This window comes from Arvicola amphibius, chromosome 2 (assembly GCF_903992535.2).
Source record: "Arvicola amphibius chromosome 2, mArvAmp1.2, whole genome shotgun sequence".
NCBI lineage: Eukaryota > Metazoa > Chordata > Mammalia > Rodentia > Cricetidae > Arvicola > Arvicola amphibius.
The window spans coordinates 49,661,366-49,805,544 of record NC_052048.2 but is presented as its reverse complement, the minus strand read 5'-3'; the positions used below and the strand labels follow the sequence as shown (position 1 = coordinate 49,805,544).

Below are 144,179 nucleotides of genomic sequence, written 5' to 3'. Positions count from 1 at the left end.
TTCCTGTTATGTAGCCTAACACTTCGTAGAAAGTACTATGTATAGTTTCATTTACTTCATATGGGAGTGGTGTTTTCCAGTCTAGTATGTTGAAATCATCCATGGTAGAAGGCCCAGTGCCATGGAGGGCCTAAGAGATTGTGCAAATTATTGCCCACATACTTAATTATGGAAAGTTCCCTGTATCTTTCTTCTTGAATAAATATAAGTTGTGTATATATATTCTGATATAGGTATTATCACACCACATTTATTACCTTCATGTTTTATAAATTTAATGAATTTGGCATAATCTATTATTTTTCAACTACTTATGTGGTAGTCTAAATTACCAAAAATAGTCCATATCCCATTTTTTATAAAAATTAGGTGATATTATATCAATCTATTCACTTTAACTTATTTAAGACATATAGTGAATGCCTACTATTAATAGTGGATTTCCAAACCCCATTTAAAGTGGCTTTAAAAATGATGCAAAAATGTTCAGTTTCTCTCCATCCATGGATCTAATCTCCATGGGAAGTAGAAAAAGACAAGCTCTCCTGAGTCAATTGGGAGCATGGGGACCATGGGAGAGGTTTAAAGGTGAGGAGAGAGGAAGAGAGGGGAGCAGAGAAAAATGTATAGCTCAATAAAATCAATAAAAAATTAAAAAAAACTGTTCAGTGTCTCTCACAACTATGGAAAACAAAATCCATATTAACCAACAACACAACTCTCTATCATTAACTCTGAGTCACCTCTTTGGGCTGTGCAGTAGCCTTCAACACTTGTCTCCTACCAGTACTTTAATATGTCGGGGCATTTATATATGATGACCTGAATGATTTAAGGGTTTTTATCCTCTGGATTGTTTCAGGTGTGTACATTGATCATGCACAGATAACACCTGAAGAGACAATATAACTTAACACTTGGCATAATGTCATCAATCATTTACGTTAGACAGAGAGCATCTCTCTTTACTTTCACTCTTTGAAGAGAATTAAAAACAGGATTCTAAGTGCCAAAACTCTCTTCTTAAGGCAACATTTTTCTTTTACTTTGCAGTATAAGAAATAGTTCGATGTATCAAGTTGTAGGGAAAACAACCGTGATATATTATAATGTACATATTATCAAGTTCTATATTTCTGTCCCTAAGAAGTACTAGATGGCCAGAGATAAGAATGGTTGATCAGGAGCTGGAATGATGGTTCAGAGGTTAAAAGTACTTGCTGCTCTTGATATGGGCCTAGATGTGGTTTCCAGCACCAACATAGCTACTCACAACTACCTGTAGCTCCACTTCTCAGGGATCTAATACCCTTTTCTGGTCTTTGTGGTTGCCATGCATGCACATGGTACACAAACACACGCGCAGACACAGCACACATGAAAATAAATTAACCTTGAAAAAAATCAGAATGACTGGTCAACAGCCACACAACAAAAAGTTCCCATGTAGAACCCTCATGTTGCTAACTCCTGAACTGAATACTCCCTATGATGATTTGGAGAGTCTCTTAAGCAAGTAAGTATTCCATTTAGCTCAGTCTCTCACAAGTCTTTTAGGCAATGAGTATTGGCTAAATATGATATTTTGTTTGATTGTGTTGAATTTTATTTGTTTTTCAGACATAAAGCACTTCTGTAGTTGATTTTTTTTTACAATGAAACATGTTGAAAATAGAAATGGTTTATGGCAGGAACTGTGTGTAGCATTTAATGTTTTGAAAAATTACAAATAGTGAAACAATCTTGTATTCATATCTTTTAAGGTTCTTTCCCAGGTGTCAGTGGCTAGAGAAACGAAGGGTTAGTAACCATTATAAAGAAGTTGTATCTCTAATTCAGACCCAAGTTTGAGCTAAAAGAAATGGACACAATGCACAGAGCAGAGGAACTCTGTATAAACAGACAGATAATACTGTAGTGATAGAAAGCTCTAGAATTGGTTGAGATATTTATTAACTCTAAATTTAGGAAAATCACCCTTAAGTATAAAAAAATTACAGTGTCTAAGATGAATTTTTGCTTCAGATTTTATTAGTAGTTGGCATTTTCGCACAGAGTGTAGTTATATTGTATCCCTGTGTCTACAAATGCAAGGGAATATCCAGAAAAAGAGAACCTTCTGTCCTTTGAATTATCTACTCAGCTATTATCAGTGTGATCTAAGAGTTTTCAGGCTGCTTTCTTTGGAGCAATAGCCAATGATCTGGGGTGGCTTCTAATTATAGGCCATAAATCCTCAATGAACAATCTAATTTCAAAATCATAAAACAAGCCAATTCTAACACATTTTTATTATAGATTATTTCCCAAATTCTAATAAGTACTTCTCCCCACCTCCCCACATATATTTTAGTGTTTTCAAATTGAAATACATCTTAAAATCAATATGAACACTTAATACAGTAGTTTTTCTTCTTTATCATAAATGCTGGTATTCAGCTGGCTTAAGTAATGAAGAAATTTGTTATCTCAATTAATAGAAGTCAAGAGATGAAGAGTTTTGCTTTTGATGGACACAGTCGTTTATATTAGGGGCTTTGCAGTTCATCTTCTTTTCTGCCAATAATATGATTACAGACGTAACACTAATTTAATCATGGCCATGAGTTGGCTACCAATAGCAATCAAGACATCTCATTTCCTTGCATGTGCCAAGTGAAAATGAGAGTCTATTTGTCTCTACCCTAATATACATGTCCTTCTTTTTAACATGTTTGGATCAGCCTGATTGGCCATTCTTGGACTAAGCATAGTTATCAAGAAAATATCTAGCCCGGACTAGCTCATTCTCACCAGGCTTTATGCTTGAAACTTTCCTCAAACCTCACGAATTAGTTGAGTTGTGGAAAAGGCAGACAGTATATGTCTGAGAACTTCTCTCATAAGACCTAGGCAGACATTGACCAGGAAAGATGACTCTTGCCATCCCGCTATGGAAAAAGAGTATGCATGGGTTGACTTCAAGTCTACTCTGGACACCAGGGGTTTGGACTTACAGTTCCTCTTACCCCACACTCTCTACAGTCACCTTTAATAATAGCAGATGACTGGATAATAAATTTCCAATAAGATGGTAAAGGCTTAGTGTGACTTCATGGGAGGCATGTTATATGCAGGATATACTTACCACAGTCTGATGAAAACTCTTGGCTTCTGGGTCCTCTTATGGAGGAACCTCATTTGAAGATGGGGTTTCCTGGACATTCATTGTTATCCTCTACACCAATCCACTAAGACACCTTTGAACATAGTAATCAGGCTTAACTTTTGTTGTTTGCTATCCAAGAGTGCACTTCATCCAGAGATATTTTTGTCTCTATTAGAAAACTCAAATATGTTAGAAAGACACACTTTGGGCAACAATGTGAATTCAGAAAATTAAGCAAAATAGTAACAAAATTACAAATGGTATATAAAAATGTGTTCATTATCTTCTTCGTGTTTTAATGTAGTCCTTAAATTTTTAATTAAAATTTTGTTTTGGTGGAATTTAGGAGTAGACCTCCTAGGTGCGCAATGCTGGAAGCTGTGATTTCTGAAATTCTGTTGGCACTTGCATATATGTGCCAGAGGTTATTGCTCAGAAGCCACTCCGGAAATCTTTTAAGACAAAACTTGGCATGTCTTCGTTTCACAAAAGTCACCAAAGAAGGCAGAAAGGCAGAAGCAGCTTCCATGCATAATGTAGACCCAGTGAGTCCAATTTGGTTGTGTTTGAAAGTATTGTCGTGACAATTTTTCATCAATATCTTGACCTAACATAGATCAAAACAATACTTTCCTAATGTAAGAATTGAGATTTTCTTCTTGCTTTAATTCTTCTGAACGAGATGGTCCAGGAAGCATTCCAAAGACAATTCAGTAAAAAGTTACATATTGGAATTTTCTAGTCAAGCAACTTTTAGTCTGGGAATTCATTATCTCTTCCAGAAAACATACTTTGGTCACTTGTCATGATAAAATTACTCTAATATCACTACCGTTCAATTTCTGAACTAACATGGTAATGTCACCACATCTGTAAATGCCTAGTGTTCTTGCTTCGCACATAACAATTTGATATTGCATGAACTTATACATTAAGAGTGTAGAAACAAACCCTAAATATCCTATTACAGAAAGAGCTGACAAAAGCTGACATCTTGAATTCTCTCCAGTGAAGAGAACAGAGGCGGGCGGTATGAGTGTCACAGAAGGAGGAAACCTTCACGTGATTTTTTTTCTCAAGGATTTGAACCTGCACCATAAGAACGAGACTGAAAACATTACTTGATGCACCTAGGAGTGAGCCTGTGCAAGGGCATGATGCAGGACTAAGATGCTCAGATGGTCAGATGGCCTTGTTGCCCTGAGATACTCCTGAGGGGATATGTGTCTATCAAGTGGAAACAAATAATCTGAAGAGAACGTGCCTTTAGATGATTGTTTGCTTTATCTGGGTGATTTTGTTCAAGACATTATTTCTACCTGTGATGATTTATGTTTTTAGCCATCACTCCAGCTTGAGAAGATTTGATGCTTTACCCTGCATAAGAATCTGTATGGGTTGTACCACCCATCCGCAATTGTAACGTCAGTAATTAATGAGTGCCTTCCACGAGACTATCTCTGGCCTCAAAGCAGGAAAGTAAAACAAGAATCATCCTTTTCGGAACTTCAAGATTCAACAGAAAGTAAGAACAATGGTGGCCTGTTTCCGTGGTGCTGCAAGGCATAGAGGAGGGGCATAGAGGTGTGTGACAGCTCTAGGTGGATGGTGTATAGTCTCCCACAGGTGGTTTGCGTCTTTGTGAGTGTGTTTTTGATGATGCCTGGCACCAGTCCCCCTGACAGTTACTGAAAACACACCTTGACTAGAGAGTGTGCTAAGTGCTTGTACACACACGATGGCATCGTCTAGTTACCAATAGCATTCCCGTTGCAAAGACAAGGTCATAAATCTGGAGAAAGACTGGAATTGTGCCTGTTTCTGTCCGTCCTGAAGACACATGCTCCGAAGTGTCCATAGTGGCCTCATCTAACAACTTTTCATGCAAGGAGAGCTTTATTTGTTCATAAGATAGTTTTAAAATTGTTTGAACATATGGACAATATATGTGCGTATTTGTATGTCTGCAAAATATACAGTTGGACGGTCTCTATATGTACTTGCTGTGAAAATGTATGGTGTATGTATATATCTATAAACACTCCCTCTCCATATGCCGAGCGTTATAGTTAGCAAGATGAACCAGTTGGCCATTGCACATGCTGGCAGGGCTGTCCTCGGAGCAGTTGCTGGGATAAGAGCACCCCCTTCCCTCCAGGAGGGCTGTCCTATTGTCTTCTAAGGGCTCTTCTTTAATGCCAGCAATTCTCCAGCCAGTGGATATTTTCTGCTCTCCTCTTATGCTAGGGATTTGTGGAGGGAGGAGGGGGCATTAAAAGAATTTTCTGCTCTAGGCTCTGATACACTTAAGATAGCCTTCTTCCTGGAATCTGTAAATGCCAGCCAATCAGCATTTCCTAAGCCACAGACTCCTTCCTGGAAATTATGTTAAAGGATGGACCCCGGCTGCATCTCTCGGACTGAATGAGACTATAGTGGGCCTTATGATATCCATCGTGGAGATATTAGCATAAATCTCCCACTAATGCACCTCTATCTGTTAGTGGAGGAGTTCCTGCCACCCAGGAAAATGCAGGAAATTGAGAAGGGACCAATGTGTCACAGCTGGGGTGGCACTCTGGGAGGAAGGCACTGAGTGCCTGAGTTTCCAACCTCATGTGGCACTTAGGGTCTTGCCCTCTTTAGGTCATGAGAAATGGTAGATGCCTCATGCGGAAAGCTGATTATTTCTGGGTTGCTTATGGAGTAATAGTAAGAACTTAACCACGAAAACAACAGTTTAATTACACACACACACACACACTCACACACACACACACACACACACACACACACACACACCACACACATGCACACCTTATGAGATTGACAGACTTTCTCCTTTAAAGACTTGAAATTGGGACTCTAGAGGATAAAGGACTCCGAGACTTCAGAAGTCAAAATTAGAAAAATCCCAAAATTCTTCTGAAACTCTAACACCTTCCACAGGTCCTTCCCTCCCTCCCTCTCCTCTTGCTCCTTCTTTTCTCTCCCCCTCCTCTTTTATTGGATTAGGGCTAACGTTATTATTGAAGCAAAGTTTGTAGGCACTTACTCATCACTATAGTGCAGTGCTCAGTGAGTACCTTTGTCATGTGTGTCAAATGCATTTAGATGAATGTAAATTTAATTGCATGAGGATTAGGGTATCTAAGGGGGTAACCGAGCGACAGCCCAGTCTCCCTTTACCTACCCAACCATCTAAGAACCACATTAATTTACTCCAATGCAATACAAGATCTTTTTACAGTAACCTCCTCATTTTCTGGAAGCCAGTGAGTTCCTTTCTCGCAGAATTAGTTTTGTAAAACTAGTTCCTTTATATCCTAGAACAACACTTGACTTCTAGGCAGGGCTTTATTAAGAACCACTGAAGGTGTCACAGAGTGGGAAGAAAACATGCAATTTAGCTACCTGCCTACTGGGTGTCAGAACATCCCCAGTTACTAAATCATATCTCTGAGTGGGGTTCATGACTCTTGTTTGAACTCTTATAGTGATGGGACTGCTGTGTTCTTGAGTCTTTAAGAAGCAAGCTTGACTCCTAAGAAAGATCCCCTTCCTGAGAATGGAGGCAAGTTACCCAATAGATAGTTTCAAAGACCCTATAGCTTCATGCTTCTGGGGTTCTTTTTGAGCAAAAGTTTGTTGTTCTACTTGCATTGAGGTGTCTGTGTGTGGGCATGGGGGAAGAAGAGAGGGAGGGAGAGAGAAAGAGAGGAAGGTAGGTAAAGGAGAGGGAGTTTCTTTTGTATTTTCAAGTGCTGGAATAAGAAACTGACACTTGCTTGACCTTGATGATAAAAGATTTTTAAGAAAATTGCTTGAATCTTGTATCTGAGGAACCAAAAATCTGATAGCTGTGTTAGGTTTCAATTCTAATTTTTCTTGTAGAAGATTAAGTTATCTTTTAAGGAAGTCTGTGTGAAGACTGAACCAAACATTTTCTATCATTGCTCAGGCCAATGACTAGCACACAGCAAGTTAGGCCAATAGAAGTTTGTCTAGTGTACAAATAAGCATAATAAAACTATTGAGATTAGGTAGTAGTTCTTGAATTCCCCTCTTCAAAGGCCTATGTACTGTAAATATGGATACAGGACTGGGGACTCAGAAAGCTGAGGGAGGAGGATTGGATCATGGGTTTGAGGTCACCTTGGGATACAGAATGACCTACAATTCAGGCTTGGTTACAGATTAATAGCATATATCAAAGAGTTAATTAATAAATATGCATATTTATTAATATATAATTGTACTATGTAATAAAGTAATAATAAAAGAGAAGGGGGAGAGGAAGAAAGAAAGAATGCATGGAAGAAGGTGTTAGAGTTTCAGAAGAATTCTGAGATTCTTCTGAAATATATATCACATCTCTATCTAAATATCAACAAAGACATGCATCTTAGAATCACATCTATATCTGGTCAAGTTGGGGTAAGCTCTTGGCTGAACCTTCAGAAGTACTGTGCCACACTGAACAATGGATGGCTGACATATGCTATGTTGTGCTGTTCCCATCCATCTTCTGCACCCCAAACTAAATCCATGGCAAATGTAGACCAGCAGCTATGCTCCTTTGGGGGTTATGCAGTGGTGCATAACAGATTTTATGTCCCTGCTGGTGCCAGAGAATTACAGCCTCAGTTCCAAGTGAGTGGGTAAAGAGAAGCATTAGACACAGAGCTTAGAACTCTTAGAATTTGGAGTGAAGGCTCCAAATTCAGAGGATTTAGAGGAAGGGGCAACACTTGAGACTTGGGTTGGAGCTAGCCAAAGACAAGATTAGAAAAAACAAGTGACTGATATAGGAAAGATCTTCTGCAGAGGTGATGAACTAGGAGTGCCTACCAAGGCTAACACCTGTGTGAAGGTCAGATGTTCCTGGCCCTGTTGAGATTGATAGATGGTTTCAATTTACTATACACCGAAAGGGTGATTCTTGAAAGCAGCAAGCACTGAAGTGACAGGATCCAATGTGTGTGTGTGTGTGTGTGTGTGTGTGTGTGTGTGAACATGAATATATGTGTATAAGTGTGTATGTAGAAACAAGTGCATAACTTTGGGTATCATTTTCCAGGCTTCTTCCACCTTGTTTTTGAGGTAGAGTCTCACTATCATAGAGTTTGTCATGTATGCTACACCAGGTAACCATTGAGCCCCAGGGATCTGCCTGTGTCTGCCTCTCCAGTGCTGGGATTACAAACACTCTGCCTGCCTTTAAAAAAAAATCTATTTGAGGCTTGAACTCAAGTCCTCATGCTTGTGAGGCATGCACTTAGTGGACTGAGACATATTCCAGTTTTTGGTTTAGAATTTTAAGAGACAATGCATGACCACCTACACCTGTTATGTTCTTATTCCATTGCCAAGGGCAGTGGCCCTGCTCTGCATGTGACCTTAGCATTGGTGAAGCATTCCCATAGAAAAGGAAGCAATGTTCTCACTGCTGAGAAGGCAGTCGCTAGGGAACAAGCTAGTCTGCAGTGAGAGGACACTTGCATTTTAACATTGGTGTGCATTTCAAACCAAGGGAGTGAGTCTCTTGTGAGTTTTCTGCTTTAAGAGAAAAGGGGGTATCTTTTGGTGAGCAATTTGGTTGACCTAACAGTGTCAGAGAGCTCACAGGGAAACTAAGCCAGAGAAGAATATAACTGGGATGTCTTTAAATTTTTAACTCTCCATTCCCTTATCTGTGAATTGGAAAAATAAGATTTCTCATCTCAGAGGATTGTCAAATTGAGTGACAAAGTCCACAAGGAAAAAAAACACCATTGTGGGACCATTGGATAGTTTGCGCTAACCTGTCATACGGAGCGGAAGATGGACCACCCTTTCCTAAATCTCCCCTTCTTTCGAAAACAGCCTTGCAGGATTGCGGGGTAGCTTCAAATTGACTTTCACATGATCTGTACCGTGTCATCTATGTTTAGACAATTTCACACTTTCATCCGAAAACATTTTGGGTGTTCGTCCTTTAAGAAACATATACTTTCTTTCATATATATATGTATATATATATGTATATATATATGTTATAAACTGTGTCAATGTGCTTATTATTTCCTTGAAGTCATTAGCAGTTTGAGGTGAGTGAAGGACCAGTGTGAGTCTGTTGGAAGGAGGGGTTTTCCAGTGGAGTCTGGGGAGCTTAGGTGATGAAGAGGGCAAGATTGTGGGAAGTCAAGTTAGGAGACTCAAGGAGACTCCAGTCTGAAGCTTGGCCAGGGTCCTCGTTTTACCTACAGAATGGACCGAATGGGAAAGCAGTGTCTGGGGGCAGGAGTGGATTTTCAGACCCTGTGGCATATGCCCTCAGAATGCTCGCTTACTCTGCCACCCCGCCCCCACCTTCCAAAGGAAAGGGTTGTGGGGAGCTGCGAAACACTTGGCACAGGTGCAAGAAAGCTGAAGCCGTCTGGCGGAGCTCACAGGCGGCGTTTCCCACCAGGCACCAAATGTTTTACAGTCTTCGTGAGCCCATATAGATTCTGGCTTCTGCCCAGTCGTTTGTTTGAAACCGTGGGCTCCGAGAAAATCTCCACACTGCAGCTGGCCTTTAAACCACATTTTATGGGGGAGAGCGTTCGGGGTACAGTTGGAATGAGGAGAGCTCGCCTTTGAGTTTGGACTTTAAAAAAATATATAGATTGGAGCAGACTCTCGGCAATCGTCGGTCAGTTCCTTTTCCCTTGTGAAGGCTGCGTTTTGGAAATTTCACCTCAATCTCAATAATTTCATAGGATAATTTAGAGTGAGCCTCCCCTCCCAACCTGCTCAAATACGACTTTAACCCAATTTAGTTCAATGTTATTCAAATATAAAGCTAAGAACTCTGAGTAACGGGGACCGCAGGGTCTTCTCTCCGAGGTAAATGTCTGGCTAATTTAGGGCAGTGGTGGCTCAGCTCCCACCTATAAGCACTCTCGTTATGAATGAGCTGTTGATGGTGAACCCTTCATCTTTCGTTCTCTTTGCAGCTCACATGGGTCCTTGTCATGCTCGTGGCCCACAGCTCCAAAGGACGAAGGCCCGAGTAGGTCATGTGTGGGTCACCCATTATTCATGATGCCAAAAAAAAAAAAAAAAAGACACCAACCAGAAAGCTAAACTGGAATTTGAACAATTAAAAAGACTCCCTTACCCTGACAGTTTAGGGAGAAGTGGGCACTTGAATTGTTCACTGACCTTTAGGCTGAAGTAGCAGTTATCTGTAGAGGGTCAGGTGGTACACGCCTGTAATTCCAGCACACAAGTCAGAACAACCCGGAATTTGAGGCCAGCCTAAACTCCGTAGTGAGACCCTGTTTAGAAAAACAATAAGGAAAACCATTCATTGAATGTTTCTTCTGTGCGCCCTGCATCTCCCTCCGCACTCTGCTTGCCCCCTCTCTTGAGACAGAAATGTTGCTATGTAGCCAAGGCTCTCCTTGACATCACCATGTAATATGGACTAGACACCAGATGGGCATCCTCTTTCCTCAGCATGCAAGTGCCGGGGTTAGAGGTGTGCACAACAACACCTGGCTCTCCCCTTCAATGTGAGTGAAGTTCCAATGCATTTTATGTTCTAGAGAAGGAAACTGAGGCTGAGGAATTATGACTTAGATAAGGAAATGATTATGAATACGCATTATGGTATTATTCTCAGTTTTCAGGAGCCACAAAGCACACAATATCCCACAATTCCCGGAGCAGATGTTATTGCCACTTCTTTTCCTGACTCCTTTGCAATAATTTATCCTGGAACATGAAGATAATCAATACCCCCCAAGGTAAGGGAGCAGGCAAGCACTTCTCTACATTGGAAAAAAGTCTCCCTTTTAGACAGAAAAACTGCTGACTTATGAAATGTAACCTTTGACTTAGTGCATTTGTTAATATCTAAGTTGGAAGCTTTTTTTTTTTCCTTTTGGAGCACAGTTTTGTTGGAAAGTTGGTGTTTGTATCCCAGGGGTGCTTGAATCTTTACTCAAAAAATAGCGTCAGGTTGAACTGTTACTCATCTCGTACACAGCATAATGCAATGCCTTCTCCCCAAATCTGGAACTACATTCCTTCGCCAGGAGCAAATTCAACAAATAAGCAAGTGCTTTCTCAGTTGCCACATTGAAAGCAGCTAAGAGCAAAAATAAGGAGAGCACAAATAGATATGTAGAGGAAGGGCAAGACCGAGGAAAGAGAGTCGCCCACCATGGGATGGAGAGATAAGAGGGAGCATGTCACTTCTTCCCCGTGGCAGATTCACAGTCTTCTTTTGGATGTCATATTGAAAAGATTCCCAGTCCTTACTTCTGTGAGCTGAAGCAGATGGGTACGCCATGCTGGTGCAGTTTCTTATTGGAAGCAGTGTGGTTGGAAAGATGGGGTTTGGGTCATTTGGTTTTCTCTGAAAACTGTCTTGTGTAACTGTCTAAAAGAATTTATAATATCCAGTAAAGTGCATCAGCTATGATGCCTCAGAAATGTTAAATAAATGCCGAAACCAGTGCTTCAAATATGTTTGCCCAGATTAATAGACAGTGTTCTTTGGTTAGCATATGTTTGGAAAATGCTGAGTTAACACAAGACTGAGAGTTTTTTTTTTTTTTCCTTCCCGCTACAGGACTTCTCAGAGCCTTTACTGTATCATTTGACCTTAGAATGTGCCCTTCACAGCTAAGTGTGTTTGGGATAACTGTGCTGCCCATTTCATCCAAGGAAATGCTAAAAGCACTGCCTCTGGAAATGTTATTCTTATGCTCTATTTAAGGTGATTCTGTGGAAGTGTCCCCGTACATGTTAGTTCATATACGAATCCATTTTTAAACAGAGGTAAATTACCACTCTTTAGGTTGTCTTTGGTTCCTTGTATTTGTTGCATATAATTCCTAAGATTTAATTAGATAATCACATAAGGTGCAAGAAACTAGAGCAGAAGTGTAAGGTAAAGCTGAATTCTGAAGTCAAGCTCCCACTGAATACTTCTGGTGTAAGCCTTGCTGGAGTAACTACGCATGGTGTCACCTTTAGGTGAAGGTCCCAAGAGGAATCAGAAGAGGAGCCTAGCATATTGACCTCTTACATCGTTAGATAAGACTCGAGGGTTATGATAGTTACATTTAGTTGTCGGTTTTAACAGAATCTAGAGACACCTGGGAAAGGGTCTATATCAACTTGGATAGCTGTGACACCACCTGATGTGGGTGGTGTCCTTTTGTGTTCTGGATCCTGGAATGAGACAGATCTGGGTGGTGGCATGGCTACATTCATTTCCATCCATTCCTGACAATGGACTTGATAGAAGCGGCTTTCTCAGGCACTGGCTGCGAAGGACTGTAAACCTGGAGCTGAGAGTAGAACAGCCCTTTCTCCCCTGAGTTGCCTCTGTCAGGGTAGTTTTGTCTAAGTGACTGGAAAGGAGAGTATACTTTCTTAAGACATGATGTGCCAGGCTTGCTTCTGCCTTTCCTCAGTAAGATAGAACTCTCTCCTCCAAGGGAAATTAGCATATGCAAATCTTCTGCTGGGGCCTTTTGGATTAGGTGCAAAATTGCTTGTGCTTTGGCATAGAGAATTCCATCAACTGTTTCCAGGGAAACTTATTTTATTATAACCCCCAAAAGAAGTGACTTCACCTTAAAGCTAGTGGAACTTAAGCTTCAGGAACCCCCTTTTTCTTGGTTCTTTTTGATTTGTTAACAATGGCTTTGTCAGATTGCAAAATTAAGGACGTTTGTGGTCTTGCTTCTTAAGCATAGTCTCTCAAGTTCTATGTGTCAGAATGAAATGAGAAGATTTAAATGTATTGTTTTCTTAACTTTGACCATATGTATATGTGTATATGAAAATATATACCAAAATCCCAAGAAAGGCTTAACTGGATTTTTCCAGGGGAAGCTCTTTAAACTTGAATCAAGGCACATACATTATTCATGCACAACAATAATAAAGCCCAGAATGCTGTTCACCTGAAAATCTCCATACAAGTTCTCAACACTGTTTAAGTAGCTATTATATCTTTATCTCCAATACTCAAGGCATCCTTATAGTTTCTGTGATTAAAAATTACCTAGTTACAGATGTGTCCCATGAGCCTCTAGAAAAATGTTTGCAAACCTTTGCACAGACTATCTGAATGTTGACAACACCTTACCTGGCAATAAGGAGTCAATCTTGGGTCATCATACTCTATTGCTTTTTGGACATTCCCTTTTTATGGTGAGAGGAGAGGACCAAGAAACTAACTACCAACCAACCAACCAATGCACCAAACAAAGAAACAAATATTATTTCCAAGCATGGCAGATCCAGACTATACTCATATATCAACTTCTACCTTTTAAACTTTTCATGACCATATATGTATTTATCTATTCTCAAAAATCAAATCCTAATAATATTCTCTTCATTTTTAATCATGTAATTTTTGTTTTCTGAGAAACAATTATTTCTAATTATTAGGAGGGTTGGGTTGATATTGTGAGTTGAGGAATAACTCAGAACCAAGTTTCTTAGATGTCCTATGTTTCCAAGGAGACCCTCCAAGAAACTTCCAAGAGGCATACAAGTCAAGTGGACCTTGTTTAATTTCCTGCTTATTCCAGTTGAGATAGAATCCAAGTCACCATTTTTTAACTGAGGAGCCTGAAGCAGGGTTACTCACCAGTCCTGTGTTCTTCCTAGTAAATAGTGGTGTCAGGATTTGAAGACATGCATACGTATAGACCGTAGCCTTCTTACCCTACTTTTCATAGTTAACTGGAAACCTTGTGTTAGAACATTCTCACAGAATAAGAAAATATTCTAGATCAGGAATTTCCAAACACCATGTTTCCAAACAACATGCACTGGAGACTGAAAGTAGGGAATTTAAGTCTGTGAACTTAGAGGCTGCTCCTTGGATCTAGAGGGAGATTATCTGGGCCTGTGAACTTAGAGGATGCTCCTTGGACCTAGATGGAGGGTTTCTGGGCCTGTGAACTCAGAGGAAGCTCCTTGGATCTAGAGGGGGTATTTGGGCCTGTGAACTTAGAGGAGGCTCCTTGGATCTAGAGGGAGGGTATCTGAGCCTGTGAACTTGGAGGATGCTCCTTGGATCTAGAGGCCTGGGTAGTCATCTGCTTCACCTGTGGGAAAGTGAAACTTTCTAAGGGTGACCTCTGTCCCTCTAGTTCCCACAGCTCTTAGAAAAAAATGACATTAATGATATTTACATTGGATAAAGCCAGAAGAGTCAACAAGGTTTTTTCTGCATCGCAGTTCTTGGTACAGATTTTCGGCTTGCCTTTACCGTTTCAGAGGCATTCTGATCGTGAGGTAACTCTCTGTCATGCAGAAAGCCTCAGCAAGGGCAGGAAGATATAACTGTTAGGCCTTAACAAGAATATGCACAGGGGACTCTAAGCTGGGGTAAATGCTAAGGTTTGTTAGTTGAACAGCCACTGTTTATCCCCCTGGGATCTGTCTAGCTTTGGAGAAGTCATTTCCCCCTTCTTCTTCTTCATGCTGCAGAACTTGCTAGGAGCCTGGAATACAATTTAAGAGCACAGTCAGATGGGATTTGCACTTCGTCCACCCCAGCAAAGTCACTCCTTGGCTATTATTTCTCACTCTACTGTAAATAGCAAGAGGCAGATGAAAAGGTAAAAAAAAATATGTTGGATGGAAGATACTTATCCTTGCCTACCTAGGGTAATCAAGGGGAGACATCAGCTCTGGATTTGGTAAGTAATAACTCATATTTGACTTTAACACTCCATGATAAACTTTGAGGAATATATCTTTTAAAACGTAAAATGCTTTACCTCTGATTTAAAGTTTGGGGGATTGGTCCCGCACCGCAGGCAGGTTAGATTTAGCATCTCTGGAAATTCCAGAGTCATTTTAAAATTCTCTTTTTGATCACTAGCTGCAGCTCCAGCTTTCAAAGAGAATGAGATGTTTTGGGAATGAATTGTGATGGACTTATATGAAAATTTATATGACCAAGAATTGGATTTGTTCCCCTGGAATATTATAGATTATGTTTTATGTTGGAATTACATCAGTGCTCAGAGCAGCAGAAGGCTGGCTTAATGTAGCTAAAAATATACCTTGGCTTTCCACTCGGAATAGAGCCCCCATACCCTCCCCAATCCGTTTCTCCCCTAATGAAAATAATGCCTTCATGACTCATATATGTGATAGACAGTAGGGAATATTTGAGTCTTAAAATAAGAACTTTGAGAAAGGACTAATGGTCCTTTTCTAATTTCTTTCCCATCCATCTCTCACCTTCTGTTTTCCTTGTCAGCTTCTTATTTCAAGTTTTCAGCATCCAGTGCCTTACAGTAATGACTCCTTTCTCTGTTTCCGGTCCCCCCTGTTTTGATGTGTCCTGCACACCTCTGTGTACTCTCTTCCTGCCATTCATTAGTTGTGTTTCTCTGGCTCCCCAATAAATCGCTAGCTTAGCATATGACCATTGTTGACAACATGTTCCCTAAAATTGGGCAGTAGGTTTCTTTAAAGGATCACATAATTGTCCTTGCTCTTGCTCTCTCTCTCTCTCTCTCTCTCTCTCTCTCTCTCTCTCTCTCTCTCTCTCTCTCTCTCTGTATGTGTGTGCGCGTGCGCGCGTTCATGCGTGTGTGCATGTGAGCGCACGCGTGTGCATTCATGCACGTGCATGATTTTGCAGTAATGTATACATTGCTCAGCTTGTACACTTGCACTCATATGTGCAGGTGCATGTGCACGTGCTTGTGGAGGCTGGAGGCCCACCTTGTTTGCCTTTCCTAAGATGCTGTCCACTTTGGTTTATTGCTGGGCTCGCTCTCTGATCTGGAGCTCTCCAATACACCTAGGCTGCCAGGCTGGTGAACCCCAGGGATGCACCTTTCTGTGCCTCCCCAGCTCTGAGATTTCAAGAACTCTCTATCATGTCTGCTTTTGTTTGTTTGTTCGTTCTGTTTTGTGTGCAACATGGGGGTTGAACTAGAGTTCTCAGAGCAATCGATTGATATGTATTATTATTTAAATGAAGGTTATCAAAGAAATGAGTTAAACGATAACTTTGCAGGGTATGTGAACCTGTTGAGGGATTTTAGAACATTGGAACCCAATTTCCATTTTCTCTTCCCATGGGCAGTTCCACAAGCTCTGTTTGTGAGACAGGGGTCTTTCTCTCATGCCCACCTGGGAAACCATAGAACCAGGACAAAACCAGTGAGGTGACCCTGGCATTGTCTACACTTCTTGCCTTCTTAACAGTTGCAGGAACTAATGTTGCAAAGGTATGCAGTCATTTGAAACATTGAAGTGTATTTCTGAAGCGCCTCAGTGACAAACGATGAGTAGCTTAGCTACTGAATCTTACTCAACATCCTTATTTTATTTTATTATTTTAAAATTTACGGGAACTTGCTATTAAGTGAGGATCCACTGGCAGAAAGTGCTGAAAGAAGAAACAAGAGGGATGCAGGGAGGGCCGAACCTAATGAAAGCTTTGTATCCACAAAATAAGTTGTGGCTTTGTAAATTCACTCTAAGTACATTTGAGGAACAATAAGCCATAAAAAGAGGTTACCATGACCTTGGATTCTGCACAGCTTTGGAGATAAAAGGTCTAAGTATCAGAATGCATTTGGTTGACCAGAGTGTTGTTGACTGATTAAAATCTATTCAGGATCCTAGAACCCTCTAGTGGAATGCTGATGAGAGGTTGGCCTGGATGCAGTGTGCTCAATGGATTCTCTTGAAGCAGAGTTCAAAGTTGCTTCGCGAAAATGGAACACTAAAAGGTAAGTCTTTATAAGCCTAGAGGAATGAGGCAAAGCTATGGCATGAGTATTAAATTGGAATACATTGACTTTGCATTTATTACTTATTGGGTACATATCAGAAAAGCATTTTAAAGATGCTCCAAGCTCTAATCTTTGCATAACATAACAACTTTTAAGACTTTTATTGTCAAGGGATATTTTTTCTTTGGATAGAGTAATTATGATTATCTGATTGCTTACAAAGCAAATATGTAGGCTTTGACTCGGTTTCATCTTCTTTTTTAAAAAATCATATATAACTTCTAGGGTGAGTAATTATAGTAATGGACTTTGGAAAGAATAAGTTTGTGTTGAAACTGTGACGATTGCTTTATGGGAAGTTGCTGAATTTCTGTTAAGGCTTCCTAAAAGCATTGAAGATTCTTAAGATTAGAAAATATTTCACAGGAACTGGTCAAAGAATTTTATAGGATTGAGAAAATACCTCAGTATTTTCAATACGGCAACATTTTCATACACAGGATGAATACTAATAAAATAATGAAGTAGGGAACAAAAAAAGCCCACTGTTACACAAGAAACATGCTATGAAACTCAGGAATCAGCGGTTGGAACTGAACCCATGACCAGGAATTGTCTCTATCTCACCTTCCCGTTCACTCCTTTGCACGGAGAAATATGGGGAAAAGTGGTTAGATTGGGGAGAGTATTCCCTCATAGTCATACAAGCTGCTCTTGAAATGGGGCTTTCTGGTTTAAGACTGACACACCCAAGAAAACTAGTGTCAGATCTTAGGGCTTGAGAACTCCAGCCTTGCAGCACTATAAGCCTGAAATACTCAGCTTATGAAAAGGATGGGTTTATACTGGCTCACAGTCTTGAAGGTCCCAGTCCATGTTTGACTGAGCCTACTTCGTTAGAAACTGTGGACAGACAGATGGGACATTCTCAGCCTGTGACAGAGCAAACTCTCTCACCTTAGAAAGGGAAACAGACTAGAGTCCAGCTACAGTATGTGTGTGTGTGTGTTTGCGTGTGTGCATATGCACGCACACACAAGTATTTGTGTACATGTTGGTATGCAAATAGAGTGAAGAACACAAGCCTGAGATGTTACTCCTCAGGCATAGTCATTTTGTCTGTGAGTTTAGGTCTCTCAGTAACTTAATTTCACTGAGTAGGCCAGGCTGCCTCTCCAGGGAGCTCAAGGGGGTCTGTCTGTTTCTACCACCATAGCACTGGCCTAACAAATATATGTCCTCCACAACCAACTTGATTTAAAAAAATGTATTCTTGAGATCAAATCAAGTCATCATGCCTTCAAGCAAACACTTTACTGACTGAACTGTCTCCTGGACATCTTTCCTCATTTCCCCTTTTGATGACATTTTCCTAATGACTCAAAAACCTCCTACTATATACCACCTCTTAGACTCTTCTTCCTTCATGAGTATCAAGATGAGGATCATGACTCTAACATTTGGCCTTTTAAGAACACTTAATGTTCCAAACTATACTAGTTCCATACTCCTTGAATAAAGAGAAAAACATAGACTGAGGTCCTTCTAAGTTGATGATTGAGATGAAGAACAGAAACCATAGCTTGGTAGCTTTCTTCTAGGATAGTGGTCCTTTTGGGGGCAGGTGGTGTGGGAGAATTGTATGTATTCTGTCAATCATGTTTTTAAATAAATGCTGATTGGCCAGGAAGGAAGTATAAGTGGGTCAACCAGGCAGGAAGTAGAGGTGGGGCAATGAGAATAGGAGTATTCTGGGAAGAAGGAAGCTCTTCCCAGATTCCTGCCCAGATCATCAAAGAAGCAGGATGTGACCTACCCTGCTGAAAAAGGTACTGAGCCAAGTGGCTAACATAGATAAGAATAATGGGTTATTTTAAGATACAAGAGCTAATAAGTAGCCTGAGCTAATGAGCCAATCAGTTTTATAACTTATGGAGACCTCTGTGTGATTTTCTTTGGGACTAAATGGCTGGAAGACCAGGCGGGACAGAAACCCCAATGAGCAGGCCCTCCTGTTACAGGTAGGAAACAAAATGCAGAACTTCTTTAAACCAGAGTCCTATGGTTATTCTTAACTACACCGATTATAAAATATGACTCAATGAATGTCCTGGGATGTAGCCAAAGAGATGACCAGTTTCTTTTTTTTTTGGAAAAAGAGCTGGAAACAGGTCTCACCCTAGAGTGAAGGGCTTTTGAACTATTGTTCCAGATTTAATAATCATTTTGTAGTATGAATAGGTTACATACAGTAGTTAGGATATCTCTATACAAAGATAATTGCTATTGTTCTAAAATTCAAAGTTAGCAAGGTATCCCATGCTTTATCTGACAACTTGGATTTTAAGTGGTTTAGCTGAAGATCATTAATTGAGATGGTCAAAAGCTTCCTGAGCAGAGTTTCTTAAACAATTGTAGTTTAAATATTCCTTTGTGTAGAGGGGTCTATATTAATTTCTTTTCTAGCTGCCATATCAAATATGTGCCTAAAATAAAGAAGGCAGAAAGTACTTCTTTTGGCTCATGGTATTCCAGTCTGTCATGGTGGAAAAGGGATTGGTGCTGGGCTCCATCCTCTGTTATGGGGATATGTTGCAGTTCTTTTTCTATGGTACCTGCCAGGATGCAGAGAAGTAGACTTAGTCTAGAACCTCCCGACAGCTCCTTTCCTAATAGTTTCACCACTTCTACCCTCAACAAAGTATATCATTCACTGGGCTAAAGTATTTAAACCACTGAGCCAGGGGAAACACTCCCCATTTCAGCATAACAGGGATTATCACTGTACCTGGCTTCTACCTGTTAGGTACCTGGTCCCTGAAACTTCTTCTCTATTGTTTGACAATAAGCTATGCTTCCAAGCATTGCTACATGGCAAAAGGAGGGCAAATCACTCACAGTTGGTAACTTGAAAGCAGGCAGCATATTGGGATGGTAGATCAAAGGTGGAACTTAGAGCTTAAGAACACAGGCTACTTCCAGTCTTCGCTGGTCTCTTCTTTCTCAGGCCCTTCTTTTTTTTGTTGTTGTTGTTTTTTTTTGTTTTGTTTTGTTTTGTTTTGTTTTTCGAGACAGGGTTTCTCTGCAGCTTTTTTAGAGCCTGTCCTGGAACTAGCTCTTGTAGACCAGGCTGGCCTCGAACTCACAGAGATTCGCCTGCCTCTGCCTCCTGAGTGCTGGGATTAAAGGCGTGCGCCACCACCGCCCGGCTCTCAGGCCCTTCTTTATAATATAAGGAGCTGTCGGGCTGGAGAGATGGCTCAGTGGTTAAGAGCACTGACTGCTCTTCCAGAGGTCCTGAGTTCAATTCCCAGCAACCACATGGTGGCTCACAGCCATCTGTAATGAGGTCTGGCGCCCTCTTGTGGCCTACAAGAAGTGTTGTATACATAATAAATAAATAAATCTTAAAAAAAAATATAAGGAGCTGTCTAGACTTCTTTCTGGAACAGTGACTAGCACAAATTTAATTTCATGTATCTTAATAATCCTAGCATAACTCCCTTTGTCTTTTGTACAGTCCATCTGAAGCTGTAAGTGGCAAATGCCAGGCCGTTGCTCATATTGGCTCCTCACAAAGTACCCAACAGACCCTTAAGCCAAGTGTGCACATTTCTTTGGAAGCCATCAGTTCACACAGTCTGAGAAACCTGACGGTTCCCTTAATTAAGTGTTGTCCCTGGGATCTTGAATGCCTTCCCAGAGGTCCAAGTGTGAAACTCTTGGTACCTATTGTGGCTTTTGGGAAGTGATATTTAGTGAAATTCTGCCTGACCATTAGAAACATGCTCTTGAAAGACATTGTAGGACCCAGTCCTTCTCTGGGTCTACTTCCAGGTCATGCTGTGAGCATATATGTGCTGCTGCAAAGGATCCTGGACCCCATGGAAACACAACTACCCAACTATTGACCAGAATGCAAAAAACTACGAGACATAATCCACCTTTCCTTTGCAAATGAATTAATTGCCTTGCATAGGTATCATATTGAGAAAAGCTATCACAAGACACGTTATTCTTCCTGCCCCCCTCTGAAGAGGGAGACATTGCCAACTCTGAGAGATGAATCTCTTCTTCAAACACCTTCTACCTGTGTGTTTATCCTTAAAAGCAACTCTGAATGATCTCCTTTCTATTGGTAAAGTTTCTCTGCCTGGATATGGTATTGTTTTATCATCTTGGGAAAAAAACACTTGAAGAGCTTTTCACTCTATTAACTTTGATTGTCCAGCACTGCAATTAATTTTGTAGACCTCTTGGCTCATGTAGTGGGACGATTTCATTAGCAAGTTAAATGTAACTTCTTTTCTTCATTGCTTTCCATATTTTGGTGGCTTTTAGCAGAGCAATGGTTTTATAAAAATCCATGAAGCAAAGCAAAGACAATGTAACTCTATGGTTACAGGCCTGCGTGGGGGGGTTTCTCTTTTCTCCGTTCTTCACAAAAGACCATATGTATGTTCGCTAATCTCTTTGATTCTAATGTGCGTCCTTAAAGTAGAATGCTTTATTCCCTAAGAAGGCATACCTTGAAGTGCAGCATTATCTCAATCTGTAATCATAGGCCTTCATTATTGGTGTAGAATGCCCGTGCCTTCTCAGATCCTGATATTTGTGTTTAATCAATAACTATGTTTGACTTTGATCTGACTTACCACTACAATTGTGTTTTCCCAGCTGCACATGTTTTATGTGTGAGAATTCAATTGAAATCACCATTCATGTTTGCAAAAAGGATGATATTTTATTATTGACTGTAAAGAAAAGAATTTTCACACTTTGTATGAATGACCCTTTCTGGTAGAGCATGGTGAATTCTCAGAGTGAGAAACAAATTAACAAACTGTGGAAAGCGAGGCCATGGGAGGACTTTGGATGGTCTTGACAACACTGTCAAGTAAGAACTGCTGGCTTTCATGTCTCTAAACAACAAGCATTGAATTCATATTTGAAGTGCACAATCTTTACATAAATTGAGGGCATGTAGTTGAGAAAGAATAAGGGGCCGATGACAAAACATAGAACAGGAATGTAACAGACTGAACAACGAGACCAGGTACATAAAGTACTGTTGGGGTGGGGCTCCAGAGACCCCGATGGGTCCTTCCTTGGTGACTAGGATGTTATTTAAGAGCTAGGTGCTTGGAGAGAAGCCGGATGGTGGGTGTTGGAAGCATAAAGGGTTTCCAGGTTATCACTATTTGTCATTGGGGTGGTAGTGTTTTAGTCACCGTGCATGTGAAGAGTTAGCGAGTAAAGAAGCAGAGTTAGAGTCTGAGTCGGGATCCTGCCACTGTCATGAACGCACCATGTCATCTTGGATCCACCTGTTCTTGGGGCTTGCTTTGTGACACTTCTCAGGTAGCCCAGGTTGGCTTCCAACTTGCTCTGTATCTGATGGGTCATTGAATTACCGATACCCAATTTGATTTCTCAAGTGCTGAACTTTAGGTCGGTACCACCATGGCCCTCCACATTATTTTTAATGATCTGTGAAGTATATGCATTGAGTTGAGAGTTTTGTCTTTGACCTTCTGAAGTGTAGAGAAAAATAAGTGTTTGGGGCTGGGGATGGCACACTCTCATGCTCCGTGGTCCATGAATAATGTAAAAGTCACACAAGAAAAAAGCCAGCCTTGACCATGGATATACCCTACGTTCAGGAGCAAGCTAAGAGAGGTTAAATGCAATCTCAAGGCAGCACAGTAGTAGTTTTTAAAGGTTAATTTCATTTAATGTTTGAAATGTATTATATATTAGAAAGTATAATGCTAGTTTACAATGCAAACAAACATTGCTTTTGTCTAAAATTACCCAAAGCAAGAGAGTAAAACAATGTAAAAACCAAACAGGTATTTTGGGGGCTGTCACAGTGCTTATTTCTCTATCCCACATACGTATCTCTCGGCCCCCACTTTCAGTTGTCTGCTCTGTTTGTTGGCTGCTATGTTATGCTCTGTCAATATGTCATATGAAATATGCTGTGTTCCATCCATGGGACTACATACATACATGACTATGAACTAAGTATTTCCCTCACTGTCCCACTCCTGTAGAGTGTAGAGATTCATTCCTGAGTTACTTTAACCTAGATGTGCCTCTCTTACCAGGTATGTGTTTTGATTTACTTCATTTGAAAGTAACTTTGGAGCATGCACAATGCCTTTTGCAACAGTGTAAGGGTAAAGAAGCTTCCAGTGTAGTCATTAGCTACTTTATTAGCACAAAATAAGATATTGGTTTTAAAATTATTGTTTCCAGAGCACGAATGCGGCATTGGAACATGGGAGCTGAGCAAGTCCCTGCAGTTATATTTATTTTAGGTGCCCATACCTGGGATCATTTAGGAAAACTGAACTGATTTCCTTTTAATATCCTGTTGCTTATTACACCTGACAAACAGGAGTGGGGAAAGCAAAGAAGTGATTATCATAGGTCATATTCTCAGAACATGCACATGGCTCTCGTTTTTGCCTATTGTAATAAAGAAGCATCTTTATGTAACCAATTAGGAATATGCATGACCTCTTAAGATGCAGCCACAGACGTACAATGATATTGTCTAGGATTATAGGGCTCTCCTGAAGTCTCCCAGATTCAAGATTCATTGGAGAGGTTTCAAAGACATCTGCTTTAATTACAGGAACATGGTTTCTGATTCATTTAATTCCCTTTCCTACCTAAACTGTAGATATAAGTGAATTTTAAGAGACTGTATAAATAAATTTTTAATTACAAAATGATGTTACACAATACATTATTAATAATGACCAATAATGCATAATGTTTATGCATGAGTCCATCATAAAGATAACTAATGCGTGTTGCGCCTACAAGAAAGCATAATTTGTCCTGAATTCATGAATGAAGTTGGAGCCACAATGCAGATTGCCTAGTCAAGAGCGCAGTGTGGTGTAGCATGCTATTTAACAGTCAGGAAACATCTTGTACCTATGGCATTTAAAAGGTATTTGCAATTTGTTCATCATGTGTGTGATCAAGAATCCTATTTTGCAGCGAGCCATGCGGTTGTGAGATTTGGAAGAAGATCGCTGAGTTGACAGTAGTAGCTTTCCCAGACAGGTGCAGCATAAAATGGCCTAGAGCATCCAAGAATCATGTATGGCCCTTGCATTTGGGCGCATGGAACTCTTGTCTCAGATGCACTGTAATAGAATTCCCTACTGCGGCCAAAAGGACCGAGCGCCCACGTGCTGCTCTCTCCTTGGCACTAGCGGTAACAGATTTCTGATATCTCCATGGCCAGCTCCAAGCACTCACTGGTCTCATGGCAGGATTCAAAGAGGCTGCAGTCCACGTCACAGGTCAGGTTGCAGTCATTGCGAGGATGGTTCTCATCTGAGGCGGAGTAGTATCTGTGAGAGGGGCAGCACAGGTTGATGCACACGGTTTCGCACGTGTCAGGGAGCATGAGGAGGCAGTCCAAGAATTGGCAAAAGAGACAGGTGAGGATCAGGGAGGCACACTCTTCTGTTTAAAGAAAGAGAAGATCAGTATACGTGAATCCTTTAGAAAATGCAACTAGTGTTTGAGGGGCTGCCATTGCTAAGCTAACTGCCCTCGTCTGCTCTTTCCCACTGCATGTTACATATTCCCATTAGCTGATCAGAGTGCGCATCATAGATGACAATTAAAATAATGAGATAGATGATGGGAAAGCTGGAGTCACAGCCCAGTTGGCAAAGTGGCTACAGCATGAGCATGAGGATATGAGTTGCATCTCAGCACCTGCACACACGAACATATACATACATACACACCTGTGTGCCTGTGCACGCCATAAATTTACTGTGATTTGGTACAAAAACTATAATAAAGATGGAAGAAAACACATCTAGGAGTGTCAGGCAAATATAGACAGATATGGCAATGTGTGCTTGGAGGCTACAAGTCACCGTGTTATGGGGCATGTGTGTATGCTTGTCTATGCGAGTTGTTGGGGAAGCCAGAGGTTGACACTGGGATAGCTTCCTCAATTGTTTCTCCACCTTATTTTCTGAGCTAACACCTCTCACTGAACCTGGAGATGGCTATTTTGGTGAGATAGTGAGCCTCTGGGATCCATGTACCTCTGACTTTTGCTTGGTCCAGAGTTACAGGTGTGGCTCCATGCCTGACATTTTTGCTCAGGCTGGGGAATCTGAATCAGGTCCTTAGGCTTCTTCAGCAAGTACTTCACCCTCCTAGTGAGCTGACTCCCAGTCATGCTGGGTGTTGGGGACAGCTTGCCCATCCCCCACTCCCTGTTTAAGTAATCATATTGTTAGCTTCCTGAGCATTCCCTATTGATTCTGCCTGATCAAGTTACATAAAGTGTGCCGTCATTTTGTCCTGAACCTCTTGATTTAGTTTGTCTGTGAGGTGCTGGGAAGGCACTGGGTGAGTTACTTGTCTTTGCAACTCTCTGAATGACAACAGTCCTTTCCCAAATGCACTGGCTCAGAAGCCATTAGAGCCAGGGACAAGGGAGACCACAGATGTTCAATGGCTTGTCACCAGGCTTCAAGACACCTTTGACATGGTCTCCCATAAATCTACCACACCCATATCCAAAGATGAGGAAAAAGCCTACTTCCACACTTTATTGAAATGCTATTTAAAAGAAGCCCAGCTTTTTGGGTTGTGTTTTATTTTAAAACCTATCTCCATCTTCCTGTAGTCATGGAAAGCCTTGATTTCGTATTCGGCTTGTTTAAGTAGAGACCCTCGCCATCTCTTGCCTAAGAGGTTTTAAATCTTATCAGTTGCCTTTAAGAAAATTGGTTTAAAAATTTACTGCGAGGACTTGTTAAAAAATCTGGAAAGCATCTCTGAAGTATGGAAGGTAATTGGTAATTCTAGCCAAACAGCTGTGATGGGTTATAGATTATTATATATTTTTGCTCCATAAAGGGAGTTAGTTAGAATGATATGGCAGTTTTCTTGTTAAAATTATACTTTGTGTGTGTGTGCTTTAGAAGTCTCCAAAATGTGAGTGGTTTTTTTCGTAAAAGAGTAGGCAATAATTCATTTAATCCAATTAATAAATAATCTGAAGACTGTTGATGATTGATGTCACATTCCAGCATGAGTTGGGAGAAATTTCTTCTTCAGATGGATTTACCAGTCTATAAAGTTTGGGTTTCATAAGAATCCATTGTTTCAATAAGCATGCTAATAATTTTGTGGTTTTCTGACTCTAGCCTATGACATCTGCATAGGCATATAGAATAGACTTCCAGCTCAGCACTAGACAAGCAGAGGCAGGAGAACCAGAAGTTCAAGGCCAGTCTTGAATACAGTCACATGCTCCCCCAGCCTGGCGTTTTCTTCTGATACAAGCGCTGGTAATCCAAACGCAGGTCCTCATGCTTGCTTGGCAAGACCTTTCCAGACTGATCCACCTTTCAAGCATGGTCTTGTTCTCTAATTATTCACAAATCAGGTGATCTCCAAGGGAAGGGAAAGCTTAGAAATAGACTCTTAAAAAGAAGAACAAATATTTTAAAGAATGCAAGTTTGCGCAGTTCCAACGTGAAATCTGAGTGTAGGTCACAGCAATCTTCTACCCTCCTGTTCTTCCCACATCCCCCTTCCTCTCTTCTCAGAATGGTGGTGGTTAACACATGCACACGCACACACACACACACACACACACACACACACACACACACACCACAACTTTTACGATGACTTTAACTTCCATGCCTTAGCATTCATAGTACAGGTGCCTGCTCCCTCCTACCCCTGCAGCGCACACACTTATCTTCCTGCCAGGCTGGCTGTATTTTTACTCACTTAGTGCCAGCTTCTGGCATATGGCCAGCTCACTCATCTCTCAGAAGTCACCACAAACCACCTACAAAAACTCAGAAATATGTTCGTAAGAGTTTCAAGACTCTGTTCCGCTGAGGCCTTTCTGAACCGTAGTGCTGGTGCTCAAGGGTTGGGTAGCACACAGCCTCATTCGATTTCCCCCATGCCAACTTTATCTCTATCAGCTCCTGGCAGAGAAGTAATTCTCCGTAGAAAACACTCCAAGTAAATTCTATCCATGATTCTTTGCACTGGGGCCTTAAAAGTCTTACTTAGAGTTGTGACCCTACAAAAATGACCCCATCAAATCCTGCCTTTTATACATGAAACTGAAAGTTTGGGTTGGATGTGCACAGAGCAGGGTACAAGGTGACTATAATGTTTAAAGTTGGAGATTCTTACTAGAGTATGAAAAACCGGCTTATAAAACGGCTCTGTTTTCAGGAGGGCAGATGACCTTTGGCTTCTGCTGCATTTACCAGTGTCACCTCCTGCAGGCAGACTCTGGAGGCCTCTGCTTCTGGTGTACACCATTGATTTTATTTACCCAAAGAGTTTGGGCTTTAATCCTCTGGCTGAATTGGCATTTGTTTCCTCCCATCTTCTGTTTGACACTTGAGAATAGGCCCCCACAACACACCCCTGTTTTTAAATCTGTCCCGTTTATTTGGTCATAAATAGCAGAGCCTCTTGCTGAGGAAAACCACGGTAACATTAATGAATTGCAAACAGATTTTTTCGGAACTTTCAAGTGTGCTCCATGCTTTCCTGAAAGGCACATTAAAGACCACTACACCAGCAGGCTCTATTCTTTTGCCTATGGCGTTTGCTTGCACAAAATTTGTATAAGCCTTTCAGAGGAAATTTCACAACTGTTGGAAGAGTCCAGGACTTCCTGTTCTCCAGATTGAGCATATTTTTCTTTCCTTGTAGCTTCCTGGGCTGCAGTATTTAATTAACATGATATCTAGAGGCATAGCTCCAGACTAATGTCCCTTCTCTTGGCCAGTTCAACAGAGCACACTATGTATCCAGTGCCAAGGGTCAGCTCTTATGCGGGTTTTCCAAATAAACTGATTCCTAAGGCCAGGTCCTATTTTGTACCTTCCTCTTGTGCATGGCACACACCTATTCCCTTCCCAGTTTGTGCTTGTAGTTGGCAGTACCATGATGAAGTCACTAGAAACCTGGGTTCATTGTTGGTCACTACTGTCTCGATGTAGTTCCTAGTCAGTCTTGATTGCACACAGGCATCCTCAGCCACCTGCAGAAACTCTTCCCTGCTTGTACCCTCACCGGCTCTGTTCAGGTACATATACAGCCATAACCTCCCTCTGAAGATGGTCTGCTACCACGTGTGCTGATTTCAAAACTGTGAACCCTTGTGATGCTTGAATTCCTGACTGAAAAGAACTTATTCTCCCTCTGCGCCCTAACCCTTGCCTCAGCAAGTAGCTCCTACAAGCCTCCTGCTACCCTCTCTCACCCGTGGCCTTTTCTCATTCCTTATCCACTGTGCTAGTACCAGACTACTTGAATCCCAGAATTTGAAATGGATCTATGGCCCAACAAATTCTCTTCTTTTGTCACCCTCTTGGTGGCAGCTTCACCCAACTCATGTTCAAACGCTCCGATTCTTTGCTTGAAACAGCTTCCCTCCAAATGACACTCTTGCTCAAACACGCACAGCCACCACACTCACTGTTTGCTCCCTAGCACTGCCCACAGGGTGAGCTTAGCTGGCCATCTCTCACTGAATCAATCAGTGCAAGAGTCTAAGTTAAAACGACCAAAGTGGAGAGGGTGTTACTGAAGGTCCTGCATCCTGCTGCAGGGTGGTGGGACCTCATTTCTTTCCAGATCCGAAGTATGTGCTTTGAATTTCCCTATTCCATGTGTCTACCTCTCATTCAAAGTCAATTTACAGCCCTCTGTGCATCACATGAACCTCAGACAGCCCTCAAGTAGACCCTGGATTGAATACTCCTATTGCCCCTGTTTCTAGATCTGACCCACAGGCTCAGAGAATTTCAAGCGCCATGATCCAGGAAACCCTGCAAGTAGGTTGGCGTTTATGTGAACTCAGGACTTTCCAGAGCTGGCAGTGCTCTTCCATGCTTCCGCTTGCTTTCTGCCAGGTAGGAGCATTTGGAGCACCCAGTCCTTTTTCTGATTCACAAGGCTGGCAGTGTAGATGGCCAAGTTATTTCCATGACTACTGGCTAGCTTCAGCCAATGGGAGGCCTTCACAGGAACCTAGGAGCTGGGGAGAAGGAAGAGAAGCCAAGGTCTTTCTGCCTTACCCCAGCTCTTCATGTTACGTATTGTCTTTCATGTTGGCTGCTTTCTCTCTCTCTCTCTCTCTCTCTCTCTCTCTCTCTCTCTCTCTCTCTCTCTCTCTCTTCTCCTCTTCTTCTCCACACCTTTCTCTTCAGCCCTCCTCCCCATGACTCTGAATAAAAACAGCCACTGCCTAGTCCCAGTTAGTTGCTAGGGGTCTAGGAGTTCAGTGCAGTAGTATGCTGGTCTGGAGAGTCCAGGGTGGATAGGGCCTTCTCGTGGTGTGGATTTCTGGGTTACCCAACTGTTTGCTGCACTGGCCTTTTCAGCTCTCCTAGCACCTTTGCAACCCCTTTGCACAGGAAATCCCCTCTACTGAAGCAGGTGGTACCCTGCCTTTGTCTTTCGTCGCTGCCCTGTCAGAATACCCGTCTCTCCTTCTAAACCCGGAATAAAGGCAGTAGGAGATACTCCAAGACCTGCAGGCCAAGCTGCTATGGCTGTACTGAGCTGCGAGCAAGAAGCCTTGGCAAGTCCCTCTGAGTGTCGTCTCGAGTCCTTTCTATCCCCTAGGGTACTTTCAAGCTGGAATGCACTAAGTAGTGACACGCTAATAGCACCGAAGTATTAAGGCAGCTTCGAGGCGCTAAACATTCTGCTGGGGATTGGCTAATTAAGAGGGAGAATGTGTCTCATTAGAAAGGCTCATGTTTAATTATAGTGGAAATGATAACACAGGCAAGATGTTCCACATGTGTGCCCGGGTCAGCCTCATCACCATTTCTTGGCGTTACCCTCTCAACTTTAGGTCCTTGCGTGAGAAGCATGGAGACCAGGGGCATCCCTTGTTGCCAATTGCGGGTCCTAGGACATTTTTAACTTCAACCTCTTGCTCCATTGTCAGTCGTCAAGTAAAATGTCCCAAGTGTAGTTCTTATTGAAGTGACGCAGAGAAACAACATCTCACCCATTACTCCCTTAGAACAAAGTACAATGAGAAAAGGACCAGCTGATCTTGTCCCTCCGGCCCAGTGCTTCAGTATAGCTATGTGCTGTTACTGACAGACTTGCAACCCAATAGCATCAACGGACTCCTGAAGATTCTGGGTTCAAAAGCTTAAAAAACTGATTCCCACCCCCCGGCATGAAGTTCTTTATAAATACATGTCTGGAGTGTAGAATGCGAATAAGTAAAGTGTAGCAGAATGCCTTTCTCCAATCAGGCTCTCCTCCCCGGTGCTATCAATTTGAACAGTTCCTTAAGTATGTCAAGATCTATTTAAGCTCAGGCAAGCACAACTAACATCCACGTCACTCCCTTTGAGAAGTAGAATGACTAGATTTGGGTGATACTTGGTAAATTTGTGCTTATGTTTTTTTTTTTTCTGAGCAAATGAACTGAAATAATTATAAAATTGAAATATTTTATAAGGTGACACCACTACATTTTAATTGTATGAAATTTACAGTGTAGAAAATGTAATCATTTTATTCAGTAGCCCGTGGTGTAATTAAGACTATTCTTTGCAGGTATCTTGTATTTATGATTTTCTCCTTCCACCTGCAGAAGATGTCTGACATTCCAAATTATACATCAATTAGGCATGTTTCCAGGATAGAGTCTGTTAGCTAAGGTGATGGGTCCCCCTGCCTTCCTTTCCCACATCGTGCTTTAGCAAGGAGAAGATTATGGACACAGGAGCAGGTGCATGCAGGGTACCCTGGGTGTGTTTTTCGTTTCCTTCTGGAAAGAGACCACACATGATGGACCATAGCTACTGACACCGTGCTGGAGAACAGCCTGTGAGGTTCAGTGAAGATCCTTTTAAGTTCCCATCAGAGCACACCCTGTGAACTCTGCTAATGGATGCAGCACATTTTACAAAATACGCCTATGAGAGCCTTTCCCACCCTGTTTTAAGTGGAGGTGACGTATATAGATATTAGTAATTAAGTATCCATTCCCATGCACTCATTTATACTCTTCGAAATAAATTAACCACGAACTGCATGAAATTGGACACAGTCTTCTCTGTTGCCTTTCTTTTTTTTTTCTGTGCTCTGAAAATCTGTGCTCTGATGTTTCTGAATTCATCTCGGTTTGAACAGTGACCCCACTGAACCCTTAAATTACTATCGAAACTTCCCTAAAGTGAGGAGTGCCTGGCTTAACTGTTGATTTCCTTGTTGTTTAGGATAATGAGTGTTGATTTTTTTTTTAAATTATGTTTTGTGCATCTTAGTATGAGTCTTTTTACTTCCTCTTTTATCTAGCCACCAAAAGCTCTAAATCTCACTGGGGAGATTTATTTTTCCACAAAGGGAGCAAGCAAGGGTGGTCTATGACCTACATCCTCCCCTTAAAACCTGAGCTTTCTGGGTCCTACTGGTCTTAGTCACCTCTTGTGATAAACAGCTTCCTTCGTACATCCTCCTGATCCCTTTGCTCATCTGAGCAGGAGAAATCTTATTTTCCTACCACAGGCTCTGAGGTATCAGTCTCCATTTAAACCGAGTGGTCATTTTCCCCTTTCCCTGGGAACAGGAGACAACTGATCTCGGGCTTCTCTTGGGGTACCCAACTGGACAAAGGGACATGCTCTGTAGGGAATATTATGTTTGTGGGTGTGTATGACAGTTCCCAATTCTGGGGTCATTACCTTGATGCATGCAATGAGCAACCTCCCCACCTCCCCATAAAACCCATGGAAACACTCTGCTGTCAGATGCTTTCTGACAACCCCACCCCCTGCTTGTTTCCCTGCCTTCCCTCTGACTGGACCAAAGTTAAACTCAGCAGAAGCTTTAATCAACAGATCAAAGTTGGCCCAAAGACACATGGAGAAGCCTTGTGTGCCAGAAAGTAAATAGAAGTTATTATCAATATTAAAATATTTAGAAATTTCATAAGACATCCTCATTCTCTACATAGTTTTAGATCACATCAAGACCTGGCAACTCAGCTGGGCACAATGGTGCACACCTTTAATCTTAACACTTGGGAGGCAGAGGCAGGTGGATCTCTGTGAGTTCAAACCCAGCCTGGTCTACAATATGAGTTCCAGGACATCCAGGGCTATACAGTGTTTCAATTAAAAAAGAAAAAAAAAAGATCTAGGAAACCTAAACCTATTGTTTCCTCTGATTTGAATTAGGTGAAAGAAATGACTCTCTCTCTGTCCCTCTCTCTCTCTGTCTCTCTCTCTCTGTCTCTCTCTCTGTCTCTCTCTCTCTCTGTCTCTCTGTCTCTCTCTCTCTGTCTCTCTCTGTCTCTCTCTCTCTCTCTCTCTCTCTCTCTCTCTCTCTCTTCCCTCCCTCTTTCTCTGTAGGCTGAAGAAATGTAGTCATCCCTAGGAACATTATCCACCTCCCTTGAGACAAGATCTGGCATTGTCTTGGAGCTTATCAAGTGGCCTTGATTGGCTGAAGGTGAGCACAGGGGTGCCCTTACCTCTGCCTCCTCAGTGCTGGTATTAGAAACCCACCACTATGCTGCCTTCTTCACATGGGTTCTGGAGATCTAGCCTTGGAACCTTGTGATTGAGAGAAAAACACTTGACAGACACAGCTGTCCTCTCAGAAGTGATGTTTAATGAGCTTTAGCTGAGATATCCTTTGGTTTCCCACAGTCCCCACTAATTCCTGTTGTTTACTTCCAGCTTCATTATAAGCATTCGTTCCTGGAATCCTAACCAACCCCATCTCTCATCTCCATTTTTAAATATCCATATCAACATCTGAATAAGACAGCACGTCGACAGCAATGGTCTGAGTTTCCCTTTTCTCTCAAAAGCTGCAATCCTAAGAGTAGCTGACGTGGAATTTTCTGTGTGCCAGCTTCTGCAGTAGGTGCTTTGTGCACATACTCCCTTTGAGCCTCCACGGGCCAGTGGCTTGTTGCTAACCCTGGTGTAGAACTAAGAGGCTGGGGTTGAGATGTTAAAACAAAAAAGGTAAATCCCAAACTTGTCCTTTTTTCAGCCAATTAATGAACTTCAGAAGCAGCAGTTAAATCACTGTGATGGTGAAGGGTTTTTTATACAAACTTTAGCCATTTTTCTCATTTTCAATAATGAAGTATAAGGTACAGATAAGAAACAATACTTCTGAGAAGTCCAGGGATTTGTTTTTTAATGCAGCCACAGGTAGAGACTTAAAATACTCCAGAACTCTTGAGTGGCTCATGTTCCCTGGAGAAACAATTGCAAAGTTATTCTGAGTTAAACTTTATTTATTATGGTGGAAGATCCATGAGCTTGAACTTGACAGAGCTGATTGTTTAGCACCAAATCAATCTGCAATGGGCTTTGTTGTATGTAGTATATGGGGTGTGCTGGTCTACGGCTACACTTGATCAGAAGGCCTAGAGACTTAGCTACAAGAGTCAACACTTGCCCAGAGATGGTCGATGTAAATAAATACCTTGATATTTTGTATGATCTTTTTCATTTGTATTTGGGGTAGAGACTGTACATGTGTGTGGAGGTCAGAGGTCAACCTTGAGAGTCATTCCTCCAGTGCTATCTACCTTGGCTTTTGAGACTGGCCTAGAACTCACCAGGCAGGCTAGGCTGGTTTACCAGAGGGGCCCAAGGATCTGGCTGCTTCTACCTCCCCAGTGGTGGGATTAAGATGGGGCCACCACTGCAAGCTTGTTTATGTGGGTTCTGGGGATTGAACTCAGGTCTCCATTCTTAAATAGCAAGCACATTACCGACTGAGCCATCTCCCCACTCCCACGTGTCTGTTGTTTCTACCATTTTATTATTTTTCCATTCTGTTCTCCCCTTGCCCCATATTCTTAGAGCCACGGGCAGAATGGTCTCATTTCTGAAAAGAGAAATTGTTATTTGATTTTACTTGTTTTCCAGCCCCATCTGAGCATGCTGCTCGGGTCTGAGCTATTTAAAACACAGCCTCCGATTCCCAGGTCTGGGAGCAAACACTCTGCCAAGCACCTCCTAGTTACAAAGTGACCTTGACACATGTCATTCAGCGGGGTTTTCAAATCAAAATCATCCTATTTAATATTCATAAAGACTTTTTCTCTCTTTCTAACAGCATATGTAGTGATTTTACAAGGAGTGGGGTTGGGAGCTTTATTTAGAGATGGGCTGTAGTCTGAGAAACATACCATCAGCATCTCTCTGATGAACTGAAGCGTTAGTTTGGAGGTAGGGAAATTTCGTTTGGCATTCTTCAAGGGAGGACAGTGACGTGCTCGATCCTGACAGGTTTTTCTCACTGGGGCTTTCCTGGACTGGTCCATCTGTGATATTGAATTCAGATACTGAATTTATAATGATAGCATTAATAGGTTTCTCTTCTCCATGCTTTTCGTTGGTGAGTTGCGTATCTAAAATGAGAAAAGAGAACACACATCACAAACCCACTGTGATTTTCGAAAGGACACTTGCAGGAAAATTCACATTTTACATTTCGAAAGAATACGATTCTATGAAATGGAATAAAGCACTATTGAGCAAGATTATTTTGAGATAGAATTGAAAAGTGCAATCACAAACTTTTATAGACATTGTAAGGTTCATATTAATTTGTACCGCATTTTTTCTACTATCAGCAGTTAGAATGGGGAGTGGAACAAATCAAAGAATTCGTTTGTATGGATCAGTGTTACTGTGTTGTCTCAGCCCCATGGTGCATGATGGACACGAGAAGCCAGGAGACTCTGATACTCTCTGATGGTCTCGATACAATCACTATTCATTGGTTTCTTGCTTCTCTATCTACAAACCTCACATTCCTTCTATTTAGGAGAAAAACAAGCCGTGTGTCTACAAGGTGGACAGTCTACAAGGTGGATCCTTGCTGTCAGTAAAAGCTCTGAAACACACACCCTCTTTTCATAAATGGGATGTTTTGATCTAGGTATTGGCATTTTATAGGCATTTCAGGTGATGGCCTCCCTGGCTTTAGGGGTGTCTTCTGGAGAACATACCTTGTAGCGCATTGATAAAAACCCAGAGTAGTTATTGGGGTTCAACCTGAAGGTCAGAAAAGCAAAACAGCCAGCCACTGGCTCTTATCTCTACCTCAGTCTGAAATGGTGATCCTGCCTCCAGGAATCTCAGAATGAGACTGTGTCTGAAAGCTGTCTCCTCCCATTCTATATTCCTCTCTAGGGCTGGGATTAAAGGCGCTCACCACTACCGCCCAGTTTCTATGTCAAATTAGCATGGCTACTGGGATTAAAGGTGTGTGCCACCACTGCCTGGTCTGTAAGACTGAGCAGTGGGGCTGTTATACTCTCTGATCTCCAGGCAGGCTTTATTTATTAAAATGTAAATGAAATATCACTATAATACCTTAGTGTATGAAATTAGTGGATAATCAGGGGATGTTTAAGGAACTCCTGGCAATGTCCTGGTCAAGGCTCCAGTTTGAAGAGGCAAAGGGAAAGTGGAGAAGACCCATGAACTCATCTATGTAGTGAAAGAGTTTGTTATGGAGCCAACAGTGGACTGAACATTCGAATTCAGGGTGCCTGTCACAAACATCCCACACTAGCAAATGAGAGTGTGTAGAGAAGTAGAATTCAAGCCTGCTATGTCAGGGAGAGGATGAAGCTGGAGGGCAACTTAGTATATAACATACGTACACCTGTACGCAAAGTCCTGAGATGGAAAAGGAAGAAACACCGGAATACATTCACAAACATGCCACCAGGTGGATCTCTAGGACACCTTCAGGTGGCACTATTGGGAAATGGCAAACGTGTTCTAGAAATCTCATCCCTATAGCAAGCCTATGATTGGGCTGACTCAACAGTGCTCAGGAGACAAGAATGAGATGGGCATGATTTTCTAAGACAATCCTCTTCTGTGTAGGAAATCCTCTCTTCCTACATCCATAGCCAAGGCCTGTTTCAAAACTGCCTTTTTCTTTCTGGGAAAGTCTGCTTGGCCCTACCTTTGAGGAGTGTGATTCTCTGAAACTTTTACAGAGTCCAGTAAGCTGGGAAATCTAAAGTCTCTGAACTGTTTGAAAGCTCAGATACTGTTGTTGTCCCCAGCAGACCAATTGACTCATCATCGTCCCTTGGGGACTTCACTGAAATTTCTCAGGTGATCCCTACATTCAGACAAGCCTGGGGATTCTAAGGAGTTCTTCTCTGAGGAGAGGAGGAAATAGAAAGAACAACCGACAGACTTGTCAATCAGGGCTCTCAAAACCCACCATGAGATGGTCTCTCTCTGAAGGCTTGAGCTGGAAGCAGACCAAACAGTCTGCCACACACAGTCATCCTGGGCCATTTTTGTTTCCTTCCGATTTTCCAAACAGCCTTGGTTTTTGACAATGTTTAATTTTTATTCCCTTTCCCATATGCTGCTGGCTTTAAATCTCTTGGTGGTGGTTTAATCCACCCTAAAAAAGATTGGCAGAAGTAGGGATTCGGGAAAAACATCTATTGTTGACAGCAATTAATGTAGTATTGAACACTGAATGTGGAAATAGAATTGGCACCACACATTGGCAAACTCTAGGCTCCCTCTAACTCAAGAAGCATTTGCCATGTTAATAGACAATGATGGTGGTGATGGTCATGGTGAAAATGAGGGTTTATTCTCCTTACTGGGAATGAGGGCATCCAAAAACCAATTGTTTACCCACTGAGTTGGATATTCAAATACTGCCTTCAATTGCTTAGCAGTGCCCAGATTTTGAGCCACACAATGGAGATACAAATGAGTGTTCTCCTTATCTTCTACTTAGGAGATACCAGTTACACTTTGTCTCCCCAAGCTATGATGATAAAAAAAAAATCATTGTTCCCCTTACCAGATTTCTCTCCTGGGCCAATGTTTCCCGGGTTAAAGACCACTGCTTTGTGCACAAACACATGTATCAGTGCCTGCTTTATCCATCAAGCATTAAGCTTTATGTTATTATTTATATACCTTGCCTTGTTAAAATGCCCAGCTGAAAGAGTCTAGGAGATAGCCACAGCTATTGGCTTTTTTTATGACATGAGAAAAGTAGCAGTTAGTATTACTAAGGGAATTATTGGAGTTAGAATTGAAATTAGTAGATGAATGAGAACATTCTGGCTTAGAACCTTTACTTAGGTAAGTTGCCCAAATATTTCTCTGTAGTCAACTGAGCTCAATCTAAGGCAGAAGTTCTTAACCTATGAATCGCAACCCCTTTGAGGGTCACATATCAGATGTTGACATATGTAGCAACATAATAGCTATGAAGTAGTAACGAGATAATTTTATGGTTGGGGATCACGACAACATGAACTTTATTAAAGGGTCACAGCAGTAGGAAGGTTGAGAACCACTGCTCTAGAGAACCCAAAATCGTTTTTAATCTTTGTTTTTCATAAATATTATATATGTCTCTAGTGTATCCTTTACCTCTACCTCAAGTAGCTGCCTTTTAGTGGCTGAGACTGCACTCCACATCAACAATATCCTCTGTACCCTACAACTTGAGATGTATTAACACCCTAAAGCCAGTCTTGCAAATAACTCAATTTGACAGACCTTCTTTCTCTGCACGCTGAAGTATGACTGATTTCTTGCACACTCGAGGAACTGCCCGTTCAGCTACGGCTACCATGTGTGGTCCGTACAAAGGCAGCTCAGGAAGGAGCTGGTAGCAAACCATGATGACTATAGAGATTGCAGCAGCTCTTTGCTTAACAGAATTCAGTGACAATCAGTTCAAATTATCACGCACAGTCAGACTGCATGTAATTTGAATCGCTTTTGCACAAAGTAATTCGGTAACAACCAAAAAGAAGAGTTGGATAGCGGTAACTGGAATGTAAAAACATGCAGAGAGTACAGTTTACAGCCAAGTGGTATATGATTCTCTTTTTAATTTTGCGACAACTTTTTTAAGTACAGCATTTTTTAAGTATAGCATTTTGAATGTAAGTGGTTTGCTACATTAAGCAACCATTTGGAGCACACCAGGTTTGCACAGGGAGGATTTTATGGAGAATTTAAACTGCCATTCATAAAGTTATTTTAACTCTATATCTCTGTTTATATTTTTATTTTTTTTAATCCCCCAGTGGGAACTATCTGATGCTCATTAAAAAATCATCTGACACACACACGATTCAGAGCCCGGTCTGTTCAACCCAGAATTCTGACATCTGAAGTGAGTCACATATTTTTTTTTTTGGGTGAATGTTACTGACAGCTTCAATTTTTTTTATAGCTTGAATGCTAACAATAATTCCCCCAGATTCCTTCCTTTACAGTGTTATTTGACATTGTCTCCAAAGTATTAAAAAGCAGCATGGGCTAAATGGAGGAACATAGGGAAAAGTGGCATCATATCCTCTCGGGGGATGGTATTTTAGAATTAAATAAAGAACCCAGGAAGCTATATTTGGGATGTTATACATAGTTCTTGACATTAACTCAGAGAAAATAATTTTTTTCCACCTCAAAAATATAAACCAAAATTGGGACAAAAATTAGGAGCTTCCTTAAAGTTCTTAGAAAAAAATTAAAGTATGTCTTTAAAGTCAGTGTACTAGAAAAATTCCTGTTTGGGTTAGGAGCAATTGCAAGAACCAGTGGGCATAAACTAAGCAACAGTAAGACAGACAGTTAATTAATTTTTTATTACCGCTGAGCAAATGTTATTAATTTAATTCAATTAACATTTATTGAGCACCCACATGCAATAGATGAATCATTGTGACAGCAGCTATTCATTTATTTACTTTAAGTTATTAAGGAAACATTTCAATGGTTTCAATTTTGCTCACTAAATGTGACTTGATAATTTTTGTGTCCATATATTCTCTAAGTCTACAATAAAATTGTTAGAGATGTGAGTTACGTCTCTTCCTGAATGGAGTCTCAGTCTGTTCTTGTTCACAGTTTTTTCTTTTTGTCTTTCCTGTTTCCTTCTCCTCTTTCCCCGCCTTTTCTCTCCGTCTCTTCTTTTTTCTGTTTATTTCTCTGATTTATCATCCTTGTCTCATTTATTCATTTCCTTTTACTTCCAGATCAGCATTTATTCCTTAGACTTGATCACCCTCCCTCCCTCCTTCCTTCCTCCTCTTCTTCCCTTCATCCTTTCCTCCGTTTCTCCCTCCCTCCCTTCCCCTCTTCTTTCCTCCCTCCCTCCCTTTTTCCCTTTCTTACTCCCTCCTTCTCCCTCCCTCCCCCCTCTTCTTCCCTTCATCCTTTCCCCCTTTTCTCTCTCCCTCCCTTCCACTCTTCCTTCCTCCCTCACTTCTTCTCTCCTTCCCTTCTTTCCCTTTTCCTTCTTTCTAAGGTAGGATTTGTCCACTCTCATAACCTAGGGGTTGGTTTTGTGAAGCCTACTTCTAAATCTAAACTGCCAGTCAGTTTCCACCCAGCCAGGCTGCATTTGCTGAGTGTAAATTCTGTCCCAGGAGTGTGTTCATAGCTGGAGAATCCAGAGAAAACAAGAGTGTATCAGTTCCTTAAATGTCTGTGGTCACCACAAATCACACTCTCAAGATTGCAACTGACTCTCAGATATTTTATTTAGGATACCAGCCACATCTTTACAATTTGATGTCCCATTTTACCAAACCCTTTGTTTCATTGAAGTTGGTAGTTCAACCTACCCCAGAAAATTCATGGCTGGATTGCTTTTCCTTGTATGGTCATTGTTCCGGATATTTAGCTCAAAACTATTCTTTGTCTGGTCCCATTGTTCCATCGATGATTTAGAAGTTCTCTTTCAAGCTGGGAGGTGGTGGTGCACACCTTTAATCCCAGCACTCGGGAGGCAGAGGCAGGCGGATCTCTGTGAGTTTGAGACCAGCCTGGTCTACAAGAGCTAGTTCCAGGACAGGCTCCAAAAAGCTACAGAGAAACCCTGTCTCGGAAAAAAAAAAGAAGTTCTCTTTCATTCTTCTTTCAGAATAGCTCTCAAGTCCATGCTGACCTTTGCATCCCCACCACGACTTGCACCTTCCAATCTGGATGATTCTCTTTAAGTGGCTGTTTAATTTGCTTGTTGGGGTTTAACAAAGAAATTTGCAAACACTAAGAAAATGTTCTATCACTAAGCTGTATTTACAGTCCTTGATTTTCTTTGTACAGGGTTCACTGTGTACATAGTTCAGAGTGGCGCTGAACTGACCATTTTTATGCCTCTGTTTGCCGGATGTTGAGATTTCAGGTGTGAATCACCGTGCTTGGCTGAAGAAAGTGTACGTGCTATTATCAAAGTAACGTTTTAACCTCTGCCTTCTGAACATGATATTCATTAAAAGGAAAAGACCACAAAGCAAGGCAACCCCCTTCCACACACAGAAGAGCTAATACGGCTTGCTGTTACCTGAATAACTTTCGATTCTCAGTCTCAGTTGACTTCCTCATTATGTGGTCAAGTTGCCTTTTGAAACAGGCAGGACCTTACTAACATTTTAAAGTGAGTGACCAACTCCTGAAGCCTCTCTGAGAATTTTAAGAAAAGCCTTTAAGGGAGACTGATTTTAATTTTATTTCCAGATCAAAACACTTAGAGTGTGCATTTCTGATGCAAGGACCATTTTTTAAGCTGTAACTGAATTATATTTTCCCTTGGACTTGAACTACCACTTAGAATTTAGTAGTGTAATTATCTGTGGGTGAAATCAGATCAAGGTAGACGCTTGACATTTCAAGGTATGAGCCACCAAACCGTTCACAAATTATTGTGGTTAGGGAAAGTAGTTCATCCAAGTGACCCTGTAGAAGAAAACTTAATTTAACTGGGCACTGTGGTGCATGTCTTATAAACCCTGAATGTGGGAGGCAATGCAAGAAGAGCATGTGTTAAAACACACTCACAACCCGGTCTCCAACCTACAAACCAACCAACCAGTATAGAAGTATATAACATATGTATGTTATATTTTTATGTAATCTTATATATTTATGTTCTCCTGCATGTGAAGGATTTTATAATGTCTGCATTAATATTGAAATTTGCAGGTCATTGTTAGACTATATGATTATATCAATATATTTATCTTCTTGTGCATATGAAGAATGTTTTAATGTCTACACTAATGTTGGAATTTGGGGCATTTGTTAGACTATATGACTCTATTTACCACAGCTTGGTCAGTAAAATATATGATAAGCAAAATATGAGAAGTCACAGAACAAGATCAAACTTGGTAAATATTATTAGAGTCTGAATGTATATATTTCTACATTTACATTTTCTTTGGGTACCCACAAAACTTGAGACAGGGTCTCTCCCTGTATCCTAGCCTAGCCTCAGATCTATATCGATTAGCCCCAACCTCCCTAGAAGCTGGGATTACAAGTGTGTGTCAACACACATGACATTCTTATTTTCATACTGAAAAATAGAAAAATTTTATAGAGAACAAAGCAAAATAAATAAAAGATAAACAAAATAAAATAAAAGATGCCACCTTTCATTCCTCCATGTTAACAGAAGCTAATGGACTTTCAGAGAGGGTACATTTTCAAGGAAAAGCTATTTTTGATTTTGATTGTGGAACTGAGGGACAAGAAGCTTCCTATGGAAGCCTCACCGGTTTGAAGTGAACAGGAGTGTGCAATTATTTGACAGGTTGTTGGCTGCTAGATTGGATAAGGCTTCAGCCAGTCTAACTTTGGGGCAGAATAAGGAGACATGTGTAACAGACTTTTTATTCTCTGTAATTTTCTCATGGCCTTTAAAGACTTTGCAGAAAAAGCAGTGGTTTTATATATTGTGGCTTTGGTCTGACTTCCGCAGTGACTCAACCCCAGAGACATACGATGAAATGTTTATCAAGAGCCCTGACAAGATGACATTATAAGTCTTTTCAATCAGCCTTAGTGAATCTTGTTGAAAATGTGAGGGAAAAAAAAAAACCAGAAGTGTATTATTTCCCCAGAAATAATAACAGTGACTGTTCAAGGTGAAAGGGATTAAGAGTAGAAAGAGATGAACGGAGAAAGTTGCAATGGACCCTACCTAGGCTCTTGCAACAACTGCAAACTTCCAATTTGGGGACTCTATCCTTTCGGTTTTGTTGTTGTCTGTGGCTTCTTTTCTTTTTCCACCTAACTGCCATGGAAAATTCCCTTGGTTTTCTGCTCACTGCCACACATTGCCCTGCAGGCAGACCTTGGCTACATGATGTACTTTTATAGCCAGGTTCTGAGCCGGTAACACGGAGTAGTGCAGACCAAAGAGGCGTTTGAATCTTCTTCCGACGTGAAAACAGTTTGCAATTATGAGTCCCCATTTCATTTTTATGCACTTACTTTCAGTTTAATGCTTTAAAGAAGTGTCTCAGGAAATAAAGATGATGTTACCCAAGGAAAAAAAAAGTAGAGAGCAGCTTTTATAGTTCCGTGTGCTGGGTGGCTAATGAGTTTAGGGCTCTGAAAAGACAAATTAAGCCAATCAGGCTATAAACTCAAGTATGCGCTGTGTATCACATACAGCTGGGCTTTCACTATTAGTGTTTGATATAAACGCTAAACACTCACGCTGTCCCGAGAGCATCCTCTACTGTGTGAAAGCTGTGTCAGCTGATTTATCCCAAGACCTTGATTGTGGGTTCAGCTTTGTCAGGTACACTATCACAGGTCCAGCCCACAGAGGTCTGGCAGAGGGCTGTCGCTGCTGCCTGCGGGTGAGGAGGCAGGTGAGGTGCTAGTGGATCCTCCCAGGGACACAGCTACTAAAAGGCGGAGCTGCAGCAGGCACCTCTCTGTACATCCAGGTCCTACAGTCACCCAGCCCTGCTCTCCAAGCTTCAGTTCCCAGACATGATGATGGGAAGTTGGATTGTTTTACAGGACTCTTTTCGCCCCTGCTGACTCTTCAGGGTAGCTGATCTTGCTGATTTAGGATACACCTTAGAAGTCTGTTTATGGCGAGCTGGGTAACTAATGATTGGCTTTTGCAAACTCAAGCCTAGTTGGGGAAGCTGCCGACACCTGCTGTCTAGTCCCAATGGAAACTCTAAGATGCTGAAATCCTCACTGTGGTTCTTTCTGAGTTTCTAGTCCTGTGACTATCATAGATGCTTCCTCTTCCTTTTCAGTGGTGATTCCGGAGGGATGCAGACTCCTTCCATATTGAGTGTCCCAGCACAGTGTCTGGCGGAAAGCAAGTGTCACCTGCTTTTTCAGATGACAAAAGCAAAGTGGGTCTCTGAACTTTCAGAGGACAATGGCTTCATCCCTAGGGAGAGGCATTATTCTGAACTCACGCTCTCGTCTTTGACTTCTGCTCTTAGTATCCATGCTGATTCTTGTTGGTGTTCATGTAGTATTTTTGGGCTAAAATACATTCTGATTTGTACTTTTAACTCAAAGCAAAATTTGTATTGGTATGTAAAAATGTAAGGAGTATAGGAAGACACAAAAACAATAAAATGCTCTGTGATGCTTCCCATTTTATATCTGTTGTTGATCTTGGTTTCCCCAGGGTGGAAATACCTTGTGGTTATACATACATATGTATGTGAATGCTTACATATGCATTAATTAGATTTTAAATACAGACTGTATTTTCAAATTTTTACATATTAGAATTCCTGCTGTATTTTACCTGGTAAAGATCATTATATGTTAATTAGATCATAATTGCAATACTAATATATTAATGACTATTTGAAGAGCCAGTTGGTATTATATTTTCTGACTTAAATGAACATATGTATATAAATAAAAATTCATTCTTCTAAGAGTCTTGCCTAAAGACTCAACTCATGCTCTGGGCCTGTGATAGGTTCTACAGATAGCATGCATCCCCAGCTTCCCCATGATTACACTGGCACACAGAGAACATATCTAAGTGACCTGTCAGTGATAGAGCTGGGCTTTTACCAAGGGAAGCCAGGCTACAAGTTGAGCCTCCTAACCAATGTGTTAGACTGTCTGTCTCAGCCAACATTCAACGGACATGTATTGTAACATTATTGAATATGGTATTTAAGTTAGCACTGTTCTACACCCACTTCCCTATGCCCTGAACATTACTGAAACAATTCAAGTCTTTGCTCAACTGTCACCTCCTCAAAGCATCCTTCCATTTTGCCCCGTTGGAGTCAGATCTTGACTTCACTCCCCCAAGGGTCTTCTGGAAATATATGCTTTTATTGTTATGACCAGGATGGGCCTCACTAGCATTACATGGTTAAAAGTCAGGGAGGCTGTCAAACACTGCACGGTGCATTGGAGCTACCTTTAATGTTCACCCCAAACCTAGAGAATGCAACTTTGGGATTATAATAATGTCAAGGCTAGAAGACTCTTGTAGGAAGTAATCCAGTAGAGCTTGCAATCAGCAATTTTTATTGTGGCAGTGTTTAATTTTCCACATTGGCTTATTTGTTTACTTGAGATGGGATGCATATCTTTCCACACTTCAGATGCCATCTTTCTGAGACTCTGTCTGTTAACTAATTACTACATCCTAGAAAAGCACCTAGATGTTGCAGGGAGGGGCTGCTTATTGGTCCCGGCCACCTGGCTAGCTTAGCCCCGAAATAACCACACAGAAACTGTATTAAGTAAATCATTGCTTGGCCCATCAGCATGTCTACCTCCGGCCAGCCAGGGATCCATAGCATCCCTCTGACTCTGCTTTCTTCCTCCCAGCATTTCGTTTAATTTTCCCCACCTACCTAAGTTCTGCCCTATCAAGGGCCAAAACAGTTTCTTTGTTAACCAATGAAAGCAACACAGAGACAGAAGGATCTCCTACACCGTAGGAAACAGAGGATACCCAAAGAATGGGGAACAAAGACTGCATACTGTTGCTAGTGTGGCATACCGGGCACTGTCAATGCTCCGTCCAATGAAATGTGGGTTGTTTCTATTTTTGCTGTTATAAATACTCTTGAAATGAACGTCATATGCGCGAGTTTGGTCTCATATTTGTTAGTTTTTATAGTTTGAGACTATAGGAAAAGATTGATATAATTTGCTTTCCAGAAAAATCAGTCCATTTTGACTCACACCAAGAATAAAAGAGAAGAATTTCTCTCTTGTTTCTGTAGCCAATTCTAGATTTTACCATTACAATAATTTATTTTTATCAATTTGAAGGGAACTTGGATTTGAGTGCATGGTTTCCAGCAGCTGAATAAACAGTCTTGCACTGCTACAAGGGTTGGAAAGGATTTTTTCATGCCCACTGCTTTTCTGTGGATTTTTTTCTACTACAACTAGATCCTAGGTAATTTAGAAAATTATCAAGTTACATGGGATTGGGCATTAAAAAATACTCATTATGTATTTATAGATCAATAAATTTTTAAGTATCTATTGAATGGATGCTAATTGGGCTCTTTAAATGAAATCCTGATTCTTTGGAAGTGACAGACATAGCCCTTGAAGGGTTGGATGGCTTCTATTGATTTCCAGGCCTTTCCGGAATCATCATCCATCTAAGGCAGGCTTATATAAGCATTAAGTACGTATAAGGTCTACACAGTGGCCCTTGGGACTCTGGAAGCCACACTGGCAAAAGATAAAGAGATAGGAAAGAGAGAAGCAAACCACAGGCTCAGTCATATCTTCTACACCTGCTCTGCACCCACGCGAGCTACTGAATCTATGAAGAGGCCCAACAGAGAGTTTAAAACTTATATTCTTTTTTAAATTAATTTATTTTTATTTTATGTGCATTGGTGTTTTGCCTGTATGTATGTCTGTGTAAGGGTGCTGGATCCCCTGGAACCAGAGTTGTAGCAATCGTGAGCTGCCATGTGGATGCTGGGAATTGAACCTAGGCTCTCTGGAAGAGCAGCCAGTGCTCTTAAGCTCTGAGCCATCTCTGTAGCCCCAAGACCTATATTCTTAATGACCTTCCTGGTATAAATTTATCCCAGTAGTCTCCAAAGTGACAAAAGTGTGCCTATGGGGAGGCACAAGTTTATCTAATGAAGATGGAGCATGACTTTCTATATATGTATATTTATTTTATACAGTAAATCTTTGCATACTTTCTGGTATATTCAAGTAAAAATGGTGGTGTCTGCATCTATAGATTTTTCTCTCTCTCTTTCTCTCCTTCTGTATATGTATACATAGGTATTACATAGACTTGGTATCCATCCGATACCCTGCTATGTTTCCACTGAAGATTTATAAGCTTCCCATTAAAAAGTTTGGAGACCGCTGCCCTAAGTAAAAGACCAAGGTCACCACTTTATATCCTCTCCTACCTAAGGAATTTTCTTGTGCTTTCTTTGGGTGCCAGGGTGTGGTTGCTGGAACGTGGACAGCCACAGCAGCTGCAGTAGTGGCCTGGGTAGACTTTTCCTCTGAGTTTCTATAGTGGTAACAGGATTAACAGGCTCTATTCTGGAAGAACTCGGGTGGCATAACACCTCCCAGCAGAACTATTCCTGACAGGGATGTGCAGATGGAAATGCATATTTATGTCACTTAAAGCCTACAAGAGACACAAGGATTTGAGCTATAACAATAAATAGAAAAAATCTTCAGCATTTTTTGGTAACCCATACTCAAGTGCACTGAGTATGCTTGGTGAAAGACCTACAGTCTGCTCTTTGTCCAAGCACAAAATATTCAGCATTCAAGCACGTTGAGGTGAACTCCTCTTCTGCATAGATTTTGGAATGTTAATATAAGCTATCACAAAGTTAGTCTAAAATTTCAGGTCTTAAAAATAAAAGGACAATTTTGTAAAGTGTTTGGGCCATTTCAGGTTGGAGGGGGGGATCTACTTTTAAATAGAATGTCCACTTGTTCTATTTATTAATTATGTCAGGTTTCTGGAAATTCTTTCCATAGCCCACATAGTCATTGTAATAACAAATTGAAGGTACTATCTAGGAGTCTTTGATATAGTTTCTCCTCTTCTTATTTCAAAACACTTGGGAAAAGAAAAATATACATATACATAAGATATAGAATGAACAACCCAGGTAAAGATTCACACAAAATTATCAGTCCGTTGGAACTGAAGAAAACTGTCAATCTGGCACTTGTACTAGCTCTAGTGAGGGTAAGAAAAGGTCACCTGTTCTTTGCTTGCCCTGTCAGGAGCCATAGTTTGGCTCAGTCAGCTGCGTGGCCATCTTCCTCCCCCACCTCCAAAAAAAAAGAAATGTCACTTCTTAATATGTCCAAGTGAAATCCCGACCTGGAGATTGTTTGTCATAGCTGAAAGATGGAATTTTCTCAGAATTATGCATAGTTCCCACTAGACTACAAGTAAGATGTTTAAAAAAAAGAGTATTAGTTAACCATGATACAATGGAAATGAAACATGATGAAGATAGATCCAGAGGGGCATTCTTGAAATAAGGAAGATGCAAAGAGGGCAAAGGTCTAATTGCAAAATTAAAATCTGCTTTAAAGTTAGTAAAACAAATGACAGGAAAAACAAAACAAAAAACAACCAAAACCAACACTACAGAAGAGTAACATAGATATCAAATATTAAAAACAAAAATCTCCTATAGAGTAAAATTAAGGACAAGGAATTAAAACTGATGGGGTGAGAGGGATGTCTGGCAGGGAGGTCACAGCTTACAGGTCCCATCTGAGAAAGAGAGTGACCTGACATAATCAAAGCTATCTAAACATCAGCTTTCTTCAAATATGACCCGGAAGTATTTACCTTTGAGTAATATTTTTAAAATGTGCATCCTGATGCATAAAGTTTAGTAAAATGATACCCATAATCCAAGAGAATATTTTGAGTTATAAAAGTACATTAAAAAAATTTAAAGCAAGCAGCCAAGGGAAAAACACTAGACTGTTTAAGAAAAAATTGTATTCAAATCATTTTTATACAATACCCAGAAAGCAGCAAGGTAAAATAATGGGGGTTTTTGAAGAAGATAACATCCCATTTGTTTATCCTTGATCAGATTATCATTTCTGTAAATAACTATAGTAATTTCATCCTATGTTTCCAGAAGAAAATTTTCCACCATCATAAGCACATTTATTTTTAAAAGCATATCTATTTTTCTTTTATTTATGTTTGTGTATCTCTTTATGTGTATGCACACCTTTGTGCAGGTGCCCATGGAGGTCAGTAGAGAGCATCAGATCCCCTGGAACTGAGTTACAGGTGGCTGTAAGCTCAAAGACATGGCTGTTGGGAACAGAATTCACATTCTCTGCAAGAAGCAATTGTAATGTCTGAGCAATTCCTCCAGCCCCATAAGCATGTTTCTTGAAAAGATTATTTAAATTATTTTTAGTGATAGAAAACCTAGGAAGCTATGTCTCCTAGAAACATCAGAAGCTACATCCGTAATGTCTCTCCAACATGATTGCCAAAATGTGAACCAATCAAGGACACCAATGAACATGCCACAGTGGATGGAGAAAAATCCATGAGGCTTCAGTCCTACACAAGAACTACAAGCAATGGAGGAGACCTGGGAGCAGGGAGAGGTGTCCTTCCCCAGGGAAGACCACACCAATTGGTTGTCCATTGCCAAACACATCTGAAGGCAGGCATACAGGTAACATTATACAGACTGGGCAGGTTATATTTAGGAATGTATAAGTATATACAACACACACACACAGACAGACACACACACAGACACGCGCGCGCACACACACACACACACACACACACACACACACATATGCAATAACAGCTAATGAAAAAAGAGGCCATAAATTTGAAGGAGAGCAGAGAAAGGTATACATATGGGAGGATATGGATAGAAGAAAGGATTTAGAAATTTTGTAATTATAATCTCAAAAGTAAAATTAAAAAAGGAAGTAGCTGTGACAAGAAACGAACCATCAGTTGGTGCAAAGCGAACTTACAGATTCTAAGACGAATCTCAACACACACCTTCACCATGACTAAGCTCAACTCTGGATTCTGGAAGCATACAGAGGTCTGGAACTAGGATGGTGTGTGGGTGTAATATCTAAACATACCTTTGAATTATTTTTTATTCTTCTTTGTAGAAGTAGCCTAGAAACCATAAGCTGAAAGAGCTCTCTACTGCAAACATGTTTTCTGCAGGATTCAAATGCTGCCAGGCATGTTTAATATGTTTTCAGTTTTCCATTTTCAGAAGTCTCCAATTTCCTCCTTTAAAATTTGTATTATTTTATGTGCACAAGTGTTTTGCCTACATGTATGTATGTATAGCATGTGCATGCTTGCTGCCCACAGAGGCCAGAAGAGGGTGTCAGATCCACTGGAACCGGAGATGTATATGTTTTTGAGCCACCACGTGGGTGATGGAAGGGAACTCAGGACATCTGCAAAAGTAGCCAGTGCTTTTAATTACTGAGCAATTTTCCAGCCCCCAAGTTTTCAAATTTTCTTAATAGTCATTTCAATGCAAAATGTTTTCAACAAAACCTAAGAAAATATTCTTTTACTGAATATTCAGTTACAAAATTACATACACCTGAAATACTTTTAGAAGATTAATATTTGGAAATATTTCCTGTGCACATGCTCAGAAATGCATCCAGGCAGTGTTCCTTCAAAGGGTGCTATCTTCATGGTAGAGATGAGGAAGTGAGACAGCCAAATTGAGTGGTCATTGCACAAAGCCTGAATGGCTCTCTCTTTAGAAGGGTTCTTGTTTCTTTTATTAGACAAAACACACCGCAGATGAACACAGCATATCTCGAATCCTTCACTGTGTCTGAAAAAATATGTTTTCAAAAAGAATTAAAAAAGAGAAAACTAAAGCATTTGAGAAAAGACTCTGAAAATGTGACTTTGATGGAAAGACCTCTTTAGGGTCACGGAAAATGTCAAAGCCACATAGTGAGAAAGCAGCCAGCAAAGTAATCCCATAGGGTTACAGCGTGCTCAATTCCCAAGCTGCTTTCATAGCCACTGTCTAGCTATCTGCAGCCAATCCCAACAGCACAGCAATGCAGACATATTACATTATCTAATATGGTGATTTCCATTACATTCTGACTACAGTGACTTCTTTCTTTGTCAGCTCACTAAAGTCCTCATGGTCTCTAAAGGACTTGGTTGAGTCAGGTATGAAGTGCACACCTACAACTCTAGTACTTGGGAGGTAGAGGCTGTTGACTCACTTCAAGTTCAAGGCCAGCCTTGGATACAAAGGAAGGATCAGGTCAAGTAAAGCTACAGAGTGATTCCCTACCTCAAACAAATGAACAGAAACCAAGAGGATTCAGTGGGCGTGGGATATTGTTAATTTAACAAATATTTGTCTATTGCAACTGTGATTAAAAATTCTATCATGATTGGGTATATGGGGGTGAATACAATCTATTTCTGCCTCACACAGTGATTTCAAACTCTCTGTGGCCTTTGTTGAGTAAAATAAAGGTAGGTAATTCCAAGATCCAAGAGATGACTCGGTGGCTGAGAGCGTATACTGCTCTTCCAGAGGACCCAAGTTCAATTCCCATCACGTGTGTCCTCATCAAGAGGGTCATACCAGCTGTAACTCCAGTTCCAGGGATGATCTGGCACTCTCTTCTGGCCTCCATGGGTACTGCACTCACATGATAACATATCCATACATAAACACATAATTAAACATAAAATAAATACTTTTTTTAAAAGAAGGGAATTCTCCTTTCTGTTCTTCCCTGGCATTTGATTCCCCCAACAAGGGAAGGAAGCCACGGTATTGTATGTTTTTATTGTGTGTGTGTGTGTGTGTGTGTGTGTTACATGTACACAGTCATGTAGATGTGTACACATGCCTGTGTGGGTTTATGTGCATGTGTGTATCAAGGACGGAGGAGGTTTGATGATGTTGGATATCTTTCTTTATTGTTCTTGATCTTTACTTTTTGAGAAAGGGTCTCTCACTGAACCTGGAGCTCATACCTTGTATGAGGCGGCCTGCCTCATAAGCTCCTGGGGATCTGCCTGTCTCTGCCACGTCACTGGGGTTAGACTGGCATGACCATTCTTGGCTTTTTACCTGGACGTTGGAGACCCAAACTCGGGCCCTCATGCTTGCACATAGAGACTAGCTATGGTGTCATCTCCCTGCCCTGTGCACTTTTGTGTCTGAATTTGGTAGAGTTCAACATCAAGGTTGAGTGCCAGTGGGTACCTATCAGCTCTCCCGCAGAAAGTAACAAGGACTGGAGTGTTGCGTCCCAGTTCTCAGGCTTCTAGCTCCATCTCCTATATTATATTGTCCCCCAAACAGGCACGGTAATAGCCGGCACTGCTAATAAAACACTTTCAGATGTAAAGTGTTTAGCCATGAAATTCTTTGGAAATTGAACAGAATTGTAGTGTTTTAGGTGTGCAATGAGCTCTAAATGCTGGGTTCTTTCTTCTCCCCCACACCCACCTAACTTTCCATTCATTCAACTCTTTAGAATCTGTTATAATAATAAAAAAATAATGATAGCTAGCTCACACTTCGCACCATGAGGGGCTTTGGCTAAGCACATTAAGTGAATTCTCATTGAATCTTCACAATAACATAATGAGGACGTTATTACGGACTCCATTTCCCTGGTGAGGGAAATGCATCATGGGGAGTAGGCTACCAAGCTTTATTCATTGCAGACTCCTAAACTAGTGCAGATTTGAGTAACAATTTGAATTTTGGTATTTGAAGACCACTCTTCTTCCTCTTACCTGCTAGGATATGTACAGGCAATTCAAATATAGATGACTGTGACTTTCAGGGCACTTTGGGCCTTTTTAAAGTGACCAACACATCCCCAGGTCATACTGCTCACAGGCATGCCTTTCATGCCACCTCTAACCTGATTTTTGTCCATCAGTATAATTCTGCTTCATGACTAATATCTGATCTGAATTCCCCACTCAGGCCAGTTCAGATGGAAGGGCAGAGGGGGCAGTGAAACAGATCTTACAGAATGAGAGTTAAGTAGGTTTGGCTTTGCCCCAATCCTTGGGCCTATGATGCCTGCAGTTATGTCTAGCTATCTTTATTAAGGCTATTTTCTAATGTTCCATGCATGGCTCTTCAAAATTAGATGACAGCTGTTGGGTTTCATCCCATCAGCTGGGGAGATGACTCACCTGATTTTCTCCTAAGACTCTCAATCAGGCAGGCATAGAAAACAACAAAGGAACCGGGCTGAAATATTCAGAACCTGGTGGTGGGAACTTGGGCTCTGGCCTGCTTCGACAATAACAAAAGCCATGTTACCAGCTTCCTTACCTGCCCTCTTTGCTTTTAATGTCTGCTGGTGCCCTTTACATTTTACTTGTTCTGTCTCCCTCACTCCAAGAAGTTTGGGATGCTGATTCTTCTGCAAATCTAATGTAGAAGTGGAGGTTTGATAACCCTGTGAGCTACCCTCTGGCAGCTGGAGATGCTTTGGAAGCCTAGGTATTTGGCTTCTGAAATTAATTAGCTTTTGCCATAGAGGTTGAGTTAGTGGACTTGACGTCACCGTTGAGCTTGTCACTACTTTAAGTTTTCTGAAATGAGTTAAATGGAAATGATGCATTTTATTTTATTTTATTGATTTTTACTGAGCTATACATTTTTCTATGCTGCCTCTCCCTTGCCCTTCAGCCCTCTGAAATGATGCCTTTTAAGTCAGTTTAAGTAACCAATACATGTGGCTCTGCTGGTGCCTATATGCCCACTCTGGGAGGCACACCATCCCAGATGATTGACAGGTAGCACCATTGGCATGTAGCCCCATTTAGAATCACATTGGCATGGGCCACCCAGGTTCTTATTCTTCAATGTCTAGAGCAGGGTCCCTCAAACTGTAGATCCACTGAAATGACCAAACATGCTTGTGGAAACTTATCACTCCATCTAGATTACTGTGTTATGCCTCAGATGAGTTTCTGATCCCATAAATTTGGGCCAGCCTTCAGGGATCCAATACATCAACAGTCAAGACCACCTGGCAAGCCTTCCAGCCCAGCCTCGGCCACCCGCTCTTGCTGATGCCCATCGTCCATTCCTTCCGGTGTTACTGTTTGCAGCAGGAGATCAATAAACGGAGGCAGCCCTACTACTAAAAGTTTTCCTTCTCCACGCTCCTGTCTGAAGCTACGAGGAAACCGAAGCTCTGATAAAACAGCCTGCTCAAGGATCCACAGTCAAGATTAAAACCTAGAATCCTCTCTTATTCTGCCGATTTCTGCACGGAGCCCATGGCACAAACTAAGAGTTTGCGTTTGATTTGGGGATGATTCCATCCTTCCCAAAGGCTCTCTAGATTTCAGCAGCAAAATGTAGTGCCTCAATTCGGAAAAAACGGTTTCCTCCTCCTCCTAGAAGATGAGGAACTGTTGACAAGGCGCTTTGTTTAGGGTAGTTGCGATGATCTTACAGTGTGTTTTCAGGTACCCTGCCCCAGGCTTAGCTCCCAAACAGGAGCCTGAGAAACTTCATTGTCTTGACTATCACCGGCTTACAGAGGGTCCCAGGTCAGGACCAGCAGCAACATCCATATAATACTTCATTGCACGTTGCTTGGGGTGATTTTGATAATGTTTTTCAGGGGAAGATTTCTCTCTAGTCCGACCTTTAGGTCTCTCCTCTGCCCTTAATTGGCTTCTTTCTCTGGATCTTCTTTATCAGGCTAACTTTTCAAGGGTAACTTTTTTGGCAGTGTTGTAGATCGAACCGAGAGCCATCACAACCCTGTCACTAAGCTGTATCACTAGCTATTTTAAGTTTGTTTTCGAAAAGAATCTTGTTAAGTTGTCCAGGCTGCCTTCAAATTTGGAATCCTCCTGCCTCAACCTCCTCCTCTGAACCCGATATTGGATGTGTGACTACCCTAGTGCTCTGCATAAATCAGAGTTGATTTCAAGGGCTTTGTGTGGAGACAGGGGCAACAGGAGCTGTGACTCTGAGGTCAGCACAAACCAGGTTGAAATCTTGGGTTTGAATTCTTGAGCAAGCTCAGGAATTTGGATTTGCTGGCCTGTGTCATCATGCCTAGCCTTCAGTCTGACTTCCCATGTTCTCTTCCTGTTCCCCCTCCAAAGGGGGTTCTCTTTCCATTTTTACTGTAACCTGATAAGCTGTGTACGGAGGGAATATAATCTTCATATCATTCCTCCTGTATATCAATCTTTATTATTTATCATAGTAAATGCTGTGGGAAAGACCAGACAACTATAAAAACAAAATACTGATTGTGTACACACACTGCCACAGAGGACACACAGACCCTGCTTCTTTCAAAGATGGTGGCTGCGCAGCTAATGATGCCATCTCCCTGTCTTTGGTTTTTTTTTTTACCTCTTCTGTTAATCCCGATAGAAGTGGGCTCTACTTCCCGTTAAAGGTACTGCTAATGACTGGGGAGATAGTTTAGTGGGTGAAGCAGTTGCTACGCTAGTGTGAGCACTTGAGTTTTAATTCCCAGAACCCAGGGAAAACTGGATGTGGTCGCCTGCATCTGTAATCCTTGTACACATACAGAGAGACCTGAGGCAGAGACAGGTGCATCCCAGAAGCCTGTGAGTCTGGACCTCATTTCCTGGCATATGCTACAGAAAACAAAGAGACTCTGCCTAACCCAAAATGTGTAGGGAGAACTGACACACTCATGGTTCTGGCTTCTACTCATGTACCAAATCATGTGTACACCTGTATTAACAGGAACACACACATGTCATACACCTACATTCGGCATACACAACACACAGGATTTTGTAAAAGGTGCCACCGTAGGGAGAGAGAGAGAAGGAGAGAGAGAAGAAAGAACCATGTAACCCCTATATTATTTTGTCGGAGCACTTTAAGACTGTGTTATCTGAAGACAAGAAAGCTCCCTGCAGAAGATGCATTTAACACAACACTATAATTTCCGCGTTACTCGCTAAGTGTCTCACTCTGCAGCTGCTCTTTTGCCACCCTGAATGCCAGAGGCAGTAATGGGGTCAGTTAGAACACTTCCTCAACATGCAGACATCCACCCTCTGAGACCAGTGGCGCTAAACATCAGCCAGATCCACTCTTTGTGCTCTGTCCGTGTCTACATTCACCTAGGAAAATGCTACTTCCAGTTTTATTCTCTATTAAAATCATGCTCTTGACAGCATCGCTATAATTATTGCCCCTCACCCCCACACTTAACCAAACGAAAAAAGAAAGGAGATGGCTGAAATACATGAAATGAAAACATGGCATTATATCTTCTTTTACTTTTACAAAGGGTGGGGAAACAGATTCATGTTTTGACTAAATATCAGGTTTCCACGGGGATTTTCAGTAGGTGACAGACAACGCTGATGGGTTCACTGAAGACAATGGAGGGTAAAGCTGTTTGGAAACTAGACTCTGAGTTTTCTTGGGTGCTGAGAAAGTTACAGAATAAATACAAGATAGGCATTTTTTTTTTAATGTAAGAAAAGAATTTTCAAAGCAGGTGTCTTTTTTAAAAAAAAAAATATACACCCTTTTGTACAATGATGAGCTAGCCTACAAAAAAGAATTCTGTTTTTCTTTTTTTGGTTTAATAAGAGAACGTAATTTATAACACTGATATGTTAATATGTTTTTCAATAAACTTTTCCCCAGATTCTCTTGAGTTCTTGTCTGTGTGCAAGAATTATAATTATCTGTCTTCCTCCCACTTTGAAAGCACTCTAAGGTACTCATTTCCCAAGTACTGCAGCTTGAGGTGTCACTAGAAAAGGGATGTCATGACTCAGTTAACAATGCATTGTTATTCACACCCATCTTCCGCACAGTGTTCTTTATCTCCCAAACACTGTAAATCAGATCTCTACCTCCCAGCCTTTTGTTCCTTTGCAAATTTTTATTATTCGAGTCAGTATGTACTGTTTTTGGTGCTTTCTGTCTGTGGCAAAATCCTCTTCTCTGTGAAAGTAAAGGCGTCAGGACTGAGAAGATGGGGCCCTGGGTAAGGGACGTGCTGTGCAAGTATGAGGAACTCCTTTCAGGTCCAAGAACCTGCGTCAGGGCTCTGCACAAATGTGTATCTGGAACCCCAAAGCCTGGGGTTCGGGGATGCACAGAGATGCACGAGTCCCAGTGGGTGTCACCCTGGTGGGCCAATCTATCAAAAACAGGAAGTTCTAGGTCAGAGAGAGACCCTGAGTTGGACAATAAGGTGGAGAAGGTGGGCCAGCTTAGATTACCACCCTAGTATAGTTCCCTGGCACCCGTAGAAAGCTGGTACTCGCTATGAGCATCTGTAACTCCACGGGACAGAGACAGGCAGATCCCAGGAGCTTGCTGGCTGATTACCCTAGTCAAAGTGGCCTTATTCAGCAAAGAGATCCTGACTCAGAACACTAAAGAAAATATCCTGAAGTGCAACTCAGGTCTCCATAGGTGCTCACATGGGCACATGCTCTTGCATACACACATAGATGTACAGATGCATACTACACACAAGAATACCTTAGTAGACAGTGATTAGAGGAAGATACCCATAGTGACTTCTGTGCCCTACATATGTATACATAGGCAGGTGCAATGGTACATATGTGTGCACATAAACATGGAGCACATAAATACACAAAAGTGGCAGAAACATAACTAAGCTTGTCTTTTTGAAATTTTAAATTAGTATATGTGTATGTGTGTGTGCACATGTGTGTGTGCACATGTGTGTGTGCACATGTGTGTGTGCACATGTGTGTGCACATGTGTGTGTGCACATGTGTGTGTGTGCACATGTGTGTGTGTGTGTGCACAAACCCATGCTCTGTGTTCACATGGAGGTCAGAGGGCAACAATGTGGAGTAACTTCTCTTCTTCTTCTTTTTTTTTATTCTGGGTTCTGGGGATTTAACATATCCCTGGCCTTGATGAGCAAGTGCCTTTCCCCTGCTGCGCCACCATCTCACGGGCACTCATTCTAAACTTCCTGTACAACGTTTAAAAAAGAAAAACGTTTTCCCTCTGCATAGAAAGAGGCTTAATGTATCTTAAACCAAGAAGGTGAAGTAGTGGAGTGAAAATATATTTTAGAGCTAGGGACACAAGCACTTTAGATTTATTTTCCTTGCAAGTTCTATTCCGCAGTTTAAAATAGATGCTGGTATTGTTGAAATAAATTTTAATGAGCTCCATTTAGACAAATGTTGCTAGTGGAAGGAGCGCTGACCTCCCGGAACTTGAAAATCTTGATATCAAAGCTTTGCTTCCTCACCATCTAGCCATGTGTCTATGGATGTGATGTTTATAAGAGTAAAAGGAATATGGAGGGAGGGAAACCCGCCACTCCAATCTTCAGTTTGTCTCCAAACTTCAGGATTGATGAAGGTTTACTTCTTTGTTTTTTATTTTTGGGTTTTTGAGTTTCTCTGTAGCTTTGGAACCTGTCCTGGAAGTAGCTCTTGTAGACCAGGCTGGCCTCGAACTCACAGAAATCTGCCTGCCTCTGCCTCCCAAGTGCTGGGATTAAAGTCGTGTGCCACCACCACCCTGCGAAGGTTCACTTCTTAATAAAAAGAACCCTTGTAGGCTGGGGAAACGACTTGCTGGGTAAAACTGTTAGGGTTTGAGTCTGATGGCCTAAATTTAACAGCTGGGACTCCCATAAAGAGCTGAGGGTGGTGACATTCATCAGTCCAGAATTCCTACTGAGAGATGGGTGGCTGAGGAAAGGGAGTTGACTAGGAAGTGCCTACCAGCTAGACTGGAGTGTTCCCTGCCTCAAGGAGAGAAGAAATTCCTAAATAGTCGGTCCTGTGACCTCCACACATGCGCACTGGTACTCATTCGTGTAGCTCCACCCCCAACTTAGACAAAAGCACTCTTCCCCCAGCTCTCCCTCTCTTTCACGTTCTCCCTCCCCTCTCTCTAAAAATAACAGTTGTTCCCATCCATTAGTTGCAGTGCCCCACCTAACAGACAAACTTGAAGAAAGACAGCTGTCAATACTTCCCCTACTACTTCAGGAATTATTTACAGACTTAACTATAGCCAAGTTCTTTGCTCCCTAGTTAGAAGCCCAAACAGAGGTTTTAAAAAATAATACAGTGGGGTATTAGGAATGCCTCTCTGGGCCGTGGGTTAGGGAACAAAGTAGAGTGGACATTATCATTTTACTTAACTCCCCTCATTTCCATATTGACCTGTAGACCAATCACAGGCTTTTCTGGATACCATTTTTACCCCTCTCAGACTGCTGTTATACCAGGCTATCTCTTTCTTTTGTCGTTTTATTTCTTGCCTCTTTTTACCCAAAGAACTGAGTATCTTTTGGGATGGAAAATAATGCCTTGAATGTAGCAATGCATTTGTGCTGGATGACTTTTGCTGGAATGATTGTAGAAGAGTACAAGGCTAGAGGACCAAATGGGATGAATAGGGAGAAGAGCAGATATACGGGAATGATAATGTTGACCTTCATCATTCTTCCAGTGTTAGCTAAACATCTGTGTTCTACTGCTTTCTATAATGCACGTAGAACTCTGGGGGCTGAAGATGATTGCTATCCTCACTTTACAAGTGGCACAGTCAGAAAGGAAATCGAAGTTGCCAAGGAACATCTGTTAAAAACAAAGGTGAGTCAAGTCTCTGCCAACCCTAGAATGGCTCCCTTAATTAAGATATATAATTCCCTGTTCCCATATCCACCCTTCCTATATCCCAACCATCCCATTCCCCCAAGCTCTCCCCATCCTCCACTTCACACTATTCTCTCCCCATCTCCCCTTACCTCCCTCCCACCCCACTCCCAAGTTCCCAATTTTTGCCCGGCAATCTTGTCTACTTCCAATATCCAGGAGGATAACTATATGTTTTTCTTTGAATTCACCTTCTTATTTAGCTTCTCTAGGATCACGAATTATAGGCTCGATGTCCTTTATTTATGGCTAGAAACCAATTATGAGTGAGTACATCCCATGTTCATCTTTTTGGGCCTGGGTTACTCAGGATGATGTTTTCTATTTCCATCCATTTGCATGCAAAATTCAAGATGTCATTGTTTTTTACCACTGAGTAGTACTCTAATATGTATATATTCCACACTTTCTTCATCCATTCTTCCACTGAAGGGCATCTAGGTTGTTTCCAGGTTCTGGCTATTACAAATAATGCTGCTATAAACATAGTTGAACAAATGCTTTTGTAATATGATTGGACATCTTTTGGGTAAATTCCCAAAAGTGGGATTGCTGGGTCCTGGGGTAGGTTGATCCCGAATTTTCAGAGAAACCGCCACACTGCTTTCCAAAGTGGTTGCACAAGTTTGCATTCCCACCAGCAATGGATGAGTGTACCCCTTACCCCACAACCTCTCTAGCAAAGGCTATCATTGGTGTTTTTGATTTTAGCCAATCTGACAGGTGTAAGATGGTATCTCAACGTTGTTTTGATTTGCATTTCCCTGATTGCTAAGGAGGTTGAGCATGCCCTTAAGTGTCTTTTGGCCATTCGAACTTCTTCTTTTGAGAATTCTCTGTTCAGTTCAGTGCCCCATTTTTAAATTGGGTTAATTAGCATTTTAAAGTCTAGTCTCTTGAGTTCCTTATATATTTTGGAGATCAGATCTTTGTCTGTTGCGGGGTTGGTGAAGATCTTTTCCCAGTCAGTAGGCTGCCTTTGTGTCTTAGTGACAGTGTCCTTTGCTTTACAGAAGCTGCTTAGCTTCAGGAGGTCCCATTTATTCAATGTTGCCCTTAATGTCTGTGCTGCTGGGGCTATACGTAGGAAGCGGTCTCCTGTGCCCAAATGTTGTAGAGTACTTCCCACTTTCTTCTCTAACAGGTTCAGTGTGTTCTAGAGGGGTTCCCAGGTGTCCAGGAAGATGCCCCCAGCTAGTTCCTTGGGCAGCTGAGAAGAGGGAGCCAGAAATGTCCAGATCCTATTGCCATACTCATGAATATCTTGCATATCACCATAGAACCTTCACCTGGCGATGGAAGGGAAAAATGACAGAGCCCCACATTGGAGCACCAGACTGAGCTCCCAAGGTCCTGATGAGGAGCAAAAAAAGGGAGATCATGAGCAAGGAAGTCAGGACCGTGAGAGGTGCGTTTACCCATTGAGACGGTGGGACAGATCTAATGGGAGATCACCAAGCCCAGTTGGAATGGGACTGATGGAACACGTGACCAAACCAGACTCTCTGAATGTGGCTGACGGTGGAGGCTGACTGAGAAACCAAGGACAATGGCAATGGGCTTGGACTCTACAGCATGGACAGGCTCACTGTGAGCCTTGTCAGTTTGGTTGCTCACCTTCCTGGACTTAGGGGGAGCTGGGAGGACCTTGGACTTAACAGTGAAGGGAACCCTCATGGCTCTTTGGCCTGGAGAGGGAGGGAGTAGGGGTATGGGTGGAAGGGAGGGGAGGGAAGGGGGAGGAGGAGGGGAGAAGATGGAAATTTTTAATAAAAAAGAAAAAAAAGAAAAAAAAGAAAGAGTCATTTTCAATAAAAAAGAGAAAAAACAGCTTTCTATAAAATAAATACAACTAAACAATAAAAAATGGTGAAAGATTAATGTGGTTAATACTATACAAATGGGAAATTTTAATAATTTCATATTTGAGTAGGTCACTGTTATCCTTAAACTATCTTGTGCTACCATGTACTAATATTTCTATTTAGAACTGAGAAGAGGGTTAGCTATGGTCTTTATTACTCTTAATCAAGATTCTTTAATATCAACAAAGACAAACAGTGAAATAGGGCCCCAAACTGGGGCAGCACGGTGGCCTAAAGCTGGAGAACATATGACGGTCCAAAGCTGAAGAAAATATGACATTACATGATTTTGTATTTCATTGTAAGTGGATAATCTTGAGCAAGAAAATCAAAGAATAATTTGAAATGCAACCTATCCTATCCTCTTCATCATATGTATTCTTTTCTCACACTCATTGAATTGCATGTCCCATGACTAATTCTGAGCTACTAAAAGATTATCCTTTGTGCATGTAATTTTAGATATATTTTTCCTTATTTTTTATTTAATTTTTGAGATTTACTTATTTTTATTTTATATATCTATGTCTTTTACCTACTTGCGTATCTGTGTACCACATGTGTGCAATGCCTTTGGAAGCCAGAAGAGGGTCCCAAATTCCTTTTGAACTGGAGTTACATAAGGTTGTGAACTACCATGTGGGTGCTAGGACTTGAACTTCCATCTTTTTCAAGAACAGCAAGTGTTCTTAACTGCTTAGCCAGCTTTCCAGCCTAGTTAAGTTTTAAAATATAGCACAAAAGTAATGGGAAGGACCCCTGGCACAACTGTTGGAAGTTCTCTAACCTTTTTTGACTTCTGGATAATATAAATGAAAAAAAAATGTTTCCAATCTCTTGTTCCTGAAACACAGTGAAATGTTTATGGCTGTTTAACCTCGTTTTTCTAAGTATGATGCTGTTGTCTGAGATTTCCTTCTGTCCTGCCTAGTTCACACAGTTGTTAAGTCCCAAAGAAATCTCACAGAGGTCTACATTAGGTTATAAACTGATTGGCCCATTATCTCAGACTTCTCATTAACTCTTATAACTTATATTAGCCCATTATTCTAGTATAGGTTAGCCACATGGCTCAATACCTTTTTCAGCAAGGCCGTCACATCCTGCTTCTTCTGTGTCTGGACAGGACTGTGGAGGAATGGGCTTCCTTCTTCCCAGAATACTCCTGTTCTCGTTGACCCACATCTACTTCCTGTCTGGTTGTCTTGCCTATACTTCCTGCCTGGCTACTGACCAATCAGTATTTATTTAAAAAATAATTGACAGAATAGAGACAATTGTCCCTCACCATGATGCCCAGTGTTAAACACTGAAAACAAAATCAGTCACAATAAGAAAAAAAAATAAAAGGAGCTTTTACAAAGGAAAATATGAATTTATTTCATGGTATTTTTAATTGCTGATCTAAAAGTTTTGTTAATGTTCAGGTGACGTGGGACTTCCCTTTGTATACTATGATTACCACTGATTAATAAAAAATTGCTTGGGGCCTATAGCAGCACTATAGGAGAACAGTGCTAGGCAGGGGGAAACTAAACTGAATGCTCGGAGAAAGGAGGTGGAATCAAAGAGAAGCCATGGAGCCGTGGCAGGAGACAGACATGCTGAAATTTTGCTGGTAAGCCACAACCTTGTGGTGATGAACAGATTAATGGAGATGGGTTAAATTAAGATGTAAGAGTTAACAAATAAAAAGTCAGAGATAATGGTCCAAGCAGTGTTTTAATGAATATGGTTTCTGTGTGACTATTATGGGGCTAACAGCCAGGAACTAACTAGCAGCCTCTCTCCAACATTCAGGCTTTCTAAACAATTCTAAAATGTGCATTTCGGACTTTATCTCAAAATTCCTTAATAACTTTGGCTTATGCTATCAAATGTTGACAATAGTATTAGCAGAAACTGTTCCATGTAAGGAGAAACATAAATGCAAGACAATTTAGTTTTAAAATAGTATCTATTCAGCAGAAGAATCTAGTGAAGAGAGATTGTGAATTCTGGGTAAGAAATGCCAGAACTAAGGTTGTGGGGTCCCTGTAGAACATTCAGATAAGCTAAAATAGGAAGAAGACTTTTTAAAATGCATTGATGTTTTGTGACTTTTATTTTATTGTAATTATTGGCATTATTGAATGTCTGTGGGGGGGGGGAGGGAATCCTTCCAAGGAGGTGAGTGAGTTAAGAATCTCGTGGTCAAACAGTGTCAAGAACAATGATGTGCAAAAAGTGCCTAGCGAGTACATGGATATATCCATTGTCTCAAGTCTATGGAGAGGAACTGCTCATAATAACCCTGTTTTGCTCGTAGAGATTGGATTCAATGGCAGAGACTGGCTGTGTATGTACCTAGCTGATCATTTCTCCTTCTAGCCCCATACCTAAAGAACAGATCCCAGATTCCTCTCGCTATACTGAGCCATGTAAGTTGCTCTGGCCCAAAGGATATAGAAGACACAATCTGTATCATTCCATGCTGGGTCGTACACAATGCCACATGGTTCCTTACATTTTCTTCAGTATTTGATGGCCACCTAAAGGCATAGAGTACAGAAGAAAACTGAGGAGTACTCTAGAGATGCCATGGCCACAGCAAACAAAAGCCTGAGTCTATGTTACTGGGAATTGGGAGTCAGCTAGGGCTTCCAATTGCATTTGCTTTTCTAAAAAGTAGATTAGAAAAATTCAGGAGTCATTATTATCATACCCACTGTCAATCGCTCAGGCTGATTAATGTTTATTTGGACTATATTTAATTATGCATTAATCAAGCATGTATGTTGGATATTCATTATAGAACTATAAAGAAATGTTTGATACTTATGTGGTGTATTTTATACTAGAGGAAATGATCTGTTGTAAATTCTGTCATTGTCATCTGCTTTTTAATGGTTAAGAAGTTGGACCTCTTGGATTTGGTTACATTTCCTAAGGGTAGAACTACAAATGATGAGGCTGGGGTTAGAATCTGTGTTGTTAGACACAAAAGCTGCTCACTAGGCTGTACTTTGTCTTACATTCATATGTATGTATGTATGGACAGTTGGATGAAGACTGTTTTACTCTTTTTAAGAAACTAAACATAGTTCAATGAAACCCAATGTGAGTCTTTTCATTCTACAGGCCAATGTATGAAATCCTTGTCATTCTTAGCATAGCAATAAAAATACTTTTCACAAATATCTGTTATGTGTAAACTGATTCCAGATCCATCTTGTTGAGCAGAAGTGCTACACTGTGCTTCCCATTAGACAACTAGTAGAAGAATCGGGGGTATCACATACTTATGACAGCCTTAGCCAATTGTATGTCTGAGTAACAGAGATGGCTCTTGGAGTGAGTAGACTGAAGTTGTGGATTTATTCTTTATTATTTAATACCCTGTTTCATTTAACCAAAGCAAAAGAGCATGGGTTCTGTTAAGAGCAAGCCATGATTCCTAGTCAAGGATTCAAGGGTTTCCTTTGCAAACTTGTGATTTGTCTATGCACTACTTTACCCCTTTTATTATCCCTCTGACAGTTTGGGGGTTCATGTTCCACTGCAACACCAACGCCAAATATGAATGAAAAATATCACATGCCTGTCTCTCCTCTGCTCTTGCACCTTCCTCTCACCAGCTCTTTACTAAAAATGTAAACTTGAATTTGAGTCCAAAGGTCCAAACCCACTCACCTTCTACCTTATTGACTCTCCTTTTGTGAGCCTCGCAGCCCTGAACACAGAATCTTCACAGTATGGGGTCTCACCATCACTCCACATTTGCAGGCATTATTTTCCCATCCAAACAGACCTATTACTGCCAACATTAAATGTCTTTAAACACACCAAGGCATTTTGGTATGTGTGTCAGGCAAGAGACTTAATATTGTCTGAAAGGTACCAACTGGCAAGGGGAAAGAGGTTTTATTGAATAAAAGAGCACCAGTAAACCACGAGCAAAGTAAGGAAAGGTATTAACGCAGTATATACATGGTCCCCTAAGACGTGGTCTGCTGGTTTTGAGACTTACACACTCAGAGGACCTAGATAGTCAGGCAGTTAAGACCCTCAAAGCTCTTTCTGGGCTGTTGGTACCAATTGAGATTCTCCCTCCCACCTTCTCTCTTTCTCTCTGAGTATAGACCCATTCCTAAAGCTCCAGAAGCCAGTCAGGGTCAAGGTTGCTAGGGAGCCCCTACCTACTGCACACCAGATATAGTCCATTACAGGTGTGTTGCTATGATCTTCAAAATGCAACAGAAGGGGCAAATTCTGAAGAATATGGATGACTTGTAAGTTGTCTTGGAAGGTTCTGTCTTCATGGGCTGGGGAGTTCTCAGACCCAGCTTGGATGCTCCCCACCTAATCTTGTACAGGGACCTTGCCAGATTAGTTACTAAATCAGTTCACTTTGCTTTGTTAGTGAAGTGAACAATAATATGAGAGGAAGGGAGAGAATTAGCGGCAATGAAATAACTTGTGTCAAAAGTCTCAAAAGCAAGTTCTTAGGCAATTGTATGTATGAGCATGAATGTGCCCATATACCCGTGTGCATGTGTATTTATGAGCACATGTGTGACTTTTTCCTCCCAGGACTGATGCTGTGTCTGCTGCAGCCACGTTTCCTTGATGGCTCTTTAGTGTTGTAACTCCCCAGAGCAGCTCCTGCCTCACTACTAATGAATGTGTTTGACAGGCAAGGGTCACTTTATTATTGTGCCATAATGAATTGGGAGATGTGATTTCCAAGTTCGGAGGCTCTCGCTGTGACACTGGCAGGGTGACGTTTTCACCCCGAGGTGCCCCAATTGTATACTCGCCATAGTTGGAAGAATAAATATTGATCTGCTCTGGGCGGATGTGCACAGTGTGAAATGTTAATGTGTTTAAAGGGCGTTGGATGTACAACATAGCTATTATTATGGCTGTTATTACAAGGTATAAAATCGCAGCCAGTGTCTCATCTGTCCCCCTGTTGTCATGATTACCCCCACATGTTGCTTGTCGCTGAATTCACACCAGTACTCATGAAGCTGGGAACCTTGCTGAGGAGCCAAGTCAAAAGCATCGATCTTGAGACTTCCCACAAGGGAGGAGAGGAAAATAATATCGCGGCATCAAGACCTGTTGTCTTGAGGCTGGGGATTTGCTCGGTGGGTGGAGCTCTTGCCTAGCATGAGTAAAACTCTGGGCACTGTGCAAACAGAGCACACCTGCGATTGTGGCACTTGGGAGGTCAAAGCAGGGGGCTTAGAAGTTCAAGGTCATGCTTGACAACATAGTGACTTTGAGGCCTCTCCGAATATATGAGACACTGTCACTAAAACTCTTGAAGATTGCCAGTCTATCTCATGACCACTCCTGTCATTGAATTGGAAATTTCATACATCCTAGTGTTATGTATCCTTTGGCGTAAATTGTTTGAGAGGCTGGAGAGATGGCTTAGTAGTTTCAAGCACTGAGTAAGGTTCCAGATGCCCTGGGTTCATCTGGTAGTTCGAAACCATCCATAACTCTAGTTTCAGGAGATCTGAGGAATTCTTCTGGCCTCTGCCAGGTATGTATAAAGTCCACTTACATACATGTAGGTGAAACACTCACACACATAAAAAGTTCACATGGTAAGTCCTAAAAGCGAACATGTGTGCGTGTGTGCATGTGTGTGTGTGTGTGTGTGTGTGTGTGTGTGTGTGTGTGTGTAACATACAAATCGAACAGGATATATTAAGGATATACAGACATGTATGCATGCAACAACAATTAGTAAAAAAAAGAGGCCATGGAAGAGAATGGGAAGGGTTAAATGGGAGGGTTGGAAGGAAGGAAGGAAAAGGGAGAACTATTGTAATTCTATTATAATCTCAAAAATAAGAAAATGTTAAAATGTATTCCAAAAAACCCTGGCCATGCAAGTATGCAGCCCTGAGTCTGAATTCCTAGAACCCACATAAATAAATTAGGTCCTAGCATCCTCCTGTGCAATGGGAGACAGAGTCGGGATTCTAGAAGATGTGGACCAGCTAACCTAGTATACAGCAGGAAACAATAGGAGACTCTGCCTCGAGCAACGTAGAAAGTGAGGATGAGAACCAGAGGTTCACCCTGAGCACTGGCCTCCACACCCATCCTCTAGCAAATATACTGTCATACTCACACGTAAGAGCACAAACACACCCTGTACACACCAATTAATAGATTCCAGTTGAGGTCATCCAATGCTGACCATGAATGTTTAAGTTTTTTATTAATTAACTTTTTTCATTTATTTTACATCCCAGTTACAGTTTCCTCTCCCTCCTCTTCTTCTTTTTCCTCCCCCTGATCCCCTATACCCCCCAGAACCCACTACTCAGGCATCTCCATTCAGAAAGGGGCAGGCCTCCTATGGGCATCAACAAAAACATGGCACATCAAGTTGAAGCAGGACCAAGTTCCTCCCCCTATCCAGGTTGGGCCAAGGAATCCAGCATAGGGAACAGGTTCCCAGAAGCCAACTCAGGCTCCAAAGACAGATTCTGACCCCACTGCTAGGAGCCCCACAAACAGACCAAGCCACACAACTGTTACACACATGAGAGCCCAGCTCAGTCCCATGCAGGTTCCCTAGCTGTTGATCCAGAGTCTGGGAGCTCCCACAAGCCCAGGTCAGCTGTCTCTGTGGGTTCCTTATCATGTACTTTGACCTCCCTGGCTCATATAGTCCCTCCTCCCTCTCTTTAACCGAACTCCTGGAACTCAGGCCAGTATTTGGCTGTGGATCTCTGTGTTTGCTTCCATCAGTTACCAGATGAAGGAAGGGTCTGGGATGACAATTAGGGTAGTCACTAATCTGATTGCAAGAGATTGGCAGTTCAGGGAACCTCTCCACTATTGCTAGGAGTTTTAGCTGGGGTCTTCCTTGTAGATTCCTACGAGGTTTCCTGGCACTGGGTTTCTCCCTAACCCCCAAATGAACCTTCTTGTCAAGACATCTCTTTCATTATTCTCTCCCTTCATCTGCCCCCAACCCACCAAACCTGATCCTTCATGTTCCCATCTCTACCCCTGCCCATGCCCAGTTAGCCCAGGAGATTTCTTCTATTTCCCCTTCCCAGGCATATCCATGTGTTCCTCTTTCAGCCCACCTTGTTACCTAGCCTCACTGGAGCTGTGGATTGTAGTCTGGTTATCCTTAACTTTACACCTAATATTCACTTATGAATGAGTACAAAAAGGGATTGGTATCTGTCTTTCACTTTAGCCAAATAGTTTCTAGATGGAAGCAGATAAGGCAGTGATTCTCAACCTTCCCAATGCTGCAACCCCTTAATACAGTTCCTCAGCTGTGGTAACTCCAACCATAAAATTATTTTTTTGAAGTCATAGCTGTAATTTTGCTACTGTTAAGAATCATACTATATATACCCATGGTTTCCAATGGTCTTGGGTGATAACTGTGAAAGGGTTGTTTGACCCCCAAAGTGGTCGAGAGCCAACTGTATAAGAATATCAAATCTTGTGATTCTCTTTCTTGCAATATGCCTCGCCATCTTCATCCCGAGGAAACTGTGGGTTTTGCTGCTCTATTTGGTCAGGCCATACAGACTGGGCATCACAATATAGAAAGGTGGGGTGCCTCTGAGCAGAGTTTGGGTTGGGAGCTAATGTTCCCTGTGCCGGAATCGCATGGCTATAGCCTTCTGTAATGTCACTGACGAAAAGAGTTTAATTTCTTTGCACTTCCTCCCATCCTTTTCAGAAGAGCAGAGTATACTCCTTCACCCAACATCTTTACTCAACATCTCTTTGATTTACCATGAGATGTTTTCATCATCCATTATTTACCCACCCCAAACCTGCAGTCTCTCTCTCTTGACTTCCTTATCTCTCTAGACGTGTAGTTTAAAGATCATTCTTGCATGACACTTTTCCTATGACATCCTCAGAGGAGTCCTTCACACAAACTATTTTAGTATCCACTCTGTCCTTAAGCCTCCACAACTGGCCTTCCTTCCCACCCAACTAAAATCAATCTTTCAAATCATCAAAACTAATGCATGGCATGTATTTAATCAATGTCAAAGAAATGAATCCAAGACCACACAGCTCTTATCACCCAAATCAGTGATTTTCTTTCTTTCTTTTTCTTTTTTTTTTTACTAGTTTTCATCATCTAGGACATGAACAATGAGTACCCCTTCTGTCCTTGTCTGTAATACAAAAGATCTTTTTCCCCTTCTAGATTCCTCTCTGGCACGTTATGGAGGCCATGTTGATACCCAAATGTGACTCTTGACCTTCCTAAATTATTGTCTCACTGGGCCTCCTTCATTCATATATAATTAATTTTCTGCTGCTATGATCAAATACTGGACAGAATAAAGGGTGAAGAGCTTATTTCTACTCACAGTTTCCAGGCACAAGCCATTACAGTGGAAAAGTAGAGGCAGCGAGATCTGGAAGGCTTGAATCACATTATCCATGGTCAAGAAGCCGGGAGTCATGAATGTTAGTGCTCAGCTTGCTTCCCCTTCTTATTCACTCCAGGATACCAGCTCATGACATCATGCCACTCAAAGTTACACTGAGTCATGATGCTTTAATTGATTCAATCTATAGAATCCCCCAAAGCATCATTTTAAAGGTTTTGTATTACTTGCAAAGTCAATGGTTGCTCGGTAAATAAAAACACTCCAAAAAATGTCAGGTTCCTGTGAGAATTTACCATACCAGCCATTTCTCCCCACACCCTGCAGTTTTGATTTTTTTCAAGAAGCAGTTCTGCCCTCAAACCCATGCAGTATTTAGCACAGGGTTCTTGAAAATTATTGGTGCTGATTGAGTGAGCAATGCGTTGCTCCCAACTCTTAGAGACATACTTCCCACAGCCTTGGCTTTAGTTCTGCTTGCTGCTTGCCTTTCTGACTCCCCCTCCCTCAATGGCCATTTGTCTTCAGCCACTTGTCAACAGTCCCCTCTGTGGCAATGACTGCCAAGCTTTAGTTTGAGTTAGATTCACTCTCGTCATCTCCAGGCCTAAGTATGGTCTGTTAGATGCTTTCCAAGAGAGTGTCTCTAAAGACATACACTCGATGTTTTAAACTCCTTGTACTTAAACACAACTCTAATCTTTCCCTGATCCTTATTATTCATACATGGAGTCTGTCTATGTATTTGTTAATTATATTAATCTATTGGACTAGCCTTGAAAGAGCTCCACATACATGCTTCACACTAAGATAATGCCATTTGCCAGCTGTTCATTTCAATGAACAGCTTAATGCATTAGCTACCTGCTACATTGACAAAAACAGTAAGCTTTTACTTTTAGGAAGTCCAAGCTCCTTACCACGCCAGGCATATGGTCTTTGTGTTAATACACAATTTGTACTTATACAAGATTTTTTTTTTGTCAAGCAGGCAGCGGGCAGGTGCATTTTTGTGTGTATGTCAAATGACAATACCCCTCTTCTTCACTTCCCCCTCTTCTTCTTCAGAGCCCTCTGAAAGATGGCTTTGGGTATTAGTTTGGGCCGTGCCTTCCCAGACCTTCTATATGTATCCATGAAAGCATATATCTCTTACTGCTTGATGTAAATGAGACCATCCTATATTTACTCCTGTGAAACTTGATTTCCCTCATTAATATGCCCTTCAAGTATGCCTTTGTATCTCTCTCATCTTTTAGAACTCTTTCCTGCTGAACAACATTCCATAACACCGTGCACCGGAGTGTGTACCTACAGAGCTATATTCATGAGTGCTGAGGCCTAGCCGTGTTATGTCCATTCTCTCTCACATGCAATGTTGGAACAAAATTAAAATCATAATTCAAAATTTTCTGTCATGGTCTCTCTCTACTAACCATTCTTTCTCATTCTTTCTAGTGAGACTTTCTACCCAGTCTGATGACCTGCTCTAATGCCTCCTTACCTGTGGAGCCTGCTGCTGTGCTAAGCTTATCAGTTACATTTCTTCTCCTTTCATCCTTAAAGGGCAGATACTGAGGATAATTAAACTAAACCTAATATCTTGTGTGTATTATACTTTGTATCTATGTACTACAAAATTGAATGAGATAATCTTTTTATTTCATTTTACTTTTACATATTAATTCCAGTTCCCTTCCCTCCCTTCCTACTCTTCCCACCTTCCCTCACCTTACCCCCCCATCTGATCCTCAGAGAGGGAAGCTAAGGCCTCCCATGGAAGAGTCAATAAATTCTGTCACATCATCATGTGGAAGCAGGACCAATGCCCTCCTCCTCGTGTCTAGGCTGAGCAAGGTTTCTCTTCATAGAAATTGGGCTCCAAAAAGCCCTGTCACTCATTAGGGATTGCTTCCGGTTCCACAGCAAGTGACTCCATGAAGTAACATGAGCAATGGGGTCAAGACCATGATGGGAGAAGCCACAGAAAAAGCTGACCCGAACTAGTTGGGGCTCACTGACTCTGGAGAGACAATCTTTTATTGTTTTATTTTATTGTTAATATATATATTGTATATATATATGTATATATATATATATATATATATATATACATGTAGGTTGGAAGAGGCTCAAAGGTAAAAATATACTCTAGTCAGAGTTTATTCTAGGGCACATGCATTGGTGATCATTTGTATGCTAGTGCTATTTCAGGATTTTTTTTTTTAGACATGGCCATAGGGTAGAGAGTTCTTCCCATACCAGGATGTGCCATTTGGTCAGGAAAAATGAAGGAATGCATTAAGATTCACAGGAGGGCTTACAATGGCACTTTATCATCCTAAAACAATGGGGAAAACCAACCATCTGACTGCTGTTGTTTTGTGTTGAATTGCTCCTTCTTTGAAGTAGAATCTTGTCAGGTTCTGGTTCTAAAATTTACCCCTTTATCAAAATGGGGTGAATATAGGTGGCTTCCCATGGAAAAAGATAAAATTGCATAGGAGGTTTAATCTTAATTAGTTTCCCTTATTCCATTTTCTTCCTGTATGTTTTATGCTTATTGAATTCTGTAAATTTAATTATTTAGCTTTTGCTTTTTAACTCCTAAAATATCCAGAGGAGAAATGTTTAGTTTTGTGAAGGTATGCCAGAAACAAACTGCAAAGATGGCTCAAAATTAGAAGCTGAATCTTAGATCAGAATGAATGGAGAGGACTAAACCAGCTGAGACATGACCTGGGTTGATTTGTCTGTTGACTTCAATCAGTTCCTTTGGTTTCCTGTAGAGGGAAGAGCATAGGTCCCTACCCATGTTGAGTCCCTGCTAAGTACATCATCTAAGGTAACTCACTCCTACCTTGTGGCTATCTTTGTCTGTATCTGGAGAGTGGTCACACAGGTTTGATAGTGTGTTATTGCCCAGGCTCCTCTAGGTATTAGTATAGTAAGGTCAAGAGATGGCTTCTCACTGCCTCCTGGCCCTTGTACAGGATGTTGTGTCTCTAGGTTGATTGTCAATCTGATCTCTGTTCTCAACGCGGTGTGTCTAACCTTAGTCCATAGTCATGACGTTTCTGTTGTCATCATCAGTGTTGAGGATGTATGTCTGTGATGGTTCCGGGTTTCTTGTTGCTGTAATTGAAGACCTGACAAGCAGCAACTTTAGGGATGGAGAGTCAGTTTGCTTTGCAGTTCAAGAGAAGACATAATACATCATGCATGGTAGGAGGCTTAGCAGTAAGAATGAAGGGCAGTGGGTCACATTGCATATACACTCCAGGGGCAGAGAGTGTTAGCATGAAGTGGGACCGTTCAGTGAAACCTCAAGGCTCATCCCTGATAAATCATGATTCCAATAAGACCCTTCTTCAAAAGGACCTGCAGTCTTCCAAAGAGCACCGCCAGCTGGGGTCTAAGTGTTCAAACACACTGGCCTACTGGAGACTTTTCATATTCAAACCTCCATCTCAAAACTGATTATTTTCTTAGGAGAAGCACATTGTATTACAGAGAGCATGAGATTCATGTGTAGGACTCAAACTCTGTCTCTTTTATTTTCCACTAAAGGGCTCTATAAATATGAAGCATGAATTTTTGTCTTAATTTCTTCCTTACTCAACTGAAGGCATGAAGGTTAACTATCTCAGATCAAGACTCAGAATCCCAGTGGACCTAGTATTCTCACATTGCTCAGGGCCTCCCCAGTATTCTGCCACCCCTTATCAGAAATATGTTACCTTGTCACATGTCACATATGCTGATGTTTTCTTCAACTCACTGAAACCTGTACTAGTTCAACACCTGGGAAACAGCCAATCAACTATAAATACATTTTCAGTAAATAAATGAATCAATAAAACCAGATTACTCTTACATAAGAATATTATTTTTTCTCAATTTTTCCTTTCAATGAACCAATTAGATATTTTCATGATATCATAAAACACCTCTGCTTTTTTCTGGTGAGGCATCTGGTGAGGATATGATAGGTTTGAGTTGCTGTGCCCTAGCAATCGATTGGGATTTAAAGAGGACTTCTCTTCCTTTAGGGTAGACACAGTAGCTACAAATTCTTGGAAAGCAGGAACTTTATTTTTAATGTGAAAGTTGGTCACTCTAGATGGTCACTGGGATTTAGTCTTCAAGGCTTGGTGAGAGATCCATCTTGGTGAGTATTCCCTATGAATGAAACCTTCTTTAACTGGCGTTTCCTATCTTATGTCATCTTGGGAAAGTGACAAGCAGTAGCTAAGCCAGAAGCAAGCAGGAAAACAGAGGGAAAAAACACCAAGTCTGTGGCCAAAGCAACAGAATTACTTTTTTTTATTCCTTCGCTTATACTTGTGAAAAAGAAGTGGTAGGCAACGTGGATTTTTGTTTTGTTTAGACACTGAACAATAAAAATCAGGAGAACATATATTTTTGACTTCTTATTTTTTGGGTGTTCTTTGGAATTTGGACGCTAATTAAAAAATATGTGTTTCCTAGCCCTTCTTACTGTGAAAATCCTTGGCAATATAAACAGATGCACGGGTTGGATTTTCATTCTGACACCAGACTGTCTGAAATAATGGCTGGAAGGAAGTGTGAATTCTTTCGTTCCTCAAGCTTCAATTATAAGTACTTAATTTGTTTCTCTTTTCTACTGCTGACTAGAGTCCCAATCTGGTTTATTTTTCATCTGGCTGAAGCATGGTAGTTTCAGAAGCCCTTCATTTTGAAAAGTTTATTTGGTACAGAGTGAGAGAAACAGGCTCTAAGTAAGAATTATTGTCACGTGCCAGGCCTCAACACCGGGATGGAACAATTAAGGTATTAAGCAGTGTTCCGAAATTTCAATAACATAGGCTGTCAGGTTGCAGACTATGGATCTTTGAGAAATGGCTCAAAAGCACAGACTAGCTCTCATGCAAGCTGACTTGTCATTTGACAAATGGTCCAAGCTAATAGCTCACTAACGCATCATGGCCTTTCATAGTTAAAAAGATTTCTTATTTTAGGGGGGTTGTCTATTACTTTTTAGAGCTAAAAACCCAATGGCTGACATATTGTTTATAGCCAATGATGTGTCCTTTGGTCATCATGATGTTGACTTGTATGAGGTACCACAGGTAATACATTACCCAAGCACTAATGACGTCAGTTCCTGGGAGTGGGATCGTGGGATAATGTTTCATGTTTTACCATAGGGTTTGCCTAAATATATCTATCTATGCATTTAAGTTTCAAAAGGCTTTTATAAATTATTTTGGTGCCAAATACTAAAAACGTTTATGGCTCACTTATAAATATGATAGAAGGCACGAAGAAGATGATGGTGCAGTGGGTTATAGGGCAGCAATTTTTAAGTCTGTCCTTTACTGTACTCCCAAATGTGTGGCCATTGGTGTCATCAAGATTAGGAAGGTGAGGTTTATTGGTGTTAAATAATCTACATAAATCCAGAGTAAAGAAGTGACAGAAGGAAGTGTTTGAAACAGGAAGAGGAGAAGCTCGGTCCTGATGTCCCCATTCCTGGCTACAGTGGTTCATGTGTATTGACTCTTTACATTTAAACTTTCTTGAAATCTATTTGTGTTGGGAATGTTGTACCCATTTAATAGGCAGAAAAACTGTTACTAATAATTTTCTCTTTCTCAGACAGTTTGTAGGTAATAGAGAGGGCTTTAGGAACAAGGTCTTCTGATTCCAATAACTTTATTCTTGTCCATTCCTCGCTGATTCCGAGCTGGAATTTAGTATCTAAACCTATTAGATGATACCCACACCATTTCTCCGTGTGGAGTGACAGGAGGTGCCATCTTTGCTGGTGGAGAGAGTTAGGCAATTTCCTGGTCAGTAATGCATCCTGTGACTGACATGTTTACAATAACAAGGGAAAGGAGTCTCAGGGAACCAGGTTTCCAGTAGAAAAGTTCATGGTGGGACCTGGCTTCCCAGGACACCTCCCTCCCTTCTTATAGAGAACAGGCCAATATATTGGCTTCTAATTGATTTCTACGGTTAATGTGCTTGGGATAATTCTTCAGAAACAGTGGGAACAACACTAAAGCAATATCATTCATTTATTTGCAAAAGTGTATTTGCAATTCTGTTCATTTTTTAAATGTTTCCCCTCATTTGTGGGACAGTTGTTTTGTGGGGGAATTTGAAATCGCAGTGCCACGTGACCAGACGTTGAGGCAGAAGCTTAGAAAAGCATGCTAGGCTTCTAAGTTGTTTCCTGTTTTTCTTGGCCTCATTGCAATCCTTGCCAAAACTTGTCTCCTTCCCTGCTGCATTAGTAATGCAAAATGAAATTCATTGTGCCCATTATATCTGTTAAATGGTTTCCATTTTAACTCGAGAAAAATGTATTGACGTTCATGTGTTTGGCATGGGAACTGTGTGCATCTATCGAGGATAGCAACTTGTCTGTTGGAATTACAGTGCATTATGTATAATGCCGCTTTTAGCCATGCATGTACATTTCCTGGAATCTTATTGTGTTAGGGCTTGGAAAGTTTACACAAGCATTGGTAATCTAATTTTTGTCTGGTGGTGACTGGCTGTGGAAATATGGAGTATTTGACATAGCAAATGTACTGGCCATCTGTGCCAGGAATGGGTGGCTCGTCGAGTGTCTAGTCAGGTAGGTACAAAAAATCATCAAAATAACGGATTGGAGAAATATTGTCCCTATACTAAATATTAATTTCCCAAGAGCATGAGCTATAACAGCTCATACTTATTGTGACATGGTTTTTTGTCTGCTTTTTTTTTGCATGGAATCTATTTTAGTTTTCTCTTACTTCTTACCCATGATCCTTCTCTATATGATCCACCCCCTTTGTCCTCTGCTGACACCAGTCTTTCATTTATGAAGGTCTTCTTAAGATCCCTTGAAGATTAGGGACTCTGATACAATTTTCTTGCTGAATCTTTTCATTGAGTGGTTTGGACTGCTTTGTCTAGAAGATCTTTGAAATATCTCCTATTGAGCCACACATTTTCCTTTGTTCCCTTCAAAACCAGGGCTGCATTTGGCCCAGTGGTTCCAGGAACCTTGATAATAAATTATGTTCTTTAGCAGGTGAGAGAACGATGCTGTGTACTTCTCTCTGTCTCTCAAAGTTGCTTAAATCCTGCTCACTGAGCTGCTGGTGAGCTGCGGTGGACTGTTTCCGTTTAGCTCTAGGTATATTCCAGTCACCTACTAAGGCAGGTTTTCTTAATGTGGCCACTGTCAGCATTTGGGCCTTGAGAATTTTTGTCACAGATTGGGTAGCCATTTCTATATCCACCTCCCAGATGCCAACAACACTTCTTCCAGTATCCCCAGGTACTCATGTGTGTGGTATGGGATGGGTGTGTGTGTGTGTGTGTGTGTGTGTGTGTGTGTGAAACAGAGGAAGTAAGGGTCACCTCTGAACTGCTCTGCTTCTGATCAAGTAATTATCCCTTCGCCCTGTGATGCCTTTTATCTCTCATCCTGCACCATGACTCGCACAAGGAAGATTCCAGTTCTTCTCAGACTCACCACCCTAACTGCTTTCTCACCCAGCCTCTGCGCTCTCGTGTCTCCACGGGGTTTGCATTGGCTTGAGTGGAAACCAAGTGCACATTTATTCCCTTTCATCCCCTTTACCACCAAGAGGAAGTAGTGCATTCTCTTCAGAGGACCAGTTTGAACAGGATGCGTTCCACCTCTGGAATGCACCACAATCAAGAAGGAACATTTATCATGATGAATATTTGGGCTTCTAGTCTGGGACGCCCAGATGTTCCCAACCACTGTAGTGTAGACGTGCTGTTCATGGTTAGTTCTTTCATGGTGCTTCCTTGAGTGAGTTCCATTCATTATATTTAATGACAGTCCCATGGGCCTGTCAAAAGGGCATTCTGTTTGCTGCGGAAATAGTAATTAACATGGCGTGCAAACAAATGAGGTAGCACAACACATTTGATAACATCAAGATGACTACCTTTTTCTGAAATGAAAAAGCCAGGGAGCTACGCTAACCAATCTAGCTGATCAATACATGGGATGGAAAGAAGGAAGAGGAGACAAGATTGACGGGCGAATGAAACAGAACTGACACAAACAGCTGGGAGTCTCTTTAGGGCAAATGCAATTAACTTAGAATAACAGACCCAAATGTGATGGTTGGAAATGCATCTTTATTAACAATCAAAGGTTGAATCAGTAGGCTCTTGTGGCTAAAACGCTCCTTACATTTTGTGCATGTGTGTGTACGCATATATGAACACACACGCACACACACATATGTCCCTGCGTATATGCCCAGGTCCCTCACATTCTTAGGTGCTCTGCTTACAGTTTAGGTGGAATAGTTGATTTTTAAAATAATGTAGTTTCAAAAGGAAATTCATTCATAAATTGTCTCCAGGACTATAAATTCTGAATATTCTCCCAAATTGCATATATAAAAATCATGCTACTTATCTGGAGCTATTAAACACAAAGCCAGCGAGCCTCGGTCCCAGCACTGCTGGTCCTTCGGGGATTTGGCATTGCAATCAGGGATTTACAGATTTCGTTCTGAAGAGGAGAAGTCATTACTAGAAACCTAAGCTCATTTCCTCTCCTTTAATAGCTATTTTAAATCATTCATTTAGAAAATACATTAACTATTTAGGGTACTAGCCATGTATTTCTCTTGGCGTCAAGTCTGCATTTTTAAAGAGTTTTTCTTTCTTTCTTTCTTTTTTCTTCCAAACTTATTTCCAAAGAAGATGGAGACTGGGTGAGGGAGGAGACCCAATAAAATTTTGGTTGTACAAAATTATTTTGGCCAGCATGTTCCTCCCGCATCTTTTAAGACAAAACAATTTTAAGCTTTAATAAAAATATTTGAAAATTAGTTAAGTCTTTTAATGTTTTAATGATGATAAATGGAAAAGCACAGGGTCCTGAGAAAATTCACAACTGGAATTTGAGTGTAATTAAGGAATACCAATGTTCTCTATAAGTGAATTTGTTAATAATTCAAATGGAAAACAGTTTAAATTCCAAACTATTTAATATTGATGCCAACCTTACCAAGTGAATGGGTAATAAGAAAAAAAAGATGACAGTTAAAAATAAGTACCGAATTTCTGCAAAGAATTTAGAAGACAGAGTCTTGCATAACACTTTGCGAACTGCTGTATATATATATATATATATATATATATATATATATATTCAAATATATATGTTCAAATGCAAAATAAGGTTCCTTGAGTTATGTAATTGTTATTCTTCCAAAGGACAGTGTAAAGGTTGACAGTTTGAAATGTGCTCTTCCCGTCACCAGCCAGTGTGTGTGCACCACCTCGTCTATTGCTGGTGTTTAAAACAACCTGTGCAGGAGAAGGCTGCCAACCACAGTTTAGGACACCGACTTTGTTATTAGCGTAGGCACATTACATCAGCCTCTTGCTCTTCCTGCCTACTTTGTTCTTTCAATATGGCAGCGAACTGAAACTGACAACAGCCCCCATTTAAGTAACAATACCATGCATTGTTAAATACATTATGTGTAGATAGACAGTGAGCTCTTTTATTTCCCAGAGATATCAAAGTGCACTATAATACACTATTTGGAAAAGAAACAACCAGCAGGAGGATACAGAGATGTTCTGGGGGAGCACAGCAACTGTTTGCAAGTATTGAGTATTGGGAGCCCCAAGACTCTTAGAAAAGGTCATCATTGCTACTCTTTTGCTACTTTTCTACCTTTAAGAAAATTCTTGAAGTGGAAAGGATAAAGGTCATAGTGTTGCTAGCGCAGCAAAGAAGCTGCAGTTCAGGATGGTAGGCTAGGCTGCTCCTTGTCTTGGGATCCCGTTTATTATTCAATCTACTGTATTTGTTAGAGCACATTAAGCTTAATACTACAATTAATAACAATGTAGATTTCTACAACAACATATGGAGCATACTTAATGTTAAAATGTATGCATTTTTAAATTTTTTTATAAAGGTGAATATTTTGTATTTAAACTGGTGAGGCAAACTATAAAAACATGGCAGTTGACCTGTTTAAACACTTGACTTTAGTGGGATGTTAAGCCTTGTTGCTATTGGATTCGTTTTTTCTCCTTCCTTATGACGTCCACCACCCTTACCTTCTCCAGACATAACAATGCTTCCTCTGTGGCTTCATTTCCATTTTGATTCATATTTCAGCTTGCACAGAGTGAGAATGTGACACTTATCAGTAAGGTAGAGGCAAGGTTTCTCAGGCAAGTGTCTCTTACAGTGATAGCGACAGAGTGTGGCCAATGCAATTGCATCCCCTGTATAAGAGTTAGTGACATGTTCTTTCTAAACCCACTATAAAAGTTATACTCAAGAAAATTAAATATACTCTTGGATACTTCATATGGGTTCTTTATTTTGTGGTATATATGCTCCATTATATGAGGTACACATTGTCTAGAAAGTATAGAATCTTTTACCCTGGGCTTCATAGCAACTTTTGCATCAGTAACCCAAGCTATAATTTCATTGTATTAGGAAATAATGACAGTATATTTCCTTTAAAACTCAGAATTTATGACCACTTACCAGTATCCGTTGTTTCCCTCCCCCAGTCGTCATTATCGTCATTATTATTAACTTTGTTTTGACTGTGTTTGTGCTGTGTAGAATTTGTATCAAGATGGTCAAAATGAGAGTATAAACAAGCCAATGCAGTCTCTGCTTTAATTACTTAAAAGCTAAGGAGGTAAATGGTAAAGGAAATTGACTAATATGTAAGGACCTATAAAATTTAAGCACAAGGTAGCGTCTACTAAGCCATAGGTTTTGTTCAGCTTAGAATCTAATGAAAGAGACACACTAGCAAATGATCACACAACATTATAATAAATCTATCACATGACGTTTTCATATAAAAACATATAGTATATCGACATGATACATTGGGAAAATCATTAAAAATAGGTTAATTAGGCCAGAGTGTAAGACTCCAAATGAAAGAAATTTCAGAAAATGCAGTTTGAAAAATAGACACATTTTAGCACTGGGAAGCTTATAAGTCACCGAGAAGAGAATTTGAAGAAGGAAAATATCAAATGGAAAAAAGAAAGCATATTTAACAAGTGGTGCTGGCATAACTGGATATCAACATGTAGAATAAAGAAAATAGACCCATATCTATCACCATGCACAAAACTCAAGTCCAAATGAATCAAAGACCTCAACATGAAGCTAATCACACTGAACCTTATAGAAGAGAAAGTGGGAAGTACACTTGAACACATTGGCACAAGAGACCACTTCCTAAATATAACCCCAGTAGCACAGACACTTAGGGAAACGATTAATAATGGGACCCACTGAAATGGAAAAGCTTCTGTAAAGCAAATGGCACAGTCAACAAGACAAAACGGCAGCCTACAGAATGGGAAAAGATCTTCAATAACCCCACATCAGACAGAGGTCTGAACTCCAAAATATACAAAGAACTCAAGAAATTGGTCACCAAAAGAACAAATAATCCAATAAAATAATGAGGTACAGACCTAAACAGAGAACTCTCAACAGAGGAATCTAAAATGGCTGAAAGGCACTTAAGGAAATGTTCAACATCCTTAGTCATCAGAGGAATGCAAATCAAAACAACTCTGAGATTCTATCTTACACCTGTAAGAATGGCCAAGATCAAAAACACTGATGACAACTTATGCTGGAGAGATTGTAGGGTAAAGAAAACACTCCTGATTGCTGGTGGGAATGCAAGCTGGTGTGTGGCGATTTCTCAGAAAATTAGGAAACAACTTTCCTCAAGATACAGAAATACCACTTTTGGGCATATATCTAAAGGATGCTCAATCATGCCACAAGGACATGTGCTCAACTATGTTCATAGCAGCATTGTTTGTCATAGCCAGAACCTGGAAACAACCTAAATGCCTCTTGACCAAAGAATGGATAAGGAAAATGTGGTACTACACAGCAGAAAAAAAATAATACCATCTTGAATTTTGCAGGAAAATGGATGGAGCTAGAAAACATCATTTTGAGTGAGGTCACCCAGACCCAGAAAGACAATTATCACATGTTCTCACTCTAATTGGTTTTTAAACAAAAAGCAAAATAAACCAGCCCACAAATCACAGTCTTAGAGAACCTAGATGACAATGAAGACACTAAGAGAGACATACATAGATCTAAATACATGGGAAGTAGAAAAAGACAAGATCTCCCGAGTAAATTGGGAGCATGGGGACCTTGGAAGAGGGTTGAAGGGGAGGGGAGAGGCAGGGAGGGCAGCAGAGAAAAATGTAGAGCTCAATAATAATAATAATAATAATAATAAATAGAAAAAAGAAAATGCTTGGTCAAATCAGCTATGAACATGCTGGTAGCATGAAAGAATGGGATTAGAATAAAAAAATCACTGTGAGGAATCTTATAACCAATCGTTCAACCAAAAATAACAATGGGGCATAAACTAGGTAGGTGGTATTTAGTAATTAGTAATTGAGAGTATATATTCAAGAGCAGAGAGCTAAAGAACTCAGTAGCTCAATATATTGGAGAATATGACTAAGTCTGGTAGTTGAAATAGGACAGAGGCTGGGAATGCTGCTCAATGGTAGAGGATTTATGTGTGCAAGGCTCCACACCCCTAAAACGTGATAAAAATGCAAACAAGGCAGTATTGAGTGGGGTGATCTCCGCAAGACATTTGCTGTGGGCAACCCATGTGACTCCAGGGAAAAGTCCTCGAGAATGGAAATGAGTTGAGTAGCCAGGAAGTGGTCCAGGTAGCTATAGTGACATGTTCACTTAACCTTTTCCACTTAATCACTTTTGGTCTGAAGAAGGCAACATGCTTAGAGATAGTAGATTTCATGGAGTAGGAAACGATGGATGGAGGGTCTTTATCAAGCTCTTCTAACCGCAAAGGTCTTCACATTGCACAACCTGTGGCAGACTTCACACCATGTGAATGGGTATGTGTGTGAGGTGTGTGTGTTTGGATTAAGGTGAAGAAGGGATCATTTCCACACCTGAGATGCGTCAAGGAATATATCCAGTAGCATGGTGTGGTTAAAGAGCCTTTGTGTCTTTAATATTTTCTAATGAGTTTCAAGAACCAAATATTAGATCAACTTATTGCATCTAACCTTAGTGCCTTCTTTGTTGTGGTTATAATACAGAGCTACGAAATGGGCAATGTGGGAGATGGAACCCTTGCATATAGAGGCATTGGTTTGGATGCAACTGAAGAGACAACAGACAGATGTTGCCATTGCTGTCCCTGCTACAAGAGAATAGAATTTAATTTCTATACCCCCCTTACATCTCCCTTATTTCAATCATTTTTCTCCTTCCTTCATACTTGCCCTGTGGTTCTAAGTGAACTTCCTTTTCTCAAAATATCAGAGGTGCCCCTGCTATGGGAATGGAAAGAAATGTGCTGTGCTTGGGCAGGGAGTGCTGCCAATCGATGGAAGTCATCCTCCATTAACTCCCTCCCCTACTTTCTGGTTTTGGATGCTGATGAGATATTAGTATGGCATGAAGCCTGTTTGCTCTTTGCTGTATTTATTTTGTTAAGATTAAAGTTGCTAAGATACGGTAGTTATTCCAAATTGTAGCCACCAATGCCAGGGGTCATAAAACAAAGTACTAAAATTCCTTTATTTTCTAATGCTAATAAAAAAATTCTTGAGGGGCGAGCGAGTTCTCTGGCAAGAAAGTGAACAGTCCGCCAAGTGGCCTATGCTATAGAGCACGTAATTAGATCCACACGCCTAGCTGATGCTGGAATTGTGCTTTAAAATCTAGAGAGATGTTCTTATTCTGGACTGTTTGTGAACTTATTGCTTTTAAACAAAGGGAGTGGTCAAGTTGTGCAATTTCCACATCTCTTGTATTTAGTGGTTTAACCTAGGTTATTTCTTTTCTTTTAGGTTTGGTCTTTGCTATTTTTTTCTCATTGAATAAACATCTTATTAAATGATTTGGAGATTTAATGTTTTCTTCCAACTACTTGACTTGGAGTCCTTGGTTCTCCTCATCATATACAGCTAAAGCACTGAAGCTGTATAGTTATGTTTACTCTACTCTCTCTACATAATTTGTAAATTAATTTTAACATCACTGTCATTGATGGCATTTTTAGAATAATTAAAAAGAAGCCACACCTCTGTTTTCACTTTATTGGAATTAACATTTTTGCTAATGAATCATGTTTTAAAAACTCAGAATTCTTTGCAAACCAAATTTTAATAAACTCCGGGACATTTCTTTGAGCTTGTAAGTAAATATTTTTAACTAATACTTAAAAGAAAATCATTAAACTATTTGGGTAGGAAAATAGCTCCTGAGCAGCCGGCTTGGCAAGGGTCTGCTGGGTGAACGTGTGTAATTTCAAATTACTGTGTGTTTTCATTCCATGAAAAATTCCAACTTCCCCACAACACTTCAAACACTAATATCCAGACTTTCCACTGGTGATTTCTTTGTTTGTTCTGGAAGCATCTAACAATTTTGGACCAAGAAAATCTTGTGTTCTTTTTGAATTTATAGACACAAACATATGTATTTCTTTCTCAGAACACAAGTCTTTACAGGGAAAGCCAGGTTTAATGGGCAGATTTTCAAATAATAAGGTTCCATCAAAAGGAGGCAGGGTATTCTGCTGAGGGAAAAAAAGCAGTCCCCAATAAAACTTAATCTATGTACCCAAAGATGGGCCATGAAACAATGGCATGCAGTGTGATTTGATTAAAAGTAATATCCTGTGAAATCATCATTGAAATGCCTATCCAGAGGGACTTCAAGTATATGCTGTGCACTGTGAAATTGTATTCATTAAGCCAAACTTGCAATGCCCAGTGGAGTCTTTCTCCACAACAAGCCAGTAGTTAATTGTTATTCCATTAGACAAATTGCAGAAAGGTGGTTTCTCCCCACATCATTGGAGACAAAGTGACTCCTCGTGTTCTGTGGTTATGACTGTCTCTGCATTTCCAGACACTGAGGCTTTGTAGTTTCATTTCTAACATCTGAGTTCTGGGAACTTAAGGTCTACAAGGTGAAGTCATTGGCTCTGGTCTTCAGCTTTCAAAGTCTATGAAAGTTGTTCATCGATGCCACCACAGTTAGGGTTGTATCTGACTAGGCACTGCAAGGTCTAAGATTAGATGTAGGGAAGGTCTCTTTCTTTTTGCCCAGTCGGTATAATTTGAATTACCAACCTAAACTTTTTTGCTCTTTAAATAGTATTATACATGCATGTTCTTGTTCTGGCCTCATAGTGGTAGAGTCTGTATATCCATTTTTGTTTTAGGAAGGATTAATGTCTTGACTTGGCAAAGACAGACATAAGAACAGCCGTTTCTGACTTTTCACCAAAAGAAGGATATCTAGGTAGATATTGGGCCAACATAGATGGACATCTAAAGGCAACAAGCATACAGAACTCTACTAAGTCCTATTGCACATGGCCTGTGTAAGCTAAACTGTAGTTACCCACCCAACAGATAAGCAAGCAAGAAACAAATAAATATTATCATTCCCTTTGATGTGCAGGCAATTCTTACTGATATAGATTGCTTAATTTTATTTCCTTAATTTACAGCATTTGTAACATTGTCTCTAAAGATATGGGTGGAAACCACATTTTGTAAAGTCTTTGCTGGAATTTCAGTTATCTGAAGGGCTGGATGGAATAAGTTTCCAAAGTTAAGGAGGTGAAAGACATTATCTATTATTAATAGTCATTCAGGGCTGTGGTAGTGTGAGTAAGAATGGCTCCCTAAGGCTCATATATTTGAATGTTTGGTCCCCAGTTGGTGGAATTATTTGGGAAGGATTAGATGGCTGATGTGGGAGGGTCTTCTGCTTGAGTTGATTTCATTGGTTAATAAAGAAACTGCCTGGCCCATTTGATTGGCCAGCCCTTAGGTGGGTAGAGTAGACAGAACAGAATGCTGGGAAGTTAGTCAGACCACCGTGCCTCTCCTCAGGGAGACAGACGCGATGAAGCTCTGGCCCAAGATGGATGTACACTAGAAGCTTCCCGGCAAGGCACCACTTTGTGGTGCTACACAGATTATTAGATATGGGTTAATCAAGATGTAAGAGGCTGGAACTAATGGGCCAGGCAGTGTTTAAATGAATGCAGTTTGTGTGTTGTTATTTCGGGGCATAAGCTAGCCAGGCAGCTGGGAGCAGGGCAGTGGGAACACGGCCCGCTGCTCATCACTACAGATGGCATGGCTTTGGGGGATGTGGGTTTTCTAAAATCCCACAATATTCCCAGTGAACTTTCTTTGCCTCATGCCTGTGGATGAAGACCTAAGTTCTCAAGTATGGTTTCAGTGCCACACTTGCCTGCCTGCCACCATGCTCTCTTGATGATGGTCATGGACTCTAACCTGTTGGAACTGTGAGCTCCCAATTAGATATTTTCTTTTATATGTTGCCTTCATCAAGCTGTTTTGTCACAGCTATTGAAAAGTATTAAAACAGATACTATACCAGCCATGAGGCTACACTTTCACTTTGGCTCATTGATAACTGAGAAGCTTCATTAAGGTAATAAAGTAATAAATAATTATTAAAATCATATTAGTTGGTGAATTGAACATAATGCTGGATTTTGTCCATTTGTGATTTCAGCAGAGAATACACATTGTCCAGTGTGTGAGACATTACATGCCTGCTTAGGTTTATAATATATTTACTGTGTATTCTCATTTTCTATCAGGGTATTGAAAGGCATAACCAAATCCCATAGCCTCTCATTGATGTCAAATAGCGATGACTATAAGTTATATTTTGATGGTTGGAGGTTAAGGGGAGGGATCTCCCTGGGAGATAGACGCTATTGTCCAAATAACTGTCAATAGACTATTATGTAAATGGTCCAGTTATGTTTGGGAGGTGGGTAGGTTAGAAACTTGATTCAGGGTTTATAGTGTCAAACCTAAAGATGTTCAAACAAACAACATAAGTCAATACAGTTGGGCAAGTGATAGGAATGTAATTGCTGTGGTAAGCAGAAACCATGTGTTCCAGCTCTAAGGGGAAGCTCTTCGACTCCAACTGATTTTACTATACAGGGCCATATTGCTTCTTGATTATTAAAGAGAAAAAAAGAATAATTCTTGAGCCCCTACTAGGTACCAGAAGCTTTTATATGTTCACTGGATGCAACAGTTTAATAAAAAAGAAAGCATGAAGAAACCATATAAATAAAAGAAACTCTTTAGAATGAGATAAGTACTAAGAAGGAAAAATTACATGGTTCAGAAGAGAGAAGTGATGTGTTAGAGGGTGACAGGGCCAGTCTATACCATGACGGTAAATTTACAGGGTGAGCCATTTGGCAGGAAAGGCTGTTGTATTCATGTGGAGTGTCAGGGGCAAGGATTCCTGAGCAAGAGAGGGGTAGGGGAATCTGGGGAAGGGACTCGATGGGGTGAACGGTGGGGTGACAGGGTGTTAAAGTACCCACAGCCTTGGATGCCTTCATGGCACACAGTCAGGGATTTTCACTCAGATCTTAACCTTTAAATGTAAGGTTCATCTACTGACTATGTATTACAAAAATTATGCTGGATCCACCTATGGTCTTTGAACTACTTATATCAAACAAACCAAAATTTAAAAAAAAATCTATTCCAGGGATCAGAAATATTTAAATATACTAAAAATTGTTAGTCACGTCTACAAACATAACAAATCTTGAATCTGTTCTAATTTGGTCATTGGCTTAAAATAGCGAGGTCATCAGAATAAAAGGGGGGGATAAATTCAGGGATAAATTAATAATAAATGTGTGTAGTTTGACTCAAATAACAGTTACTTAGAAGTCATTTTCATATTTGCATTGCTGTTTTCAGAACATTAACAGCTCTGAGTAATTGTACACAACAAAACCCAATTTCAGTTGCTTAAAAATGTATGCTAAGTAGTGGTGATGAACATTAGTATCAATTGTGTGGTTCTGAGCAGTTAGAAAGGCTATGTTTAAATTTTCTTACATTTAATGGATAAATTAAAGACATTCTTAAAGACTACTTAGAAGAATATTTAAAAAATGTTCAACCCCAAGCATTCTAAATGTGCTTGTTTTTATTTGATCTGTGTAATTATTCTCAATTATTATTTTGTGTTGTGCATGTTATCCATTATTATAAACAGATGTGAGCAGGATCTAAATAACATAATCCATTTTAGATATAAATGAGCTTTCCTTACCCTGAATCTTTGGAAAATTAGTTTTCACTTAACCTTTGGAATAATAAATTCACATCTAGTTTCTAAAAGAGTGAAATGGTAGAGGCAATCAGGATTTATTTAAAAATGCAAAATAAAAAGGCAGCTTCCATCTTTGACATCAAGGATGTATGAGATGCAGGTTTTTTTAGTATTCTCCAGTAAAAAGGAGCACAACATACAAAGAGTTGCACTCACTCTTCGAGGATATTCAGTCCCCTCTCCAAGGCAGTTCAGTGCTCCCTGGTTTTGTGTACACTCCTCCAGGCATGGCTTTTACACACATGGCATCTCTTATTTTTACTTAACAGAATGGAGGCTTGTTCTATGTAATACTCCTTTTCCTACCTCAAGTCTTGCTTTAATGGCTTCATTATGTTCTTACTATAGATAGGTAATGATGTGCTCAACCTACAGTAGATAGATGAACATTTTGATCATTTCATATAATTTGATAATAATTTTAAGTAGGTGGTATACAGGATTTAAAGTAAGCATACGGGTTAAAGTTAGGCTTGAACAAAAGGTATGAAATTCCATTAACAAAACTAGTAGATTCCTAAACTCTGCTGGGCTTTTGGTATCAAGGAAGTTGAGCTACATTATCCTCTCATGCCCCTCATTCCAACAAAAAAATAGAAAAAGCATAAAATATTAAACTATTGGTAAACTACAGATAAAAAGTAGACTGGATTTTCAAAAGGTGTTTTTATCTTTAATCAAACAGCTTTTATGAAGAAGTATTTGGGAATTTAAATGCACTACAAGCACACATAGCAAAGAGCCAAGGACAGTCCTGGATTGTATTTAGCATTTGGCTCCTCAGTCAACAGATGTGGAATAAACACATTGGTCCTTAGATTCAGCAGTCTATAAGGAGATCTGTCCTTCTTAGTGATCTAAATCTTGGGAACTGGAAACAATTAAAGTACACTAATTGAAGGAAGCTTTCATTATGCAAAATTCTTTAATTTATACATAACAGTTATATGTAACTTGAGGATTCTGGACAGATCATGAAAAAACATTTAATCCCATAGAGAATTGTTTTGCAACATATAGCTAAAGCCAGAGCATACTCCTTCTCTCCTTTTCATATAATCAAATATATATGTAATTATTTTAACATAGTTAGTAATAATTTGATAAAAATTCATGGTTTGGGGAGCAAAAATCCGGACGGTATACCAACTTTGTTTTTGTCTCCTGACTGGAAATGCTTCCTTTAAATGCATGTCTTCAGTTCAGACAGAAAGGCTGAAGTCTTAGTGACATTGGAGAGTATTTGGACTAGTAAAATTGAAGCTATGTCCTTTTAATCAAGATAACATATATCTGTGCTCCGGGGTTTCTAAGTCATATGAAGAGAAATCGAGTTCTTTTTTAAAAGACATGGCTTTGCCTTTTTGAAATTTCCCCTTCCTACAGGGAACCACTTCCTAAGCTATTCTTTGGAATCCTTTAAAATGCAATATGGACTGTAAACTGAGATTAATAAAGTCTGTTCTTGAAACTCTAATTTAGGGATGGATAGTGGCTCTTTGAGGATCTCCGGAGTCAATTATTTACTAAGTTCTTTGAAGTCTATTAACTGTTCACCAACAAAGCCCAAACATTGTGACTATAACATTGAAACATCCAAAAATCTATAACATTCGCTGCTTAATCAATAAATTCAATGAAGTATTATAGAGAAAAGAATACAATTATGTCTATCTTCTTTAGCTGTAGAAAAAAATAACATAAATAGTCAAGGATACTTGACTTCCAGTTTGTTCTGTGGAAAATTCTTCCAAAACTTATTTACTTGTAAGATAAGAGCTTTTGAAACACGCTTAGCACATTAATGTTGTAAATTTAAAAAGGTGGGCTACTTACCTTAGGTCTGTAACTGGGAACTTAAACTGTAGAAAATGAAAATTTGGAATATATTAATGTATTTTCAGTTCCATGAGAAACACAAGGAGAAGTCAGATTATGGTCCAAGGAAAAGAGGGCAGGAATGCCAGAGCAGTGTATATAGTCAGGATGATTAAAAAACCAACAGGGCATAGTGATAAAAAATCAAAGTTAGAGCATGGACTTCATGGAAGGGTAAGCCCGAATAATCCCCACCCCTTGAATATAACTTCATAACATATATATGACGCTGTGAGGGAGAGTTGTGTATTATCTTTTAACCTTCCCAGAATTTTTCTGGGTGCCAGGGAGGAGACTGGCAAGTAAAAAAAGGCATAACACCAAGTCATAGAAAACACATAGAAAACTACTTATGAATAGATTTAATAAAATATGTGTAAAACCTGTGTACAAAACACACAAAATGTTGAGAAGGGAAATTAGAGACTATATATGTGAATGGACATATATACTTTGTTCATTGATTGAAAGAGAAATGAATGGAAACATATACTATATTCATAGATATATAAAGAGAATAAGGTGGCATTCCTCTGTAAATCAGCCTATAGGTTCAATAAAATCTATATATCCAGGAAGCTTGCATCTGTAATGGAGACAGGTAAGAAAATATAATATAACAATGAAATTTGCTACTACCTGTTGTATGGGACTGTTCTCTAAACCAAATAACCACCATTATTATCAGCTCACTTGTGTCTGCTTGCTAAATATCATAATTGATTGTTGACTGTCCTTTATAGAAGAAAAGATTGGAGGGTCATGGAACCCTCAGTCAAGTATCCATCTATTGTGGAATATTCCTTTATAGTATGAATATGTGTCACAGTTATTGGTTTAATAATGGCAGGAAGAAGTTAAGTGAGACTTGAGGGGACAGAGAGCTTGGGAAAGAAGAAAGGCAGAGTTGCCAGTCAGACACAGAGAAAGCATTATGGGAAGTACAGAGTAAAGATAACTGAGTCACATAAAGAATGTAGATTAATAGATATGAGTTAATCTAAGTTATACGAGCTAGTTAAGAAGAAGTCTGAGCTATAGGCTGAGCTTTCATAATTAATAATAAGTCTCCATGTCATTTTTTGTGAGATTATGGCCCAAAGAAAACTACATTTATATCTATTATTTCCAGCCAGTTGGTTGTATGAAATTTTGTCTTAATTGTACAGAGGTCCAGGGAGAGGCTACAGAATATAGGTGGGGAAGGAAGATGGTAGGGGTTTCATCTATACAGTCATGTGACATTCATCACCTTGCTTTTAAGTTCACCCACGCTCCTGTCTATATCCTATTTCCTATGCTTTCCAAGGACGCCTAATAAACTCACTAGTGCTTTAGAGTGAACTTTGGTGAAATTGTGTCTCTATGTATTATTGGACTCTTACGTGGAGGAACAGACATTATTGTGCCTCCCACAGGGAAGGAATTTTAGCAACATTACCTGATTTTAAGATTTACAATAACCCATGACTTCATGACCCTTCTCTAACAAACACCATAGTGCAGGAATTACTAGACCGTGACACCACACTTTCTTGCATTGTAGGTTTAAGAACAGACTCATCACTCATCAATGCTATACCTGGGAGTTCAGAAATAGACATATAGACACATAGTTTATTTTATGTTTCCTCTAACTTTGTTATGTCATTCTTATTTATTTTCCAGTTCTGCCATCTACTTTCTATCCTTCCCTCTGTCCTTCCCTTTTCTTTATTTATTATGGACCTGCTCACCTATTCTTATTTATTCCTTTTGATGACCCTGACCTTCATTAAAGTTCATGATCCAGGAGTCAATTGATTTATTTTTTTTTTTTTGGTTTTTCAAGACAGGGTTTCTCTGCAGCTTTTTTAGAGCCTGTCCTGGACCTAGCTCTTGTAGACCAGGCTGGCCTCGAACTCACAGAGATCCGCCTGCCTCTGCCTCCCGAGTGCTGGGATTAAAGGCATGCGCCACCACCGCCCGGCGAGTCAATTGATTTTTAATCAAGGTGTCACAGTAGTTAAATAGGAAGCATGTGATCTCTTAGAAGAAGCTACTAAAATATCTAGATATTCATAACGAACAATTCAGTAAGCCTCTACTTTAACATTAAAAAGAATTCTCACCAATCAAGCCAATTGTATGAGGAGAATGTTGATTAGTTACAAATGAAGAATAATATTTTTAAATACTTTATATTGTCACTCATCCCTTATTCTATTGAAAATTTATTTAAAAACATTAGACACTATGAAGTCAAAGCTTTACATACAAATTGTGAATTGAAACATGTTTTGCAAAGTAGAATCTTTATAGAAACAATTGACAGTGGGGAGATGGGCCCTTATAATGAAACTTATTTAACCACTAAAATATAAAACTGGAAGTATGCAGAAATGCTAACAGCAGGGGACAGCACAATTGTTAATTATTAGTCTTTTCTTTAATTGTGAGAACATTCTCCAACAGTAAAACTTTGATTTTTATAATTATAATTCAACAATCATTTTGTGAAATTGCCAAAAAAGAAAATTGGATGAGACCCAGTAGAGAAAGGCACTGGATACTTTGTGCACTCATTAGGTCAAGGTGAAGTTATCAGGCCTGTTTGCCACTTAAATACCTTCAAATGGCTCTGCCTTATTTTTTTTGGGGGGGGGTTCATATTGTGAGTTTCTTTGGATGGTAGAATCTTTTTATCCTGTGAAGTCCTTTTTCTATGTCTAGTCCTGTTTCAGAATTCTGCTGGTTCTGTTTTGGGAAGTTGTGAAACCTTTAAGAAGTTGGACCAGGCTGAGAAGCAGGTCATTAGAGATGTATCTTTGAAGGTTACACAGATTGTCTGGGGATGTGCCCTCTGCTCCTGGCCTATGCCAGGATGAGAAGCCACAGCTCTATATTGTCCAACCATGGAGAGAGACTTCCGCTGTCACCCTCTTTCTTCCATAATCAACTGTAAGTCCCTCTAAGACCATGAGCCAAAATGGCTATCCATTCACAGTCTCCCAAAACAGCACCATCAGTTGAGATCCAAAAACATTTTAGACTCAGATCTACTTAAGTTGCTTTTGATTTTTTGAAAGGAAATTGAAGTCCCAACTTTTACAATTCCTCTTAGGCTTTATCATAGAGTAAGAATTCTAAGAAAGGAGAGAGAGAGAGAGAGAGAGAGAGAGAGAGAGAGAGAGAGAGAGAGAGAGAGAGAGAGAGAGAGAGAGAGAGAGAGGTAATAATTTGGGATAAAGTTCACAAATCAGTTTGATGTTGGTAGAAAATATCAGTTAGGGATTTAATACTCAGTGCTAGAAACCAACTCACAAATATTTACATCATTGATGAACTGGTCTTAAGTGCCAATAACTAAAACCATGGCTACCTTTCCAATCAGCTATTGAATGTGATATACCTTTCTCCCCTTTGTTCTGATGGCCTGCTCTTTCATCACCCATAACAACTGTGCCTCTAAGACATCCATATGAATGTGCCTGTGTTAGAGAGGAAGGTTAAGTGGGGTCAAGCTGGCTCCTCTTTGGCCATTCACCATGTCTGAGGCAACCTCCCTTGGTTTAGTGATTGAACCTCTCATGCATCATTCTTGATACTCTGGTTAACAATTAGTGATGTACATTTCATTGCTTAGATTCTCTTTCCCTTCCTCCCTTCCTTTCTTTCTCTTTGTTTTCTTTGACTCCCTCTGCTTCTCTCTTCTTCCTTCCTTCCCTCTTTCTTCCCCTTCCTTTATCTTCCTCCATCTCCTCTTTCTCTGTTTTGAAATATGATCTCATCATCACTCCATGCTTTCCATCATTTAGATTCAGATTCTTCTCAAAAACACAGAGAGAAGATGAGATGAATTCATGGTGAAAGTCTAGGTACTGGAGTTACACAAACATGTGTTTGGCCCTTAGGCATTATTAGCAAACTTCTGAGTTCTCAGAGCCCTGTATTTTCTCATCTGTACCACATATGAACGATGCCACTTCCAGTGCAGGTGAAGGTTAATGAGATGTTACATGAAGGCTAGGGTAAAGCTCAGTCGTAAATCACTTGCCTTAGATATACAAGACCTTGGGTTCAATTTCTGGAACTGCAAAACTTAACTAACAAAAAGAGAGATGATAGGAAAAGTCCTTAAGATACTTTCTGGTACACAGAGGAGTTTAATGTCTAATTTAGCTAAATAAAAATGGTCTTGAATGTCAGACTATCTTCTTCATACTTTCTTTAGACCCAGCATTTGTAGTGCCGTGACTTTTCCTTGTTCTTATGTCCAGATTAATGTGATATAAACATACTTCTTGACTGTCACCAGTTCCAGTGTACTATTCTTTCTCTTGTTCCATTTTTCACTTTCAGTAATTTCTGCTTTCAACAGAACATCAAATACAGATGAAAGAATAAAAGGCATATGAAGAAAATATGGGAATGTATAATAGTACTGGTAATATTAGCATGGAAACAAGTCCTCTGAGATTGATTCCTAGGAACCAAGGGAGAATGGGAAATGGAACACCGCTAAGATTCAGAATCAAAGGAAGAAGCTTCAATAAAAATACAGTTGTTAGTGAGTTCAGTGAATTCCAGTTAGAAGATACACTGAGATGCTTGGCAGTGTTCTTGCCATTGACACAAAATAAGACCCATTCCAGAACAATGTCTGCCATGGGTTATTTTGTGTGAGCCGGTTTTACTGCCCAAAGACTGTGAGGCCAGCTTTGTAGATGGAGTACCAACCTTACATGAACAAGAGTCAGGCTCAATTTCCAGCACTGAAGAAATAAATAGCTAAATGTACCTAAGCAGAATCTGAAAGTTAGGTACATATGAAAACACTTACACTGCATTTACAGACATGCACAGCTCAGTTAGAAATAACTACTCAGTGCCATACATGACATCACTTGCCTATAATACCACCACTGGGAAGGGTAAGGCAGGAGTCTGAAATCCTCTGGAGCTATTAGCAAGACTCACTATGAACAACAGTCACGGTAGCACACAGCTGGATTTGTGCATGCTTTAAGTTTTCTTCCTTTGAAGTTCCTAGATTCATGAGTTTATAGTTTTCATCAAATTGGAAAAACTTTAGAAAATTATTATTTAATCACAAAAAATCAGAGAAAATTATTTTCTCTTGCATCTATTCTACTACTCAAATTACACTTATTTTATTCTTACACATTCAGTGATATTGTTTCCCTCTTTTCTATTTCTCATGATTTGTTTTATATCTTTTAATTTGCTAGAATTTTTGTTATCAGTGTCTAACTTGCTATTAATTCAAAGAAATTTGTATTTGAAGTGTTGTGCTTGTTAGCCATTTTCTATCATTTTTTGTATTCTGTATTGTGATAATCTTTTTCATTATATCTTTAGTAGACAGAAGAGATTTATAATAATCATTTTGCTATGACTAAAAAGAATCTATCATATGTAACTTATATGGTTCTGTTTCTTACACAAATGTGTACTCTGACTATGCTTCATCTTTTTCTGTTCACTTGGTATTTAGTGATTACTTTATTATATACTTGGTATTGTGAATTTTTACATGACTAAATGTTAGAGATTTTGTCCTCATGTGTTCTTGTTTTGAAATCTTCTAAGAGCTTGTTCTAAGTAACAATGAATTGTTGTGAGAATTATTATTTTTTATTCCAAGGCTTTTAAAAAGTGGATATGTAATATCTGTTCTAGGGCTAATATAGCCCTTATTTTAAAGATATGCCCTTATGAGGTCATTCCTGAATGCATTTGCATTCACACTGCTATTCTAAGATGTCTCTAGGGAATTTATATTATTTTCAGCCTTGAACAAACTCAGAAAATATTTGGCTTAAAGCTCTATGACAATGTTTCTTACCCCGAAAGCCTGAGGCTCCTGGACTTTTGGGTCTTCTGTCTACCCATCAGGATGGTGTTCAGCAAGGGACTTAAGGAATGTCATCATTCTCCCAGAATATTTCCCTACATGGTTCTCATTCTCATTTTCCAGAGTATAAATTCCGTTCTATGTGACTGCTCTAAACCTTGATTGCTACCTTTTCAATTTAGTGAAATATCCTCCTTTTGGGTTCTCATTGCTGTGCCATAACCCAGAGATTACTCTTAGACAAATGGCCTGGGCACTATAATAACACTTCTTATTTTCTTTGTCTCAGGAGTCACAATCTCATTTCTTATGATGTCATGTTAGGCTGATTGTTTAATAAATTGTGTCCAGTTGGTGAGGTGTTAGATGGTAGCAAGATGAGTCAGTCTTTCTTACTTATGACTGGAACATTGAGTTCATCATGAACACTTCTTATCAATTTTGTAAACGATTTTGTGACTACCATTATCACTTTGTATCTTATATTCATGCAAAGAGCAGTAGATGTAAATAATTAATATGCAAATATTGCAAATGTAATTTAGAAGTTGTATTTCCCTCTTACTTTAGAAATATAGATTGTCTAAGAAGTAATAGTAATGGCCATGACTTGCACATCTCTCACTCATCGTGATGATTGACACACCTTGTTGGTGTCATTTGTCTACTTAAGAAGCTTATTTTCATAGATTTCCATAGTGAAGGACTTCACCTTTACACCCAAAAGCATGCATTTGCTTAATCTTGTAAGAGTAGTTATTGATGGATGTCTAAATATAGATTATTAATTTGCTAATTTTTAAAACAAGCACTGTGACAATGTGTCCTAAGTCATATAGCCAGCACACTGTATCCCTGTAGGAGCGAAACTGAAATTGTCTGCTCAGCCTGAATTGGAGTATGGTGCATGAAGTAATCAAGTAATCAAGTATTTTTTTTTTCCCATGGGGTTATAAATCAATTCAATGAACATGGTTCATGGATGAACTTCCCAGTTCTCTTAGGATTTAGGGTTGAACTTCTGAGAACAGAGATGCTCAGAAACAGCCATTCTTGGAGTCTTGCAATTGGGCACTGGGGCAGAGGTGGTGGCTTCACTTTATCTATTCTTTGGTTCAGGGAAAGGTACTACCTTAATGATTTTCTGTTGCTATAACAGAATACATGACACTGTATAGTTTATAAAGAAAAGGGCTCTATTTTGACTCATTGTCCTGGTAATCCAAGAGTATAAGTACCTTGCTGGATTTTGATGAGGGCCTTGCAGTAAAGAATGGGAGGACAAAAAGGAGCATATGAATGAGATAAAATTTTGGTGTATCCTTACTTTCTATCAACTATTCTTCTGATAACCAACACAGTGCTAAAGGAAAGAAAATACACTTCCAATAAACAGCCTTTATCTGTTGATTAAAGCTCCACTCTGTCATCCTATGTTCTCACTAGCACCCCGTCTGCCCTGAACTGATATACCCCAACAACTGGTATGCCAATGTGGTTGACTAAATCCATGTAAAACCTGAGAAGGCTTGGGAAAGCATCTTAGACACAAAAGAACAGGGTTAAGCATATCTTTTGGTAGCAGCATTTTCTCAGGTGGGCTCTGTTTGCTAGAAGCAAGTAGAGGCATAATTCCTTTAAGAGAGGTCTTCTTGATTCAGCAATAGCAGGAAAAAAACATGTGGTTTCAAAACAGCAACTTCTTGGGTTGTGCTGCCAGCACAAACTATGGCTCTTTCAGGAAACTGAGAATTTAAATGGGGTTTGTGAGCAGCTTGTTATAAACTGTTTAATGGCACAACATAAACCCATTGTACTCGGAACTGGGATGGTGTGCATGGCTCACAGAGGAGGCAAACAGACCTCCACCATGTTGGACTGGGTAGAGCCAAAAACCAAAGCAGCCTTGGTCCTAGCCACACCCACTTAGCATTTTTAAAAAAGTGCTCCTGGTCAAAAGATAATTAACAGATGAGCAATAAAGACAAATCCAGATGGAAAAGACCTCTAAATGTGTCACAATGTTTGATAAATATACATAGGTTTGAAAGAGAAAGAGGAAAAAAGATTATAGACAGTTATGCAGACAGTCATAGATTAAAGTAATAAATATAATAAAATAAATACTAAATTTGTAGAAAAAGTAATAAAGTAAGAATAATAAGCCATGTAAAGATGGAATATACACAAAGAATCTGGATTATGTATATTATTGTGTTTTCTTTGAATGTTTTGACTACAGAGGATATTTGATTCTGGAGACACCTAAGATAAACCAACGCTTATGTTTTAAAGGTGTCTTGACTTCAAAATTTGAGTTTAAGGATATGTTGCTTTGGAAAGAAGGTTCTGCTTTGGTTTCCACAGAAGATGATAACCTGTGGATTTCTTCCAGACTAATGTGGTTAGATGGACCAAGACCCCCCACAAAAGGTCACCATGAACACCTCCAAACTTACTTCACCCAACAAAAAATAAGCAGGTTGGAAAGAACTATGCCCAGATTCCCAAATACTATTTATAATGTTTTCTATTATAATATAATATAAATGTTTATTTACATTTAAAGGGGGAATATGCTATAGATATTTGCATTGGTTTATTGATACAAATATAAAGTTATTTTTGTGTTTATATATGTATATATACATATATATTTCTGCTCTTGATTTAAAGTATTGTGTAACTCATTTAAAAAAGTAATGTATAGTTAAGAAATACAGATAATAATCTATAATAGTCAAGCTTGTAGTCTTGTTAGTTAGGTTTTCTAGATATATAGAGATATACTTCAATTAGATATATAATCTTCAAACCTTTCAAAGACCTACAGAGTATGGCACTTAAAATGTTTAAGTTATTAACTTAAGACTTTTCATGCCAATGAGACACATCTGCTCCTGGCAGCACCAATCTATTTCAAGAGAATGTTGGGCATCAAAGAGTCTCTTTATGGAGTTTATTAGCCATTTGGGCAAGAAACTGTTCTTGCCTGGATTGGTTGATGATATTCTGTATGAACTGGACATGGAGGACCCACAGAAAAATGACTGCTGAACTTGCCTAAAGGTGAGACAGTCAGTCCTTCAGTGTTCTTGCTTCATCAAAGAGTCAGTTAGACATTCTGAAGGATATAGAAGAAAGAGACTGACAAACTGCCAATATCTGCTAAACTGTCTTTAAAATTTTCTACTTCATGGGAAAGTCTGCCAGATACTGTGGACCTATAGGCTGAAGATGGATGCTCCAACAATACAGAACTTTGGGTGAATTGCAGGCAGCGAGATGTCTCTGTCAATTCTAGAGTTTTAGAAGTTGCTTATAACGTACTTCCTGTTAACTTAGGTAATATTATATTCTTCTGGGGTCTTTGATGGAGTTGAAGAACAGGTAGTTATAATTATAGTTTTCCTTAGTTATGATGAGATAAAGTAGATATAAATATTGTAACTAATTCTTACTTGATAACTTTTGTTATATAAAATTTTACTATGTTAAAACCTTCCTTTTCATTTAAACAGAAAAGGGGAGATGGTATGGGAAGTTCTGTATATGTGTTGCTTTTATTGGTAATGAATAAAGAAGCTGGTTTGGCCTATGATAGGACAGGATAGAGCTAAGCAAGAAGACTAAACTGAATGCTGGGAGAAAGTAGGCAGAGTCAGTGAGAAGCCATGTAGCTACCCCTACCAGGAACAGATGCCTTTTTGCAGGTAGACCTGTGGCAATACACGGATTAATAAAAATGGGTTGATTTCAGATATAAGAGTAAGACAGAAATACGCTTAAGCTATTGTCCAAATAGTATTGCCAAAAAATATAGTTTTGTGTAATTATTTCATGGAGGAGGGTCATCTGTCTATATGTTACTTTCATTGGTTAATAAAGAAACTGTCTTGGCCCTTTGATAGGACAGAAAATTAGGTAGGCAGAGTAAACAAAGCAGAATGCTGGGAAGAAGGCAGTGAGGCAGTCGCCATGCTTCTCCTACCCGAGATGGATGTAGGATGTAGGCTAGAATCTTTCTCAGTAAGCCACCACAGGTGCTACACAGATTATTAAAAATGGGTTAATCAAGATGTGAGTGTTAGCCAATAAAAGACTGGAACTAATGGGCCAAACAGTGTTTAAAAGAATACAATTTGTGTGTTGTTATTTCGGGTGTAAAGCTAGCCATGCGGGAGCCGGGTGGGAATGCAGCCCACTGCTTCTACTATAAGGAAGGAATAAACAGCCTCCACCAACAATATACCAAGGAGGAGGTAAGACTCAGAAAGAACTTCTGAGTTTTATGGGGATAAACCGTGTGTCTTAGGTAGGGTTTCTATTGCTGCAATGAAATAATACCATGAGCAAAAATCAAGTTGGGCAGGAAAGGGTTTATTTGCTTTACACTTCAAATTACCATTCATCACTGAAGGAAGTCAGGATGAAACTCAAACATGGCAAGGACCTGGAGGTAGAAGCTGATGCGGAGGCCATGAAGGAGTGCTGCTTACTGGCTTGTTCCCCATGGCTTATTCCTTGTTCAGTCTGCTTTCTCATAGAATCTAGGACCACCAGTCCAGGGATTGCACCATCCACAATGAATTGGGCCCTCCCCACCATTCACTAATTAAGAAAATTCCTTACAGTCTTATGGAGTCATTTTCTCAACTGAGGTTCTCTCCTTTCATATACTTCTAGCTTGTGTCAAGTTGACATAAAACTAACCAACATACCATGTTTACAGGGACCTTTGGAGAAGCTCAGAGGGAGGATAGCTCGGATGTGTGATTTTTCTAAGGGAAGGAGTTAACTCACAAGTCTAGAGATGCATGCAGTACATGATCTTGTTCAACACAGTTTACTCAGCAGTATATAGAAGAGGCAACCCTGAGACCTACCTTCTACAATTATGGTGAGATTCATACAAGGCAATATGCACGAAATGGAAATACAGTTCATGCAAACACATCTCCCTCTAATGGGTACATTGGAAATAGTATCATTTCATTCTATAGTAGAGAAGATACCCCCAAAGGACCTAAAGTAAAGTTTATTAAACTCATTTATCTAATAACCTATTCACAAGCAGCTAAAACATTTTCCTGTCTCAGAACTGTTTTATGTTATGGAGGGTGCCATGAAAATATGTGACTTATTAGCAAAGGAAAACATGAAACAGATACTTCATTATCACCTTCCTATGTGCAATGACAGCAGTAGATAAGTCTGAGAATCCTTATCTACCCTGTCCTTTGTGCATTACCAAATGAGCAGTTACGTGCAAAAAAATAGAGTGTGAGGAATTGGGGAGATAGTTGAGTGGTTAAAGCCCTTGCTGCACCTTCATGAAGATCAGAGTTCATATCCCCAGCACCCATATAAAATCTGGACATGGTAGCATGTGTCTGTAATTCCTTCTCTGGGAAGGGGACAGAGAAAGACATGGCTCACAGCAGCTTAGAGCATCCATACAATACAGCAGAGACAGTGAACTCCGGGTTCCATGAGAAATCCTATCTCAGCAAATATGGATATGGTGGATAGCAACAAAGAAAGACACTTAATGGTAACCTCTGACCTCTACATATTCACACACATGTAAACACGCTGTGCATAGCATGTGTATTCTAACATACACACATGTGTGTGCAAATACACAGAGGCAAACATAGCTGTGCACATATACACATATATACCCACACAGGATGTGAAGTCTCTTTGGCTTCTTTTTAGCCAAACGTTTACTGAACAATTTCCTCTTAAATTATTTTGATTGTTTATCTTGGTCTTGAAGTTATTAGTTTTCAAAACGACGTCATTTTATTATAAAGCACTTATAAACATTTCTTTCTTTGCAATGAACAAGATTTTCAGCAATGTATTTAATGTACTTACTAGGTGTATTATTATTATTAATACATAATTTCAAATTTGATTAAACTGTAGTTGTTATTTAAGATGACTATTTTATGGTAAATGTGATTACTTTGCCTTTCTATGTACCATGAAAGACAGCTTTTAATTTAAAAATATGTTTGTTTAATTTTTGAAAATGAATTACCCTGGAGGCAAATGAGTGACTACCTGCGTGGATGGTAGGTGCATGGTAAAACTAAATAAGGCAGAAAGAAGATTGGTACAAGGTTCTATGTTCACCAGAGGCAAGGCTTGGCAGTGGGATAAGAGAAAGGTGGATTGCCCGAGGAATCCTCCTGTTTGGATATATGAGCTTGGCTCCTGCCAACACTCACCCTCATAGGTTCCTATACTCAGAGTGAGTGTTAGAACTGGGAATGGGTGCACTCACGACTTTGGCAAGGAGGCCTCTACAAGGTCCACACCAACCTGATTTCCATGGCAAGTTCCAGCCAGAACATGGCCATGCAAACAGACTCTGACTTGATCACCCCACCCAGAAAATGAGTGAACAGGTCCAGTTTCCTTCTGAACAATGATATATCAATGAATTAAGTTGGATTTCTTATTTTGATCTTCAAGTCAGTAGCCTTAAGAAAAAAATTCTGCTCACTATATGAAAGTGAAGAGGACTGAGAATGTCAAACATCCCTTTTAAATATATTTTCTCTGATAATTTATGCAATCATTTTATATTTAATGCCACACACACACACACAAACATAATTTTCTAGATACTGAATGCAGGAGGCTTCTTTTCTACCAGAGGGCAAAGTAGTGAGAAGAAGAGAGAGATGGATTTTGCTATGGTGAAGCTATCTCTAAATTAGCATAGACTAGGTATAAAAATTTTGACAAACCAGATTTTACAGGATTGTGAGCAGATTGTGAAACACCCTCACCTCTGCTGGGCAAGGGGCTCACACCTATAATCCCAGCTCTCTAGAGATTGAGAAATTGTCATGAGTTCAAGACCAGCCTCAGCTACAGACTGAAACCTTGTCTTCAATAAACTAGCTAAATTAAATGTTTTAAAAGTTGAAAGTGTAAGCCAGTAGTGGTGGCACACACCTTTAATCCCAGCAGAGGCAGATGGATCTCTCTGAGTTCAAGGCCAGCCTGGTCTATAAGAGCTAGTTCCAGAACAGGCTCCTAAACTACCGAGAAACCTTGTCTCAAAAAAATAGTAACAAAAATAAATGAATAAAATAAAATTGAAAGTGTCATATCTCAGGACAGTAGCACTGCATACAACTCAGTCAAAACTCCCTCCCATGTGACGGCTGTACAGGTGTAGGAAACATGGTCTGTGGCATGCAATAGGGCTGTGCTAAGAATCTATCTACTTTCAGGATGAGTTGCCCACCTTCTGAAGAGTGAACTAGAGGATGTAAGCCCAGGCTCAAATTTCCTCCTGTTTCATGCTCCTTATATATCTATGTCTTCCTCATCTTTGTTCTTTTCTTTCTTGGTTTTAGATCATAGTAAATTTGAAGTGAAAGTGAAAAGGCCCCGAGATCTGCCAGTTGCCCCCACCATGCCCCTCACACCCTCATTGCCACTGCTGAGATGGGAAGCCCAAAGGGATCCACACTCTACAGGAAGCTTTGCTCTTGGTGCTGCATTCCAACACTGGATGGAGGCAGAACGGCAATCACTTCCTGGTTCAAGCCACTGCTATTCAGTATCGCACTGGGAGCACAGCTGGTAGACATGCTTTCCTTCAAACTTTGCTGATTCCGTCTCTTCAGAAAAGTAGCCTAGTGAAGTACCTAGTTATGCTTGGTTCTTTGCTTCAGAGATATTTTTTTCTTTCATTTTCAAAAATGTAATCACTCCTTTATTATTAAGTAGTATCAAGAAAATTATAAAATTTACAAAGATTTTTTCTTACGACTTCATATCACTTATATATACAACAAGTGATAAATAATGAAGCAGTTACCATATATTACTTGCCTTTGATCCTGAGGTTGCATTTAGCTCCTCATATACTATAAAGTTTAAACAGAAATAGAAATAGAGAAATACACTATTCTAAAGTGGGGGCTCTTAATCAATATGTCAAAGTTTAAAAACATGTTTAGCTATAAAGAGAAGCAAGATTAGAAAATATACTTTATAGGATTGAATTATATTAAAAATATGTGTACTTTTAAAAACCATTAGAATATATATTTATCAGCATTCATAAAAGATAATTATCATGTATCACATACTAAGTCAAAATAAGATGGCAGAAAATTTAAAAAGCTCAAAATACATAGGCCATGTTTTACTAAAGTGATTGGAATAAAAAAATGAATAATGACAATTAAAAAATTAAGCCTCCTTGATAGAAGCTTTAAATACTGGTTTTCAAATTTCTGGTAAGACAAAGGAGGCGAATGAGGTGTGCTCAGTGGGAGAGTGCTTGCTTCCCTAGCAGACTTGAGCCCTTGGCTTTGAGCCACCATGTAAGAAAGAGTTCTAGGCTCAGGGAAAAGCGCTGATGTGAGAATACCCTTCTGGACAGCTTTATTAGGAGACAAACCCTGAATGGGGAGCACAGGCCTTCAGGTTCAAAGAGGAATTTCATTAGGAAAGATAGCTGCCATGTAAGGCATTGGGTAGGGGTGGCTGACTCAAACAAGGGTGGTTTCTGACTCTTGTAGGCCCTCAGTTGGGTGGCAGGAAGTCCCACATCATATGCGTTAGCCTACACTGCAAGAGATGCGGAGGTAGATATTAGGTAAGACCATGAACTTATCTTACACTTGTGGGATGGGTGGGCTGGTCTTGCACCAACCCCAGCCCAGAGTGCTCTAACCAGTCATAGGAGGATAGCAGGGGTCTGCCATTTCTTTGTTCTAAAAGATAAACTAGGGTGTGTGCATTGGGGGCAGTGGGTAGAATGATTTTCCCCAGGGTGCCATGTCTGGTTAAGGAAGCTGCACCTTAAAGAGATAAGTCCTTAAACTAATAGGAAGGAGAAAGAGAAAAAAGACTTGAGAGAAATCAAACAAGATTGTATAATAGAAAACAAAGGCAATGACAGTAATAAACGCATAGACATAAGACATGAATCCAAAGAAAACTGAACAGTTATTCCTCTTAAATAAATTGTACAGAAATGGGCATACAACAACAGCAAAGTTGTTTTTAAAATTGTCCTAAGAAGAAGATAATAAAGTTAATTTGGTTAAAGTAGAAAGCAAAGATACCGGTTAAAGGACAATGATAATAAATCCACGAGTTTATTTTTCCTTGGGGAAGAAGGAACAAAGAATGTCAACAGTACTGAGAACCTAATAATCCAAATCACAGAATTAGGCAAATTAATGAGACATTAGGAGTAGTTTTCAATCTAAAATATTTATATAAACAGGGTAGAGCAGGTCGAGCAGAAACTGTGGTAAAGTCTCGAGGACCAGTTGTTTTAGAGAGGGGCCCTGCAAACTCTAGCAAACTTCAGACTGTCACTAAATGTCTGGAGGCATTGAAAATAAACAAGAGCAGTTTCCAAACAGTTATGTCAAGAATATGTCTCTAATATTAAATTAGAGAAAATGGACAGAAAGAAAAACACAGGCCAGCCCTGCAGAACTGTATGATCTGTTTTAGGGTTTAGTGTGTGTTGAACTCCCTCGCTGAGCAGCGGCTGTCTTACTGAAAGTCCTGGCGACTTCAGCTGACTGGGACTTTCTTTCCGACGCATGTGGTCATTCTGTTCCTTCCTGTCTGGTATTGGCAGAAAGTGAGCTAAGGTGTCAGAGCTCTCCTGTGATATTTCTACGGACACTCATGAATGAGTGACTTCAAGGGATTTTTTTTTCTACAATGTTAAAAAACTTTACTACTAAAATAATGTCATAGGTCATTTGTGAAAACCTGGTAGTAATTCACTTCTTGTGGATCCTGGTTACTCATCACTGGGATGGCTGAGGGGTTGCCAGCTAAATATGACCTGAGCCTGGGCAGACAAGCAAGGGACTTAGTTGGTACCAGACAAACTACAGGGTATTATTTGCGGCAAAGTGGAAGTCTGGCTTGTCCTACTCAGTCAGCTGATGCTGTTCAGGAGGCAAGCTCACTAGCATCAGATGGCGTTTCCTCAAAGTGAGCCTCAGTGGGATATCTCTAAAGAATTTCTGACTGGAAACCATAATTATGCTCATGGGCTGGCCGAAGTGGGTGTTGGTTCTCCTGGAGCTGGATTTACAGGTGGTTGTGAGCCATCCACTGTGGCTGGGAACTGAACCTGGGTCCTCTATAAGGCCAGCAAGTGCTCTTAACCATGGAGGCCTCTTATTTGAGCTTTGCCCATCTTACTGAGTTGATTTCTATATCTCACTGAGGCATAGCCTATTTTCTGAATAAATCACCATTTGTTTATTCATCCTACTCAGGAAGAAGAGGTTGCTTGTCTTTAGTTGACATGAATACAGCTGGCCCAGACATGGTTTACATGTCTTTATGTAGACACATGTCTGGATTGGGATTTCTGGATTGGATAGTGAGTGTATGTTTAACTTTGTGACAAAGAGCAAATCTTGTAGGAAATTTTGAAATTTGACCATTGCAAGACTATGCCAGCTTCACCCTGTAGTGCCACTGGCATGAATGCTCTAGCAAAGCTCTCCCTGCATTGAAAAGCAGGAATGAGTAAGTATTTCTTGGGTCGCTGAGTTACATATTTGTCTTTTGACCAGATCAGAGAAAATCAACCAAAGGGAAGAAAAGGAGACAAAGAGTCATTAATATTCTGTGCAACTTCTCTGAAGAATCGCTCCGCTGCTGTGTGCTTTGTGATGAGCGTCGTGGTGGCCACAGTCCAGGTCAAACAGTACCCTCCCTCCCTCACTTGACCCCAGATATTCACCTCACCATCCTGCCTACTTGTTGCCAAAGGAGTCCGGTCACTGACTAGACTTAGACAGTCTATACAGAGATGATCACTGTCCCGAGGCAACTGCCACAACTCAGATCCACCCTGTGATCAGCAAGGCTGGGGGGACCTGCCCAGGGTTTCACGCAGATGGGGAATGTTTGCTCCCAGAGGTTGAATAACAAGTGCACTAAGCCTCGCTAGTTCATTAAAACTGACTTGACTCAAACCAATTCTCGGAAGATACTCTTAAGAAAATACATGTTTATATAGTACTTAACACCTCTTCTTTTCCCTTAAAAATGAGATGCTAAGACCCTTAATCCAAAAGAAAGTCTTAAAGGCTCCAGGATGAGATCACAGAATTGCCTCTCTCCAGGAGTACTTTGGGATCATTGCCATCACCCGGGAGATGGTCCAGAAAAATCCTCCCTAAACCAGTAAAATCCAGATAATGCAGTAATATCCCCTAATTGGGAAAAGGTCAATCCTGGTGAAAAGCCTGAGTTATGAGGCCATCTCAAAAAAGAAAAACGTGGTTCTTATTGTTGGCTTATTCTGATGTTTTGATTGCTTCAGGGGAGAAAAATCCAAGGCACAGATGTGCTTGGCCCATGTGTGCTGCCCCTCCTCAGAGGCTATGCCAGCTGCAGGCATTACTAATCAATCACGAGTTTTTAAATGAGTAGCGTTTTCCGACTTCTTTAGTAGTTGTGTGAACAATGTTGTTTAGCATTTGCCTTTTGAGTTGAAACTTTGTGGCCATTCAAAAACTGATGGTATTAATCAGAGTGAAAGACACCTGTTAGGAATGGGTAAGCCTTTATGACACATAACTAAACATACTCCAGCAAACTGTGGATCTCTCTCTCTCTCTCTCTCTCTCTTTCTCTCTCTCTCGTGTGTGTGTGTGTGTGTGTGAGTGTGTGTGTTTGTAATTTGTGAGGCAAAGAGAAAGGGGGAGGGAAGGAAGGGAGAGGGAGAGGGAGAGAGAGAGAGAGAGAGAGTTTTTTCTTTTTAAACAATTGCAAGAGTTCAAATAGGCAACTCTCTGAATGTGATATTTCCTGCTTTGACTGCAGACAAATTACTACTCATAAAAATGAGACAAGATTGGAGTCATCATTCTCAACAAAATAAACTTTTAACTCCTTTGAAATATGGAGTGAGCAGTTGTCAGAGATGAGACCTGATATATAATTTTTAATGACATTGTTCATCAACTCGGCATCATAAGATACATTTGAAATGTATTTTCTTCTAAATAATTAAGGTAAAACCAACTGAACTTAGTAAAACACCTTCACACTGAATATGTGTTAAGGAATATTGTAGTCGTTGTTAGCTGTTGCAAATGTATAGCTTTCATTGCTACAAACATTCTAATATTCTGTCTGTAAACTCTACACTAGTTCTACTGAGTGTTCTCCAATAATTTGGTAATGTGTGGTCTAAGAAAAGGGATAATATGATATCATTTTTATTTGAGAAGATGAGAAAAATAATGTCAGACTTTGGGGTGATGTAATCATGAAGCTGTGATCTTACTGTCACACAAATGCTGTGGTGACCACAAATGCCCCATCAGGGCTGTCACCTACCTTGTATTAATGGTAAAATGTTAACTTATCAAAAAGTTTTGCTAATAAACTTTTATCTGTTTTAAACTGTTCCCAGATAAAACTTGATGTTTAAGAATTATGGGTCTTGAGACTACATCACCTCATTTTAATCTTTGGCCTTGCTTCTGCTTGGCTTTGGGATCTTGAACTAGTACCTGGTCCCCATTCCTCATCTATTCATGGGCAATAAGAAAAATATTTATTGCCATAGGGCTGCCAAAAAGATGAAATAAACTGTGGGTTTTTTTTTTTTTTGCTATGTATTTACCAATTGTGTCAAACCAGAAAGCTATGTGGGGAGTTGAAAAGGAAATGTTTGAAGTTAAGACTTTTCCCCCTTTTTTCTAAAAATGTCTTAAACTTGCCTTTCTTGCAAGTATTAGATAATTTCTTAATACCAAACTTCTTATTAGTTGATGGAAGTCTTGCTAAGTTGTGTTTGACTGTGAACACCAATGAACATCTCCCTAGCTCGTGTGTCTGAACACTAGTGGATGACTCTAGCTAGTGGAACTTTTTTGGAAGGTTGTGAAACTTGTGGGCCTTGCTGGGATGGGGGGGTGAGTCACTGCCCCAGGTATTGAGATTTTATAGTCTGGCCCTGTCTCCTGCCAGCTCTCTGCTTCTTCACTGTGGGTGCAATGTGACCAGCCACCTTAAGATTCTGCCTCCATGCCTTCAATGCAATTATGAACTAGATTCCTTCTTAAATTAGGACTAAAATAAACGCTCCCCACTAAGTGCTTTTTTGGCACAATAATAAGGAAAGTGACTAATCAAATCGAAATGAAGTAAGTAAAACTATCCCCTTTTTTATTTGCTTACAATGAACTTTATTTTAAGGAAAAAAAGGTTTGTTTTGGCTCATCTCACAAGGGTACATTCCACCATGCATGGAAGGCTTGGTGACAGGTGCATGAAGCATCTGTTCATGTTGATTCCTCCCTAGGAGCAGAGAAAGGGGGATTTCTGCCGCCTGCTTGCTCTCTTCTCTGTTCAGTCCAGATTCCAGCCCATGGACTTTCACCCACAGTCAAGGTGAGAGTTCTCACTTTAGTTAACTCAAAGAAGAAACTCTTACACTAACAGGTTTGTCTTCTAGATGTTTCTAGAGTCTTTCAGTTTGGTAGTAATAATTGTCAACCTTCCTTGGCCAACCACATCCAGCTTAAAAGAAAAAGAAAACAACAATAAAACCCCCAACTTATTCTTTGACAATTTCACACATGTATATAATATATTGTGATGACATCTACCCTCATAACCCTTCCTTATACCCCTGTCCATCCCAATGGATCCCTTCTCCTCCCCCTGAAACTCCCTCCTACTTGCATATAAAACATTTTGTGGCCCACTGATTTAACTACTACTGCTTGCAAAAACAAGGGTGTGAGGGTGTGAGGTTATTTGTTGGAATGTGAAGAACTTAACCAGTGTCTACACCACTGAAGAAAATTACCCCCAGGTCCCAGTAACCATTAGCTGCCAATAGTTCCTCAAGGAAGAGCGGGACCTCATGAGTCCCTCCTTTCTACATGAAACCTTCTAAAAGTAAAGATTTTTATTTTTATTATGTGTGTTTGTGGGGAGGTGGTAGGATGGTTGTGTTCCTAAGTACAGAGGCTAGACAAGGGTGCCAGATTCACTGGTACTAGTTGTGAGCTGCCTAATAAATACTGGGAACTGAACCCTAGTCCTCTATAATAGTAGTACAATCTCCTAATCACCAAACCATTGCTCCAGTCTCTACAGTGAACTTGAAAAAAATTTTAATGAACAGTTTGAATTTAAAAAGAAGTATATATGCCCCCAACAAAAACAAAATTATGTTTAACTAACTAGTGACATAATAAAATGGTATATGAAATGGATTTTCTTTGTTGGTTTTGATACTCTCTTTTAGACACCATTTAAATATCTGCATTAATGTTTGATATATGCTGAGTATTCAGTACATACTTGTTTAGTGAACATTACTTGATTTTAATATAACTTTTCACTTAGTATATTTGAAAATATTTTAAGGTATTAAATATTATTTTTCTAATATTATATGTCATATTTTCCCACATACTCCCCAATCCTTAGATAACCATGTTAGTTATTTTATCTTTCCAGTATAAATAAACATTGTGATAAGTCCACACAGCAAGTCATTTGTCCATACTTCTGATTATCTTCTTAGAATCATGCCTAGATGTGCCTGGTCACTGAATTCTATAGGATATTAAAGATTATAATTCATCTACTATTCGTTGAGTCAATATTTAACAAATAATCTAATCTGTGCTCCGTGCTAGACATCTGTCTGAGGATGCCATGGGAAATAAAGCAGATAAAGTTCTGGCCCCATGAATCTTACAGTAATCTAGTACAGATGTTGGGAAGCTGTGGCTCCTGGGCCAAGCGCAGCTTACTGCATTGCTTTCCTAAATTAAATTTTGCCAGAGAGCAGGCATACTTGTTACATATTGGCTGTGTTCTTGTCTTGTAAGGCAGAACTGAAAAGTTGTGACAGAAGACAGCAGCCCTGCATGCAAAGTTGAAAATATTTATTATCTGGCCAACTCCAGAAAAACAATAGTCAACCTTTTGGTTTGATAGCTTATAATCTTGCCTAATTAAATTATAACGCATGTAACCATCTTCAAGGAAAGAATCGCCGTCAACAAAGTTTTAGTAATTTATTTCCCTGCTTCTCCAGAACCCTCTTTAAAACATTTCAGTTAATATGCAGTGCCCGAACAGCCACATTGGACACTAATAGAATCCATTATTGACATTTCCTTTCAATGACTCGTCATCAATGCTGCCTGAACCCTCATCAGTTTATGAGACTTTCCTTACTTTTCCCAGTGCATTTGGGAAGCTTAGAATCCATACAACAGCCAAAACCTTCAGCTTCCTGGAAACAAAATTCCCCAAACTACTGGAATTATTGAAATCGATACTATATCATTTTACATATAAATTCATCTTGTTTATTCTGAAACTCACCAACATGACTTTAATGACTTTTGTAAACAGAAATATCTATTATTTGACTTTTTTTTTTCTCTCCCAGCACCAGCTTCACTTGGGCGTTTTAATGATTATTTGTCAAAGTCCCACTGTTTGCTTACAAGGTATGAAGGCTTTTTAGACGCTAATGACGGCTCTTGATTCACTTGATAATATTTAGAATAAGCCGTAAAAGCTGATCTTTGAATGAACAGACTGCTTTTATTGGCTTTTAGTGCTATTACTGCTGTCATAAGTGGAAAATTGGCCTAATGCAGGCAGCAGAGCTGTGTCACACCGCAATACTACTGCCTGGCTTTATGGCTCTCCTAATGAAAGGATGGCCTGGTATGGAAAGAGCCCACTAGCCCTTGAGCCATGGGGTGTAATGTCCACTGAGATCTGTGGTTCACCTAAGAAGTGGGGACTGATCCACTTAAAGGTGCATGGGTTTGTTGAGTATCACAGTCCTATGCACACTTAATACAGAAATGCTTGCTGATTCCAACCAAGTGCTCAGAGCAGGGGATGAAGGGGTGGGGCGGGTCTGATTAAGAAGGGTAGACCTATCTATCTTAATGGGTAGTTCTATCATTCTACGTCTACAGGCAAGACCTCAGTGTTCCCTTTAAGTTTTAAATTAATTTTTATTGGAGCATAATTTACGCATAGTCACCCTCAAACTCTTGAGCATATAGTTTCAATGTGTTTTTAAAAAACTTACATTTGTGTGTGTGTGTGTGTGTGTGTGTGTGTGTGTGTGTAGGTGCGTGCGTGTGTGTGATGTAGGTCAGAGCACAACTCTCAGGAGTTGTTTGTCTAATTTTCCATGTGGGTCCTGAATATTGAACTCAGATCCCATTTTTTTTCTCTTGTACAATGCTGGCCAACTAAGTATGATGTCACTCCGCATGTATGTTTTCTTTCTTCCTGTGTTATGTTTGTTTTTTCAGGTGGCTGCAGCAAAGTACTGCCTGGTGGCTTAAAACACAATGCTTTCAACTATTGAAGCTGGGCACATCTTAGAATGAAAACCATAATGTCATCAAATCTGTATCATTTCTGGAGCTCTAAAGCTGGGTCTATGTCTTGCCTATTCCAGCTACTGACGGCTGGTGTCACTCTGACTTTGACAGCTCCATTCCAGTCTGTGTCTCAGTGGTTGTACCATCTCCCCTTCTGTAGGTGGCATGAACCTATTTGAATACCATCTCTCCCTTTCTTCTTCCCCACTCCTCTCATTCTCTCCTTCAGGGATGCATGTTTCTCTACATTATTGGGGCTTGTCTTGAACTCATGGACTTAAGTTATCACCCTTCTTGACCTTCATTACCACTCAGAGACAGGTGCATCTAGGTGCCTCATTCTTGTGATTCAGTGTAGGGTTTCTACAAAATTTTGGATAATCTTCCCACATCAAAATAGTAGCCCTAGCTATATAATCTTCCCACATCAAAATAGTAGCCCTAGCTATAAAGACCCTTTCACTTACATTTTTACATTTACTACTTACAGGAAATAGAGTGAGATTGCTCTGGCTGTTATTCAGTCTGATAATATTTAATTATTTCTTTACTTTCAACATCTGTTATGGTTTGAATCTTTAGTTTCCAGATTGCGGCACTGTTTTTAGAATAATGAAGCCTTTAGGAGATAGAGCCTGGCTTGTAGATGTAGATCACGAGTTTACTGTGCCTTTGAAGGTTTTACTCATTTCTGGACCTGCCAGATATTTCTGGTTCCTATCCACAGCATGTAAACAGTGGCTGAGCAACATTTTCATGGATAAAGACAAAACCATACATGCTGCCTTGCCTTCTCTGACATGTTGAACTGAAGTCTTTCTGAAATTGTGAGCCAAAGCACAGCTTTCTTCCTTTAACTTTCTTATGTCATATATATCAATGAGAAAAAAAATTAATACTGAAAATTAATATGAAGCCTTAGAATCAATACTGTGATGAATCTTTCTATGTGGGATTTCAGAACTGGTTAGTGGGTGTTTGCAGATACAGACTAAGGAAGCTCTAGCACGTATAAGCAGAATTGAATAACTGATTCTGGTGGTAGCTCAGAGGGCAAGGATGACAATAAAAACACAAACAGCAATGACAGTGCTCATGAGGTTTCATATTTTAAAAAGATTCTAAAAAATGGCTAACATGGTTATAGTTTGAGAATGTATAAAAACGTAAATTAATCTAGATTTTAAAGTAATGAGTTAATTTATTTGGCAAAGGAATGTTCAAGCCAGCAAAACACTCAGGCTATGGAAAGATTATTGCTCCATGCTTTTAGTAAGTTTTGCAATAATAACAAGGAGCTAAAATCTTTGCAGGATGATTTGAGAATTAAACTATTTGGATAGGTTATATTTAATATGAACAAAATAATTTTTGTCAAAATGATTGTAGTTGTTAAAGAAATGAGTGTCACGAATTGTCCTCATTTTGGTTACCCTCAGAACTTGGTAGGAAGACCCATTGCTGAAGACTTATGCTTAAGTTACAGGGCATGAAAAAAATCAAACTGGTACTAAGCTAAAAACATTATCTCTAATTGCTGAAAGTTTCTATTCATGCACCCAGGGAGAAAAGTAATCAACAGTCTTTCCTTGAAGTGAACCCTGAGAGCTGTAATAGTGGCTGTTTTGGCAAGATCTGCCCACTAGTGCAGTAGTGGTACAAATGTTATTGGAGTAACCAACTACTTTCTGTGTGGGCTTAAGGCCTACTGCACAAGACAGTACTCATGCCTGGTACCATTAATTAAGCTATAAATCCATTGTTGAATAGATTATAATTCCTGTAAGAGAACCCAATGCTATTTTTCTTCTAAATCCACATAGTATTATGTTGTTTCCCAAGTTCTTACCTTTATTGGTTATGCCCATCAGTTAGTATCTCTCAACCCTCATCAAAGAAGAAGCTTTTTTTAACAACAGATAGAAATTAATACAGACCCCAAATGGGCAAATGTGCAGAGAATAAGACACTGTGACATTCTCAGCTCTAAATATTATATGCATATACATACATATACATACATACATACATACATACATCATACTCCCTTCCCTCCCACATCTCAGAGATTATTATAGAAGAGGGTAAAAGGTTGTAATAGCCAGATTGAGGCAGTTAGTGGATGTCTTCAGTGAAATAGCATTTCTTGAAAATATATATGTGCAAGGATGTTGCACATAAATTTTCACAGTGGTTGTGATTCTATTTGTTGAAGGAATGGTGGGCTGTGTCCCGCCACCCAGCTAGCTTTACCCAAAATAATTACACGGAAACTGTATTCTTTTAAACACTGCCTGGCCCATTAGTTTCAGCCTCTTATTGGTTAATTCTCATATCTTGCTTTAACCCATATTTAGTAATCTGTGTAGCACCATGAGGTGGTTGCTTACCAGGAGAGATCTTAACCTGCATCCATCTCGGAGAGGAGAGGCATGGCAACTGCATATGGTGACTGCCTGAAGCGTCTCCCCAACTCTGCTTCCTTTCTCCCACAATTCTGTTCTGTCTACTCCGCCTACCTAATTTTCTGTCCTCTTAAAGGGCCAAGGCAGTTTTTTTATTAATCAATGAAAGTAACACATAGACACTCCGCCATCATCTATTCATAAGATTTACACAATATCAAGTCAGCCAAAAATGCCACCGTGGATGTGGGAGAGGATCATTAAGTCTCAATCCTAGCTGATGAGACACTGACAATTTATGAATCCTGGGAGAGGGAGTTCAATTTCCTTCAGGGTGTAGCCCTTAAGAGGCTACATGTGCTCCAGTAAATAGTCCTACATATGTGTACATATGATCAGCAGTAAGTGAACTCAGTGAGTCAAAAAGGTACATGAAACTGGGAGGGAAAAGTGGTTGGGGGATAGAGGAGGAATTGGGAGTAAATAGAAAGTAGATTTGATCAATACCTTATATGCATGTATGTAACTCTCAAACATTAAAGAAAATAAATAATAAATAATAAAATAATCCTGTGAAAGTCAAACCACTTACTTTGCTTGGGAATATTTGCAAGATCCTCTGGGAGTGAAACTCCTTTATATCAAAGGTGCCAGGAAATGAAAATGAATATTCATTTGAAATCCTTTAACTTGAAGAGTACCTGAAGAGAAACTCAAGAATACCCTGAGAAAAAAAGCCATGTGGGGAAGCATTTTCTCTGGGTTTAGCCACCTAGGAATGAAGTGACTGCTATAGCCATAAAAGAGGGGAGGAGCAGCTACTTTGTAAACTGGATGCAAATCTTGGCATTGTTGACATAATCTTGATTTTGCAGATATCCAAGTTCAAGAGTTGCAGAGGCATGGGGTCTTTACACATACGTTCAGAGAAAACACCCTGAGCTACATGTGTTGTGAAGTCAAGATCATTGCAGGAAGAAATGATTAAGCTCTGCAGATAGATCCTAAGTGGAAATGAAGATCCAAGGATATTGAAGATACCAGGAAAATGGGTCATCTCCCAGGAGTGGTTTAGGTACCACATAGAACTGATAGGAGAGGCATTACCAATATTGCAAGGTCAGGGCTGGAGAACAGGTTAGCAAGCCCAGTGGACCACATACCATGCTATCCAGATGCACATCTTCTGAAGCTAATGTTTGCCCTAAATAGGTGCAATATTCACTTGCTATGTTCCCATCCATCCCCTTTTCAGTATAGATATTTATATTACTATATACATTGTGTCCTATATTGGATCTACATAACCTGTGTTTTGAAATTGCAAGGGCCCACAGAGAAGAGTTTTATTGGAGGGTCTGTAGAGACTTTGGGGACTTTGATGATGGACTAATTGGAGGTGGAGTTATGAGGAGACTCTAAGTCTTTGGAGGCTAGTGGTTGAATGCTATGGTTTCAATCTGAAATATTTCACAGGCTCATATTTGGAATACTTGCTCCTTAGCTAATGGGACATTTTATTAAGGCTGAAGAACCTTTAGTAAATAGGCTTTGTCTCACAAAAATAGGTGTCTGGAGATGGGCCTTTGAAGCCTGCATTTACTTTGGTTCTGGCCTGCTTTTCTGCTTTGTCGTGTGTGAATGGCTCACACCTCACACTCCTGTGGACATTGCCGCTCCACACTGCTGTGCCTTCCCAACTGTGATGGATGAACTTTCAGAAACCATGAACCAAAACCAATGTCTTCTTTTAAATTGTGATAGAAGCGAGAAAAGTAGCCAACACACAGTAGTTGTGTCTCTCAAATCAGACATCAATAGGCTCACCCTTGTCTCAAGCCCTTTTTTCCAGCAGAGCTAAGGCATTATCTTTGCTATTATCTGAATCCATCTCTTGCTTCTTGTCTGTATTCCTCCCACCAGAAAGATTATGCTAAAAACCACATCTGATCATTTCCATAAATTCATTTCCATAAATTTTGTTAAGGCAACTCCATCACTTTCAAACTCCTCATCTTAAAGGAAGGCATTTAAGGGCCTTTTTGATCTTATCCACTCTTTCTCATATTTCATTATTTGACCTCCCTCAGTCTAATAGTTATGACCATAGGCTTATGAAGTAAACCACACTGGCTTGAATCCTGCCTTTATCATTGAGTAGCTCAGTATTCTTGGATAGGCCATTTAGTTCTTTGATTCTCTGACCCGCCCTTGTTTTAAAGATCCTTTTATAGATTGAGATTATAGAATGAGCTCACAGATATGCCAAGTAGTGGTTAAAGAACTCCAACAGAAAATCCACATTGCATCAGTGCGGCAATTGTATAGACCTCTAAATGCCACTCTAGACTCCTGGCCTCAGAGATCTTCACCGACATTGCCTCTCACCTTTTCCCCATGTTCGTTCCATCTTGGCACAGAGCACAGTCTGAGAGTCCCTCTCACAGTTTTGTTGATGGATCTTATACTCCAAAAGGCTTACAGATGTCAGTCACCAGGGTGCCTCGTTTGAAATGCTGCTTTAACCCTGATTCTGTTTTGGACTGAGCCCATGAAATCTCCAGGTGAACAACATTGAAATGCTTCCAGTGAGGTCACCTCAGATTATACTTTAATGTCCCATAGCACTGTGGACACCTGGTCCTGGACAGAAACCTGTAAGTCACAACGTCAGACTCCACATCGAATCCGATTTTTCCCTCCCATAAAAATCCTCAGATGCTCACACATCTTATCTCTGAAAGTTTGATGTTTAAAATCATTTTGTTACACATACTTTCACATTCTTGAAACTAAATTTAAATTATAGTTTTATCATTGTTTGAAAAGCCTTCTGTCAGGTCCAGGCTGACCTCTATTAAGAACTCTGCCTGCTCATCCAGGCCTATTTCACTGACCTTGGAGAAGCTAAACACTGGCCCTGAGACTTCATATAATACTTGCTATTTTTCTCTACTGGACTTCTTACCCTTATTTCTTTTGGTCCTGCCTAGATAATGCCCAATCAGGGTGGGCTTCCCTGCTACTCCTATTTTTCCTTTTCCTTCTTTTCCTTCTTGGTACTTACTTACCATCCCCAGACACACTGCCTACTTGTCTATTAATTCATTTTTTAAGTGTCTGCTGTTTCCCACTAGGCTGCAAATAACATGCACATTATGCTAATCATTTCCAGGGTAAGACCAGAACAGTGTCTAGAGGATGGAGGTGTTGGGTGTGCACAGAATAAATGACCCATGCCGTTCTTCCAGCAACATGAAACAGGCAAGGCGAAATGAAGACGAGTTCTTCACTGGTCTTGCCCTTTAGGTGAAAAGAAGAGAGAAGCAAACTAAGGGAACAGTTGCTGCAGCTCACTTGTTCAGGCTTCCAGGCTAGTGCATGGACACATAGACCGTCGCCACCAAATGAGTCGTGAGTGACTAGTATACAAGCAGAATGTATTAAGTCGAGCTTCACATCGGTGCTAGGTAGTGACGGAGTGAGGTAGGAGATGCTCCCGAAACCCTCTGTTATTAGGGAAGAAGGCATGGAATTCATGTGCAGGGGCCTAGTGAAAGCGTCCAGCCAACTACTGGGTGGCTTGCCCTGTGTGGGGTTTTCGGTAGTGTGTGTGTGTTTATTTTGTCTGTGCTGTATGTATGTATCTATGTGTGTATATGAGATTGTGTGTATGAATGCCCATGTATATGTGGCTTCCAGAAGTCAACATCTATTGCTATCTACTTTATTTTGAAGGAAAGTCTCTCTTTGAATCTTTGGCTCACCATTTTGGCTAGACTCACCATGTAACTACACTTGTTGGCCAGTGAACTCTAGGGATCTGCCTATCTCTTCCTTCCCAGCACGAGATATACAGACATGCTCTGCCACACCTGGATTTTTACATGACTTCTCGGGGTTTGCCAAAGCCACACCCTTGACCTTTTCTGTGTTTTTGATGCATTGTGTCTAGCAAAAAGTAAGTGCTTGTAATGGCTGGATGACTGGGTCTGGACTCTTGGACAGTCTCATTTCTCTGCAATGCCACTCTCTAATATATAAAGGAAGAACCCTGAAGAATATAACCCTTGCCTGGGATAATACTCGCTCTGTCCTGGTCAGTTCCAGAACAGGACAGAGCTGCACTGAAATCTCACTGTTCCCATGTCCCCCAAGTTCTGGTGTGCCGTATATGCAGAGTGGTTTCATTTGTCACTCTTCTTCCTGGGGCATGGCTAGAGCAACTGGATTCATATTTGACTTGGCCTTGTTGTAGCTACTACCATAAAAGTTGATGTCTCTGGGACTTTTTGGGTCTTCGTCTCAGAAAATAATCAAGTTAGAATCTTGATATTCTGTAGTTTAAAAGAGAAAAATATGTAATTCTTGTTTTCTCAAAAAGAAAAATAGTGAAGGCAGCTGTGGGCAAATGTTAACATCTGTGAAATCTGCATGGAGGCTATGTGTTTTTAAAGGAACTTTTAAAATGTCAAAAAAATTAACAGCAAGTGTGTGTTCTGTTACTAATTGTTCACAACAATCCACTCCTCTTTTGTGTCTAATCTCTATTCTCCCCATCACCAGATAAGAGAGTCTTATTCCGTACTTTGGGGAGGCAGAGACTCTGGATAATTGCTTTTCAAACTCTTCAAAGAAACTTGGTTTTTAAGCTCAATTAGATTTGGTGTGTGTGTGTGTGTGTGTGTGAGAGAGAGAGAGAGAGAGAGAGAGAGAGAGAGAGAGAGAGAGAGAGAGAGAGAGAGAGAGAGAGAGAGAGATAGAGAGAGACAGAGACAGAGATAAACAGAGACAGACATTGGCTTTTGCTAACACTTATCTCTTTCTAAATTTCCAGGAAAGGAAGGTGTCATGTTAACATCTTGGGGAGCATTTATCTCATTAGAGAGACTTCATAAAGTCTAAAGAAGCATTCATTGTCATTTTGATAAGGCCAGGAAATTTGAATCTGTTAATCCCTATGATTCATCCCTATAATCCCACCATACAATTTTAGAGAGTGGAAATTTCCCCAATCCAAATTCTTAACTGGAAAGATTTGCATTTGGTTCTTGTTTCTATCAAAACTGCATTAACCTTCCTGAAAACAAAAGCAAAAGCCAACAAGGAGAACAAACTCTGTCTTTGAAGAACAACAAACACCAGGAGTCGATGGGATTCCTACAACTAATCCATTCCCTTTTGAAGTTTCGCTGCCAATGTTACATGGGTTAAACTGAAATCAATGCGGTTCTCCATTACTTGAGTCTTTCAAAGAAAAAGAATAGTCTTGAATCAACTTTTATCATCACAGAGTATTTTCATATGTTTTGATGGCTTACATAAAAAGCTCTGGAGTTGGAGCATCCGTGGCTTAAAGCCAGCTCCCCAGATATCCTGTATTGATATGGGGGCATGTGTGTTGTCGCCAGCTCCATCTTCCATTCTTAGGCTGGAGATAATAGCAGCAGCCACCTGAACTGTTATAATCAGCTCGATGGATTGTCACCCATAAATTCTTAACACACAACTGGGCTAATTGTAAATAATCGGCATATATACGCTGTTGTTGTTACTCTAACCATTGTTACTTCTCAAAGCACTCCTAAGTGGTTTCCCCGGAGGCATCCAACATCAGCAGCTATAGTCTTGTACTTTTAATTACGTATTATGCTTTTCCTGTTTCTTTAGTTTAACTAACTCTCTACTGTAAGAGGCTCAGGGACCATCTCCCTAGCACTATGCTGTTGGTATAAGTGGCCTGGAGGGGCAAATCCTTTGCATATGTGCTGTGCTTCCTCCCTCTGCTACCCAGGACACACTTACCCTTCGCCCGTACTGCACCCTCTTCACCCGATGCTTTTGACACTGTCTGGCAATAGATTAGAAGGAGCTCAAGACGAAATGCGTTGCTCTCTCCGTGGCGGATGCTTACTGAATTTTGAGTAAAATATAACCTGTTCTGGTGTAGTTCAGTTATCTTGTCTTTGCTTTCCTGGAAAAACGTATGAAAAATGTGTCCAATATTTTCTGTTCTCTCATCCTTCAGCTCTTACATCAATTTTGGGTAATGTTCACAGTGGCCGTGCTTTATTTCTGAGAATTCATTCAGATTTGTCAGCCATATATATGGCTTCAAAGAAATCTCTTCCTCCTTTACACAATGGAATTTATACTTAAAGAAATAGTCTTTAAGGTTTTTTTTTTTTGTTCCTCTGAAGTCAGAGTCACTTTGATAGAAATCAAATGTAATCACTCTTTTCAAGAAACTTGGAGTATTTATGATTCAGAATTACCTAATAAAAGACCTATGTTTGCAGCTAATTACTAAATTATAATGGTATTATCTTTTTGAAAGAAGTAAATCCTCTGAGCAGGCCCTGCAATTGCAAGACTTTGTATTTGGTGCTTTCAGCCAAAACAGAATAACACAGGGAGATGTTTGTCATACACACCAAACAGCTTTTTAGATCATTAATTTCCTTTAGTTCAGATGTTCTTAACAGCCGTTGAAGCGTGGAAATCTGGTAAAAATCTATGGGTCTCATCAAAAAGAATCTTCTTGAAAGACTAGTAGGGTAAAGTCTGGGCGATGACTCAGTATCAGTACAAAGTTCATTTACAATTCCAGGAAGACAGAGAAATGGGTTCCTTGGAGCAAGCTACTTAGCTAGACTTGCCAAACTAGCAAGCTCTGAGTTCAGTTGAGAGAAGATGTTTCCATGGGTAAGATGGAAAGCCATAGAACCGTTAAAGTAGCTTCCCAATGTCAACCTTGGGCCTATGTATATGTGTGCACATGTGTGCTCACACACAAATACACAAAGACACACACATGCTGAATACACACATACTCACACATCTGCACCCACCTGGGAACTTGCACACATGCATGCATGCCACACATACACACCAAAATTCAGTAGAACATATTGTATCATAAATCAAAACAATTGCATAAGTAATATTTCATGATTGTATGCAAATATATGTGCTGACTAGCAACTTATTAATGAACTCTTATTAATGAGCTGATAGTATACATATATACTGTGTACACACATATATACTATAAAAGGTAAATAATTTGGTTGAGATGATAAGGAGCAATATTCTATGGTAACAGAGAAAAGTTGTATAAATTGATAGGAAAATATCTTTAATTCCTGTTGGTGCTGAAATTACACATGGTGCTGACCTTCCCAATACAGTGTCTTTCTTGTCTGTATTTCTGACTGAAAGAAGTTCTTAACTTTAGTTAGAACTCAAAAAACCTGTAACACTTATGCATCACTTGAGTTTTGTGGAGCTATACGATGAAGTTAGTTTGGCTTTTGCTCCCAAGCAAGAGTTTCTGTGTGATTTTCTCTAACACAACACTCTATTTCTCAAAAATCAGCAGCATTTGTAAGGCTTAGACTCATATCTGCAGTCACAAAGGAAGGAAACATAGTGACTAAGTACATTTTACCAACCAAAGAAAATGTGCACTGGGTCATCTTTCTGAGTGGTAAAATTAGCGGTACCATTTTGTGTCTCGTCGCTTTGCATGGTCTTATGTCACACACTGACATTCAAAGACAGTCTCAGAACAGGGACAAGGACAGAGTTTGCCAATGGCAGGGCTCCACAACTGCAAACCCCTGTGATTACTTGAGAATATTAACATAAGATCAGGGATGCATTCAGGGAAATAGATGACTGTTGAATGCTTGTCTATTTTTATTTAGGATCCAGCCTGTTTGGGAAGATATTCTTGTGTACTTAATCCTCTCATTTTATCTTCCATTCTCTCAACTCTTCCGAAATGTCAATCACTCCAAAGAGCACTGTTCTGCCATTCAGCAACCAGTTTGTGGGAATTTATATTTTCTTTGAATGAAGATTACTTTGATTTTGCTAGTGCTGCTTTCTTCTATCCGTTCCTGATGTCATCTCTCCACCTGGGCTCCTGACCAGACTTGCACTGTGATGGAAGGGCAGGCAGTCTCTGCTCACTTTCATTTAATGATAGTGACGTGTATTCACTCCTGTGAGCATGTTCGTAGATCAAGGGAACAGATTAAGAAATCACACAGTCCTTAATGAGAGAAGAAAGGTGCCAAATAAAGAAAAAAAAAACAGAAAAAAAAGTTATGGAGATATGCCTGACTGTGTCTACTGAAGTAGTCATTACAAATTTCATTTCTGTTTTGGAAGCTGTGACTCAGTGCTGTTTGGTGATGCAGCCAAGATCAATATCCAATCAATAATATCACCAGATCTCAAACACTGGATATGCACAATTCCACCAACTCAGCTCCTCCACACTCTCGTTTCCAATACCATAACCACTGCAATGGAAATATTTCCCAGTTCTTATCTGTTGTGCAATGGTATTTTAGATCATCCTTAATATCTTACGCAAAGATGTTGTACTTTATGTCACCATTAATGTAGATTTTCTTGAACCTGGCTATGGCTACATAGACACATTCCCCTGTGAGCCTAAGAGATGGCAGCTTAGTAGGAAAAGTGCTTGGCATGCAAGCATGAGGACCTGAGTTCAAACCTTCAACACTCATGTAAAAAGTCAGAACCTCTGGCCTACATACACCCACAGGCACATGTGTGCACGCATGTGTACACACACACACACACGTACCTACCTAAAGAAAGAAAGGAAGAATGAATGAATGGGCACTTTTACCTACCTCCTTATACTTCCCATACATGCTCATTGTATTTCTTAGTCTTTCTGGAAATAATAACACTCAACTGCATGTAAAATCTTACCAGCTGACTCTTAACAATCACTATTTCTTTGAGCACAATTGGATGTCTAAAGTACATCCCCTTGTTGGGGATGCAATCCAAGTTTTGATTCTTTCAACTTCTAGTACATCCAAAGGATTGGCTTTTGTACTGATGGAAAGGATAAAAGTATGTCGAAATAGTTTTTTTCACATTGCAATAAGGTGAATGAGGGAGTGTTTTATACGTATCTGTAACCAACTACAGGTTGCCTTTTCCAGAAGCCCTCAACCAAATTGCAGTTTGGAGCATGAGATGATGTGGGGTTCGGTTTTAACCCTGTGTCAGTTCCATTCTTTAAACCATCACATGGTAAGGAAAGTGAGACAAGTTCTAAATATATTCTTTCAAGTGTCAGTCCCTATTCCCAGAGCCCACTATAAAATGAGATATATCTAATGTTAGATGATCAAAATTCAAGAAACACAACCCCAATCTCCAAGCTCCTCATTTAGAACACTACATACTTATCAAATAAACGATTAAGAATAATCTAGCATTTCCGTCCTCACCAGTTAGATCCCCAGCTTTTCTTCCTGTGGTTCAAGTTGGTAGAGACTGATCACTTCTACAACAATGTGGGCAAATACCACACCTGTCACCGCTTCCGCTCTGTGATGAGCTTACTCAGGTGTTCTGACATTTCAAATTATCACTAGCCCTCCGAATTTCTCTCCTCCTGATTCACATGGCCATTCCTCTAACTCTAACTGGACTGCTGCTGGCTCTCCCACCTGCTCCCCGCTGATGCACTTTTCCCAGACTCCCACCCATGTTGAAGCCAGAGTGGCTTTTAAAAAGGCACATGGGCCTATGCAATGGCTTCTCTGTGCAGAATGCTACTGAGAGCTTCTCATTGCCCTTGAAGGCAACAGTTCACTGAGGCTAATAAAAATCCCATTGGGATTGAGCTCTTTGCTCTACTTTCTTGCCATTGCGTGATGCATTACCCACCATCATATACAGCCTGGACTCGTGCCTGTGAGTGATGGATCTGAGACCATGACTCTTTCAAATGCTTCTTCTAAAATTGTAGAATGGGATTGCTCCTCCAACCTGTTTAAATTTAAAAAGGAAAACAAGCACTACCCTTTGTTTGTCAAACTTGAGGTTGGGCGGTTTTAATAATTGGGACATTTTTGTGCATTTTTTCTGTTATTGCAAATGAATCCTCATACAAACAAAGTGCAAAGAATCTACCCGGTTATTACATAGGTAGGAGATGCTGGGAGAGAGATGTGAAGACCAGGGAAGATGAGCATTTTTATGGAAACTAGGAGCTTAGATATTTGGGCCACCAAAGATCTCAGATTAAAACACACTTTCCATATCTCAGCAGGTTCATTTAATCTATGTTACTAATGATAAAGTCATAGGATCCCTGCAGTTTCTGTTGGTGAGTAATATAAGTGTGATGATTGCACATGCCTTGGTACCTAGTGCACATGTTTTATGTAGATATGCATTCACATAGCTAACCAGAAGTCTGAGGTATGATGTTAAGTTCCTACTGCAAGGTTGTGGAAACATTTGACTTCATTTCACCTCCTATGAGTCAAACATTTCTTTAAACACTTTGCCACTGTCCTTCCTATCGAGGTGTACACACAAAAAATATCAGGTGTTTTGCAAAGTCTAACTAGATTACTTAAAACAAATGGCTTTTTGAAAAGGAATTATTATCATAATGGCTGCTGAAGGTAAAGCTCAGAGGGAAAGCTCTTGCCCAGAAGCCCCAGGTTCTATCCATAGCATCACAAAGAGAAAGGAAAAAAAATTAACAAAATGATGCTTAAGCATCCAGTATAGTTGAATCTAATTCAGAACTGAAAAGTGTAATGGTTACACTAGGTTTAATGTGAGAGATGTTTGTGTTTGATTTAAAGCTTTAACAGAGCCCAGAGCCATTGTCCTTTGCTTCTCAGTCAGCCCCCGCTGTTGGCCACATTCAGAGAGACGGGTTTGGTCGCATGATCCATCAGTCCCATTCCAACTGGAGTTGGTGATCTCCCATTAGTTCTGTCCCACCGTCTCCATGAGTGAACGCACCCCTCTCGTTCCTGACTTTCTCCCTCTCTGATTCTTCTGCATGGACGGGCTCTGTAGGAGCCTTCTCAGCTTGGTCGATCACCTTCCTGGACCAGGGGGGAGTTGGGAGGACCCTGGTCTTAGCATAGAGTGGGGAACCCTGATGGCTTCTTGGCCTTGAGAGGGAGGGAGGGGAGATATGGGTGAGGGGAGGGGAGGGAAGGGGGAGAAGGAGGGGAGGGAAGGGGAAGGAGGAGGGGAGGGAGGGGGGAGGAGGAGGGAAGGAGATGGAAATTTTTAAATATAAAAAAGAAATAAACCAAAAAAAAATAAAGCTTTAACAGTGTCATATGTTCTTTTCAAATTTCTATTATACAAGTTTTGGAAATTCCAAATATAGAAAGACAAAAGCACCACTTCTAAGCTTGAGGATTGGACTCGATATGCTAATGATGAGAGACCAAGAGTGTGTGCAATACTTTATAGCTGTGGAGATGGTGCTATCAGATGGAGATATTTAAAAATTCAAGTTAGATTTGTCCCCCAAATATCCTTAGGGTTGCAGAATTTCTGATCTGTTTTTTTAACCAGGCAAAACATTGCTATTTCTTGATCTAATAATAGTTGATTCTGCCACTGAAGTTATCTTTGCTCTTCTACCCTTTGAGGCTATGTTTTATTTCCAAGTGGTTTTGTCCCCATACAAAGATAAACAAGCAAAATCAGATCCCATGTCCCTCCTCCCAGCCATGTATGGTTTGGTTTGCCAGTGTCAAGGGCAAGGCTATTAAAATGATATCCATACGATTCATTGTGTCTTCAATGACTGGGCATTGTGGGACCTGAACTCCAGCTTTTATTTCAGCCATGAGTGTAACAGCACTGCAGAGCAGCAGCCCAGCGCTCCACACTTCTTCCTCACTGACCTCAGCAAGCATCTAAGTCTGCCTAATTCAAAGCTAAAGCCCCGTTCCCATTCAGATTGCCCTGCCTGTGACAGATATAGGTGCTTAGATAGACAAACTATATGACGGACATGCTTAAAGATTTATCATCCCCAAGGACTTCCCCAAACTTCTCAGTCTTTAAACGTAGTTATTTAAATGAATACAAGAGAGGGGCCATCCAGTCTTGACTCTATTTCACAGTAGGTGTTTCTTGAAGGGAAAAGCTCTGTCTTATGTATTAGAAGATGGGAATAAATGACCTGATCCTGTTGTCCATTATTTTTGCGACTTTGAACCAAACTATTTAAAGTTCTTGACCTTATGTCCCCTTATTAATTAGAAAAGGCTTGACAAGATTTTCTGCATACAACCTTCAGGCATAGATGTGCAATAGATTATGAACTGGACCTACAGGACCTTGCACGGGGTTTGAGGAAGCCCATTTATAACAAGAATCTAAGCATATAGCAGCATATTTATTTGAGATTAAGAAAGAAAATGAAATAATGTGAAGATCCAAAAACTGAACGACTTTGGTTATGCAGTTTTGTTAGTAAATGTAATGCTAGGCATATAGCTGCCAAACTACTGATGTAATTCAGTGTTTATTAATGGAGGAAGTTGTTCATGCTAATTTATGAGTGAGGAAATACGTTATTAATGCTTTGCTTAGTCTTATTCATAAAATGACATCCTTGCGTGTCTATGTAAAACTTATGCAGTTTAAAGCATTACAGAATACATGGTATTGCTCTTCCTTTTGAGGAGAAGGTCTAAGTGGCTGTGGGTGATAGGAATTGCAGTGATTTTTTTCCATTTGCATTTTTTAATTTTTATGAATAAAATATACATGATTTATAGGAGACATATACATAGAGATACATGTTAGAAATTCCAACTAAATCCAGAATTTAATCTTGAAAATGCATCTGTCTTTCATTCCTTAGTCTCTAGTCCACGATCATGGAATCAGAGCTGGCATTGCTTCAGAGTCAGCTCTTGGCCTCTGTTGCCCCCACTGTGAATATCCCAACTAGGAAATCATCCCTCCTCATCCACGATACTATGCACTTCTGAACTGTCTCCCTTCCAATGTCTTCTAACGCATTTCCATAAAGATCATCCAATTACATTGTTTCTAAAGCACAGAATGCATTTTCCTCTCTGTAGGGTCTCCATGCTGTCCTCACTCTAAGCCTAGGCATGGATGATGGCTTCTCTAACACTCAGTTTGTATCTATAGCCTGCCTGGCACCCACAGCATGTCACAACATGGCCAAGGTCTGTTTCAACTCTTGAGTTACATGGACCAAGTCAAATATCACTAGTGCCCTCTAGACAGAGGGAACGCCTCCAACTTTTGTTGTATCTGCACTCTCAGCCATCACATTCCACCAATCTAGAACATTCCTGGCTATTTACATTCTGCTTGAGACTTGCATCCTAGTTTAATACCCTACGTTCTTCACTTCTAGTTATATTTTTTCTTTTGGGACACCCATAATTTCTTTGACTCTATTGGCTTGTTCTTTCCTTTCTCTATGCTATTTTTGAGTGCTTGCATGATCAGATAGCTCCAACAGAAAGATAAACAAAATATATCCATGCCTTTCAGTAATTAATAATTTCACAACAGCTCTCTTTCACTTAAATCCACCGGGTAGGTGTGAGCTTTATTATGTACCACTTCTCCGTGAAAACCATACTGACATAGTTATTGGCATGCTGTATGTTATTTGCACTTGCTCATCCCATAAAATGACTGTGTTCTCTTTAACGAAAAGAAGATATTAAATATAAACATACCACTAGAATATATAGAGAACGCTAAACTATTTAATTCAATGCACATGACTATACGTCCTTCAGTCTTCCATCATGGAGCTTTTCCTATTGTGTGTCTTTGAAGATTAAACTTGATTCCCAATTAGTATTTTTCGGCCTCCATAATCATGAGAATTAGTGACTTCTTGTACTTGTGTGAGAGAGTGATGATGGCCAGACTGACCTCCTGACGTAAAACTTCTGTCTTGGAATACATTATATCACAGAACTTGTATTTGGGGCCTTGGCTTAGAGCCCACAGGCCATGGAGTTGCTCTTTAGTTTACAAGGGCTGGCCTGTGAATGCTAGAACATTAAGAGGATACTACTGACTTTGATAACTCTAATGTATTCAGTCCTATAAATACACTGTGATTCCAAATTGTGTTATTTAAGGGAACAAAACCAAATTAACAGCATCCCCAGTGCTATTTCTTCTTGGCTTAATCCCCAAATAATATCCATTTATTTAAGAATATGGACTATTTATTACTTATATACTTATCTCTTTTACTGTATTTTTATTATTTAAAAATCTATTCGTTGTTATTTTTTATAAAGATTAGTTGATAAAGAGTATTAAAAGTTCCTTTATGAGACATAAGAAATCTCAATAATTTCCAAATTATTGATAGTGTTTTAAAGCGACTCCTCATTATAGCTATTTTCATCCGAACTTGCTAAGTTCATTAGTAAACAAAACAAGGCCACATCCCTTTTTCAGTTTTCAGAGGGAAACCTGTGCCAGTCTAAGGGATTGGCCGTGGTTCTATGATTTAGTGAGTGAGATTACACCCTGAGAAAGTTTCTTTCAAATTACCTTAATTCATGCTATGGTATTTCAAGTTCAGCTAATGAACCCGTGCTTCTCTGAATCCTGGCGACTGGGACACGCTGCCAGGATTTCTTTCCCTAGTTGAATTCTAAGTTCCTTGAGCATCCAAACTGTTGTGTCTTCCTGGGATAATTCTGTGATGAAAACATTCGCTGATTTGATTTATGTAATTTCATATATTTTATAAACTAAATTCGGCTTCTACAGTAGAATAAGTTATCCTATCGGTCTAGACACGCACACTGTGAACGGAGAAAATAGCTTTAAGATACACGGGGAAGATGCTGTCATTTACTTTTATTGATATGTGGTGTGAAGACGGAATGTGATACTGTCTTCGTCGTCGAGAGGGTTTGGCTTGTAAAGATCTTATGTGTTATCACTTATTTAGTATGTTAGTTATTTTACGTGTACATCTTCATATGATGGAGAGCAATTGCATGTGTGTATGAGGAGGTCAGAAGCATCCATCTTCAGGTACCTTCCACCATTCCCTTGAGACAGGATCCCTCATGGACCTGGAGCCTCACCGTGAAGAATGATTTAGTTGATCCCTGAGTTTCCAGGGACCCTTCTGTTGCTTTTGCCCATCCTGTAGTCCTAGATAGCAGTGCTGATTTGCACTGCTGTGCCCATTTATTCATTTGAGTTCTGGGCATCTGATTCAAGCTTTCACAGTTACAGGCAGACCCTTTAACGACGGAGCCATCCTTCCCCCCACCCTGACTCCGTAGATTGTATTAAATTTATAAAATTTAAACATGAGATATTTAAATGTATCTTTTTGTCTCTCTGGAAGAAATTTGGTTTCCTGTCATTACTAGTAAAGTTTCTACATATTAAAATCTGGAGCCAAATATCACGGTGTATGCCTGTCATCTCTGGATTAGAGGTCCAAAGATCCTGAGCTCACAGTCAGCATAGGGTGCAAATGCTTTCAGACGAAGAGAGCAGAAGCAGCAACAGCGGCAGCAGAAATGACTGTTAAGTAAATGAGGAGCTACAGTGCAGATCGTACTGCCTGTAATTGGAGACTAGAATTTATGAAATGTCACCCTTACCTTCTTCAATGCTGCTTCTCCTTTCAAAGGCTACGCTGGCATGGGGAAATGTCAAAGGAGAAATAGCACCTGGTATCTATTCTAATACTATGCTTCTGTGAGCTGTCCCTTCTACTTTCTAGAAGCTACACACTGTCACAACTACTACCATTGCCCTTGCTTTCTGTCTGTGCTGTACATTTATTTCCTGGCAGGCTTAAATGATGTCTAAAATGGTTGAAATGGTTGATGCTACCTACTGAGTGATGTCTTCATTTCATCTATTCATCTTCCTCCTCTCCCCCTCTTTTTTTAAACTAATGGTCTGGTGAACACCTCATGTAGGTGCATTTTATTAGGAAGTATTCCCTCTAAATGTGGCTCCGAAGCTGAGAGAAATGGGCCATAATCATATAAATGTAAAGTATCTTTGTAGAATTTACCAGAAATGGAATGTCCTTATCCCAAGGCATAGACTGTAAGAGACTTTTTTCTCTGCCTGTAAGATTGCTCTTTCTACCAATGTTGATTAGGTATATCACATCTACGACTGTTGTGACATACACAAAAATGAGCAGCTCTCTGGCAGTCTCTATGAGAAAGTGGAAATCTCTCTGGTTCTGGATGCCCATCCTTTTCTTCTTCCTGGTGAGATAAAATGGACTGGCTCCCAGTCTGTATGAATTGTTTCACTCCTAGTTCATAAAACTGTAATTAATAATGATGAACTAAGATCATCCTAGATTTGATGTACTGCCCTATCCTCATTGAAAAGGAGTCTTTAAATCTGCAGCTGAACAACTTATGGGACTTCACACTGATTAATTCATCTGGTCAGAGTCTGGAGGCTGACATGGCATCTTCTCAGTCATCCGTGGGGATCAACGTCATCACTTTACATGAAATGAACTTACTCCTTTATAGGCTTAATGGGAGCAAGATTTCAACTGTCGGCTGTGGATGTGCTTCTGGAATTTAATTTGTTGATCTATGAGAACACAGAAGACCTCATCTTTTCCTGAACTATCTAAAACATAAAATGCTCTGATATTTGAACTTTAGTAGAAGGCCAATTCATTTAAAGCAAGTAGTCTTCTTTTCTGAAATGTTTAGTGGTTTATCACCAGCATGTCATGTTCTTAAGAAACTCTTACTTCTCATGGAGAGAGATGCTAGGAATCCAGTTACCGCAGGACAGGCTGAGAGTGGTTATGATTAGAGGCAGCGCAGATTCTTTGATCCTGTTTGCTGATGCCACAACCTGTTAATCTCTGAAAAAAGAAAAAGCATCTACCTGATCCTGTCTGTCAAGTCCTTACTAACCAGAGTGGGGGCTTCTGACTGAAATGCTATTTTTCTTTCTAGGGACTTGGAGTCTAAAGGAGGAGACAGAGAAGAAAGAACTTTACATAGAGGTCGTTCTTTCCAGGAGTGGTACCCTGTGTGTATTGTCTCATTCTCAAGCTCATCAGAGTCAGATTAGTTCCTGTTGTATATGGCCCTCAGATTTTCCTTGGGGCAATGAACCACTCCCAGGCCTTCAATCAATTCCATTCTCATTAATGTAACTACAGTCCACATCCTAATATTCCTCTCAATAAATGATGAGCTTCTTTTTAAAATTTGCTTGGATCTTGAAAAGTAAGCTGCCAACCCTTGGTAGCTCTTTATGTTCTTGGAAAAAAAAACCACAAAGGGATATATTCTATTGTACTTTGAACCCTATCATTAGTAAGCATTCCCAAGGTGAAGATGATCCAGGGCCTAGGAGAGGGTCCATGCTGTGAGATCCCCATCTACACCCACAGAACACTGTTGTGTTATCTATAAATGTTTTAATTACCCATTTGAAGCACGACATATTTATCCTGCTCTAGCACCATCAAGATTGTGATTTCTTCTCATAAAAGTTTTTTGCTTAATTTCATTTGCTTCTACAAGAACATACAAATATCTATCACCATGCACAAAACTCAAGTCCAAGTGGATCAAGGACCTCAACATAAATCCAATTACAATGAACCTGATAGAAGAGAAAGTGGAAAGTAGCCTTGAATTCATTGGCACAGGACACCACTTCTTAAATATAATACCAGTAGCACAGACACTGAGAATGACAAATAATAAAAGGGACCTCCTGAAACTAAAAAGCTTCTGTAAGGCAAAGGTAAACAAGACAAAAACAACAGCCTACAGAAGAGGAAAAGGTCTTCATCAACCCCACATCTGACCAAAGGCTGATTTCCAAAATATATAAAGAACTCAAGAAACTAGACATCAAAATACAAAATAGTCCAATTAAAAAAATGGGGTACAGAGCTAAACAGAGAACTCTCATCAGAAGAATCTCAAATGGCCAAAAGACAGTTAAGGAATTGTTCAGCATCCTTAATCATCGGAAATTCAAATCAAAATGACTCTGAGATAGCATCTTGCACTTATCAGAGTGGTTAAGATCAAAAATAATGAGAACAGCTTATGTCAGAGAAGATGTGGAGTCAGGGGAACACTCCTCCACTGCTGGTAAGAGTGCAAATTGTATAGCCATTTTCAAAATCAGTATGGTGGTTTCTTAGAGAATTGGGAATCAATCTATCTCAATACCTCTCTCGGGCATATACCCAAAGGATACTCAATTGTACCACAAGGACACTTCCTAAATAATGTTCATAACAGCATTATTCATAATAACCATAATCTGGAAACAACTTAGATGGCCCTCAACTGAAGAATGGATAAAGAAAATGTGGTCCATTTACACAATGGAATATTACTCAGCTGTACAAATCAATGATGTCATGAAATTTGCAGGCAAATGGATGGAACTAAAAAAAATAATAATCCTGAATGAGGTAACCCAGACTCAGAAAGGCGAATACAGTATGCACTCACTTATAAGTAGATATTAGATAAAATGCAAAGAATAACCAGACTACATCTACAGCTCCAGAGACTCTAGGTAACAAGGAAGACCCTAAGAGGGACATATGGATTGCCCTGTGAAGAAGGTTTAGATGAGATCTCCTGGGTAAACTAGGGGCTAAGCAGACAGGGGGAGGGAAAGGGGAATGAAAACATAAAGGAACAGAATGGTTGAGGGGGAGGGACAGAGTGGGAGAGCAATGAAAGCATTATCTTGATAGAGAGCCACTATGGGGTTAGGGAGAAATGTGGTGCTAAGGGAATTCTCAAGAATCCACAGTTAAACTCAGTTAAGACTCCTAGTAATAGCCGAGAGGGTGCCCAAACTGCCCTTCCTTTGTAATCAGATTGGTGGAATACCCCAACTATCATCATAGAGCCTTCATCCAATCTGATGGAACCAGATGTAAAGATCCACAACCAAGCACCGACTGAGCTCTGCGAATCCAGTCAGAGATGGAGGAGGGAATGTATGCACAAGGGAGCTCAAGATCATAATGGAGAAATCTACAGAGACAGCTGAACCAAGCTCACGGAAAATCATGAACTTTAGACAGCTGTGAGGTCTTCATAGCACCGAACTAGGCCCTCTGTATGTGGGAGACAGGGGTGAAGCTTGCATTATCTGAGGGGCCCCTAATAGTAGGACCAGGATCTATCCCTGGTGTATGAGCTAGCTTGTTGGAGCCCATTCCTTTTCTATGGTGGGAAGTCATGTTCGGCCTTAACGCAGCAGGGAGGGACTTGGTCCTCCTGCCTGAACTTAATGTGACAGACTTTCCTGACTCCCAATAGGAGCCCTGAGCCATTGGAAGGAGTGAATTGGAGGTTTTCCGTGGGGAAGACGAGGGGGGCAGGAGGAGAGGTAGGAGGGAGAACTGTGGTTTAATGTAAAATGAATTTTTAAAAGTACATAAAATAAAAATAAATATATATATATAAATATATTTTAAAAATATATACACTTATATGTATATTTTAAATATATTTATATTTTTTATTAATTTATTATATTTATATTATTATATATTTTATATATTTAAAAAGAATAGCCTCCACATCTTTCATCTCTGAGTGAAATCTGAAGTAGTCTTTTACTTGTCTATGTGACTTAATATCTCCTCAGTCTTTTTGCCCCAAGATAGTTCACTGACCCACATCATCCATCCTCCCTTCTCCCATTCTTCTCCACTAAGCATCTATGATGTCATCACAAACCAGAAGTCTGCATTGGAGTCCTTTCTGGTGCCTTGCATAGAAGCATCAGCCAGTTCTCAGCCCAGATTTCTCACATCTTTGTTCCCTTTCTTCCCTGCCTCTGTTGTTATAGCCTTTCCTCTTAAATGATAACCTATGCGTTTAAGAGTCCAAGTCACTGCTGGTCTTACATCTTTTTGCTAGATCACATGCACATGTTTCTAAGGTTCTGAGCAATTACCTGTGTGAAATTTCCTTTATATCACTTGCCAGGCTTTGAATATATTATTCCCCAAACTTGTGTTGGGATGAGAAAATAGAGCAGCAAAGTCCTGAGCAACTATAAGCACTTTGACCATGACCTCCTCAGCCTCAGAAACTAGAATCCTTAAAAAATAAATGTCTTTGTTGGATGCACTGTATGTTCTTTGGTAGTCTGTGATCCAAAATTAAAATGCATGAAGACTAAGACAGCTCTTATTTTATGTATTTATACAACATCCAAGGACATGTTTTTATGTGTAACCTCTCTTGTCAGCTACATTAAAAACAAAACAACATACTATTATCTTTTCTTTAGCTATATTTTGCTTATTGCATAATAAGTAATATCTAATGATTCTATCCCATGTTTACAGAATAAAGGTATCTCATCTTAAGATAGGCTGTTCACATAAACTAACAATTTAAAACAGACAATAGTGTGGCTTGGTTTTTAGGGTAGATATTAAAAATAGATCACATGTTTGAAGTGGGAATTATATGAGTGACAAAATTAGCATGTCTTAATATTTGGACCTTATAATAGAGCACCTGGACACCAAGTTTCTTGAGCATAGAAACTTTATTTGTGCCTGTTTCTTCACTTAGCATATTGTATATATGCTCAAAAGGAGCCTCATTAAATTGAATAAAATTGATATTTTGGAATCATTTTAATATTCATGACCTGAAACTGACTTTGAACAGCTGGTCAAATTGCCTTTGGTGAGAGGTAAGTCCAGTGAATTTAGGAATGCCGATACATGATATATGTGAGTCTTTCATTCCCCACTGCCGTTTGCAGAGATACAGAGTTGAGGCATTTGGAGCCCCCTTTGCATTGCTTAAGAAGGAGAACTTGGGAAATAGGGATTTAGCAGCCTCTGTGCTATTTTGGAGTAGTGTAGATTATCAGTCTCTACTTTTGACTAAATGATAACCTATGCGTTCAAGAGTCCGAGTCACTGCTGGTCTGTGCTAAGAGGATAAGGGATGAGTTGTGTTTTCTTCTTCCCTCTGCTTGTGACGGATGTAAAGAGAATACCACACTGACACAATGTCTGGTGACTACCCTCTAACATGTAGAAAGGAGCAGCAGGGCTGTGTCCCACCACCTGGCTAGCTTTACACCCGAAATAATTACACGGAAACTGTATTCTTTTAAACACTGCCTGGCCCATTAGTTTCAGCCTCTTATAAGTTAATTCTCACATCTTGCTTTAACCCATATTTAGTAATCTGTGTAGCACCACGAGGTGGTCACTTACCAGGAGAGATCTTAACCTGCGTCTGTCTGGGAGAGGAGAAGCATGGCGGCTGCCTATGGCAACTGCCTGAAGCGTCTGCCCCACTCTCCCAGAATTCTGTTCTGTCTACTCCACCCATCTATGTTCTGACCTATTGGGCCAAGCAGTTTCTTTATTAATGAACCAATGAAAGTCCTCCATCACTAACAGGACAATGTGGTAATTCAGTTTTCTCCCTTTCACATCCTGACTTCTGCCATGGCTAGCTCAAATGAATTAACATGCACATCTGTGTGAACAGCAATGGCTAGGCGGGTGATAAGTGGATACATTGCCTAGGAAGCAATGTTTACAGAAAACCAGTTCTTAGGGAATTCTTTAAGAAGTTCTTTAGCGGTTCAAACTCCGAGAACAGAAGTCACAAACTGGCAACCTGCCCGTTGAAATGGACCCATGGAACCTCGTTTTCTTTGCCCCACAAGGTATGACTGTTGTTATTTTTGTTGCTGTGGCTATTATTACTTAATCTTCAGCAATCAGGAGATTTCCCATCAAAATCCAGATTCCCAGTGTCTCCCAAGAATCAGAAGATACTCTAAGAAATTGCTTACAATTCAAACACTGGTGGTGCTGTGATTTTAAACTGTAAATGGCCACAATTTCAGGGCTCCTATCCCTTTATCTGGATGTTTCTCATCTGTATCAAATGGTATAAGGTACAAGCACAGAAATGCTTACCCAGAATGCTCCCTGACTTAATGGGGTATTGCACACCAACCTATTCCACCTGTAATTTTCACCCCAATTTCTATGTTATATCAATTTCTCCTCCATGTAGTTTTTCACATTGGGGCCTATTTTCTCCCTGTCCTTGTTATGAGTTTTATCCAGATCTTGCTTTCCTTGCTGTGGGCTGCTGAAAAGATTCATTCTTTGCCCTTCTCCCTTCTCTTCTTCTACTTCCTTTTGAGCCTGTGGTTCAATATACTGGTTCTTATTCTCAGATCTGTAGGGCAACATGGAGTCAGGGTCTATCTGTTTGAAATGAAGTTGGAACTCAGCTAATTTCCCCTTCATTTTTGTTCATGCACAAACCAATAATGAGCTATCATGCACCAGAGAACATCCTTCTAGCTGCTCTGGTGGTGCGGCCCCCAGCAGCACTTTGTTTTCCTCCCATGGTGACTAGTCTTTTCAGCCTCCCCAAATCTACTCTTTTGGGAAATAGCTGATCTTTTCTGCTGCTTCTTTCCTAATATTGTCCTGTTCTCTCATTGTGTCAGAACAAGGATTCCTTGAGTGTGGTGCCTAGAAGTATTATTATAAAGTAAAATGTCCTGTGCTTTGGGATGTTTTCTATGTCTTCACTTGTATCTTAAATTGCTTCAGGAATAAGAGAAAAAATAGATGAAACATAGATACATATTCAGATAGATAGTTGGATAGATAGAGATGGATGGATAGAAATAGATGATAGATAGATAGATAGATAGATAGATAGATAGATGATAGATAGATAGATAGATAGATAGATAGATAGATGATAGATAGAAAAATATGTGTGAGTAGATTAATATATAATCAGTTCAACAGATACATAGACAGATAAAGATTATTTATGTAGTTAGAGGATTGATAGGTAGATACAACAGTAGACAGATGATAGGTTCATACATAACAACTCATAAATACATAGCTATCTATGTCTGAACTTTGGAAGTCTAGCATTTGTAGGTGGTACAAATTGCATTGGTAGACTTCTAGGTGAGAAAGGTGGAAATAAAATTTAATTCATGTTAAAATTAGTGCATTCCAATAGATGTTTTGTAAGCTCTGTTGATCCTAAGTATTGATAATAGCCCTGGGTGTGGCTTTATTCAACTTTTTGATGTCACCCTAGAAGCCATCAGGCCATTGACCCACATAAGGAGGCTCATGCAAGAGCTGTTAACCCTTCAGTCCAAATCAAATTGATTGAACCATCAACTCTTTGGAGGAGTATATTTCTTTTTACTGGGCTTTGCCGGCCTCATACCTTCTCTCCCATAATGGTTTGCTTAACAGATACTGATTTAGACTGCTTGAGTGTGGAGCTGTCCGAAGATGAAAATTTACAGCAGCACCAGTCTGGAGTAAGGTAGCAATGGTGAGTCTAGTCATGGTTGCCTGATCAGTAGAAGTCATGCATTCTCTAGGTACCCTTTGTTGACTACCCCAGTGGGTACCTGTTTCAGCCCTGCTCATACAGTAGAGAGAATTTACCAAGAGGTCTGGAGTGGGGAAACAGAGGCACTGCTCTAAGAGAAGTGTTTGTATTGCTTATTCAAGGTAAAAAGTCTTTCCTGAGCAGCTTGAAGCATGTTTTCCATTTCTTTAAAGTAGGACAGTAGGGAAGAAAGAGTAGAATTTGATTTGACAGAGTTAGGGGAGTTATGAATATAAATTACAAATAATAATAATAATAATTAATAATTGAATTTACAACTCGGAGACAAGTGTCTGATATTCTGTTTATAATTCATCAGTCCTGCAAGTTTAAACATGACCCAGATCCTTTTCAGCCTCAGTCCCTCCATCTGTAAGATGGGGCAACTCAATTACCAAGGAGGTTGTATTAGGAAACTAATAGAAGAGCATGAATAACCTGAGAAAATACACACACCACTTATGAATACAGACATTTTCGTGAGTAAGCCAAGCTCTCAAAAATACCGTTTTTCAGGCTTGAGACTTCAACTTGATAGATTGTTCCTGTTATGAGTATAAAGTGTCCTTCTCCATCTCTTCTGATTGATTTTAGTTTGAAGTCTATTTTGTTAGATATTAGGATAGCTATACCCACTTGTTTCTTAGGTTCATTTGATTGGAAAATTATACAGCAACTGATGGAACCAGAGGTAGAGAGACACATTGGAGCACTGGGCTGAGTTCCCAAAGTCCAATTGAAAAGTAGAAGGAGTGAGAATATGAGCAAAGAGGACAAGACCATGATGGGGACACCCACTGAAACAGTTTACCTGAGCTAATGGGAGCTCACCAACTCTGGTCAGACAGGAAAAGACCTAGCATAGGTCTAAGTCTCAACTAGACCCTCTGAATGTGGATGACAGTTGTATGGCTGGGGCAGACTGCAGGGCCGCTGGCAATGGCGCCAAGATTTATATCTATTGCTTGTACTTATTTTTTGCAGGGGGGGACCTATTTTCTTTGGATGGATACTTTGCTTTTCCTAGATGTAGTAGGGAGGGCCTTGGACCTTTGCCAAAGCAATGTGTCTTACCATCTCTGAGGAGTGGATGGGGGTAAGGTGGGGGGGGGAGGTTAGGTGGAAGGAATGGGAGGAGGGAAGGGAGTGGGAACTGGGATTGGTGTGTAAAATGAAAAAAAAGTTTGTTTTCATTTTTTAAAAAATAAAATAAAATTTAAAAAAAACCACAATTTTTCAGTCATGTTTTCAACAGGGCAAGAAACATAGAAACCATAGATGTTCATTCTTCACAGGATACACATAGTCTAGCACCAAGGAAGGAAATAAGGCCTGCAGTAGTTGAACAGCAAGCTATGGCCACAGATCTGGGAAGCAGCTGAGCTGAGATTTAAAGCCATGGATGACTGCTTTCAAATGCTGTATTCTTTCTGCTGAGCCCATTAGTGTCATTCCCCCTCCCCACCGCAACCTTTTTTTTTTTTTTTGCCAACTATACACTTTTTCTTAGGAGCAAAAATGAAAGACATTTATGTTCGAAACTAACTCATCCTGATAATTCCCAATTAAGATGTTGTCATCTAGCATCTGGCTCCATTTCCTTTTATGAAATATTGTAAACATAATTTGAGTATAGCTTAAATGAAGTGTCCAAATGGGATAAAAACAGGTCACCTGGGAAATTAGATCTTATAGATTACAAGAATTCAATGCCTAAGTTGTACTTAATGGACATAATTTTTTAAAGAGAAATCTCTGGAAATGATTGGTCTATTGGTTTCATCATTATTTCCACTTAAGTCTACAGTGTAGAGCAATTAAAATCAAAATAAATAATATAAACTTCATGATATACAGTAGCAAATGGCAGCTTCAGTTAATAGACTTAAGATTCACAGGTAAAACCTGGAGGTGGGTCTTTGACCTAAGTTCATATTCCCCTTTACCTTGTTTTAAAAAGATTGCATATAAAAGATTTTTGGGTAAAAATATCAGATAATTTTCTGGCCCTGAAACTTTTTGAAGATGTAATTTCAAAAATACTTTATGTGAGTATACCTGAAATACAATCTCTGGTGTGTGTGTGTGTGTGTGTGTGTGTGTGTGTGTGTGTGCGCGCGCGCAAGTAAAAATATATATACAAGTGCACATGCCTGTTAACGTGTGTGTATGTAAGGGGGGAGGAAGGAGAGGGAAGCTGAGGGGAGAGGGAGAGAGAGAGAGAGAGAGAGAGAGAGAGAGAGAGAGAGAGAGAGAGAGAGAGAGAGAGAGAGAGAAGGGACAGGGGGAGAAGCAGCCAAAAGTTGATGTTGGGTTTCATCTTCAATTATTCTATGCCTTAATTTTTGAGACAGGGCCTCTCATGGAGCCTAGAGTTGACTGGTTCAGCTAACCCAACTGTGACAAGCAATCCTCGGGGATCTTCCTCTTTCTGTCTCCTCAGTACTGAGTCACTGCAGGCATTTGCCACCATGTCTAGCTTCTCTACAGATATCAGAGATCCAGACTCTTGATTCTCCTGTTTCCATGGCAGACACTTGACCAAGCCTCCTTCCTGACCTCTTACGGAGAGGAGACCTTACTATTAATTGATTATTGCCCAATTGGATAAAAGAAATTATTTATTTTTAGTTGAACGCTTTCAAAATGAGGGTCGAGGAGGGTGGGATTAAGGATAAGATTAAGGATGACGTTTTACATTAGCATTGATTTAAACACAGTAGGAAAGCATTCTTTAGAGCATACATTTTGTGCTGCCAGGTGACTGAACCATCTTTTTCCCTAAACCTGGTGAGGTGATAGTTAAGCCCAAGTACTGTCAAGGTCTGTAATCAGGGATCCAGTCCCAGTTCTCACGCCTCCTGATTTTGCAAGTTTAGGCAAGTTCTTTGGACTCTTTAAGGCTCAGTTTTCTCATTGGTGAATTATTGATAATAACTGCTTCCTTGGTTGGTCAGGATGATTCAGCATAAACACCAATAAATGCCAATAAACATGCCAGTGTGGTTAATGCTATCAGTATTGTCTGGGGCTTGTATTACCTTCTCAACTTAGTCCTTAGACTCTTCTGTGACCTTATAAAACAAAAGCTGTTCTTTCACAACAAGACGGTTTAATGGCATTATGAGGAAGACGCATACACCTATTTAGATAAAATACCAAGTTGGTTTCCTTTAAGAGGCATGACGATGACCATGAAAACAAAAGGCTATAAAGACAGTCCTTCTAGTAACTCATCACGGGCTTGGACATATTTTCAGAAGCAGCACTAATTTGTACTCATCAAAGGAGAACATATTGATTTGTGTGTGTATTTCAAGCAGTGCTCTTACGCATGCTGGGCCTGTGGTCGCAGCACCCTCCTCTGGGGATGGTGGCTTCTTTAACTGCAGTGAATGGTGATTCTATTTGTAGGCATCCTTGCCGACAACACACCTTCCTTTCTGTGTAAGTTATTTAGTCCTCAAATTACACTGTCTTCCTGCAGCGAGGAAAACCCACCTCCAGCCCCTCCAGCCCCTCCAACCCCTCCAGCACCTCCAGCTCCTAAAAAGCAGTTGTTCTCAACTTTCCTAAAGCTGTGACCCTTGAATATACAGTCGCTCATGTTGTGGTGACTCCACCATAAATTATTTCATCAGTACTTCATAACTGTAATTTTGCTACTGTTATGAATGATAGTGGAAATATCTGCTATGCGGACCCAAGGGGTCGCAACCCACAGATTGAGTTCCAGCGACCCTGCTAAGTCTTTCGAATCGTGGAATCTGTTTTCCGCAACCCAAAGACTACAGACAGCTTCAATAGGGAAGGCCCTCAAACTGCATTTCAGGACACATGTGTGTTAAGACAGAAAGTCAGAATGCAGGTCTCCCTCGAGCCCCGGGGTCATGCTTGTCCCTCCAGAGGCATCATCGGATTGTAAACAAAAGTACCATTTTTACAGCAGAAGAGGCAAAACCCAGAGGATGGTGACTTACCTTCCTTCAACCAAGGAATGTTATTTTTGTCATTTTCAAAGTGCTCAGCCGCTCTTACTTTTATCTTTTCCAACTCAGTTTCTGACATCTGAGGGAGAAACAGAGTTTGTGACATAAGAAATGCATCGAAACCACACATTATGAGCACGGTTTTATGTTCGGAGACTCTTCACATACTATGGAAAAATCTCCTGTCTCCAGTGTTGGGAGCGCTGTTTCATTGAGCCTTCCTTCCCTTTGATCGGCTCGTGGTATTTTAAAACACTGACCGTGAGAACTCTGTGCTGTGCCGTGTTTCAGCCAGCACTTCAGCGCTCTGCAGCAAAGCCCGAGTACGACCTGAGAGCTCTTTGATATCAGTGAATAACAGACTCCTAATCAGACTCCGACTTGTCACAAATAAACAAGCATTTGGCTACTGTTTAGTTTCTTTTAATGCCGCACAGAAAAGTGTGCTAAACAGTAAACTGCACAGATACCGAGAACAACCCAGCACAGTGGGATCTTTTCAGGAATTTATTGACTAAAGTAAAGGTCTTCGTACCTAAGCAGGCTAACGTGAGCCCCCCGAAGGTGTCCAGGAAGCCTTTTGTGCACCTAAGGAGCAGAGCCCTTGGCCTTCAGTGCTCGCTTGCTGGGCAGGTTCTCCTCAGTTCAGCACCTTGGAGTACTTACCTGTGTATTACAGAAGGAAGAAGCCCGAGGTGTGAGAGTGGGGTGCGGTGCGTGGCAGCCTCCCTTCTCTCTGGGTGTCCAGCATTCCTCTACCCTGGCAGAAGTGAGCAGAGAGGCAAACATGCTCCCTCCCTGGGTGGTGCTAGATTTGTATGGCTGCCAGAATCATCCAACTTGCGGCTGAGAGTTGTTGTTGTTGCTTTTTTTTAAAAGGTAATATAAAGCCTGTGGTTTAAAACAATCAAACCTCCTCCAGGCTGACACTTATTTAAAATGACACTCTACCAAATAGGCTGCAAACAATGAATTCTTTTCCAATGCACAGAGTGACCTCCATCCCCTTCCCTTCCTACCCACCATTCATTACTTAGTATTAATATTAAAAGGTGCCTCAAGAACATACTGAAAACATATACACAAACTATTTTGTTTAAAAAAGAGATCTCTAAAGCTGAATTCCCCAGATGTCCATCCTCTGGCTGCTGTTTTGAAAATCATTTTTTTCCTTAACATTTTATAAGCAATAAGAAAACACTGAATTTTTGATTTTATCATTTTCAGGTATTCTCAAAAGGATTTGGTTACATCACAAAGAGTGTTAGCCATTACTTTCTTAGGTAAGGACAGCACTGTTTTTAATGAAAGATAAAAACCTAAACGTGTAGCCCTTAAGTATACATGATAAATAATTCACCCTTCCTGAAAGATGACTCATTTTCTTCTTTTTATTTTTTTAATTGTGGCAGTATTTGGTTTGAATCTTGAAGTGGTTGGCCCCTCTGATGAATTTGCCTGACACAGTTGTTTTCTGATTATGTAGCAGTCGTTTTTCCAACCACCTAAACTTTATTTCTTCATGCACTCTGCTCTTTGTCTTAGCACATTTAAAACTACCTTGATTTGCCAATTTCCACACAAATGCCAACTTTGATTCCCTACATTATGAGTAAGATAGATTTCAGACTGCTTAGGCAACCAGAGAAGGTCTTGAATGGTTAGATTTCTCTAGATGATTTTCTTTCTTTAGAAATGCCAAACATTTACTCCAACTCAATTGTGTGGCTGCTGTTTGGTCATTAACTGTAGACAGAGACCACTTGTTTGCTCCTGGCAGCCCAGACCCAAAATAATCACACAGAAACTATATTATTTGCAATATTGTTTGGCCAATAGCTTAAGCTCATTTCTAGCTAGCTCTTACATCTTAAATTAACCCATTTTTATAAATCTGTGTACTGCCACATGGTTGTGGCCTACCGGTAAGGTTCTGTCTAGCTTCGAACATCTGTCTCCTGCTACATGGCTTCTCCCTGACTCCACCTCCTCTCTCCTCCTCTCTCTCTGCTTGGAATTCCCACCTTGCTTTGTTCTGCACTGCAATAGGCCCAAGGCAACGTCTTTATTAACCAATGGTATCCAGCATACAGAGGGGAATCCCACATCAAATAACACTCCTAAAAGTTTTTCCTCACTGTGTTCTCTTACTCCTTCCTTGGATGAATTTTTAGATCTTTTTATCTGAATGTGATGTTTCCTTTGATTCACTTAGAGTTCTTGGTATGATTGGTTTCCATTTTAGTCTTTCTGGGAACCTCCCCTGTGTTCTCAATGATGTTATGAACTCCTACAGGATCAACTTCTTTGACAGTATTTTCTGGCTGTTGTTGAATACTTGACCAGCTCATTCACAAACTAAAGATTGTTAAGTTAATAAAAATACCACACCAAAAATTGATGATAGTGTCTTCTTTAATCCCAAAGTTGTAAAGTATGTTGTGAAGTGATATTATTTCTTCTATAATAGTTAATTTTGTATTAGTTTAAAGAAAAGTAAATCATCCATATTTGTCATGTTCTTGGGACCAGAGACACTTTTAGTAAATAATAATCATAGAGACTTTAAGCATTGAGAGATTAATACATTGGGTGAAGAAATTCAGGATGAAAGTATCCTCACAGAGGCAATGGAGGACTAGGACAGGAGTAATGGACTGTGGACATACCTATATTGTTAGTAGTATTCTTCAATTTAAATTATCTTCCTTTTAATTTTCAAAGTGGATTTGGGTCTCCAGTAGGTTCAAAAGTTGTGCATTCTCTGGATGGTAGGGAATCGTGGGAACCCATGTGGGCACTGAGGTGGCTAATTTTGGTTGTCAACTTGACTACTTCCACAATCAACTAAATCCCAAGCAACTGGGCACACCCACGGAGAGTGTCTTGACTGGATCATTTGAAGTAGGATGACCCACTATAACCTGGACTGTGTCACATTCTGGTAGCAATCACATATAAGGAAATGGAGGAATGTTTTTGTTTTTGCTTGCTTGCTCTCATTCTCACTGTCAAGTTCATCTTTCCTGCTGCTGAGGCATTCTTTTACTGATATCAGAACCTGTTTCTTTGGGATTCTAACCTAGACTGAAGACAAGCAGTTCTCTAGGACTTCCCAGGGACTCAGCACCAGCCTGGAACTATGAAGACATCCAGTCCTGTGGACTGAAAAACTACTAAACTTTTTGCTTTGCCATTGTGAGGCATATGTATTTAATTTATTTTATCATGCCATTGTGAGGCATATTTATTTATTTATTTTATCAGTTCTGTTCCTTTGATTAACCCTGACTTAAAAACCTATGCTCCCAAGTTGATTGTAAAACCTCTGTAGGAGGCTGGAAT

The 144,179-nt window shown here is 40.0% G+C and overlaps 1 protein-coding gene across 1 annotated transcript; it reads right to left on the bottom strand.

Moving 5' to 3' along the window:
* Positions 1-24,145: 24,145 nt before the first annotated feature.
* Mdfic2 (MyoD family inhibitor domain containing 2) lies at positions 24,146-140,913 on the bottom strand. Its single transcript, XM_038317941.1, has 3 exons — positions 140,826-140,913; positions 34,145-34,366; positions 24,146-24,405 (listed from the first exon to the last, which is right to left on the bottom strand). The coding sequence occupies exons 1-3, from the start codon at positions 140,911-140,913 to the stop codon at positions 24,146-24,148; spliced, it is 570 nt and encodes a 189-aa protein (XP_038173869.1).
* Between the last annotated feature and the right edge of the window lie 3,266 nt (positions 140,914-144,179).

Coding starts and splice junctions, on each gene's coding strand:
- Mdfic2 (XM_038317941.1), bottom strand. CDS start 140,913: ATGTCAGAAACTGAGTTGGAAAAGATAAAAGTAAGAGCGGCTGAGCAC. Junction 34,367..140,825: donor CATTCCTTGGTTGAAGGAAG/GTAAGTCACCAT, acceptor TTCTCATTTTAG/ATACGCAACTCACCAACGAA. Junction 24,406..34,144: donor TCATCAGAGAGATGCTGATG/GTATGTTTCTCA, acceptor TTCTTTAAACAG/AAGAGTGTGCCTCCCTGATC.